Source organism: Coptis chinensis, chromosome 3 (genome assembly GCF_015680905.1).
Source record: "Coptis chinensis isolate HL-2020 chromosome 3, ASM1568090v1, whole genome shotgun sequence".
NCBI lineage: Eukaryota > Viridiplantae > Streptophyta > Magnoliopsida > Ranunculales > Ranunculaceae > Coptis > Coptis chinensis.
This window is the reverse complement of record NC_141458.1, coordinates 32966272-33110450: the sequence shown is the minus strand read 5'-3', so window position 1 is coordinate 33110450 and position 144179 is coordinate 32966272.

Here is a 144179-nt window from a genome sequence, read left to right as displayed (position 1 = left end):
ATACATCAATAGTAATGTGATTTTCCAAAAACAAAACAGGAAATGAATTCTACACAGACCAACCCCTAGAACAACACAATCTAAGGGCGGTTTGAGATCAGTTTTGCTCATTAAAGGTCACCTATATCATCACGTTATTCGCATAGGTCAGGACATTCCATGTCTTGCACAGTAAATCCCCCAACTCGCATAGGTGAAGTTCTATCTGTCTAGATTGGGTTCGCCCCAGAACCGACAAAAAAGTTGCCTGAGATTTCTTGTTATGGTTTGTTTTTCAAAAATTAGGGTTTATAATCATAACTTTTGAGTACGAGTATCTTAAAACACCTCTCCATAGTTTTCAAAACTAGAAGATATAGAAATGAAAATTATACGCTTTGTAGTAACCAAAATGATCACAGATTCACGTATAATTTTATCTTCTTGTAAAAATCTCTATATGGTTAGAGATATCTTTTGCTTAAGAAAACCAACTAAAAAATAAAAATAAAAAAATGGCCAGTTAGTGTTACCCCCCCCCCCCTCCCACTAGATGAGCCAATTAGGATCCCCCCCCCCACTAGATGGGCAACCCCCCAAATACACACAAAAAAAAAACATGGTCAACCCAAGTTGACTTTTTTTTTGTGTGTACTTAGGGGGGGAGACCCTAATTTCCCCATCTAGTTAGGGGTGTTACTAGTTAACCAAACAAAAAAAAAAACTAGAGTAACCCAAAGTGATATTATTCTCTGTTTAATTCTATCATTTGCCTCCACCACTCTTTTTGTCTCGAGAATCTGACGTTAAAAGACTCATGATATGGCATAAAAATAGTAAAGCACTAATATTAATGCTAAGAAACTAACACGTAATATTACCGTTCTTATGTTATCAATTCTATTTCCTTAGTCTCAAATAATAATGAAGCAATATAGATAAGAGTATGGATTCGTTCCACTCTTAAACTATCAAGACTCAATAGGATTTAACTAATTAAATCAAGAGGAAAGTGGTGAGACTAATAATTATGTTGATAATAAGCTAACTATGATTATGCTATTAATTAAAACGTAAACTAATAGAAATAGGGTTTTGATGGAAAAGAAGATTATAAAGGAAGTAATAAATCCACATATGCAAGTTTATTCATAATTTAATTAGTTCATGTATTAAAGTAATCATCTTTATCAAATTCCGCAATGCAATGAAATAAGGATTCCTACTTTGTAACATCCCTAATAAACTATTACTATCTCTAGTTAATAATTAATTAGCATGAGAGAATATCACTTCTAACAATATCTTGTATAAAATGACTAAACTCTAGTTCAGAACTAACAATTATTATCTCTAAAAATATGAAAGCTTCAAACTTTAAATGCATAAATACAAATAACCAACAAAATCATAAGCAATCCTCACACAGGCTTCATTAAAACTCCCCCTAATGGGAGTTTTAGCTTTGATTCATTGGACGTATTAAACTAAAACAATAATATAATGATACAATGTAAAGAAGATAATTGAATTGAAAACTACTATTTTATTGAGAGGTTTTAATGGGGGCTACACTACTAAAACCTAATTACTTAACTAAACCTAAAGTAAACTAATGAGGGAGAGAGGAGAGAGACCTAATTAAATCTAAACTAATCAAGGACTAGCCAAGTTAGGTTTAGCCTTAATCCTCTTTATATAGGAGAGGATTAGGATTATATTTTCGTGCATAGGCCTGGAGGCTAGACTTTGGGCCTCTAATCTGAGCCCAAAGTCCATTAGGTTAAGTCTAAAATGGCAAATTATGGTAGAACTTGCTTTAGTGCCCTTTTCATTCACTTTTACAACTCTGATTGGGGCAAGGCCAGGTCAATTAAAAAGCTTATTTCAAGCCGGTCCTTTTAACATAGAGTATGTCCAATTACGAGGTATGAGTCCAAAAATACGTCCTTCTAAAGTTTTAATGGTTTTTTGTCCTTTTTCTACCCAAATTGACTTTGACTGGGCTTGAAAATATTTTTTCTTCTTGATTCTTAGGCTTTAAACATAGAAATATTTTAGTAATCATCTTGACTCATTTTCCATGCAAAATGACCTTTTTAAACACATAAACAGCTTCAAAACCTAAGTAAACAATACTAACTCTTATTTATTATTAATATAATTGTCCTAAGTAGAATACTATTAAGGGGTTTAAACTACACTTTTGGGTGCTTATCACACCACCCTCAAACAATATTTTGCTTATCCTCAAGCAAAGATGAGAAAATAAAAACAGATAAGTGCCCAAAAATGTGGTCCTAACTAATCTCGTTTCGTAGAGTGTGAAGCTGTAGTTTATATAAAGTATACTTCAAATATTTTTAAGAAATTGGGGTTCATCCTAGATTGTTTAGAGTTGAGAGATTGGGAGTTTAGGATAGAAGGTAGACTCTTAGTTAGTTTAGTTGTGAATGAAAACATTGAAAAGCAAGTTGTTGAAGATTGAAATGAATCAAAACATTGAAAGCAAATGATTGAATGAAAGATTAAAATAAGAAGAACAAGGAAATATTGATTGATTGAAATAAACAAGATAAAATAACAAGATTGAAATACAAGAAAATAAAGAACAATAAAGTAAAACTTGAATTGAAAAACAAGACTAGAAAAGTAAAGAAAACCAAATGGTTTGGATCCTAATACAATGAATGAGTTCTCTCTCCTTTGCTTTTTGATTATATACCCCTTCTTTTGCCAATTACAGATTTGCCCTCTTCCATTCTAAGCTGGACACCTCACCCCTTTCACTTTTGCTTTATGGGTGCCTTCTTAACCAACACAGGTTTAGGGATAAGTCTTCATAATTTGAGATATGGGCCTCCATCTTTAGTTTTCATATTTGAGTCCTTTGATTGTTGACTTTGACCGGTTGACTTGACTTTTTTAGTACTTTTCCATAGCAGCTACTGGTCTTCATAATAAGCATGATTAATGCTCCTTTTGGTGCTAAGACGCAGCTTTTATGATAAGTGGTCTGAAATACTCCTTAACCTGAAAAAGATAGTAAAAGCTATGAGTTGTCTTTTTGTTAAGTGTAAGAGGGACTGTAATGCATTAATAAATGGGTAATAAAATGCATATTTGGGAGCTGATCACCACCCCAAAATAGCATCTTGCTTGTCCTCAAGCAAGGATGAGAGAAAAAACTAAGATCACAAAAGTGTGATTTATTATCAACTAAACATCTCATTTCGCAGTGTGCGATTGCATTGACCATATGCAACAAGGCCTTAAACTACTAGGAATTCCCTAGTGGATGAGCTTTAACCCTCGTGAGAGTTTACCAGTGAATGCACTCACAAACTTATTATCAACTAAAGAGTTTTGTTTCCTAATTTATTCTCAGATGTCCATATATCTCATTAACGGTGAATAACGAAAAACTCCTTTGAACTTAGGATAACATATGTACAGTAATTTAATCATCTAAAGATAAATGCGCAAAACATGAGCAATGAAATGCAAAAGTAGAGTTGTTTCCGAGACTTTTGGAGAGCGTCCTTAAGGTGGGTTCTCACAGGGATGTGTTGCAATCACAACTCTTTGGTAGATTCACTCAAGTTTCATTCTCTCAAGTGTAGTGGGCATTTATATTCCTCACATACTCAAATGACGTCCAACAGAACCGGGGGTGATTGATCATTGATCATGCTTGCCACTTACTATCACACCATCCTATTCCTAATTGAGCTATATGTCTTTTATTAGGAGTTACGGGGCAAGGGTGATGGTCTAGAAAGAAAAAGGAAGGAAAAAACAAAATCTGATAAGTTGAGAAATTGGGTCTTCATGATACTTGTAACCAGAGAAGAACCTCGTTTTGTTCTTTGCTTCCGAATTGTGATACATTCTTTTAGCCTTTTGGCTTTGTGACTCCATATGATTTTGAATTTTTACGAGTTCTAACTTGCTTTTGTTTCTCTTTTTGTTTTATTTTTGATATCGTCTCCTTTTGATTTTGAACTTTGGGAGATTCGATTTTTTGACTCCTTTGAATTTTTTTGGAGTTTTTTATTTAAATGGGTCTTTATTACTTTTCTTTTCGAAGCAACTAACTGATCTATTTTTGTACAAGGTCTTCTCTTCTCCTTTTCTGATATCCATCCAATTCTCAACTTGTCAGCTGGATAAACTTTTTATTGGGTTTTGTAACGGGTTAGGATTTTATGGTGAAGAATAAAAAGGCTTTTAGTAAAAGGTGAAGGCTCAAAAAGGGGTAACTAAAGGAAAAATCTATCTTTTTGGGTTTTTGACATTTATTTGGCTATATCGTTCCAAAAAGGGCCTAAATTCTCTCCTAGGATTTGTCGTGGTGATCAAGCAAGTGGATGTGTGGTCTTTCTATCCGGACATCCTTTGTGTCATTTCTCAAGAATCATTCAGATGAAGCTTTTAGCTAGATTCTCACAGGATATAGAACTTAACTGTTCCTTGGTCTCGGAAACTCATTGCTATATATATATAAATGCTGATGCATGCCATTCATGAAAAGATGCAGAAACTATTGTGCGTATATTAGTATAAGTTCGAAGAACAAATCCTTACTCTGTTGCTATAATGAGACTTCTAGACTATTTATTCATCATCGAAAAAGGAAACAAGACTTCTAATACTAAATAGAAAAATATTTTTGGTCTTTTTCAAAAAAAAATTTTAGGAAGGAAGAAATATACTATTATATACTATATAGAAAATGTTTAGTGTTTGCAAAATGTTACTATACCACCCCCAAAGAAAAATATGGTTTGTCCTCAAGGTATGAAGAGATAAGGAAAGAGATTACCATAGAAACATGAGCAAAAATGGCGATACACCTATATTATGTTTTTCATGATGAAAATACGCCACCCTTAAATAAGTTTGGTGCGTGGGTTGTTTGATATAGAACGAGAAATACATTGTTTATTATACTAGGGATATCTACTATAAAATCTTTTTGGGTTTTTGTATTTTTGAAAACTTATGAAAATGCAGAAAATCTAACATGCATGCATGAATATCATTACACTAACAAGTGAAGATATAAAAAGTACTATCTATACATGCACATATGAAATGTATGTATGTGTGTGTGTGTGTGTGTGTTTTTTTTTGGAATAAATTTTTTTCTCAATCTAAATGTATCTCTAACCATATAGAGGTTTTGATAAGAAGATAAAATTATATGTTGATCCGGTATCATTTTGGTTACTCCAGGGCGTATAATTTTCATTTTTATATCCCCAAGTTTTGAAAACTATGTAGAGATGTTATAAAGAGACTCGTACTCATAAGCCGTGATTCTTAATGCTAGTTTTTGAAAACAAACCATAACTGGTGATCTCAGGCAACTTTCGTGTCAGCTCTTTATTGAACCCAATCCAGTTAGACTGTGGCTTCAGTTATGTGTGTGTTGGTGGATTTACTGTACAAGATGTAATGGGAAGGTTTATCTGGTTGGACACTAGTGGATGGTGGAACTAGGTCTCTTTGGTGGATTTTGGTAGTTATGGTTAAAATGGGGTGGAACCAATGCTCTGTTTTGATTGTTGTACGTACCTTGTCCTTGTCTAAATGTATTTGGTGGTTTGACGAACCCTTGAGGTGGTTGGGTTTTTGGCTTTGTGTGTTGCCTCCATGGTGCATTTGGTATTTTGAAAACACATACTTCTTCTAGTGGAAGTGTTGGTATGATGGTGAGCAAGGGACAATTAGTATCTGGTTTAAGCTGAGATAGAAAGTGCATGATGATATGTGCGACCCTTAGTAACACATAATTGATCCTCAAACTGCCGTTAGACGAATGGAGATTGCGTACTTCTAAGGGTTGGTCTATGTGGAATCTATTGCCCGTTTGTTTTTATTTTTGAAAACTCACATGACTATTGATGTATCGAGAACCTTCTATTATAAGAACGGAGAAAAACAACTATTTTGAAAAAGAAATGTAAAATAAAGAAATGAAAATTGTATACTCGCTCCATAGGATCACACTTACTCAAACAACGAGTAAAAAGTGTTTTATAAAGAATACGTGAGATATACATAGACTAAGGTTTCGACACATACAACCACACAGTTCAAGTGGAGTGGTCCAGTTACCCTAAGGATGCACCCCCATGGAATGCATCAAGAAAACACGATGTGTCTTTTATAGTCAAGACTATATGTTGGGTCGTTTTAAGTCAGAATCCCCAAGACTATGCATATGAGATGGATGAAATGTTGTTAACTATATATTAATAGTCTAAACAATTGGGGATCTTTATAGAAAAACATATGAAAGCATATACCCCCAAATAGAATGAAATGATGCATTTGGAGTGTAAGATGCATAATGATAAGAAAATGTTTGTGTAACCCATCATGGAACTTATGTAATAACCTGTCATGTTTGAATTGTCCAAAGGAGTAAGAGGTTGGTAGTAGATGTCATTCATTAGGCTCAATTGATGTGGAATAGGACATACCAGGTTTCTCGACTACTGAATTGATTGACTATTGTGTTTGTATATTGGGTAAAGTCTCGTTACTGGGAAGGTTTAGAAAATTATGAATGATCTCAAAGGCAATTGGCTTAAGTGCGAATTTGAGGTTTCTTTGGAATGGTTTTGTGGTGCTGTCCTCAGTAAGTGGTGGATTTTTTATGCATGGAAGATGGCTTTCAAGAGGTGTTAAATTGGGATGGTGATGGTTGGGTGGTGGTTCTTCACATGATCTCGAGGACTCAGAGAATTCTTCATCTAGTTTTGGCGTTTCCACAAGATTGTGGTTCATATCAGCAATAGTAAGGATGTCACAAATTTGTTCCATCGATAAGTGTTTAATGGACAAACTAAATTGAAATCCACTTTCCACCATAGATTTAATTTCTTCTTTCCAAGCCCTTCATTTTCTTTGTGCTCTCTGCCTAGCTCTTCATAAATATTCTCATTGCCATTTTCTAAATGTGTCGAGTCCAATACATGCTCTTGAGTTTTTTCTGCTAGAGTTTTCTCATTTATGGGTGATGATGTGAGAGAAATTGTGGATTGTCATAATAGTTGGAATTCACATGATAGTCAGGTGGAGGATGATGGGCTTTTAATTAATCATGAGTATCAGGATGGGCTTTAGTAATTGGCTTTGTTATAATAACACCTTGTCTCTCTTTTCGGTTGGGTTTTGGAATGGTAGGAAGAATATTAGTCTCAGATGTGACATTATTTGAATCAGATTGGAGAAAACATAAGGTAGTTGTTATTTGTTGAGTTAGTATTGTTTGCTTGGCCATTTCCTGGTAAAGTTGGTTTGTGATGGTGTAGTGGAATATGAATTTGATATGGATGGTGATGTGAATGGTAATGGGCTTTCGGTGAAACCGCACTCTGACTGACCAAGTGGATACATGAATGATGGTTGACTATTTGTGGTGGAACTCCATGAATTGTCGGCATGACTGGAAAACTCTTGAGTATATGGGGTACTAGGGAAGTTTGAAAATTGAAGTTCGTAATCGTAAGGATTTCTCGTAGTAGACTTGAATTCGGTATATGATGGATAATGGGATAACCAGTGATAAGGACTACTGCAAAAAGAACAAGGTTCTGGGTTTGCATTGTAATTCCATGATGGTTGCTATGCATATTGATAAGACATGAATGCTCAATCAATGATGATACACAAACAATAGAAATTCATTTTTTTGGATTTTTGAAAATATTTGCTTTGGTCTATAATTTACTATGCCTTGTTCAGAGGAACAGTTAGGCACAAAACTAGGATTTGGCTCTACACGCGACAAGGGAGAAGATCGCTACTTCACCAGATGGTGTGCCACCAAGAAGTGGTTGGTCCATTTGGTTTGGACCCATGGTATTTTTGAGGGAGAGGAGTGAGAAAGGTGGTTGGTCCACTGGAATCTGGTAGTTTACTACTTTCTTTGCTCGTGCTAGATGTTTGCCTTGATGGACATGATTAAATTAGCTTTTCTTGGTTGATTATATATTTTTAATTTGGTCTATGTAACATACATTTTACGCAACGTCCATTCTAAAGTGGGTTTTAACCCAACTTTTTTATTTTTTAGGGATCGGGTTCAGCCTTAGCGCTAAATGTAAATCACACAATCATCCAAGCATGCTTAGTAACACACAAGTATCCTCTTAACTTTGTAGCGAGGAGGTTTAGAAATTACCGCCCAAGGTGTGTGTACACGACCTTTGGGGTGAAGGTGACGTCGGTTGGCACTTGATCTGAGAATCAAGCCCAACCTTTCGAGCTTTACACTGTTTTAAGTTACAACAAAGGTCTACTTAAAAAGCCCACAAGTTGGGGTTTTGACAATTTATACAACTTTGCCTTCAAGGGCCCAAACTTAAAACTAAACTAATATTATACTAATCTAATTAACTAGTTTTTGATTAATCCTTTAGATTAACTAGAGTCAAATGGACTTAGAGTGTTGATTACCAAGTTGATCCATATAGTGTGAGCTATGATTCTCTCCTTGCCTCACACACGTGGACTTCCCAAGGAAATTAAAACTCTAACCACTTGGTAAGTGTATAACTTAAACCAAGTTTAACTCATGTTCATCATAACAAATCAATCAAAAACCACTTTTCCAATTTTTTTTTTGTTTTTGTTTTTATCTCTAACTATTATAAACAAATTCCACTGATTTATCCAACTGATAAGTGCTCAAAAAGTGCATTTTAACCCTCGATTATGGCTTTTGTTTAGCCATCTTAGTGGACTAATAGTGTTTGTAAGTTATGTTTTATGATTCTACAGGTGAAAAAGAGAGTTTTGTGGAATATTAGAGAAAAAGGGGTAAAACGGAGAAAAAGGGGTAAAAGGATTACATGGGAAGCCCGTGGACAATCATGGAGAAGGCCAAGGAATTAAAGCTATTAAAGATGCAACTTAGACCTATTTTAAAGCCTTTTTGGAAGCCCAAGGCAAAAGGATTTGTTGCTTGGACTAAAGCCCAAAAAAGAGGATAGAAGGATAGAGCAAAAGATGGAAAATAGACTTCCGCGTCTGGGACGCAAGGATCATGCGTCCAGACGCAATGCTCGCGTCTGAGATGCAAGGATTGTGCATCCAGATTCATGAATCAACATTGTAGCCACTTCCTTCTCAGTTTTGGAGATGAAGTAGGACTCTGAAAGAAGTTGATTTGTATTAGGAAACAAATGGCGGTTTGGAATGCTTCTAGAACTCATTGTAACCCCTATAAATAGAGGACCTAAGTGCCTCATGTAACTCACCAATTCACTTATATTCTTGTCTCCAGAACTTGAGGCAGAGAGAGATTAATAATAAAAGATTTAGTTTTAACTAGTCGAGTCTTAATAAGTTAGTCTTTCTAGTCGATCTTATGTTCTTCGACTCTTTTTCTTCTCGTTCTTCGTGTTCTTCCTTCTTTATGGAAGGCTAATCTTCTCCTTCAAGGGAGGAGATGAAGCCGATGCTTAAGGTTTAACGATTCTTTTAGTTCATGTTGTTCTTCAATCAGGTTAGTTCTTTATGTTTTTAGTTATTAGTTCCAATGCCCACACCAGGGGATGGAAGTATAGAATAGGGTTTATGTTTTATAATATTAATATCATGCTAGTGTTCTTTACTTTTCTTCTAGTAGTATAGTTCTTTAGAGTTAGGGAAATATTCTTTGTGTTGCCTTAGAAGGGGCTCAGGGAGTGGCTGCCTAGGGGAAGTATTCTTTGTGTTTGCCTTAAGTGGTGATTCATTGAATGACCGCCCTATTAGGAAGTACTCCTTGATGTTGCTCTCAGGAATACATTGAATGACTGCCGGAGCTTACATAAAAGGAAAGAAGATATTAATAGCATAAACATAGGAACAACCTTAAGTAGAATTAATTGTTAACGATGTTTCGTCCAAGAGGGCATCGACACTCGCTTGATTGCCTAATTGTAGTCTACTTGTGAGAACAACCATGAAGCAGAAGGTCATAGATCAAAGGTATTGGTGGATTATAATATCTTGAATTCCCTCTCTTATAAATTCTCAATAGTTTAGTTAGTTTAGTTTAGTTTAGCATTAGAATCTAAAATCTCTACAATCATAGTTTTTAATCCTTCAAACCCCCTTTCTAGTCCTGTCCTTCACATAACATACACTTAAAAGTGGAACGATACCCTACTCATCCTTTACTTATTGAGGGATAATTAGGTTTTGATACACTTTTATTTTGTTTAACGACCATCATCCATCTACATCATCTATCTACATTATCATCCATACACCATCACAATAACACAAAAAGAAGCAAGGTCAAATGGCGCCGATGCCGTTTTAAGTTGTTTATGTTTAACTTTTTCTTTCAAGATTAGAACTTTGTATCTTGAGGTAATTTTAGCCGCATCATCCATCCTTTTAAGAAAGAAAGAAGCTTGAAGGACATTTCAAAGACAAGATCTACCATCCAGGTTAGTCGAATCTTTATTCTTTTTATTTCATTCTTAGTATAATTACATCGTAGTTTAGTATTATTGCTTTCTAGTATACTTGCATTTAGGACCTTTTCAACAATTGAAGTTGTAAGCCAACACAGGGAAACATCAAACTCTAGTGTTTCTTGTCTGAATCTTGACAAACAGACTATCATCTGTGGGCCGTGGTACTTAAGCAATCCAAGTGATTCACCATAACCATAGAAGAGACAGGTTTAGACAACGGGCGAGATACTAGCTGCAAAGCCTAACCCAGTTGAAGGAAAGTAGTTTTGCATTTTAGTATAATTTAGTATAGTTGCATATTAGTTTAATTGCATTCAAGCATAGTAAGATAGTTTTTTGTCATTTTCGCATTAGCATTTTCTAGGTTATGCCCCGTCGTCCATATCATCATCTGGTAAGAACACAACAGTGGACAAGGTTCAACAAGCGACTCACAAGAATACTAGACGAGATTAACACAATGGCTGCACGCAATGGTGGAGGTGTTATGGACACCAATAATTCTGAAGCTATCCCACCCATGCAAGCACAACAGAGGAAAAAACTGAGTGATTTCTATTCGTCAATCATTGGAGACCTACCCAACAGTATTGTTTTTCCAGAGACAGAAGCTAACCAATTTGAACTTAGAGCATCAATAATATCTATGCTTCCAAAGTTCAATGGTTCAGACAATGTTCAGCCTTATGTTCTGATAAGAGCCCAAAACTGTAGTTTTAACCCTGTAACAGTCATACTTTTAGACCAATTATGTGAGTAATAATTAAGAGTTAACACTGATTACGTGTTTTTATGCATTTCAGGCTTCAAAGTCCATTATGTGCAGAAATGTGCCACTTTAGCGAGATAAAGGAGCAAAGGTAGGTTACTAAGGAGTTCCGTGATTAAAGGCCAAGATCCAAGAAGACAAAGCCTTTCTAAAGCCCGGTCAAAGCTGAAAAGTCAAAGTCCACGCAGGCAGAAACAGTGCACAAAGTCAACAGAACTTCCGAAGACCATATCTTTGGACTCAGACCTCGGAATTGGGCCTACCTTATGTCAAAACGACCGGCTCGGAAAGAGCTTTCCAATGGTCCAAGCCTTGACCCAATCAGAGGAGCAGAAGTGGACGAAAAGTCTATGGAAGCCAACTGTAGCTGAAGAGGCCTTTTTGGACTAGAAGAATTGGGTTTTGGGCCTGATTCTCTGGCCCAAAACATGCCTCCAAGCCCATGCACGATTTTTGGATCTGAATGTATAAAAACAAAAGCTTAGCTCTTTGTTAATGGTAGCTAGTTAGACCTAAATTAATATATAGAATTCTAGATCTAGTTTTATTAATTAAATTAAGCTTAGTTCCATTTTCAATTCTTGTTTTAGATTAAGTCTTTGAATCATTGTTCTTGATTGATTAGATAAATAAAATAGTTGTTTTCTCAATTTCGAATTGTGTTATTTCAATTTATAGATCTGATTTTAAATCTTGTTGATTATCATTCCGTAGTTTAAATAGATTGAACCATTGTTAGTTCATTTAGTTAAGTTAGAATTTTAATATGATGTGTAGTTATAATTCAATGGGAAATGATGGTTTGATGACTCAAGGCTAAAACCTCCATTAGAGGGGTTGATGAAGCCTTGATGAAAACTTAGTGGTATAGTGTAGAAACATTGTAGAATCTATTCCAATCTAGAAGGTCGTGATTCGCCATGAGAATGGGTGGACGACCTCACATGCTAGTTAGTACTTGGTAGAAATGCCATGAACACTAGGGATTAGAACTCGAATTTCTTGCCGTAAGAACGTAAGAATCGAGATACAAGAATCTATGTTAGGCTATTAAGTTGGATTCGAGGTGGATTCAATTCCCCTCTAATCATTTATCTAGATTCAAAACAATCATATTTCCATAGCATTAGTAGTTTAAAAGTCAAGTAATCAAATTCAGTAAGTATCATAGTAATCACCTTCGTAAAGCTCTCATTGACTTAAGACCGACTAATTAGATTAGAAAACATCCATGCTAGAGCACTAGGAGAGGAACGAATTTGTTACTCCACTCTATTTAGATAGAATTGAGAGTAGAAACTTTGATAAAATAGACACTTAAATAGTTTTAGTTTACTTACGTTTTGAGTTTTATCATTCATTTCGTAGGTAAACTATTCATTTTTCAGTTTATCAAATGGCGCCGCTGCCATCTTAGTTGCACTTTAGCATTGTTTTCATAGTAGAATTAGTCATTTTTAAGTCCCATTAAACCCACCCACCCTTGTTTGATTCATACTGTGGTTATCCATTTCAGAGTTGAAAAATTCCGGGTAAAAATTACACTGAGCGCCCGCGTGCCCTCCTTGAGCGCGACCCGCCCCCATGTGGAGCGCGACCCGCGCTAAAAACAGTGTAATTTGAAAATTACTCGAGGCCTTGGCTGCGTTAAATTTTTCGATTTTCGGCCGGTTTTGACTCGAACTTTGCTCTTTCATATTTTTCAGTGTTCTAACCTGCTATATACACTGAACAAGCGTAAACAAGACGCTATTCATAAGTGAAGCAAGGACACAATCAGGTATTCCTTTCTTCCATACCTCGCATCTCCAGTTAGAGGTTCATACTAATATATCAAGATTGTTTGGGTTGTTTTCGTGTTTAGACTTAGACTTGCATGAGATTAAGGTCTGGTTGGAGAAAAACACCGAACGTAATTAACCGTCAACAAACAAACATATCGAGTATACCAATCAGAACACCTCTAACTACTATTCCACCAACCATACCTGACATAATGGGTGAAGAAAGAGAGACTCCTCTCTCCGACTTCTACAAAGCTTTGAGCGATAGCCCTAAATCTTGCATCGTTCTAGCAAACCCAGTGGGGGATTTTCGAATCCCCCACTACTACAGAATGACACATATACCACGGTCAATAAGAACGTTTATACCACGGTTCTTCCAAAAACCGTGGAAAATACTTATATACCACGGCGGAAATTTCTTTGGTCATTGGTTTACTTGTATATGACACAGTTACATGAAAACCGTGGGATAAGTTGGGCCATTTATTTTTTCAACTGAGAGTACTTCACATCTCCACTACCTTAAACATAAACAGTGGTATATAAATTTTCCACTTTCTACCGTGGTTTATGACTTTATGCCAAATAGTCAAATATGCGGAAAAAAAAATACACAATACGAAACTCATTCAAATTGGATTCCCCACTACACCAAAAGGGTAATTTTGTAACGCTCTCATTTTTCACTTGTAACGTTTTTTTAACCGTGACACAATTATTAACGTTTATAAAGCGTTAGCATGTACTTTATATGTTACTTAAATTTTAGATAATTATCGGAATTAATTTGTCACGGTTGACTAACACATGGATAAAATAAAATAAAAAAGAAAAAAAATTGAAAAATAAGAAACAATATAAAACTAATCCCACACTCCTCTCTCTCACTTTCAAAGGAGGGAAGTGGTTGGCTCAAACCAGTACTTCTTCATCTAAAACGAAGGTAAGTTTTTTTCTTTCTTCTTTTGTTAGTTCTTACTTTCCTTCTTCTTCTTCAATTCTTCTTCTCACTACACCAGAATTGCTGAAAAACGACACTAGCTTAGGATTGTCGTGACCGTCCTTAATTTAGGACTGCAAAAACCGTCGTATATGGCATAAGTTCGTCGTATACTGACCTAACCTAAAATAACCTAAAAATAGGGACGATTTTGGTGTAGTAAATAGACGAAGGTAAAGGTAGTTCGAACTCGTAATTTTCGGTGGTGGGCTAGCTTTTCATTTTCGTTCTCACTGCCTTTTCACTGTTGCGCTCATTTTTTTTCCATTCTCGCGCTCATTATTTTCACTAACACAGCCCAGAGACACGAGTGGAAAGTGAGAGCATGGTTTTCCATTCTCGCTTCTTTCCTTTTTCCAGTCTTTTTCATTTCTTATTGGATTGCAAACGGGGAAGAAAGAGGATTGCAAACGGTTTTCAGATCTCGCCATAAAGAGAAAGCTGGAGGATGAGAAAAGGGTAAGAACTATCTAGTCGATTTCCTTCACATCGACCAATTGAACCAGTCGTTATTCTTATCTTTATCTTCTTCAAATTCAAGCATGGCTTGTGATTTATGGTAGTTTGAAAGCTCGGACTGTGATTTTACAGATTGTGTAGAATCCTAGCCAAAGCCTTAGGCTTCAAGCTTCTAGCTTTGGAAGTTACTTGATGCTTCTCTTTTACTCAATCACTCATTTGAAATTTTTGGGGATTTCCGAACGAACGAGCTTGGTTTGCGAGGTAATTCTTTTACCCATTTTGCCTTTGATTGGTTTTGACGCTTTTGGATACTCGACTTTCCGCCTCTTTTATTATATTTGCTAAAATGGTATATAGCTGTGAAATCCATTGGGAATTCTATGTTTCACAAGTTCCTGAACTTTGTTGAAGGGTTTGATTTTTTTTTTTTTTTTTATCGGTTTTTCTTTATTTTTTGGGGTACTGGTGCTGCACTCCCAATGGGTTAACGGTGTAATGACGTGTCTGCGGTGTGCCTGTGTCTATGCTGCACTCCCAATGCTTTTGTTTATTTCAAAGCTGTGTGTATACTGGCAGTGATCAATTTTAGCATGATGGTTAACATTAGCAATAGTATTTCCCACCCCTTGTTTGATGTTGGTCTTCTTCTGATTTTGCAATTAGCATTATATTGGTGGTAGTAGTTAATCGTAGTAGTATCCTTTGAGTACAATTCTCACATCTTGAAAGTTGCTCGGAGCCACTATGTGCTTAACAAATCCTTAACAGGTTGCTTCACTTTAATTACATTCAATATAACTGGTCAACTACTGTGTGTGTGAGCATCTTGAACCAAGCAATAGTTGGTCTACTCCAAGTGACGAAGTACCATCATAAATTCTTTTATTACCTCTCACGAAGACTACCGGGGGAGGATAAGAAGATAATAAAAATAAAGGGGTATCCACTGTTTTCCTCTTTCATTTTCCTACTTTTTATTTTTCCTTGGACTGAATTTAATGGGTATGAATTGTTTTCACTTAGTTTTGTTCTAAAGTAGATTACCTTAAATAATGAAAGCATGTTACATTGATCTATTAATTCCGTTGGCCCCTGACTTATTACTGTTTTATTTTTTCTATGCACTCACTTGTGCCCATCATAGCAATAACTTGTGAGCATGGTTACCCATACTTGATGTAGCTTCACTATGCGTTGGAAATGGAAGAGGTTGTATTGGAATGTGGAGGGAATGGTCGGTAGACAAGACAAGAGACATTAACACTTTTGAAATTAGGCCTAGAGTTAAGTGCACTCATTTCCTTGATTTTATTTTGATATGATTCCTCGTTAATCTAGAAAATTAGATTTGATTATTCTTGTTTGTTAGCTACACTAAGTTCTAATTTGCATAAGTCGATGTTCTCTATCAATTTTTGGATACATGGTATTAATTTAACCAACTCTAGCTCATCGCAAAACCGAGTAGCTAGTTTACTCTGCCTATTTTTGCCAATCCTGTTCTTAATTCTTATCACGCAGTTTGGGAGGAAAGTTTTATGTTCTAGTGCTCAAAGAAGACATAGATTTACTTAAGTCATCAATAGGCCATAAGGGTCCATGGTTCTCGCTATTGGTTTTTGCGTTTGGGTTTTATGTTGTTGCTGATTTTTTGGTTGATTTGCAAGTTCTTGGAAAGCTTTAAATTTTCTGTTGGATCTCATTTTCATCTCTTAATCAAACAAAACATGTTCCAAAGTGGTTCATTGGAGGAGCGAAGCCGCTAAAGTAGAACTTTGTTCACGCTGAAGATCGACTTCAAATATAGGTGCTTCATCGTCCTCCATCCTTTTAGGATTATACTTTTTTTTTTTATCTCTTTTTAATTTGGGGTTAATGTTGAGTTTCATTCAGTTGGTGGTTCTTTGCCTATTTGGGTTCTGATTTAGGTGTCTAAGTGTCTTTTTAGGGTTCATTACCTATTGTTTTCCAATTCTTAATTCGTTAAAATGTTAAGGTTTATACAAATCGACTATAGTTATTTGGAGGTGCTCAAATTTGTTTGGTAATGAAAGTTTAAAAGCAACTGTTATTTTCTTAGTGGTCACTAATTACATAGGTCGGCATTTTCAAGACTTGGGCATTCCCGAATGTGCCAAAGATCAGATCTTTGGTCTTATTAACATATGGTTGCTGTGGAGTTTGTCGGATTTTATTGCTTGAAGTGCCAAGAAAAACTTTAAGTTTAGATTTACAATTTCTACCTTCAATAATCTAATAAGGCAAGTAGTTGTTAAAATCTTCCATTGAGTTTTTAGTGCTGCAGTTTTTGGTGTCGGGTTTTATATACAAGACTTGTGCTGCAGTCTGCTCAAAGCAGACTTGCTGGTCTGACTTTGCGCTATATTTTTTCTTAGTTAGATTGGGTTTTGGGATATAGTGACCTAGGATGAAAAGTTAGTTCATTCAGTCAGTTTGCGCTATATCTGTTTTTAGCTTGTTGTTGTGTGTGTCGACACTAGTGTCGGTTACATAGCGTGCCAAGTAACTATATATATGTTTTTTTTTCTTTTCAAAATCAATTATTCCTTGAAGTTCCTGTTTTCTTGCACATTTAATTGCTATCTATTCTATGGCTTCTTAACTTTGTTTTCTAGTGTTGGTTACATAGCGCACTAAGTAACTAACTTTCTTTTCTTTTCAAAACCAATTGTATCCTTACAATTATGTTTTCTTGCACATTTAATTGCTATCTAATTTATGGCTTCTTAACTTTATTTTTTAATTGTTAGGTGAAGATTCATGATATGATCTCTCAATAGAATGTTGTACACATGAAGATGGGTATATTAGTATATATGGAATATTGAGAAAAGACTTATGTGATGAAACTTGAATTGTAGAATATTTTGGTGTTTTGGAGAAAGAAGTGTAGGGGGATACAATATATGTATTTGAAATATTAGCTCCTTAGTATTGCTAGTGATAATTAACGTACTCTTATCCCTTAGCCATTCTTTGTACTTTATATTAAGAAGTAAGGCATACATGACCAAGGCAACAACATTTTTAATGGAGGGTATGGGCAGAATGATCCTATTTTTGGTATGGGTTTACATGACATGTATTCCTTTCACTTTCTCTTCAAAGTTAGGTAATAGGATCTAGAAAATGGGCCCTTTTAGCAAAAAAAAATATATACGCCAACTAAGAGTAGCTCCAAGCTAATCTCGAGGCCGGAAGCAATGGATGTTCTAACTGAAACTTGCCCCATTTGATTGATTACATCCTTTTGGTAACTTCATCAGTTTCCTTTTGCTTTTTGCTTATTATACATACAATGACACTGTTGATTCTTACTTTCTTGTACTTGTTTTTCTTCTACTTCAGGAACGGCAAGCGGAAGGAGTGATGCATGAAAGCAGGGTCGGGTTGGGCTGTTTCACTCTAAGGGTTTGTACTTTGTACTATTTATAGTCCTCTACTTTCTGTTGCAGGTTAGGTTTTCCACAAAAAAAAAAAAAAGAAATACTAAATTCCAATATACATAAATCGAATTCAAATCTAATTGCCAATTTAAAGTAATATTTTCTCAATTTAGTATTTTTTTTTTTTATCTAGTGAATGGTTGTTTTATAGTTTCAAAACATGTAGGCAAGAGCTGTAAAACAAACTGAGTTAATTGGACCAAATAAGTTGTAAAGAGGTCTCTCGTTCATTGTTTTCATTGGTAAATCAGATTGCCCATTTATACGCTTTAAAGCATAGCTTTCCCAATTATAATTAACTTCTCTAGTTGTATTATTAGAACTACAAAGTGGAATAGTAAGATTAAAGCAGGCTTTGTATGTAGAAAAAATCTTCTCTAAACTAAAACTTGGTGGTTTACCCTTGTAAAATATTTCATGGAGATCTGTACATGAATGTTACTGCATTGAAAGTTATTAGCCCAAAGACCTTCAGGTTAGAGGCAGGGATACTACTCAAACTGGTTCCTCCATGAGCAAGTGAGAGGAACAACTTCTCTATCACAGAAGAGGTTAGAAGAGTTGACTGTGCCGCTATGGGTCTTTAATGCGACAAAACTGACCAACTTCAGGGGCATCCTGTTTGAGGTACTGATTGTTAATCTTTGTTTGTGAACCTATGAGATGTTTGTTTCAGTTTGCTACATAAGCAGTAGTTTTCTTGGTTTAGTTTTCTGGGGTCGGTTCAGAAGAGTCCTGAAAAATCATGCTTGGGAATGAGGTCTCGGGGCTTGAATAACATTTTTAGATCTGCAAGTCTTCTTTCCAATACAGTTGGATTCACCTCGTTTCAATATCTACACAGTAAGTTAAGACTGTTTTAATACAGAGAGGTCCGTTAGGATTTTTATGACCAAGTTCTGTGTTTGGTCGCGTTCTGTGAATTTTCTATTAAGAATCTGCTTTCATGGTATAAACATTAGCTGTAGGTAATTTAATTATGTTTCAAACCCAATTTACCTTGTACTAATCCAAGTTATAAAAAGGAAGTTACGACAGTTTTAGTGAAGAAAGGTCAATCAGGATTTTTCCCTCTGTGAATTCAATGCTTTCAATGACTGCGAAGTGGGTAGAGTTGGTACTTACCTTGTAGGGTTTATGTTGGCTGCCTGACACTTAAATGTTGTAATCTATATATACTGAAAACATTGCTTCTAGTCATTTGATTAAAACAAAGAAGGCCCCGGTTATACTTTTGAACATATATTCCACTTTTAGTAGCCAGTTTGCACATGTTAGAAATTGGAAGGGAATAAGGTCATAGAATTCAACTGTTCCCACCTTGGTATATTTGGTCAAAGCTAAAATAAGTTGATTAAATTACGATGATCACAGAAAATCAGAAATATAGAAATTATTATTTGATGGGATGGTTACATAGCCTTTAAGATTACCATAAAAGTGATCCACTAATTGGACTCATTAGATATAGGAGTTTTCCTCCTACCTAAACGGTGCCTGCATGCATGTTCCTAATATCTTTGTGGTGGTAAGAGATCTATCTGAATGAAACCGGCCAATAGTATTGTAGGTTTGCTGAATTTCGGCATTAAGTCATGGCCAAAGTAAGTGTTTTCATATTTTTTTTCTTTCACTTCGTCAAATATTGACTCATGGCTGGTGTAGTTATTTTTTTTTTTTTAATTTTTTTTTTTTTTAATTTTTTCCAATAGGTGGTGTAGTTGTAGTTAAGTTTTGCTGTCATTCATTGACAATTACTCAAGTTTGATTGCTCTACCTCATTGTAAGCTTGTAGCACTTTACACTACCATTTGACATGTGTTATCTTTAAACATGTATACATCACATTAGGTCTCAAGCAATAATCTTAAATGTTGTTGGTAATCTACTGAAGATTTTAAAAGAAGGCGGCATTCAATCACTTATATTCCTAAACTAGCTTTTTGGTCTATGTTGTGCGAGTACATGTTCTTTATTTTATGTTCTATTAAGGTTGATAGTTGATATTCATCAGTCAAGAATGTGGAAGTTCTTATCGGTTTCTCTCTTGCAGGTGATTCAAGATAAGGGATATGTCAGCCATGTAACTTAACTAGAACTGAAGGAGAAATACACCCAAGATGAACTTGACGGTGTTCGACTCGATATTATTCAGTTCATCCAGAAAAATGGGGTGTTTCAGTCGGAGGCGAATGAGGATGAGTTTTAGCTATGTTCGGACCCTTCCAGTTTAATTTATGAGTCTTACCTTTTTAATTTATGAAAAGGAATTTGAAGTTTGTTTTCTTAGTGCACTCAAAAAATTAATGGAAGTTTTTTTTATTATTATTATCTTTTTTTGCAATGTTTGATAGTTTATTGTACATTTTGGAATTTGTTGGGAAGATGAAAATGTTGTATGTAGGCAGGCTGTGTAAATTTTGTTATGCAGGTTCGGTTTTTAAGTGGAAGACTGTTACTAGCATTATTATTAATATATATATATATACCATAGTTTGGCATAAACCGTAGTGTTTAGTATAATTATATACCACGGTATTATAACACATACACTAATATAAACCACGGTTTCAATAGCTTATATGCCACGGTTCTGTTGACAACCGTGGTATATAATGGGCATACAAACCACGGTTCTTTGAAAAACCGTGGTATCCGTTAAACATATATACCACAGTTTTGCTATTATTATATACCACACCACCTATTGTCACGGTTGTATGACAGTGGTAAATATATTTATACCACACTTAAAAATAGTGGTATAAGTGTCATTCTGTAGTAGTGCCCCCAAACATATTTAATTTGTTACCCGTTTTCCATGGTTTAGGCCATGAAAAACCTTACCAACACATGCGTGGGATTGAACAAGTCCTTACAACATTCCATCATCCTACGGTTGGTGCGGAACAAATTAAACCGAGGGTATTTCCCTTCACCTTAGCCGATAAGGCGTCTGCCTTGGTTAATCGCCTGGCGCCTAACTCAATGGACTCGTGGGCTAAACTTGTTCAGCTATTTATGGAACATTTTACCCACCCCTAAAGACGGATGAAATGCTTTCCAAGATTCATTTCTTCCGGCACGTAACCCTCATGAATCATTTTTCGAGGCTTGGAATCGCTTTCACCGACCGCTAATAGAGTGTCCACACCATAACCTAGCAAAAGACACGTTAGTTCGTGCCTTTTCAAAGGACTTCAACATCACCATAAAGAAGTCCTTGACATAATGAATGGGGGTAGTTTCCTAAGTAAAGGAGCCTCGAGGCTTATAAATTTTAGAAGAACAAACTAAACGCGAATAACAATTGGCGGGGAGTGATGATATCCCTTTCTGCGCTAGTTTCTTCTTCAATAGTTAAGGCCGGTATGTTTGAGATGAAACCCGACCCTTAACTTAAAAATTTAATCAATCTCTAACTAAAAAAGTAGAGGCTATTTCTATTCAACAAAAGCCTATTCCCGTCATGAATGTCAACTCCAACCCATGTAATTTCTGTTTGAGTCCCGAAAGCACCCGACTCCTATTGTCCTCTCGCCTATGAACAACAACAATTAGAGCAAGATAATGTTTGCTCCATTAATAACTATCCTATTCCTAATGCCCCATGAAGATAACATCCCAACTTTAGTTGGCGAAACAATCAACAAGTTACAACTCCAGGGTTTAATAACCAAAATGCTAGGCAAACAAACAACTATAATCAAGCTCCACCTAGGTAAGGACAGGGACAAGGTCAAGGAAATTATAATAATTATAACAACCAAGCGCAACCACGAGAAGGTGTAGCACAAGGTCAGAATAATTATAATAATTATAATACCAATAGAGGTATCGTTCCGGTTAACAATAGTAACTATCAAAACCCACCCATAAATAATCAACGTGAGATAGTTCGGTCGCGCACCACCGCGGACTACTACACCTACACAACCGGACCGTGATCGACGCCTTTATACAAGTTACCCAACAACTTTTCCAATCAATGACTCAATCAAACCAACAGATATTACAATCCATAAATCAGGGCATACAACAGTTAGCCCAAGAGAAAGCCCAACCAAAAGGCGTATTTCCAGGACAAGCGATACAAAACCCTAAAACAACAAACACAGCCTTTGAGGTAAACGGTAATACTAGTACGGAAAACGACTATAGTAGGTGACCTGAATGCCATCACCACTCTCCGCCTCGAAAGGTGGTTGATAACAAAGTAACTATGACTATAGTTACCGTGATCAAGATACTCTCCTACACCGGATATCGAACTAGATACCGACATAGAAACTCGAAGAACCTACCACCGTAGAGGTACCCGCTTAAACCACAACCTAAGAAACAGAAAGCCAAGGTTACACATCAAGTCGAGCCATACGCTAAATATAGAAGCGAAACCACCATTCCCTAAAAAATTAGCCATGCTAACCGGGGATACCAACTTCGAGAGGAGATTAGGAACGCGTTTTCAAAAATCTAACGATAAACCTTCCTTTTCTCGAAGCTATTAAAAGCTACCTAATCACGCTTAAGTTTCTTAAAGAGTTGTGCACTACTAGGCGTAAGACCAACATACCTAAAGACGCTTTTTAACTGAACAATTCCCAACTTTATCCTAAAAATAATGGAATTGTTAAGTACAAGGACCCCTCGGTCGCCCCATCAGTAAAATGCACCTTAGGAGATTCCCACACGACGACCACTTTATTAGACCTGGGGGCGAGTGTTAACTTACTCCCGTATTACTTGTATAAACAAATAGGTCTACAGGAAATACAACCTACAAAAATAACGTTGCAATTAGCGGACAGGTCTATTAAGTATCCTAAGGGTGTAGTGGAAAACGTGCTTGTTAAGGTTCAGGAGTTCTACTCTCCTACTGATTTTGTTATCCTCGATACAGAAGTCGCTAATGACTCTGTACCGATCATTTTAGGACACCCCTTTTTAGCAACTGCCAACGCACTTATTAATTGCCGCGATGGTAAGATGTCCTTATCTTTTGGCCATCTCACAGTTGAGGTAAATGTTTTTAAAATGATGAAACAGTTACCAGATTCGTCTATAGATGGGGAGGTTAGCATGATCGAGAGCTTAGCTCAAGATTATTTTAACAACACGTTTCCTGAAAACAATATGTACAAATTCCTTTCTTTTGGAAAGTTAGATTTTGTAAATGACTCCTACTTAGAGGAAGTCAACACCATCCTTGAGTCCACACCAATTGTAGACACTTCGGTTGCTCCACATATTGAGTATGAAGACTTGCTACCCAAGCAAGTATTCATTATGCAAAATGAGGACCCCGACGAAACATCTATTGATTTTCCTTCCACCCCAGTGCTTAAACCCCTTCCCCCAGAATTAAAATATATACAACTTGATCCGGATGGTAATCATCCGGTAATTATATCTTCTCTGTTATCTAAGAATGAAGAGACAAGTTTAATCCGGGTGATTAGGGAACATCGTTCAGCGATTGGTTGGTCCCTAGCTGACATTAAGGGAATTGACCCTAAGGTTTGCACTCATCGTATCCATTTGGAGGATAACGCGAAGACTTCGCGAACCTCAGCGTCGCTTGAACCCCACCATGAAAGAGGTGGTTAGGGAAGAAGTCTTACGATTACTCGATGCGGGTATCATATACCCAATCTCTGATAGCGAATGGGTCAGCCCCATTCATGTAGTTCCTAAGAAATCGGGAGTTACCATGGTACGTAACGAGAATGGTGACTATGTTGTCACACAAGGTCCCATGAAATGGAGGATCTGTATTGATTACAGATGGTTAAATGCTATGACACGAAAGGATCACTTCCCTTTACCCTTTATAGATCAAATGCTCGAACGCCTAGCTGGTCATGCTTTTTATTGTTTTTGGATGGCTACTCAGGCTATTTTCAGATTATCATTGATATTAATGACCAAGAAAAGACCACCTTCACATGTCCCTTTGGAACGTATGCCTATAAACGAATGCCTTTTGGCCTTTGTAATGCTCCTGGTACCTTCCAGCGGTGTATGCTTCATATATTTAGTGACATGGTAGAGCGCTTTATGGAAGTTTTCATGGATGATTTTTCTATCTATGGGGACTCCTTCACGCATCGCGTTTGTCTAACTTTGTCTAAGGTTTTGACACGGGTGCTAAGAAAAGAGCCTCGTTTTAAACTGGGAAAAGTGTCATTTCATGGTGAAAAAGGGCATAGTACTAGGTCACATTGTATCTAGTGATGGCATCAAGTAGATAAGGCCAAACTAGATAAGATAGCGACTCTACCTAAAACCACGGACTGTCCGTGATATTAGAGCCTTTCTAGGCCATGCAGGTTTTATAGGCGATTTATCAAAGACTTTCGAAAATAGCTAGGCCTTTAACTAATCTGCTTTTGAAAGATGCAATCTTTGATTTTAATTTTAATCAGACGCAGACTTTTGAAACTTTAAAAGCCGCCCTAACCACTGCACCCATTATACAACCTCCCGATTGGTCTAAACCTTTCGAACTCATGTGTGATGCTAGTGACTATGCAGTTGGTGTAGTCTTGGGACAAAAACTAGATAATAAGTCCACCATTATTTATTATGCTAGCAAAACCTTAAACGATGCTCAACGGAATTATTCAACTACCGAAAAAGAATTCTTAGCTGTCATTTATGCTTTAGATAAGTTTCGTCCTTATTTGGTTGGTTCTAAAACTTTAGTTTACGGACCATGCAGACTTTTAAGTACCTTCTTGCAAAGAAGGATGCTAAGGCAGAGATTAATCCGATGGATCCTTCTCCCGCAAGAGTTCACATTAGAAATAAAGGACAAAAGAGGGGTCGAAAACGTAGTTGCCGACCACTTATCTAGACTCACAAACAACGATCAGACTGATTCTGAGTCCATACCAGACTCTTTTCCTGATGAGCATCTGTATGCCATTTTTTCAACACCATGGTATGCTGACATTGTCAATTATTTAGCGGCCGATGTTATGCCTTATAATTGGTCAAGAAATGAACGTAAGAAGTTCTTGGCCAGAGTTAAGTTATACTACTGGGATGAGCCCTACCTTTTTAAGTATTGTGCGGATCAGATTATTCGTCGTTGTATTCCCACTGGGGAATACAATGAAGTTCTATCGTTCTGCCATGACAAAGAGTGTGGTGACCATTTTAGTGGGATGAAAACAGCCGCTAAAGTTCTTCAATGTGGATTTTATTGGCCTACCCTTTTTAAGGATGCCCAAGTGCATTGCAAGACGTGTATTCGTTGCCAACAACTTGGGAGAATCACAAAACGTAATATGATGCCATTAAATCCAATCTTAATAGTAGAAATTTTTGATGTTTGGGGCATTGATTTCATGGGTCCTTTCCCAGTTTCCCACGGTTTCATTTCTATTCTAGTTGTCGTAGACTACGTGTCAAAATGGATCGAGGCCCTAGCTTGTCAGTAGCAATGACCATAAGACCGTTGTATTTTTATTAAAGAATATATTTTCTGTCGGTTTGGCATTCTAAAAGCCATCATTAGTGATGGTGGAACACATTTTTGCAAATGAGTGGTTGCATCCCTAGTGAAAAAGTATGGAGTTACACACAAAGTAGCAACTCCTTATCATCCACAAACTAGCGGACAAGTAGAAGTTTCTAATAGGGAAATCAAAAAGATTTTAGAAACAATCAGAAACCCCGATAGGAAAGATCGGGTCAAAGCGTCTATCGGATGCCTTATGGGCGATCGAACTGCTTTCAAAACTCCTATCGGTATGTCTCCCCTTTAGACTTGTATTTGGGAAACCATGTCATTTGCCCGTTGAATTAGAGCACCGCGGCTCGTGGGCTATAAAAGCCTTAACTTCAATATTGATGAGGCAGGTGTCAAACGCAAGTTGCAATTGAATGAGCTTGAAGAAATCCGTGAGCGATTGCATGCGATCTCGCGAAGGATTATAAAGCTAACATGAAACGTGTTCATGATAAGCATATCTTGGCGCAAAGAGTTTGTGGTCGGACAAAAGGTTTTGCTTTACAACTCCCCGCCTACATGTTTTCCAGTGCAAACTAAAACCCGTTGGTCCGGCCCTTTTTCTCGTTATCAAGTCACCCTTACGGGCAATAACCTTGGTAAATCCAAATGACAACAGTACCTTTCAAGTTAATGGTCAACGGTTAAAACATTTTCACGAACTTCTGTCCCCTGATGTAGAGGAAGTCCTTTTACAGGACCGTGTCTATGAGGACTGACCCTTGTCAATTGGTGTACTTACTTTCATTTCTATATACTGATAAGTACACCATTCAGGTAACCGGGCCCTCCCTATGGAGTGTGTGGCTGTAAGTACCGGATCCTAAGTTCACAGTTCACATAATTCACGTTTTCCACTTTTGCATGTTTTCTCGGTTTTTGAGTCATGTTTCTCTATGGAGTGAATTATGTATTTATCGTTTTTCGTGTTTCTTATAATAAACAAATAAAAATAAAATTAAAATTCCTAAAATCATAGAAATAGCAATCCAACAAGTCTTGGGAATCGGCGACAAGAACGATTGACGTTGTAAACAAATTTTGTGTTTAAAAATTTGTTTGGGGGTGGGCAGTCGATCTTTCCATCAGGGATTGCTCGAACTTTCTATTGGTTTTGTTTAGGCCCATTAGTTCAATTGGGTTGACGTAATCTAAACTTGGATTTCCTTCGTTCGCATAACTTACGTCACACACGCACTTCGAGGCGTCCTTCCACCCTCTTATACGTCACCCATGGTTGGAATTGAGTGTTTTATGGATCATTGGTTTGGAAATTCTCTACTAATCATTTCCATAACTCCTTCGCAAAAATCGGACCGGTAACAAAGCGGGAAATTTAGTTTGAAGTCGCACTAAAAATCGACAAAAGTCGAAAAATCGAATTGGGCTTTATGACTTCAACTCGCCAAGACCTCCATGGCGCCCGCCATCCCTTTCAAAAAAAACACAATCGCGACTTCATCTTCTCAAACCGCTTTTCACAAATTTAAATTAAACCCTAGCAACCAAAATAAAAAATAAAAAAATAAATAGAATATATCAAAATAGAAACACCACCCACGCCCATTGTGTAACACCAACACCAATCTCCCACACAATCTCCAACCGTTTCCATCAAGCAAACACCCAACAATTCAAGTCTCCAACCTCCACCATACCCACCACCATCGTTTTTTAGGAAGTTTTCATCAAACTCGTCTCCTCCACCTTATACAAACCTAAAAACAGAAACTTCATGGCGCTACGACGTAGAATTTTGCTGGAAAACGCGTTTGCTCCCGACAGTTTCGCGCCATTTTATGACGCGGAGATGTTCAAGAGACATTGGAACGGCCTGTGGTACTCAACTGAGGAGTTCTATCACTATGATTTGGTAGAACAGTTTTATAAAAAGCGAGAATTGGAACGGGATAGGATTTTCATAAAGTTAGGAGGAACGCGGAGAGAAGTAATGCGCCAGTTGTTAGCTGAACTGTTAGGAATTACGCTTGAAAGCAACCTAGTAATGACAATTCAGGAACCCCAGTATACTGGAGTTCCTACTTTGATGAAGGATACTGTCGTGGAGAGTGAATACAATCCGACATCCCATCAAGCGCCCCGCCCACCACGAGAACCAATCAACCGGGTCAGAGCTCGGTGGATTGGTAGGAATGTCCTCGAAAAGACAAAGTCGATTGATATCGGCCTGCAATGTCGCGACATTCATTCTCGGATATTGCAAACAAAGAAGTATAATTTCTGTATCCTCGATTTAATGTTTAATGTGATTCGAGGAGTGGGGAAGAGTTTAGCCTCTTCCCGTATTGATCACTAAGATCATGCTCTCCTTTAGATTTGTCGCAAGATCTGCTCTTATTAAGATCAAATTGCATTCTAATGCAAGTATCTATATGGATTGCATCCAAGAGACTTGGCCGTTGTCTCGAAGAAAAAATGGATGAGTCGGAGGATGAAAGGGAAGATATGACATGGATGGATGAAGATGCATTAGAGAAGTGTAATTCTAATGTAGAACGATGCAAGTGTTGCAAACCGCCTTGCGGTGCGTTTATGGTATTTGTGGAGATATCGAAATAGGCGGATAGTAGTTCAAAAGAAGCAAGGGAACCTTCGGAGGATATTTGAAATACTCGAAGGGGTTACGGACAATATCTTGTATAACATGGAGACTATCCACCCAACAACAACAAACCCGGTATGCGATTTTCGATGATGAGATGGAAGCCCAATGCTTGTTCGAATAGAGATGCTACTACGACGATGTCACCCGTGGAGGACTCTGTTTTCAGCCGAGTCCCAGCGCATGAGCGTCGTCGCCGAAGGACAGATGGTTCAAGCCATTCTCCATCCCGAGCCAATCTCTATCTCGTGGTCCATCATCATCACAAAACTAGGTGCTCACCGGTTGGGTTGGAGTTATTTGTTATTTCATAATTTCATTTTATTAGAAGGATTTTAATTCAAGAGTTAAAATTTAAATACTAATGTGTTTATTTAATGTTGTTTGGATTTATATTTTATTTTATTTTTAATATAATTGGTTATTTTCGAGTCTTGCTTGTTTTATCATTTATCCCACCTTCCGAACTTGTTTGGGGGTGGAAATATTTAGACCAAGCATAAGTCGTTATATGATCATATATATGTTAAGTTGTCTTGGAGGAAAGGTTGATAATTTGGCCGATATCGCATATCTATGTCTTGTGTGGTGGTAGCATGAAATCTAGGAGAGTTTAGAAGTTCCTATTCTAAATCCAAAGATGAAAGATACCGGGATTTTTAGGAAATCATGAAAACGGCTTGTTTCCGTTTACGGTTTTGGGAATTTTCCTATTTCGAAATTGCCTTTCAAAACAAATAGGGAACTTCCCCGATTCGTTTTGGAAGCTCCTAACCTATTTAAACTCCATCCTTTCTACACTAACAAACCACAATACATCCCACCATCATCCCAAGACCTTCCACTCCAAGTTTTCTTTCTTTTTGCTCTAAACTCCGTTTCAACCTTCAGAAGCGCTGCCAAGGCTTCGTCGAGGCTGCGCGCCTTCACATTTTCGAAAATTTTGTCGAGCGACCGCCCTCATCATCGGCGTGACCCGCCCTCACCATTGGACCTAGAGCGACCCACCCTCATACCAAAGCGCGACCCGTGCCCATAACATCTATGTCGCATTTACACAAGAGCGACCGGGCTTCTACACCACGATAGGCGCCGGTTTTCGTGGAACGCGGAAATTTCCAATTTTCAGACGGTCATTCCAGGATTTTTGTGAAACTGTTCAAAGAGTTATTGTGATGACATCTCCTATAGTCATACCGAACAGTCTTTCAAAGATGTGTGTTGGGCAATCGAAACCTATGGACATTGGTTCCGACAAAGAATCCTGCTTAGTTAGGATGGCGTCATCATCGGTAAGTGATGACGATTCATATTCACCATAGCTTATCGCTTATTTCTATGACCACGCCAAATTCTATTGTAATCGGGATGGAGATCAAGAATTCTCCGTCGTGAATCGATGACACGACACATGAATTCAATAAAAATTTGGTCGCCTTTAGTTTTAGGAATACCAATACCGATCCTGTTCACACATGGGCATATATGGTGATAATGCATATCTTTATGATTATACATATTTCCATGATTTTTATGGGGGAGGGGTCTTTTGAGTAATGGACCAAGGGCGATATAGCATTACCCTTGGTAGCCTTTCCTTAAACGTAGGCACCACCATGTTATTCATCCTGATGAATATTTTGGGGGAATGGCAGTTCACTTCTGCAAACAGTACTGCTGGTGACATTTTCCTCGCTTTAGCTGAGGGACGTCGCCGCTATGACATTCCCCGACTTTTGGTCACTAGTCTTAAGAGAGCCCAAACCATGAGGCATAAGTATCTTCTTATGCCTGTGTTGGTAAGCCGCATCATGCGTAGTTGTTTACCTGTATTCTGTGCACAATTCACAGATTGGAAAAGGTTGAAGTCATGAGACCCACCAATAGGGTGGTTCGCTCATTGCGAACAATGACTTGGATGGGATGGCAGGTGCAGCCTCATTTGGTCGCCCCGTACATCCAATCAGACAGAATAACACTTAACAGGTTAGCATTAGTGGATGATAAATGGCGCCAAGCTTGGCAAGTTATAATGAACTAGCAGGATGCGAAGGAACCTCATATCTTTAATGAGGAGGAGAATGCTTAAAAGGGAGATAAGGTAAGTTTTTAGTTTTGTTAGTGTCTGCTTATGTACCAAGCAATTTAATTCGGTTAGAGTTGCGTCAGTTTTATTCCTATATTAGTACGTTCTAACTTTGTTTTGCAGATGTTCCTGAATTTCACACGTTTCAATGGTATTTTTCCTACCCTCTTTATTTACAATACTTTGAGGACAAACCATGCTTCTTGTTTGGGGGCATAGAAACACGTGTAATTAAGGCATCAGTTAGGATAGATATGTATAATATGCATTTGTTTTCTCAAAAAAAAAATAAAATAAAAATAAAATAAAAATAAAAAAGTTTATGTTATACACTTAGGAATATTGGTATTGTTTTCTTTCTCTATGCTCTTAACAATCTAGAAGTCTCACGTAGCTTTTGCATCAGAATAATTGTTAGAAACTTAGGTTAATATGTAGGTAATAATCTTTGCATCTATCTATAAATATATTACATGAGTATTCTATGGTTGTTAGCAAGAAGTTTTGAAATCTAGGCTAGAGTACTTATTCTACAAATCCTGTGGAGAATATAGCCTAAAGCCTTATATGAAATAAACATTTGAGAAATGACACAAAGGGAGAAGTACAATCCGGATAGAGAAATCACACGTCCACTTTCTTGATCACTATGCCATATCCTAAGCGAGAATTTAGGCCCTCTTTGGATCGATATAGCCAGAAATTCAAACCTATGAATTATTTTCCGCTAGTCGCCCCTCTGAGCCTTTCCTTAGCCTTCCATGAACCACAATTCCTTTACCCTGTTACAAAAACAAAACAAAATAAAAAAATATATATAAATCAACCTACCTAATTTAGAATAAGTCTGAGAATAGAATGAGGAAGAAAGAAGAAGAGCAAAACCAGTGTAAACAAAAATTAGTTAGTTGCTTCAGAAAATAAAGAAAAGAAGTTTCTATCCAAAGAAAAAAAAAAAAAAAAAAAAAAAAAAAAAAAAAAAAAAAAAATATGGCTAAGGATGGAAACAAAGTGTAGAAGCAAAAAGTAAATAACAAGGTTTTCTCTAGTTACATAATATGAAGACTCTATCATCTCAGACTTGTCCTTGTTGAGTATCCATTTCCTTCCTTCTTAAACCATCTCCTAATCCCCGAAACACCTAATAAAGACCTCTAGCTCAATTAGGAATATGTTAGTGTGATAGTAAGTGGCAGATGTGTTTGATCGACTCCGACTTCCATGTGTATCATTGAGATTGTAAGGTAAAGTGTGCCCACTGCGCACTAGAGTAGCGAAACTTGAGTGGAAAAATCAGAGTGTTGTATCTTGACTATTATTGTGAGAACCTACTTAAGGACGCTATTCCGAGTTTCAGAAACGGATCTGCTAGACATTTCATAGTATTACTCATTGTATATATGTTTATTATAGATGATTGAGTATTATGCATCTATTAGCTTAGGTTTGTGAGTTGGTTATTCTTGTTCATAGCTAGTGAGATGTATAGATAGTTTGGAGCATGAATAAGGAAACAATAGTTTTATTTCTTAGTCGTTGTAGTATAGATGAAGTTTGTGAGTACCTTCACTGGAAAACTCTCACGAGGCTATAACTCGTCCACTAGGGAATTCCTAGTGGTTTAAGGCCTTGTTGCATATGGTCAATGCAATCGCACTCAGCGAAACGAGAGTAGATAGAACTCCATTTTTGGTCATTTATTCTAATTTCTCATCTTTGATTGAGGACAAGCAAATTGCTGTTTGGGGGTGGTTTGATAAGAGCCCAAAATTGTAGTTTTAACCCCCGTGAATCATACTTTTAGAGATTATGTGAGTAATAATTAAGAGTTAACACCGATTTACGTGTTTTATGCATTTCGGGCTTCAAAGTCCATTATGTGCAGAAATGTGCCACTTTAGCGAGATAAAGGAGCAAAGGTCGGTTACTAAGGAGTTCCGTGATTAAAGGCCAAGATCCAAGAAGACAAAGCCTTTCTAAAGCCCGGTCAAAGCTGAAAAGTCAAAGTCCACGCGCAGTAAGCTTGATGCACAAAGTCAATAGAACTTCCGAAGACCATATCTTTGGACTCAGACCTCGGAATTGGGCCTACCTTATGTCAAAACGACCGAGTCGGAAAGAGCTTTCCAATGGTCTAAGCCTTGACCCAATCAGAGGAGCAGAAGTGGACGAAAAGTCTGTAGAAGGCAACTGCAGCTGAAGAGGCCTTTTTGAACTGGAAGTATTGGGTTTTGGGCCTGATTCTCTGGCCCAAAACATGGCTCCAAGCCCATGCATGATTTTTGGATCTGAATGTATAAAAACAAAAGCTTAGCTCTTTGTTAATGGTAGCTAGTTAGACCTAAATTAATATATAGAATTCTAGATCTAGTTTTATTAATTAAATTAAACTTAGTTCCATTTTCAATTCTTGTTTTAGATTAAGTCTTTGAATCATTGTTCTTGATTGATTAGATAAATAAAATAGTTGTTTTCTTAATTTCGAATTGTGTTATTTCAATTTATAGATCTGATTTTAATTCTTGTTGATTATCATTCCGTAGTTTAAATAGATTGAACCATTGTTAGTTCATTTAGTTAAGTTAGAATTTTAATATGATGTGTAGTTATAATTCAATGGGAAATGATGGTTTGATGACTCAAGGCTAAAACCTCCATTAGAGGGGTTGATGAAGCCTTGATGAAAACTTAGTGGTATAGTGTAGAAACATTATAGAATCTATTCCAATCTAGAAGGTCATGATTCGCTATGAGAATGGGTGGACGACCTCACATGCTAGTTAGTACTCGGTAGAAATGCCATGAACACTAGGGATTAGAACTCGAATTTCTTGCCGTAAGAACATAAGAATCGAGATACAAAAATCTATGTTAGGCTATTAAGTTGGATTCGAGGTGGATTCAATTCCCCTCTAATCATTTATCTAGATTCAAAACAATCATATTTCCATAGCATTAGTAGTTTAAAAGTTAAGTAATCAAATTCAGTAAGTATCGTAGTAATCACCTTCGTAAAGCTCTCATTGACTTAAGACCGACTAATTAGATTAGCAAACATCCATGCTAGAGCACTAGGAGAGGAACGAATTTGTTACTCCACTCTATTTCGATAGAATTGAGAGTAGAAACTTTGATAAAATAGACACTTAAATAGTTTTAGTTTACTTACGTTTTGAGTTTTATCGTTCATTTCGTAGGTAAACTATTCATTTTTCAGTTTATCATGTTCACATGAACAAATTTATATTAGTCCTTAGAACTTTCAAGAACTAGAATATTAGGGATGAGAGTATCAAGTTAATTCTTTTTCCACTCTCACTCGAAGGTAAAGCATCCGAATGGTTAACTGCACAGCCGATCAATTCAATCAACAACTGGGAGAAGTTAAGAACAAAGTTTATGAACAAGTTTTACCCACCCCAGAAGACAGATGCCATGCAGCAAGCCATCAGCAATTTCAAAGGGAAGGTGGTTGAAGAATATCATCAAAGCTGGGAGAAATTCAATAATCTACTAGTCTCATGTCCACATCATGGTTATGATAAGAGCACACTGGCTCATTTTTTTTTTCTTTCGAGGACTTTCTACTATGAACAAGCAGATGATACAGTCAATGCATCAAGGTAAGTTTACATCATTGGATGGAGAGGAAGCCTACAACTTTCTCGAGAATTTAGCTAAAGACATTCAACAATGGAGTACTAGCAACGAGGATGTAGCTAGAGTGGAGGGGGTGCCGAAGTAATTTGGCAACCAAATTGGAGAAGACCCAAATCAAGCGATGCTATCAATTATGGTAAGCCCATCAACAGGACTTGAAACTCTGAATAAGAAGTTTGATCAGTTCTCTATGAATCCTCCAAAAGCAAACAATTTCCAAGCTAAACCTCAGCCATCCGAGCCTTGTTATGCCATTTGTGAGCTATGTTATGATCAAGGCCACACCACTGAAGAGTGTTCGTACTATCTGGATACTAATGTAGAGGCATGTAGTATCAACTCTTTAGGAAGAAATAACTAATTCAGTCAGAGACATAATTATTGGAAGCCACAAACTACAAATCAGAGGAATTTTCCTCCAGGATTCCAAAATTAGTCAAATCAGTTCCAGAATAACCAGTATCAGTTCCAAGACCGCCAGCAACCATATAGAAATCAACAGTCATACCAGAACTAACAATACCAAGCCAACAAAAATAGAGAGTTAGTACCAGAACTTATGAGTGGATACATTGCCCCTACTCTTTAGTCGAGCAAAGCAGTTATCCCACATCTGGAAGAAGCTATCACCACCATTGTCAGTAAGCTAAAACAGACAAATCGAAGAACCCAGAAGTTGGAGAATAACTTTAGTGTCATTCAAGGCCAGATAGGGCAAATCGCTACCGCCTTGACAGAGAGATCAAAATGAGAATTACCAAGCCAGTCGGAGCCAAATCCGAAAGGAATAGGTGTCTTGCAGGTGGATAACCTGGAGATTACTCAGTTGAATGACCAAGTTAATGCTGTCACCACTCTGAGGTCTGGCAAGAAAGTTGATAACAAGATTGTCTATGAACCAGGAAAAGATTCTGTGGAACCTAAGGTAACTTATGTCCCCACCATCCCACCCAGTTCTAATAATCCAGATATGTCTAGTGTTGTGCCACCTACTGAAGAAACTATTGCAAAAGAAGTTGAAGGAACTACTGTGGAAATATGTAAGAAGAAGCCATCATGAATGACTCCACCCATCACTCCACTATTTGTTACCAAGCTAACCGAAGCTGAAAGAAGAGAACCGATATTGAAGAATCTACCAGCACCGTTTCCTTCGAAACTAGTGAATACCAGAAAAGATGACCAGTACAAGGAGATTTGTGATGTATTTTAGAATTTGCAGATTAATATCCCATTTCTGACCGCCATCAAGCAAGTTCCCTCGTATGCCAAGTTCGTGAAAGATCTAGTGAAGAAGAAGACCAACATTCCGAAAGAAACTTTTATCGCCCAAAGATGTTCATGGTACCTATAGAATCTAGCAGTTGTGAAATTGAAAGATCCTGGAAGTCCAACTGTTACATGCAGAATTGGAGATTCTTTGGAGGAGCAAGCTTTATTAGATTTGGGTGCCAGTGTGAATCTTCTACCATATTTTGTCTATGAGAAGTTGGACTTGAAGGATCTAAAACCGACTGATGTTACTTAATAGTTGGCAGATAGATCAGTGAAGATACCTAGAGGAATCATTGAAAACGTCATAGTCAAGATCGAAGATTTCTATTATCCGGTTAATTTCATAGTACTCGACACAGAACTTACATCTGGTAGGCAGATACCAATCATTATAGGCAGATCATTCTTGGCCACTGCAAATGCACTCATCAACTGTCGAAACGGTAATATGACGTTATCTTTTAGTAATATGAGAGTCGAGACCAATGTTTTCCATATGTTACAACAACCATAGGAGGTGTGTGCTGTGAACGAGGTATGCATGATTGAAGCGTTAGCACAGGATTATCTAACTCATTCATATCCTGCTGACGAGTTATTGAAAGCTCTGATAGACTCTGACTGTGAGGAACTTAGTGTCTAGGAAATCAATGCGATTTTGGATTCATCATCTGTCATGGATGCCAGCAAGTTCAAAGAAAAGTTTGAATCGCCTACACCTGATGGACCATCTAAAAAGCTTAAGAAGGAGCCGCCTAAACTAGAATGGAAGCCTTTGCCATCCATACTCAAGTATGTTTTCTTGGGAGATTTGGGAACCTACCCAGTAGTCATTACATCAGATTTGACTGAGGAGTAGGAATCCAGGTTAGTAGCACTTTTAAAGGAATACAAGTCAGTTATAGGTTGGATAATTGATGATATCAAGGGGATCAACCTTATGATAGTTCAACATAGGATTCATTTGGAAGAGGATTCAAAGACTTCTAAGAAACCATAGAGGATGCTTAATCCGAAGATGAAGAAAGTAGTTAGAGAAGAGGTCGTCAAACTCCTTGATGTCGGCATTATCTACCTTATTTTTGATAGTCAATGGGTTAGTCCAGTTCAAGTTGTGCCGAAGAAGTCCAGAACCACAGTGATCGAGAACAAGAACAATGAGTTGATTCCAACCAGAATTCAGACTAAATAGAGAGTTTGCATCGATTACAGGAAGCTGAATAGCGCTTCGAGGAAAGATCATTTTCCATTGCCATTCATCGATTAGATGTTAAAAAGATTAGCTGGACAAACTTACTACTACTTTCTTGATGGTTACTTAGGATATTTTCAAATCCATATTCACCCTGAGGACCAAGAGAAGACCACATTCACATGTCCGTTCGGAACATTCGCTTACCGTCGTATGCCTTTTGATCTATGCAATGCATCGACCACTTTTCAGCGATGCATGATGAGTAATTTTGACGACATGGTGGAGAAATACATGGAAGTTTTTATGGGCAATTTTTCAGTTTTTGGATCATCTTTTGAGGATTGCCTACACCATCTCTCCTTAGTCCTTAAACGTTGTTGCGATACCAACTTAGTTCTGAATTGGGAAAAGTGTCACTTCATGGTAAAGGAAGGGATAGTGCTGGGTCACCAAGTTTCAAAGGAAGGAATTCTAGTAGATTGAGAGAAGATTGATATTATAAAGGATCTATCCAAACCGAGAACTGTAAAAGATATCCATGCCTTCCTAGGTCACGCGGGATTCTACCGTCGATTTATCAAGGATTTCAGCAGAATTGCAAGACCGCTGTCACATTTGTTAGGGAAAGATATTGTCTTTGATTTTGATACCTCATGTGTCAAAGCTTTTATGAAGTTAAAGGAAGCACTCACTTCAACACCAATCATTCGTGCGCCCGATTGGAACCAGCCATTTGAGATCATGTGTGATGCATCTGATTATGCTATAGGAGCCATTCTAGGACAAAGAGACAAGAAAGTGGCGTACACGATCTATTATGCTAGCAAGACTCTAAATGGAGCTCAGATTAATTATTCTACCACTGAGAAGGAACTCTTAGCTGTCGTCTATTCTCTTGACAAATTTCGTCAATATCTGATAGGTTCAAAGGTGATTATCTATACTGACCATGCTGCCTTGCGTCATTTACTCGCTAAGCAGGATGCCAAGCTTAGGTTGATCCGATGGATACTACTCTTACAAAAATTTGATTTGGATATATGTGATAAGAAAGGAATAGAGAATGTTGTTGTTGATCACTTTTCTAGATTGCTAGTGGAGAATACGAAAGACAATTTACAAATCTGTGAGACTTTTCCTGATGAACAGTTGTTTAGTATATCAGAAGTACCATGGTACGGCCACATCGCAAATTATCCTGTGACGGACAAGGTACCGTCACATTGGAGCAAGCAAGAAAAAGATTTATTCTACTCAAAGGCCAAATATTATTTTTGGGATGATCCATACTTATTCAAGAAGTGTTCGGATCAGATTATTCGAAGATGCATCCCAGAATTGGAACAGGAATCCATTCTATCATTCTGTCACGATCAGTGATAACCGTAAAAATAGTAGAATCCTAAATATTAATGTTAACAACACTAATACGTAATCCTACCGTTCTTACGTTTAAATCAATTCTTCTTACTCTCAAAACATAATCATGCAATATAATGAGTAAGGATTCGTTCCACTCTTAACTGTCTAGACTTAAATTGAATTCAACTAATCAAACCCAAAAGGAACAATGGTAAGAGTAATGATTTGATGTGAAATTTCTATACTACCATTCCCAACACAAGAACAATAATAAGAACATGTCATTATGGAATAAGTAATTAACTTTATAAATCTAATAGAACAATAAGAACAAGATATGATTGAATGAATAACAACTACTTATTAATCTAATGAACAATAAAAACAATGATTTAATACTCAAGAAATAAACTAATTAATTAATGTAAAACTAAATAATGTAAAACTAGATCTGGATCTAAAAACTAATCTCTAATGGCTACTTTCTACCTAACCTAATTTAACTACCTAACCTCCCTTTTTTAACAAAGAGTCAAACTTTTGTTTTTATACTTTTAGATCCAAAAATCGTGCATGGGCTTGGAGCCATATTTTGGGCCGAAAAATCGGGCCCAAAACCCAATTTCTTTAGTCCAAAATGGGCTCTTCAGCTACAGTTGCCTTCGACAGATATTTCGTCCACTTTTGCTCCTCTGATTTGGTCAAAGCCTAGACCATTGGAAAGCTCTTTCCGAGCCGGTCATTTTGACATAAGATACTCCCAATTCCGAGGTCTGAGTTCAAAGATACGGCCGCCCGGAAGTTCTCACGACTTGTGCACCTGTTTTACGCCCGTGTTGACTTTTCAGCTTTTGACCGGGCTTTACAAAGGCTTTGTCTCCTTAAATCTTGGCCTTTATTCATAGAACTCCTTAGCAACCGACCTTTGCTCCTTTATCTCGCTAAAGTAGCACAATTCTGCACATAATGGGCTTTGAAGCCTGAAATGCATAAAAACACGTAATCAGTATTAACTCTTAATTATTACTCACATAATTGGTCTAAAAGTATGATGGTTAAGGGGTTAAAACTACAGTTTTGGGCTCTTATCAAAACACCCCCAAACAGCATTTTGCTTGTCCTCAAGCAAAGATGAGAAATTAGAATAAGTGACCAAAAATGGAGTTCTATCTACTCTCGTTTCGCTGAGTGCGATTACATTGACCATATGCAACAAGGCCTTAAACCACTAGGAATTCCCTAGTGGACAAGTTATAGCCTCGTGAGAGTTTTCCAGTGAAGGTACTCACAAACTTCATCTATACTACAACGACTAAGAAATAAAACTATTGTTTCCTTATTTATGTCTCAATTATCTATACATCTCACTAGCAATGAATACAGAATAATCATGTCGAAACCTAAGCTAATATATGTATAATAATCAATCATCTACGAATAAACATATATACAATGAGTAATGCTATGAAATGCAAGAATGAGTCCGTTTCTGAAACTTTGGAATAGCGTCCTTAAGTAGGTTCTCACATAAAAGTCAAGACAAAAATCACTCTGATTTTTCCACTCAAGTTTTGCTACTCAAGTGTGCAGTGGGCATACTTTACCTTACAATCTCAATGACACACAAGGAAGCCGAAGTTGATCAAATACATCTGCCACTTACTATCCCACTAACCTATTCCTAATTGAGCTAGTGGTATTTATTAGGTGTTGCGGGGATTAGGAGATGGTTTAAGAATGAAGGAAACGGATATTCAAAAAGACAAGTCTGAGATAATAGGGTCTTCATATTACGTAACTAGAGAAAACCTTGTTCTTTTGCTTCTACACTTTGTTTCCATCTTTAGCCTTTTTCTTTTGGCTTTTCGACTCCTTTTATTCTATTTTTGGAGTTTTTATTTTATTTTTATTTCTTTTTTCTTTGGATGGAAACTTCTTTTCTTTTTCTTTTCTGAAGCAACTAACTAATTTCTGTTTACACATGTTTTTCTCTTCTCTTTTCTTCACTCATCCTATTCTCAGACTTATTCTAAAATGGGTAGGTTGATTTTTTTTTTTTTTTTTTTTTTTTTTTTTTTTTTTATTTTTTATTTTTTTTTTTTATTTTTTTTTTTTTATTTGTTTTTTGTTTTTGTAAGGGTGGTAAAGGAATTGTGGTTTATGGAAGGGCTAATGAAAGGCTCAGTGGGGCGACTAGCGGAAAATATACTTAGGTCAGAATTTCTAGCTATATCGATCCAAAAAGGGCCTAAATTCTCTCTTAGGACATGGTATAGTGGTCAAGCAAGTGGACGTGTGATTTCTCTATTCGGAATATACTTCTCCCTTGTGTCATTTCTCAAATGTTTCACACATATAAGGCTTTAGGCTATATTCTCACAGGATTTGTAGAATAAGTATTCTAGCCTAGATTTTAAACTTCTTCGCCAAACAATCATAGATACTCATGTGATATATTTATAGATATATGCAAAGATTATTACCTACATATTAACCTAAGTTTCTAAAAACTATTCTAATGCAAAAGCTACATTGAGACTTCTAGATTATTAAGAGCATAGAGAAAGAAACAATACCAATATTCCTAAGTGTATAGCATAAACTTTTTATTTTTATTTTTATTTTTATTTTTATTTTTTTATTTTTATTATTTTTAAGGCAAATAATCGTAATATACAACCTAATATGTGCTTAACATTTACATCGTGTTTCTATACCACCCCAAACAATTTGGGAGAAGGGGTTCATGAAACAATTCAATAGCACAATTAAATTATGTAACTAACTAATTTTTATAATTTTTAACATTTTATAAATAAAAGTCGTAATTTACATCCTAAAAGTGTCTAATTTTTGCAAATGTTTCTATCCCCCAAACAATCTAACGCTTTGTCCTCAAAGTGTAAGGAGATAAGGAAAGAATTTACCATAGAAAGCGTGGCAAAAAATTGCAAAGCATACCTATAACAGAAATATTGTAAAGATGATATGATAATATGAAGCACAATTAAACCGGTAGTGCGTTACTAACTAACACAAACTCTCTTTGGAGTAAACATGACAGGGCTTAGGGTGGCAACATGATTTGAAATGAATACCAAAATCATGAACACCCCAAACAAAATTGGAAAACTCTTTTTAAGTTTGAAAATTTTGTTTGGCCTATACTCCAGAAAGTTGGTATTGTACGAAAACTTGGGGCTTTTAAAGTCAGATTCCCTAGACTTAGTAATATATGTTTATGTTTTTATTTTATTTAGTTTTTATATGTTTGATTTTTAGAAAAACAAAACAAAATTATGATAAAGAAATAAAAATGAAACTCACTCCATAGAGAAACACTACTCAATCCACGAGAAAAAGTGCAAGAGATAAATGCGTGAGTCACATGAAACGTAGACTAAGAATCCGACACTTACGACCACTTACTCCAAAAGGAGGGTCTGGTTGCCTTAATGGTGCACTCCCATAACATAAGATTGGAATGGAGTACACCAAAGAATAAAATGAGTCTTTTATAGTCAGATACTCGAGACTTTATCTAATATATATGTATTAAAATGCAGTTTACCATATATCAACAATCAAAAAAGTTGTGGGTCTTTCCACAAATAATTGACATGGAATGCACCATCAAACAGAATTAAGCACCAACATTTCCTATGACGTAGCTTAGTGGAATGAGAGCAAAGCCTTATAGATCTAAAACCTAATCGAGCATAGAGTTTCTTCTTTATCCTCCTACGAAGGGGATGCCAAGTAAATGAACGTGAGAAAATTGATGGTTGTGAAAGATACGTAGGATGTGGATAATTTTGAGAAGGAAAAAATAGAAAAAATGAAAAAGTGTCAGGTGGCTTGTCCTTGGGTGTTACTTCTTCACCAGTTGGTTTTAGATAGTTATGAAGCATAGGAGAAATGCCAAGGTCAAGTACAAACTCAATGGTTCTTTGAAAAGGTAGAGGGCGAGGAACATTCGTGATGGAAGGTGAATGAGTGACATGAGGATGTGAGGTGGGTGAATGGTGTTCAACTAGTGTTCTTAGGTCTATATCATCAGAGGCCTTGAGATATGCAAAACATTCCTCAATAGGTGGGTAAGAAGAATCACTGGGATAGAGGGCGAAAAATTCTTCTTTCGTCATGGCGTCAAGAGATGAATGGATGTCAATAAGAGAGAACTCGCGAGGCGGCAAAGAAGGGTTGCAAAAGAGTCGAAGGAAATCCTCCTTGATGTTATCTACGTCTAGGGAGTAGAAATTTTGATCCTTGTCTTCTTCCATAAGAGGGGTATCTACTAGTTTGGGGACTAAAGTGTCAGCCGCACTAATGTGAGGTACAAAACTCTCAATGGACTTCACTTCCCCTTCTATAGGCAAACCTAGTTGTCCCTGTTTTTGTCTAAACATGTTAACTTCTACAGAAAGATTTCCAAAAGAAAGAGTCATTGAGCCATCCTGACAATTGATTTGGGCATTGGAGGTTGCCAAGAAAGGACGCCCTAAGATGATGGGAATGGAATCATGAGCAACTTCTGTGTCAAGAATAACAAAGTAAATTTTGGATAGTAAAAATCCGAACTTTAACAAGAATATTTTCAACTACACCCTTGGGATACTTAATAGAACGGTTAAATTTAACTGCAAAGTCATTTTGGTTGGTTGAAGTTTTGTTAAACCTAGTTGTTTATATAAATAAAAGGGAGTAAGTTAACTTTTCGCCCCGTGTCTAATAAAGCAGTTGTTATGAAGGTATCACCTAAGGTGCATTGTACAGTAGGACGGCCAGGGTCCTTGTACTTAACAATTCCGTTATGTTAAGATAAAGAGGGATATTATTCAGTTAAGAATGCTTCGTGGGGTATGTTGGTTTTCCTCTTCTTGGTGCACAACTCTTTTAGAAACTTAGCGTGTCCAGGTAGACTTTTTATAGCTTCTAGAAAAGGTAGGTTTATAGTCAAATTTTTAAACACTTCCCTATCATCAAAATTCTCGTCCTTTTTAAACACAACTAGTCTTTGGGGATATGGTGCTTTATCGCTATTTTTAGTAGAAGGGATAAAATTATTATTAGTCTTTGTTTTATCTCTAGCCGTTTTCCATCTAGGTGTCCATATTGGAACCTCTACAGGTGTAGGGTCTTCACTTTCTATTATTGGGTCTTGTAATGTTTTCCCTTTTGGTTGTGGTTTAACTGGTACTTCTACAGTTGTAGGGTCTTCAGTTTCTATTATAGTATTTGGTATGGTATCATTTTTTGTTTGCGGGTAATCTTTAAGCATAGTCACTTGGCTATCAACTACTACCCCGAGCGGGCGGTAGTGGATCACTGTAGGTCCCCTTGGTTTATGTTACCATTACAAGAAAATATTTTATTGCAAAGGCGGTGTTTGTTGACTTAGGATTACATACTGCTAGACTTGGAAACACGCCGGTTTGGTTATTATTTTGGTTAGAAGACATGTCAATAACCTTTTGGCACAAAGACTGCATCATTTGCATCGTTTGTTTCATCATATTAGAGTTTTGATCATGCTGATCTTTCATCAAGTTCGAGTTTTGTTGCATAATTTGATTTTGTTTCTCCAACAAGGTCACTACTACTTTGTCCGTAGATGGTTGTATTGGAATTAAAGCTTGTTGAGCGTTCATGTCTTGATGTTGATAGTTCCGGGTTATGGGTATTAAACCTCATTACGGTCACCTAAGTTCCCTTGTCCTTGATGTTGAAGTTAACTGGTTGAAGTGTGATAGTTGTGGTGGTGTTTGTGCATAGACAAGAGGACAATAGAAGTCGGAATGCTCAAGACTACAACAGACATTACAACGAAGTAGAGTTAATGTTCATGACTGGAGTGGGTTGTTGTTGAAGCGAGATGGCATCTACCTTTTTTAGTGAGGGCATCGATAAGAGTTTTAAGCTCGGGATCATATTTAACCTCAAGAGAAGAAGGAGAGGAGCGGGAGGAATCGTTACCTCCCCAATTGTTGTTCTTCTTAGATTGATCTTCTAAGAATTTATAAACGTCCAAGGCTCCTTTACTAAGAAAACTACCCCCAGTCATGATATCTAGAACCTCCTTATGATAATGTGAAAGCCCCTTGAAGAAAGCACGAACAAGCGTGTCTTTCGCAAGATTATGATGCGGGCATTCAATGAGAAGATCAGTGAAACGATTCCAGGCCTCTGAAAAGGATTCATGAGGATTCTAGCTGAAGAAATTAATCTTGTGAATCATTTCATCTGTCTTCAGTGGTGGGTAAAACTGTTCCATGAACAATTGAACAAGTTGAGCCCATGAGTCCACAGAGTTTGGCGTTTGGGCAGTTAACCAAGACGTCACTTTATCGGCTAAGGTGAAAGGGAATACCTTCAGTTTAATTTGTTCCGCACCAACCGTGGGATGGTGTAATGTTGTTAGGACTTGTTCAATCCTACGCATGTGCTAAACCATGAAAAACGGGTAACAAATTAAAAATATTTGGGGGGATTCAGAAATCCCCCACTGGGTCTACTAGAACGATGCAAGATTTGGGGCTATCGCTCAAGGCTTTGTAGAAGTCAGAGAGAGGAGTCTCTCTTTCTTCAGCCATTATATCAGGTGGTGTGTGTGGAATAGTAGCTAGAGGTGTAATGGGTGGTATACTAGATAGATGTGTTTGTCGACGTTGCCGTGTAATTACGTTAGTTGTTTTTCTTCGACCAGACCTTAATCTCATGTAAGACTAAGTCGAACTTAACTAAACATGCAACACTCCAAACAATTTTGATATACTAGTAGAAACCTCTCCTTGGGTGCAGGTGCGCCTCAGGGTTTTGTGAATGTCTAGTGTTTTGAGGGCAGGTGCGCTCCTTTTGGGCGCAGGTGCACCTCAGGGTTTTCGAATGTCCAGTGTTTTGAGGGCAGGTGCGCTCCTTTTGGGCGCAGGTGCACCTCAGGGTTTTCGAGTTTTAGGCCTTTTATCGTACTCCAAAAAATTTGAAATTTTTACAGTAATTTTCTAAGACGTCTATCAAGTAGCCTGTAAAATTGCAGATCAATCGGAGCTATAAAAGTCCCTCTACAGCCCTGCAAAGTTTGTGAAACAGTTTTCGGACACAATACAAACAACCGAATGGTTAACCCATCAAAACAAAGCCAAAAATTTCCAAATTTTTACTGGAGACTTCTGACAGATCCTACTTGTTCCTATAAAACTTTAGAGCAATTGGAGTTCACAACCTCTCCTTATCGGCTGGTGTTCCAGATATTAAGTGTTTGCAATACTGCAGAAACACACTAGAAACACTCTACTATTTAGGAGGTCAAAACAAATAAAAAACTCGTCAAATTTTTACTACAAACTCCTGACTTAGGATAGATACTCCTGTAAAAATTATAGAATTTTTAGAACTCCCTAAGTAACCTTACTCGTCTGTTTTTCAAGAACATACGGTGTGAAAACTGAAATGCAGCACTGTAAAGATCGTATTTTTTTCACAAGGTAAACCAACTTTGAAAAATCTGAAAATATTCCAGTAAATCAACAACACATTAAATATTCTGTCTGAAAATTTTCAGAATTTTCGAAAATTTAGAAATACCTTCACCGCAGTGTTTTTCTCTGTGAATCCGCAGCCCCTATGCCTAAAACAGTGAACAGTTCCGAAAATTCAAGAAATAAGAATGAAAAATTAAAAGGGTGGGTGGGTAGAGAATGGGGATTGCCCTTGGATTCAAGCAATTGAATTCTTGTCTTGAACGAGATTAAGATGGCAGCGGCGCCATTTGATAACCGTAAAAATAGTAGAATCCTAAATATTAATGTTAACAACACTAATGCGTAATCCTACCGTTCTTACGTTTAAATCAATTATTCTTACTCTCAGAACATAATCATGCAATATAATGAGTAAGGATTCGTTCCACTCTTAACTGTCTAGACTTAAATTGAATTCAACTAATCAAACCCAAAAGGAACAATGGTGAGAGTAATGATTTGATGTGAAATTTCTATACTACCATTCCCAACACAAGAACAATAATAAGAACATGTCATTATGGAATAAGTAATTAACTTTATAAATCTAATAGAACAATAAGAACAAGATATGATTGAATGAATAACAACTACTTATTAATCTAATGAACAATAAAAACAATGATTCAATACTCAAGAAATAAACTAATTAATTAATGTAAAACTAAATAATGTAAAACTAGATCTGGATCTAAAAACTAATCTCTAATGTCTACTTTCTACCTAACCTAATTTAACTACCTAACCTCCTTTTTTTAACAAAGAGTCAAACTTTTGTTTTTATACTTTCAGATCCAAAAATCATGCATGGGCTTGGAGCCATGTTTTGGGCCGGAAAATCGGGCCCAAAACCCAATTTTTTTAGTCCAAAATGGGCTCTTCAGCTGCAGTTGGCTTTGATAGATATTTCGTCCACTTTTGCTCCTCTGATTGGGTCAAGACTTAGACCATTGGAAAGCTCTTTCCGAGTCGGTCGTTTTGACATAAGATACTCCCAATTCCGAGGTCTGAGTTCAAAGATACGCCTTCGAAGAAGTTCTCACGACTGCAGATCGCCGCCGTGTTGACTTTTCAGCTTTTGACCGGGCTTTACAAAGGCTTTGTCTCCTTGAATCTTGGCCTTTATTCAAAGAACTCCTTAGCAACCGACCTTTGCTCCTTTATCTCGCTAAAGTGGCACATTTCTGCACATAATGGACTTTGAAGCCTGAAATGCATAAAAACACGTAATCAGTATTAACTTTTAATTATTACTCACATAATTGGTCTAAAAGTATGATGGTTAAGGGTTTAAAACTACAGGTTTGGGCTCTTATCAATCAGCCTTGCGGAGGACACTTTGGCCTACAACGTACTACAGACAAGGTATTACAAGCCGGATTCTATTGGCCTATTCTTTTTAAAGATGCACATGTTTATTGCAAAGCATGTCCGAGATGCCAATTTTTGGGTAAGACCTCGAAAAAGTTCGAGTGGCCTCAACAACTGATCCTTATCTCAGAAATCTTTGATGTATGGGGTAAGACTTCATGGGACCATTTCCACCTTCTTTTGGTTACACCTACATTCTACTAGTTGTGGACTATGTTTCAAAGTGGATTGAAGCAGTTCCTAGAAAGACCGCCGATCATAAAGTCATCGTGGACTTTCTGAAGAAGAACATTCTACGAAGATTTGGAGCACCGAGAGCCATCATCAGTGATAACGGTTCTCACTTTTGTAACCGTATATTTGGGAATCTTATGGCAAAGTATGGAGTAATTCACAAGCTAGTTTTACCATATCATCCTCAGACTAATGGTCAAGCAGAAGTTTTGAATAGGGAAATCAAGAGTATTCTGGAGAAGACAGTTAATCCATCTAGGAAAGACTAGTTTTTTAGACTGCATGATGCACTATGGGCATATAGGACAACATTTAAAACACCCATAGGGATGTCACCCTATCGCTTGGTATATGGAAAGGCGTGCCATCTACCTGTTGAGTTAGAACATAAAGCCTATTGGGCAGTGAAAGAGATAAATTTCAGCCTAGATCAAGCAGGAGAAAGGAGGAAGCTTCAGATCAGTGAATTAGAATAATTGAGAAGTGATGCTTATGATAAGTCAAGGATTTACAAGGATAAGACTAAAGCATTACATGACAGAAGAATTCTGAAGAGAGAATTTGAACCTGGACAGAAGGTTCTGGTCTACAACTCTCGTCTAGAAATATTCCCTGGAAAGTTGAGATCTAGATGGACAAGACCGTTTGTAGTAAGACATGTCACACCTTTTGGAGTTATTGAAGTAAAAGACATAAAGAGAAGGACTCGTTTCAAAGTCAACGCTCATCGACTGAAGCCTTTTTTGGAGTTACCTACTGGAGACGTGGAGGCATTTTTCTTAAGGATCTGGTTTATGAGGCCACTGTTGAAGCAGAAAATTGGGATAAGTTACCTACATACCTTAAAGATTACTTTCTATGTCTTGCTGAACCTGTTACTCTGTCTAGTTTAAATTTTTTGCATGAGGAAGCCAAACGTCATAAGCTTGACTCCTTAGGATCTCATTAGTATAAGTGCCACCGATAGCCGGGCCCATAGATTTTCATAACTTTATCCTTTACTGAGAGGAGTTGCAAGCGCCGGAGTCAAAGTCTCATAACTCTAGTAGACTGAGTATAAAATGTCTACATGAAGTAAGCATGTTGTTGAGAGATAAGTTTTGAGATGGAAACCTAAGTGTTCACCACCTGTTAGTTTGTGGGATTTACTCCCCGTTGACCTTCAAAGGAAGATTATTTCTATTGCTCGTGTTGGGTTTGGTAAAAGTTTATTTGCGCGTAAGAGGAGAGTGCGTAAGCTAGGTTGGTGTAAGAATTGCCATTCTGAAACTTGTCCTGCGTTACAACCATAAAGAAAAAATTGTTGGTACAAGGTATACTTTTGTCAATCACCTGTTGAGAGAGATCAAAAGAATTCCTACAAAGTGAAACCTAGTAGGTGGGAATACTAGTCTTGAGGATCTGACTATAAAGGACTCAAAAGTCTTGAGAATCTGACTTTAAAAGACTCACATTATGTCTTGGGGATCTGACGTAAAAAGACCTAAAAATTTGATTTGAACTAATTGTATTTGATTTTCTCCATTTTGTGAGCTTAACCTTAATATGATAGAGAAAGATCAAAATACTGATATTCAGCATTAATGGTAATATCCTACCTTTTTCTCATCCGTTTCATTTACTTCTTTATACATTGAGGTCAATTCATACATAAGTAGGGGGAGGGTGTACTTGAGAAATGAATTTTGAAAATTAGTTTTCAAAAACAAAAATATTTTTGTTTCTATATCAGCAGCATGAGAAAAATGAATTTTAATGATGAGTCTGGGATATATATTCTATACTGCTTAGTGTTGAGTTTGATAGATAGTTGATATTATTGATTTCATTACTGCTTAAACTATTTATTATGCTCAGACATAGTTCTTATTGATAGAATTCTTTATCAAGGCACCACCATAGTACTTGGTCAGTTTTGTGTACTTTTGCTAGAAGAGAGATTTAAACCCCTAGTAAACTGGAAGTAGAATTTTTAGACTTAGCCCGTGAGACTTGAGCTTTATACCCATTCTTTGGAGAGTTCTTACGAAAAATCTGAGTTTTAGTGACTCAACATCTTTCAGTTCTTTATGTCGTTGTAATATAGTCTCATTATTCGTTGATTTTGTTAATCACGAAGTGACATCAACTGGGGAGATAGCCATTAGGTCTTGTAGTCTATTTGAAACAGAGTATCATACTGATAAGTCAAGTAGTGAACCCATTTAGCCTTTATCCCACCTAGTAGGACCATCATGTTAAACCCTTTTGAGCCTTACATCAAGCCATTTCTTCCAAAACCCTTTATCCTTCACCCAACTCCAGACAAAGAGTACAACCCAAAATCTTTATCAGCCATACCTATATGTTTCTGAGTATACAAGGGGCACAATGAGGAAGAAAGAGCAGAAAAGGATGATTACAAGGAAATATTAGAGAGATTCAATGAAGACCATCATTCTATTCTAAGTGAAAAAAGCTAGTGGAAAACAAGCATATCCAGTACTAATCAAGGATATAGCACTAAGCTAAAAAAAAAAAAAAAAAAAAAAAAAGAAGTTGAATAGAATGGATGGAAAAGCTAAGACAAAGGAAGAATTTTCTCTGCAATACAGAAATCTTCCAAAGAAAGAAGCAAAACCTTTAGTGTTTTCAGAAACAACCTTTGAATCTTTTTTACTTTTCCTTCATAAACCAATACCCAAGCCAAGTTACAACCCATGACTTATCATTACAGTATGATACGAAGTCTAGAATAGGTGAGAGGATGCTAAAGTGAAGGACCCGACACTTTATATGTGATTGACATTCTTTCTATGAGACTACTGTCATCTAGAAGTTCGTTTTTCAAGGTAGTATGTGGGATGTTCGTATTCATTATTGTTTTCCCCACATACATGAGGTAAAATAGTAGACCATCTTCTGAGATGTTCTTTTCTAAGAGTATGACCAATGAGGATTGAAAGTCGAGATTATCTATCTAAAGGTAAACTAGGGATTCCGTTTCTTGGATAGAAGAGTATAGGAGATTGACTAAGTACACACATAGGCCTTGATTGAGAATTTTGTCAATTTTTACTATCTCCCATCATAATCTATGAGTCTTTGCAGCAATGTAGTTAGTAATGGAGACCGTCTATTGAAGTAAGCACTAAGTAGGTAAGGAATTTCTCTCTCTGAAAAAAATACTATCATTCTTGAACATGTTATTGATTGATTTTGTGGGTATATCACCTGAAAACCCACACGAGACTATAACTCATCCTTTTTGGGGAACTTAAAGGTTTAAAGCCTTATTGCATATGGTAAATGCAATCGCGATGCCTGCGAAAGTGAGTTAGGATTTATTTTTGTTATTAGGATGTGATTTTTGTAACGCCCGTATTTAAAATACGTATCACTGCCCCTTTTAGTTGATCTAGGAGGTCATCTATCCTGGGCAAGGGGTACTATCAGATGAGTGTTGAAGAGCAGAGTATTTCTCTCACAGCTTTTTGTACTCACTATGGGTTGTACGAGTTTCCTGTTATGCCATTTGGACTGACTAATGCACCTGCATTCTTTATGGACTTGATGAATCGTGTGTTCCATCCGTATTTGGACAAGTTCGTTATTATTTTCATTGACGACATTCTTGTGTACTCCAAGAGAGTTGAGGAGCACAAGGAACATCTGCGGATAGTGTTACAGATTCTTAGGGAGCAGCAGTTATATGCAAAGTTCAGCAAGTGCCATTTTTGGGTGGCTGAAGTCAGATTTCTGGGGCATGTGATATCAAGTAAGGGGATAGCAGTAGACCCCGAGAAGGTTGTAGCGGTTAAAGAGCAGAAGCAACCTACTAATGCCACTGAAGTGAGGAGTTTCTTAGGATTGGCCGGGTATTATAGGAGGCTCATAGAGAAGTTTTCTCTTATTGCTGCACCGATGACACAGTTGACTAGGAAGAATATTAAGTTCTTGTGGAATGATGATTGTGAACGAGCATTCCAAAAGTTGAAACAAAGATTGACTACAGCGCCGATCTTAGTTATTCCCATTAGAGGCAGGAAGTTGGTGGTTTTTGCTGATGCTAGTGGTACGGGTTTGGGATGTGTTTTGATGCAGGACCAGAAGGTGGTTTCTTACACATCTAGACAATTGAAACTCCATGAGAGGCGATATCTTACGCATGATTTGGAGCTGGCGGCAGTGGTATTTGCTTTGAAGGTATGGCGACACTACCTATATGGGGAGAGGTTTGAGTTGTACACGGATCACAAAAGCTTGAAGTATTTGTACTCACAGAAGGAGTTGAACATGAGACAACAGAGGTGGATGGAGTACATTAGCAGTTATGACTTTGAGATTCTTTATCATCCTGGTAAAGGAAATGTGGTAGCTGATGCTTTGAGTAGGCAACACAGTGTGATGACTTCACTTATGGTGCAAGAGTGGAAGTCATTTGAGATTTTAGCTTCAGTAGATTTGCATGTTGAGTCAAGGATGGCGAGAGCTTTTGTTGGCAGTTTGACAGTCCAGCCTTCCTTGGTGAGTAAGGTTTTGAACCTACAAATGGGTGATCTTTCTTTGGTACAGCGTTTGGGTGACTTAGTGGTGGATCTTCTTGGTGATTGCCCTACAGATTGGTCAGTAGATTCTGATGGTGCTTTGAGGATCCGGAATAGACTTTGTGTTCCAAATAATGTTGAGTTGAAGAGAGAGATATTGGATGAGGCTCATAGGTCTCGGTTCACTATCCATCTTGGGGGTAGGAAGATGTATCATGACTTGAAGAGGACTTTCTAGTGGGAAGGTATGAAGAGAGATGTGGGAAAGTATGTGTCTCGTTGTTTCACATGTCAGCAAGTGAAGGCAGAGCATCAAAGGCCTTCAGGTTTGTTGCAACCTTTGGAGATTCCCACGTGGAAATGGGAACAAATCTCAATGAACTTCGTGGATGGATTACCTAAGTCTCGGTAGGGAAATGAGTCTATTTGGGTTATTGTAGATCGATTGACTAAATCTACTCACTTTATTCCGATTGGGGTACGGCGAAACACTGATAGTTTGGCAGTGAAGTACATTCGAGAGGTTGTGAGACTCCATGGCGTACCTATTTCCATTATCTCTGATAGAGATCCACTTTTTGCATCAGAGTTTTGGGAGAGCTTTCAGCGTGCTATGGGCACGAAGCTAAACTTGAGCACAACATATCACCCTCAGACGGACGGACAAACAGAGCGGGTGAATCAGATATTGGAGGACATGTTGCGGGCATGTGTCCTTGATTTCGGAGGCAGTTGGGAGGAACATATTCCTTTGGTTGAGTTTGCATATAATAATAGTTTTCACTCTAGTATTGGCATGGCACCATTCGAGGCCCTTTATGGGAGGCCCTGTAGATCACCGACGTGTTGGGCCAAGGTGGGTGATGGTGTCTTACTTGGTCCGGACATTATTAGGGAGACTGCAGAGAATGTTAGGGTGATACGAGAATGGATTAAGACAGCTCAGAGTCAATAGAAGAGTTATGCTGATCGGAAGAGGAAGGGAGTTGAGTTTGAAGTTGGGGATTTTGCATTTTTGAAGGTGTCCCCTATGCGTGGTGTGATGAGGTTTGGGAAAAAGGGCAAGTTGAGCCCTAGATTTATTGGACTGTTTGAGATTGTTGCTCGTGTTGGCAGTGTAGCATATCAACTCGCGTTTCCTGCTGCTTATCCTCGGTGCATGATGTTTTCCATATTTCCATGCTTCGAAAGTGTGTGAAAGACCCGACACAGATTGTTGAGCCAGGCGAGATCGAGATTAATGACGATTTGACGCACTCGGTGAAACTTATCACCATCGTGGACCGTGATGTGAAACAACTTCGGCGGCGACAAGTGAACTTGGTGAAGGTGCAATGGAGTGAAGATGAGAAGGATGTTACGTGGGAGTTAGAGGACAAGGTTAGAATTGCGCATCCGGAGTTATTCGCTTAGTGTCCTCTACTGCTGAATCTCGGGACGAGATCTCTTTAAGGTGTGTATAGCTGTAAGGCCCCTATTTTATATTTACATTATTTGCGTAACAATATTTAATATTTTCTGTATTTGACTGTATTTTTCTGGTCAACGTACTAGCATGTGGAATACCAAATAATAATTTCGAATAATGTTAATATAGGAAACTAGTATTTGAATTTTGAATGTGGGTAGATTATCTTTAATTTTTGGAAAGCTTTAAATAAAAAGGAAACAAGATATTAACCTAAGGAACATAATATATATAATACTTTTAATAGAAATAATATTTCCATAGTTATGATATAAGAATATTTAGTAATTTGGAAGTTAATCAGAATATAGGGTGTCTCCGGAGAAACTAGTTTTTCCTGAAAACCATAAACAACACACACAAGCAAAAAACGGAGAAGAACGCGGATTTCGCGAGCTAGCTGGGATTGGTTCTCACATTATTTTCTTCGATAGTTTTCTTTTCACGGTAACAGGAGGTGAGTAGTTTATTTTTTTTGTATTTTTTCCGTATATAGACACAGTTGACTGTACGTCCAAAACCATGTTCTGTTCATCTTTCATTTTCTGCTATTTTCTCTTCAAAGAGTATTTTTATTGTGTATGTTTAAAACTTAGTAGATTTGTTAGTACTGTCAACACCATTAGGTGGTGGTAAAGGGAGGCGCGAGCCCCCAAACCTCCTCCCCTGTAAAAACGCCATTACTGTGATACTGAGGGATTTGATTTTTTGTTTTTATTTTCGTGTTTGAACTGCTATGTTGTATTGTGGGTTGGTGGTACGATGTATGGTGGTAGGGGGAAAGTTTGAGAGTGGTTGAAAGCTTCAAGAACGTTAATGGCAGTCGGATCTGTGATTGGAGAGCGATTTCGAAAACTGAGAATTTGGGGTTTCTTGAGGAATTAAAGTTTTGGGGTTTTTCATCCTAACCAACTTCGGTTGGTTAGTTTTAGGTGGTGTGTGAAGGTTAGGTGGCCGGAATTTGGGGTTGGAGCGCTGGCGAAGATGAAGGGATCGGCCACTGTTCCTGATGTTTTGTTTGAGTACTATTTTAGTTGGGCCGGACCACACTAGTTGGGTTACCTTGGGCCAGACCACATCAATTTTGTTTTGGGCCAATTCTTTTAGTCTTTTATTTTGGACCAGTTTAAAAGGTTTATGTGGGCTGGTCCTAAAATTTGAATTGGATCGCATGGGATTTAGTTTAGTTTCGAAATTTTCAAGTTGGGCCAAATCAGTTTGTGGGCCGGGTTAAACCGGGTCAGTTTAGCTAGTTGCTTAGGACCAGGGTTTGAACTCTTTTTAAATATGGGTTTGGGTGAGGACCGGGAGGAATGACCACCGGTTAGGACCGTCGACTGTTAGGTTGACTGTTGACCCGCTGACTGTTGATTTTTTCCAAAAATGTTATAGATTGAATTTATAGACCAATCCGATGATAGGATGTGGGTGACACTTGTATAAACTTGTTTGTCAGTATCTAATATAGATTTGACATCGATCTTGTGTAAATTTTGACACGTGAAGATAGGGAAATTTTAAGATGCATAGATATATACATGTGAATAAATTACGAAACGAAAATCCTATAACCTAGCTACCACAACTCATGTGATTTGCCCTGTGTGGGTGTGTGGAATTTGATTGGCCCTTCAGGAGTTTCAGTAAATCAGAATGGCCCTTCTGGCGTAGCCGAATAGTGGCTTGATTGTCTCGTTCGCAAAACTTTAGAACGAGACGTGCATTACTTTTATGCCGAATAGTGGCATTACTTACATAATGGCTTTCGTGTGAGGGTTACCGGTGTCGCGCATCCCGCGGTGGTAGTTATGCAACGGCGGTACAATATGTAAGGGGAGGCATGTGGATGTACATGTTCGGCGTTGGGTAACGATTGTGGTAACCAGGAAAACTAGGTAAAACATAGAGACTACGGGTTACTAGGGACACTTGATAAATGTTACTGCCATGATATTTTCCTCAGGTGTGGTTATTGATTTAAGACTTTCAAGTTAAGTTTCATTTTTGTTATGATTATTACAAATTGCTTCAAGGAGAGTGGGTTAAATTAATTATTCTTGCAGAGAGGACCCACTCTGCGATAGAGCATGCATAAAGGCAAGTACTAGGCTGACATATGTTATTTACTCTTAGTTAGAAGTTAAGGTGCTTTTATGAAGGAACTAACTACCTTAAGCTTAGGCACCTCGATGGAGGAACTACCTGCCATGTAAAGAATGAAATATTATGTATGTCTAAATGGTTTTACTAAGGCTACTCATACAAGCATTATTTATAATGCTGACCCGATTTGCATGTTTGCAAATCGGGTGTGTTCTTATATGAACATAGTCGATCAGCCTGGACAGGGTTAGCTAATGTTCAAGAAGGTGGCGTGCTGCTCGTGATTGATGTTAGCATTTATTTTTAATAAGATGTCATTTCATTTTTCCTCAGAGATGTAGTGGAATTTGTTGGGGACATATGTTTAATTTATTTTTTTCCGAATTCTTAAGTGAAGAAGTTTGTAACTTAATTTTTGATCACAAGTTTTCTTAATGATGAGTGGATTGTTTTGAGTATTTTATTGTTTAGTTTTTTCCGCATGTGTTATTATTCAGTAGGGTTATGATATAGATTGGGTTGTGAGGTTGTTGTCACATCTCGGATATCGAGGAGTCGGATATCATTATTACTATCTGATTTATCAAAATTCGGGGTGTGACAAAGGGAAAACAAAACGTATCTTGAAATGCAATGCTAACGCAAACCACAAGCAGCAACCAACCTTCTTCAACACTAAACCTGTCAAGACTTATCAACTATGTTCATTTAATGAACACACCCGATAAGCAAACATGCAAATCGGGTCAGTATTATAAAAATGCCGGTGTGAGTAGCCCTAAAATACAACATATAATTATACATATATATACAAAATCCATAAGGCCGTTAGTTCCTCCACCGAGGTGCCTTAACTTCTAACAACTAATACAACATCCTTAAGTACAATAATTAAGGCAGGTAGTTCCTCCACTGAGGCGCCTTAACTTCCCACTAACCACACAACAAACTACACTCATAATAAATAAGGCATGTAGTTCCTCTATCGAGGCGCCTTAGGTTCGAACTAAACAAATAACCAACCAAGCATATTATATGCGTACCCCGCATTTCATGCTCAATTACAGAGTGGGTAGTCTCTGCACGAGTAATTAGTTTGACCCACCCTTATGCAAAACCATATCCAAACATCTATCTAAAGATACCTCATTAACCAACATATTACCATAATTAGATTATTTCAGGCTTTCTTTGCGTGTCCCTAAAATCATATCGTATCTATGTCTTACCTAGTTTCCCTGGCTACCAAAATCGCTTCCCAACGCCGAACATGTACATCCACATGCCTCCCCTCACATAATGAACCACTCCGTGCGTAACTACCCTAAGCGGGATGCCGCACACCAGGTAACCCTCACACAAAAGCCATTATGCAAGTACTGCCACTATTCGGCATAAAATATCGCGCGTCTCGTTCTAGTTTTGTGAACGGAATAATCAAGCCACTATTCGGCTACGCCAGAAGGGCCATTCAGATTCACTGAAACGCCAAAAGGGCCAATCAAATTACTTACGCCCGAAAGGCCATTCAGATTCACTGAAACACCAGAAGGGCCAATCAAATTACACACCCACACAGGGCAAATCACATGAGTTGTGGTAGCTAGGTTCTAGGATTTTCGTTACGTAATTTATTCAAGTGTCATACATTAATGACTCATAATAATTCCACTATATCATGTGCAGGTCAAATACCTTATTGCACTAAGCCACAAAATTTAGAAATATCTCAATTATATCTCATAACCACTTTCATTCTTTCACTTGCCAATATATTATTGCACTAAGCCATAATCCCGTGGGAAAATATCCACACATACTATACTACCTCATAGTAGCATCTCACATATAAAATAATGGAGCGTTTATACATTTATGTCTCCAAAACTATTGCATTCAATATATATATCCCAACATATTATATAATGTTACAATTGCTTCAAACGTATCGCATACATTTTTATAGCATTTTAGGAATATTATATCTCCTAAAGTTTCTATCTCGTCACGTGTCAAAAATACCAACTATCAATGTCACATCTGTCTTAGATAATGATAACCAAGTTTATACAAGCTTCCACAGCATTTTAGCATTTGATTTGTCCATACAATTTACAACGTAAAACGTAACACAATTAAATAGTCAAAAGTCCACCATCAAAGCCCGGAACCAAAACCCAAAAGTCTAAATATCACGCATAATTATTCGAGTCTAAATCACAAATCTTATAAGAATTCCCGTCTTGTTACATGTCAATATTTATATGCTTTACACACTACTCACGTCAAATCTTAATTAGATAATGACAAACAAAGTTATACAATATCGACAATATTTTATTACTACATTTGTCCATATTTTTAAATATGTGAAAATCTAGAAAAAGTCAACATTCAACAGTCAACGGTCAAAGGTCAAAGTCAAAGTCAAAGTTAACACATCATTGCCAAAGTCAACACATCCTTGTCAAAGTCAAACTGTCGTTTCCATGTTCAACAGGTTCAGGGTCGTAGCCATGGTTCATGGCTAAAGTCAATGTGCATGGCTCATGGGTTCCTGACTAAGGAAGCGGTTCGGACCCAACTAGCCGAGCCCAAACCCCAAACCTTAGAACCCAAAAGTCTAAATGTTGAAAGACCCATTTGGATATCTATTTTAAGTCCTATGGATTGGCCCCAAACAATCAAGCTAAACTGGCCCAACAACTTAAAACAAAACCGGGCCCAATCAAAACAAATGAAACTGGCCCATGGAACTTAATCTAGAACTGGCCCAACAACTTAAAACAAAACCGAGCCCAACACAAAACAAATTAGACAGGCCCAAAGAAGCCAACCAAGGCCCAAGCCCAACTGACCCAACAGGTCGTCCTCTCCCTCCAACAACTCTCTCCTCCACCACTACCAGCCACCAGCCACCACCGTATTTCTCCTCTTCCTCAAATTTCATCATATCGGTTTAACTCCTCCCGGAAAACCCAACCTCATTGATTCCCACCAACACCGGTTTTGGTAACTGTCGAGATCACTCTCCAACAGATCTCGACTGCCATTGTCGGCTGTTCAAGCTCCCCCACAGCCCTCATTCGATAGCCCTCATCCCCTTAATCAAAACTCATGACCCCATCACCAACAATTCATTCAAAAACACAACCAAACCCAACATCATGGTATGAATACAAGTGGGCGATTTTTCTGTCGGCCGCCATTACCGATTTCTCCAATCTCCCAACCGCCCCCAACAGCACTCAATCAAACATCCAACCAACATAACAACCTAATAAACACAATACAAGTCAAACAGTAGGCAGAGAAGATTTTCTCTGTTCTCTAGGCTTGCGCCCCCATTAACGCTCCTCGAAGCTTCGACAGTTCAAATAAAATAGCCCCCACCACAGTATTATAGTTCGATAGTTCCATTTCAATATCCGAGTTTCACTAGAGTTTTAACAACCTGACGAACGCGACGCCGATTAAAACAAGATAATGAGCAGTATAAAAAAAAGATAAACCTATACACCGATACACGAAAACTATAAATTCGGTGAAATAGCAAAAATAGCTACTCACCTTTATTAACAGCTCGACGAACTCCTCCTAGTCCGAGTCGTCGCGCTCCACCCTCCAGCAAACGAGTTTCTATCTCTGCCTCCATTTTTATTATTTTTTATTCTCTAAAAACCCTATTCTCTAGAACAATGTGATTATATACTTGGGTTTGAAATCCAAGCTCAATACAGACTCAAGCCCAGAAACCAGGCCCACATATCCCAAATCAAATCCAATCAAATATTAAATAAATATTTAAATTAATTAATAAATAAATAAATAAATACGTATTTTAAATACGGGCGTTACAGCTATACACATCTCAAAAGAATCTCGTCCCGAGATTCGGAAGCAAGGTAAGCTATACGAACAAATAATGCTGGTTATTAACGTAGAGGTTTCACAAGAATGTACAGAGATTAAACTTAAGCAAGATAACGTTATTATTAATTATTTTAAATAATTCCAGAATATATGTCCTCATGCCATTACAAAATTTATTATAGGTTAACTGTCTATATTAAAACAAATTATTACTATCACTTAAACACAAGACAAATATATCATTTCTCATTAGCATGCAGTTTCTTGACACGTATCAAACTCTACGAAAATAATATTCTACGTAACTAATCAATAATACAGGGTAAGTTCATCCCTGCATAAAACATTATGGAGTATTTCATTATCATGCATAAAATAAAATTAGTGTCCTGATACACTTAAAATAAAAATCACTCATGTCATTGATACTACAATAAAACTTTATATTTACTTTAGTCATGCTATCAGAAATATTAAATTTAAAACAACCCTTGAATCCTAATTCATGCTTGCAACTGGATCAAATATAGCACCTATCCAAAAAATAATTTTTCATATTCATCTATCAAAATCATATAGACTGAAACAAAATAATTAAGAATGAATACTCGACGCTCATTGCTATTATTATTAGTACTATTTATTTTAAACGGTGAAAAGATTCGAAACAATAATCTCCATATACGATGGCAATTAACATAAGACTTGCTACCGTATAACACGAATTTTAAAAAAATTTAGGATAATATAAACTCACTTCTAACATATCACCCATAACAAGTTATATTCTCACGGTAATATTTATGAACCATAAATCAAGGTATATATTTAAGAATACTCGAATATGCAAAAATCAATGTGAAACTAATTTAACAATATTAATCTATCCTGTCATAATTTATCGGCACGAAACACACTTATAAGACAAACTAAAAATCCGTTTGTTGTTGAAATACGATCATCATTATATTAAGACACCCTCTACATAAATTCCAATATAGTTTAAAAATAACAATTATCACTATTATTTTAATTAATCATTAATAACGTGACATTAAGAAAACAACCTACACATACATGTTTTCTTGGTAAAACAATATTAATCATCACATACGCACGGTAATAGTTCCTCTATATACAATAATATAAGAAAGCGTGTATACGCAAGTATACACATCTCAAAAGAATACACGTGTATACACAAGTATACACATCTCAAAAAGAATACACGTGTATACGCAAGTATACACATCTCAAAAAGAATACACGTGTATTTTATTTTATTTATTTATTTTTTCTTTCTATTTATAATTAATCACCTCTAACAAATTAATCTCTTATACTTCAAAATACTATTCATCCATTAAAGTGTACGAGTGATGCGATATAGTTCTTCCAACACAGAGGCAATTAGTTCCTTACTTAGTACATCACAAAGTCATCAGTTAATACAGCTCATTCAATATAAATCAAAATATCTCATTGTTTCTTAAATAATAACATAATACTCAAATACAAAGTTCATAGACAGGTTATCACACTTAATCCATAATCCATGTGAAAATGAACACAAACAATAAAACATCCTTATAGCAGCACACATCATTTTGATCAAATCCATTAATAATTAACATATTACACATATAACCACTCCTCATATGATAAGGAAAAATAAAAGCATTTCATATGCACTCTACCAGAGTAACTAATATAAATATACCCATTATACATACCATTAAATCAAGAAAAAAAAAATCTTGACTATCTTTATTTCTATATCCCTTTCATTTTCTTTGTAAAAATAAAACAACTAGCGGAAATAGTTTTGAAAAATAAAACTTCTTAAACACTACCCACCACGATCCGAGAATCACTTAGACTCACCTAAGTCTAAACTAACCAAATGCTCTGATACCAAACTGTCACATCCCGAATTTCGACAGAATTCGGAAAAACAATATTTGTTCCCGACTCTTCGATCTCCGAGGTGTGACGCACTATCAACTTCCAAAAACCCATAAACAGTTTAAATATGTGGATAATTAAAAACCAATAAAATTTTTAACTTAAACAAAAGTTCTCTTCATTACAAAAATTCACAAATAAAATTAGGTTACAAATCTCTTTTCAATAACTTTTTAATTAAATTACAAATGAAAATACAAAAACATTTTCTGGATTGAAAATCTATATCACCTCAAGGGAAAACAAAACGTATCCTGAAATCCAATGCTAACGCAAACCACAAGCAGCAACCAACCTTCTTCAACACTAAACCTGTCAAGACTTATCAACTATGTTCATTTAATGAACACACCCGATAAGCAAACATGCAAATCGGGTCAGCATTATAAAAATGCTAGTGTGAGTACCTTTAAAATACAACATATAGTTATACCAAATATATACATAATCCATACGGCAGTTAGTTCCTCCACCGAGGCGCCTTAACTTTCCACGACTAATACAACATCCTTAAGTTCAATAACTAAGGCAGGTAGTTCCTCCACTGAGGTGCCTTAACTTCCCACTAACCACACAATAAACTATACTCATAATAAATAAGGCATGTAATTCCTCCATCGAGGCGCCTTAGGTTCTAACTAAACAAATAACCAACCATGCATATTATATCCGTACCGCATTTCATGCTCAATTACAGAGTGGGTCATCTCTGCCCAAGTAATTAGTTTGACCCACACTTCTGCAAAACCATATACAGTCATCGATCTAAAGATACATCATTAACCAACACATTACCATAATTAGATTATTTCAGGCTTTCTTTGCAAGTCCCTAAAATCACGTCGTATCTATGTCTTACCTAGTTTCCCTGGCTACCACAATCGCTTCCCAACGCTAAACATGTACATTCACATGCCTCCCCTTATATAATGAGCCACTCTGTGCGTAACTACCCTGAGCGGGATGCCGCACACCAGGTAACCCTCACACGAAAGCCATTATGTAAGTACTGCCACTATTCGGCATAAATTATCGCTCATCTCTTTCTAATTTTGCGAACGGAATAATCAAGCCACTATTTGGCTATGCCAGAAGGGCCATTCAGATTCACTGAAATGCGAAAAGGGCCAATCAAATTACTTACGCCCGAAGGGCCATTCAGATTCACTGAAATGCTAGATGGGCCAAATCACATAAGTTGTGGTAGCTAGGTTCTAGGATTTTCGTTACGTAATTTATTCAAGTGTCATACATTTATGACTCATAATAATTCCACTATATCATGTGCAGGTCAATTACCTTATTGCACTAAGCCACAATATTTAGAAATATCTCAATTATATCTCATAACCACTTTCATTATTTCACGTGCCAATATATTATTGCACTACGCCACACTCCCGTGGAAAATATCCACAAATACTCTACTACCTCCTAGTAGCATCTCACAGATAAAATAATGGAGTGTTTATACATTTATTTCTCCAAAACTATTGCATTTAATATATATATCCCAACATATTATATAATGTCACAATATCAACGTCAAATCTTAATTAGATAATGACAACCAAATTTATACAAGCTTCCACAGCATTTTAACATTTGATTTGTCCATACAATTTACAACATAAAATGTTGCACAATTAAACAGTCCACAGTCCACAATCAAATCCCAAAAATCTAAGTCCGTATGTAGTTTAATACTCATAAAAACATATATATCAAATTCTTATTTTCAGAATTCCCCTCTAGTTACGTGCCAATATTTATATGCTTTACACAATACTTACGTCAAATCTTAATTAGATAATGACAAACAAGGTTATACAATGTTCGACAATATTTTATTACTACATTTGTCCATATTCTTAAACATGTGAAAAAATTGGAAAAAGTCAACATTCCACAGTCAACGGTCAAAGTCAAAGGTCAACGGTCAATAATCAAAGTCAAAGTCAACATGTCATGGTCAAAGTCAACACATCATGGTCGAAGTCAAACTATCATTGTCAAACTCAAACTGTCATTTCCATGTCCAACAGGTTCATAGTCATAGCCATGGTTCATGGCTAAGGTCACGGTGCATGGCTCATGGGCTCATGACCAAGGTAATGGTTCGGACCCAACTTGCCAAGCCCAAACCTTAGAACCCAAAAGTCTAAAACCAACTTATTTATTCCACTTGACCCAATTGGGGACATAAAGACCAGCCCACATAAATTAGAAACCGGCCCAAAGAAAACTAATAGAACTGGCCCAAAACAAAACAAACTAAAATCGGGCCCAAAAACCAACTAAGGCCCAAGACAAAACCAAATAGTTTTAGCCCAAACAACTTAACCTAACCTGGGCCCAAACTAAACCAATTAAAACTGGCCCATAGAACTTAATCTAGAACTGGCCCAACAACTTAAAATAGAATCGGGCCTAAACAAAACCATACTCAAGGCTTTGGTCCAAAGCCCAAGCCTAGAGAACCCGAGCCAGGCCCAAGCCCAACTGGTCAACAGTCATCTTCTCCCTCCAACAGCCTCCACCACCGGATTGACCACCGTCGACCTCCACTCGACCACCCATTTCAAGCCCATGGTTTTGATCCCCGCGACAACCCCTACCACTTTAATAAAAGCTAAAACTCCATTCTTGAATTTAAAATCTTCAACCCAAAACTGGATCTGGAAGCTTTTCGCCGCCATTAACGGCTTTCTCCAAGCTCCCAACACCCCCATTTGCATCCCTTACACACTACATTAGCCACCCAACATTGTCCAACCCAACACCACCACAATTCATTTAATCAAATCCCCTGGGCGATTCTCTGGCCGCCATTAACCACGGTTCAAGCTTCCAATAGCCCAGTAAACCAACAAGCCCAAGTCAATATCCCAACCTCAATCAATCCTCATAATCCAACTAGAACAATAGCCGCATAACCCACCAAACAAACAACAAAAATGTAGGTAGCACAAATTCGAGCTCGCACCTATTCAAATCTTGAACAGAGCTTCAACAGCCCACTAACAATCGATTCTAAACTCACTTAATAACCCAACCCCACAACACAGTAAATATAATCATAAATGTTCAAATAAAAAATACTGGACGATTCCTGGCTGTTGGACTCGCGACGCCGCCATTGACGACTTTCGAGTTCCAACAGTTCCGACAGTTTCACTAATAACTCAAAACAATATACCCATATATAACTAGTTTAATAGTAACGAGACATGACGAAGAAGAATGAACGATAAAATTGTTTCTGTATACCGGTGAAGTAGAAAAACTAACTACTCACCTTAATGAACAGCTTGACGAATCCCTCCTAATCCGAATCGTCGCGCTCCAATGCTCGAGCAAACAAGCCGCCTCCATTTTTATTATTTTTTTTGGGGTTGGAGCGCTGGAGAAGATGAAGGGATCGGCCACTGTTCCTGATGTTTTGTTTGGGTACTATTTTAGTTGGGCCGGACCACATTAGTTTTGTTTTGGGCCAATTCTTTTAGTCTTTTATTTTGGGCCAGTTTAAAAGGTTTATGTGGGCTGGTCCTAAAATTTGAATTGGATCGCATGGGATCTAGTTTAGTTTCAAAATTTTCAAGTTGGGCCAAATCAGTTTATGGGCCGGGTTAAACCGGGTCAGTTTAGCTAGTCGCTTAGGACCAGGGTTTGAACTCTTTTTAAATATGGGTTTGGGTGAGGACCGGGTGGAATGACCACCGGTTAGGACCGTCGACTGTTGGGTTCACTGTTGACCAGTTGACTGTTGAGTTTTTCCAAAAATGTTATAGATTGAATTTATGGACCAATCCGATGATAGGATATGGGTGACACTTGTATAAACTTGTTTGTCAGTATCTAATATAGATTTGACGTCGATCTTGTGCAAATTTTGACACGTGAAGATAGGGAAATTTTAAGATGCATAGATATATACATGTGAATAAATTACGTAATGAAAATCCTAGAACCTAGCTACCACAACTCATGTGATTTGCCCTGTGTGGGTGTGTGGAATTTGATTGGCCCTTCGGGCGTTTCAGTAAATCTGAATGGCCCTTCTGGCGTAGCCGAATAGTGGCTTGATTATCTCGTTCACAAAACTTTAGAACGAGATGCGCATTACTTTTATGCCGAATAGTGGCATTACTTACATAATGGCTTTCGTGTGAGGTTACCCGGTCGTATGCATCCATTTCGGTGGTAGTTACGCACGGAGTGGTACATTATGTAAGGGGAGGCATGTGGATGTACATGTTGGGTGGTAGCGATTGTGGTAGCCGGAAAACTAGGTAAAACATAGAGACGACAGGTTACTAGGGACACTTGATAAATGTTACTGCCATGATATTTTCCTCAGGTGTGGTTATTGATTTAAGACTTTCAAGTTAAGTTTCATTTTTGTTATGATTATTACAAATTGCTTCAAGGAGAGTGGGTTAAACTAATTATTCTTCCAGGTAAGTACTAGGCTGACATATGTTATTTACTCTTAGTTAGAAGTTAAGGTGCTTTTATGAAGGAACTAACTACCTTAAGCTTAGGCGCCTCGATGGAGGAACTACCTGCTATGTAAAGAATGAAATATTATGTATGTCTAAATGGTTTTACTAAGGCTACTCATACCAGCATTATTTATAATGCTGACCCGATTTGCATGTTTACTAATCGGGTGTGTTCTTATATGAACATAGTCGATCAGCCTGGACAAGGTTAGCTGATGTTTGAGAAAGTGGCGTGCTGCTCGTGATTGATGTTAGCATTTATTTTCAATAAGTTGTCGTTTCATTTGTCCTCAGAGATGTAGTGGAATTTGTTGGGGACATATGTTTAATTTATTTTTTTCCGAATTCTTAAGTGAAGAAGTTTGTAACTTAATTTTTGATCACAAGTTTTCTTAATGATGAGTGGATTGTTTTGAGTATTTTATTGTTTAGTTTTTTCCGCATATGTTATTATTCATTAAGGTTATGATATAGATTGGGTTGTGAGGTTGTTGTCACATCTCGGATATCGAGGAGTCGGATATCATTATTATTATCTGATTTATCGAAAACCATATTTGTTCCCGACTCTTTGATCTTCGAGGTGTGACACACTCTCAACTCCCAAAAACCCATAAACAGTTTAAATATGCGGATAATTAAAAACCAATAAAATTTTTAACTTAAACTAAAGTCCTCTTTCTTACAAAAATTTACAAATGAAAATGCAAATAACCTTAACTCAACTGAAAATCTATATCACCTCAAAGGTAAACAAAGCCAATCTTGAAATGCGACGTTAACACAAACCACAAGCAGCAACCAAAACTTCTTCAACACTAAACCTGTAAAGACTTATCAACTACATTCATTTAATGAACACACCCGATAAGCAAACATGTAAATCAGGTCAGCATTATAAAAATGCTGGTGTGAGTAGCTCTAAAATACAACATATACTTATACCGAAAATATACACATTCCATACGGCAGTTAGTTCCTCCACCGAGGCGCCTTAACTTTCCACGACTAATACAACATACTTAAGTTCAATAACTAAGGCAGGTAGTTCCTCTACTGAGGCGTCTTAACTTCCCATTAACCACACAACAAACTATACTCATAATAAATAAGGCATGTAGTTCCTCCATCGAGGCGCCTTAGGTTCTAACTAAACAAATAACCAACCATGCATATTATATCCGTACCGCATTTCATGCTCAATTACAGAGTGGGTCGTCTCTGCCCAAGTAATTAGTTTGACCCACACTTCTGCAAAACTATATACAATCATCTATCTAAAGATACATAATTAACCAACATATTACCATAATTATATTAATTAAGGCTTTCTTTGCGTGTCCCTAAAATCACGTCGTATCTATGTCTTACCTAGTTTCCCTGGCTACCACAATCACTTCCCAACGCCGAACATGTACATCCACATGCCTCCCCTCACATAATGAACCACTCCGTGCGTAATTACCCTGAGTGGGATGCCGCACACCAGGTAACCCTCACACGGAAGCCATTATGCAAGTACTGCCACTATTCGGCATAAAATATCGCGCGTCTCGTTCTAATTTATGAACGGAATAATCAAACCACTATTCGGCTACGCCCGAAGGGCCATTCAGATTCACTGAAACGCCAGAAGGGCAATCAAATTACTTACGCCCAAAGGGCCATTCAGATTCACTGAAACGCCAGAAGGGCCAATCATATCACATGAGTTGTGGTAGCTAGGTTCTAGGGTTTTCGTTACGTAATTTATTCAAGTGTCATACATTTATGACTCATAATAATTCCACTATATCACGTGCAGGTCGAATACCTTATTGCATTAAGACACAATATTTAGAAATATCTCAATTATATCTCATAACCACTTTCATTCTTTCACGTGCCAATATATTATTACAGTACGCCACACTCCCGTGGGAAATATCCACCAATACTCTACTAGCATCTCACAGATAAAATAATGGAGCGTTTATACATTTATTTCTCCAAAACTATTGCATTTAATATATATATATCCCAACAAGTTATATAATGCCACAATTGCTTCAACGTATCGCATAACATTTTTATAGCGTTTTAGGAATATCATATCTCCTAAAGTTTTTGTCTCGTCACGTGTCAAAATGAACATAGTCTAAATATTTGTTCCCGACTCTTCGATCTTCGAGGTGTGACGCACTCTCAACTCCCAAAAACCCATAAACAGTTTAAATATGCGGATAATTTAAAAACCAGAAAAAATTTCAAATTAACAAAAGTCCTCTTCATTACAAAAATTAACAAATGAAAATGCAAATAACCTTATCTTAACTAAAAATCTATATCACCTCAAAGGAAAACAAAGCCTATCTTGAAATGCGACGCTAACGCTAACCATAAGCAGCAACCAATCTTCTTCAACACTAAACATGTCAAGACTTATCAACTATGCTCATTTAATGAACACACCCGATAAGCAAACATGCAAATCGGGTCAGCATTATAAAAATGCTGGTGTGAGTAGCCCTAAAATACAACATATAATTATACCTATATATACATAATCCATAAGGCCGTTAGTTCCTTCCCCGAGGCACCTTAACTTTCAACGACTAATACAACATCCTTAAGTACAATAATTAAGGCAGGTAGTTTCTCCACGGAGGCACCTTAACTTCCCACTAATCACACAACAAACTATACTCATAATAAACAAGGCATGTAGTTCCTCCATCGAGGCGCCTTAGGTTCGAACTAAACAAATAATCAACCAAGCATATTATATATGTACCGCATTCCATGCTCAATTACAGAGTGGGTCGTCTCTGCACAAGTAAGTAGTTTGACCCACCCTTCTGCAAAACCATATACAATCATCCATCTAAAGATATATCATTAACCAACATATTACCATAATTATATTAATTAAGGCTTTCTTTGCGTGTCCCTAAAATCACATCATATCTATGTCTTACCTAGTTTCCCTGGCTACCACAATCGCTTTCCAACGCCGAACATGTACATCCATATGCCTCCCCTCATATAATGAACCACTCTGTGCGTAACTACCCTGAGCGGGATGCCGCACACCAGGTAACCTGATAAATCATAAAAAGATAAAGTTTACTTACGAAATGAACAATGAAACTCAAAACGTAAGTAAACTTAAACTTAAATTACGTTGCTAAATTTATCAAAGATTGTTCTACTCTCGATCTATTGAACAGATATAGTGGAGTAGGAAGTTCGTTCCACTCCTAGTCCTTCCGCATGCTGTGTTTTCTAATCTAATTACTCTACTCTAAGTCTAATGAGAGATTTACGAAATGATAACTAGACTACGATGCAACTACCCACAAGATGCAACTAGTCGACTATTTAAAAAACTATGGGAATACTACGTCGATTCTATGATAAGGAGTTAGAGGGAGATTGATTCCACCTTAGCTCAACTTAATCCACTAACAACGAATCGTCGTAATCCGAATTGAACTACTTCGCAGAACAACCTGGTTATTCCTAATCCCTAATTACACATGACATTTCTACCAATTCATAACTAGCATGTGAACGATTACACCCATTCTCATGGTGAACTAATCATTTCTGGAGTGGAAAGGAAATTACGACTATTCAACATTAACACGAATCAAACTTTCATCAAGGTTTCGCAACCCCCTTTAATGGAGGTTTAGCCGAGAATCATCACGCTATCATTCCTAATCAAATTCGAACAAGACATGATATAAAGATATGAACTTTACTTGTTTAAACTCAATTCAAAACTACTCATGCAATAATTGAATTAAACTAATAATGACAAATAAGTACATCTAAGGATTTAAGCTAATAAATAAATGAAAATGACACTAGATTATGGAGAACAAATTAACTTTATTTATCTAATGAATAGCAATAACAATAATTTAATACTTAATTTAAGGCAAGAATAAAAACTAATTAATTAATCTAAAGCTAGATCTAGAACTAAGGTTTAATGGCTACTTTTCTTATCCTAACCTAATTTATTTTCTAACCTAACTATCTACCATTAACAAAGAGCTAAGCTTTTGTTTTTATATGTTTAAGATCCAAAAATCGTGCATGGGCTTGGAGCCATGTTTTGGGACGGAAAATCGGGCCCAAAACCCAATTCTTTCAGTCCAAAAAGGCCTCTTTAGCTGCAGTTGGATTCAACAGACTTTTCATCTACTTATGCTCCTCTGATTGGGTTAAGGCTTAGACCATTGGAAATCTCTTTCCGAGCCGGTCATTTTGACATAAGGTAGGCCCAATTCCGAGGTCTGAGTCCAAAGATATGGCCTTCGGAAGTTCTGCTGACTTTGTGTGCTATTTCTGCCCGCGTCGACTTTTCAGCTTTTGAACGGGCTTTACAAAGGCTTTGTCTTCTTGAATCTTGACCTTTAATCATGGAACTCCTTAGCAACCGACCTTTGCTCCTTTATCTCGCTAAAGTGGCACATTTCTGCACATCATGGACTTTGGAGCCTGAAATGCATAAAAACACGTAATCAGTATTAACTCTTAATTTTTACTCACATAATTGGTCTAAAAGTATGATGGTTAAGGGGTGAAAACTACAGTTTTGGGCTCTTATCAAAACCACCCCCAAACAGCATTTTGCTTGTCCTCAAGCAATGATGAGAAATTAGAATAAGTGACCAAAAATGGAGTTCAATCTACTCTCGTTTTCGCTGAGTGCGATTGTATTGACCATATGCAACAAGGCCTTAAACCATTAGGAATTCCCTAGTGGACGAGTTATAGCCTCGTGAGAGTTTCCAGTGAAGGTACTCACAAACTTCATCTATACTACAACGACTAAGAAATAAAACTATTGTTTCCTTATTCATGCTCTAAATTAACTATACCTCTCACTAGCAATGCATATAGAGTAATCAAGTCGAAACCTAAGCTAATATATACATAATAATCAATCATCTATAATAAACATATATACAATGAGTAATACTATGAAATGCCTAGCAGGTTCATTTCTGAAACTCGGAATAGCGTCCTTAAGTAGGTTCTCACAATAATAGTCAAGATACAACACTCTGATTTTTCCACTCAAGTTTCGCTACTCCAGTGTGTAGTGGGCACACTTTACCTTACAATCTCAATGACAACAAGGAAGCTGGAGTCGATCAAACACATCTGCCACTTACTATCACACTAACCTATTCCTAATTGAGCTAGAGGTCTTTATTAGGTGTTGCGGGGATTAGGAGATGGTTTAAGAAGGAAGAAAATGGGTATTCAAAAGGACAAGTTTGAGATAATAGAGTCTTCATATTATGTAACTAGAGAAAACCTTGTTATTTACTTTTGCTTCTACACTTTGTTTCCATCCTTAGCCATATTTTTTTTTCTTTTTCTTTGGCTTTTGACTCCTTTTATTCTATTTTTTGCAGTTTTATTTTATTTCTATTTTTATTTTTCTTTTCTTTGGATGGAAACTTCTTTTCTTTATTTTCTGAAGCAATTAACTAACTTTTGTTTACACAGGTTTTTCTCTTCTTTTTTCTTCCTCATTCTATTCTCAGACTTATCTAAATTGGGTAGGTTAAATTTTTTATTTTGTTTTGTTTTGTAACAGGGTAAAGGATTTGTGGTTTATGAAAGGCTAAAGAAAGGCTCAGAGGGGAGACTAGCGGAAAATAATTCACAGGTTCGAATTTCTGGCTATATCGATCCAAAGATGGCCTAAATTCTCGCTTAGGATATGGCGTAGTGATCAAGCAAGTGGACGTGTGATTTCTCTATCTGGATTTTACTTCTCCCTTGTGTCATTTCTCAAATGTTCCACTCATATAAGGCTTTAGGCTATATTCTTACAGGATTTGTAGAATAAGTACTCTAGCCTAGATTTTAGAAACTTACTGCTAACAATCATAGATACTCATGTAATATATTTATAGATAGATGCAAAGATTATTACCTACATATTAACCTAAGTTTCTAAAAATTATTCTAATGCAAAAGCTACGTGAGACTTCTGGATTATTAAAAGCATAGAGAAAGAAAACAATACCAATATTCCTAAGTGTATAACATAACTTATTTATTTATATTTTTGAATTTTTGAAATATTAACTAGAAAACAAATGCATATTATACATATTTATATCCTAACAGATGCCTTAATTACACGTGTTTCTATGCCCCTCAAGAACAAGAAGCATGCTTTGTCCTCAAAGCATTTAAATAAAGAGGGTAGAAAAATATTATGGAAACGAGTGAAATTCTGGAACATCTGCAAAACAAGGTTAAAACATACTAATATAAAAACTGACACAACTCTATAAGAGTTCCACCCATTATGGGGTTAACAAGAATCAAATTGCTTGGGACATAAGCAGACACTAACTAGAATTAAAACTTACCTTATCTCCCGCTCTATTCATCATCCTCCTCATCCTCTTCTTCTATAAAGAAGTGAGGTTCCTTCGCGTCCTGCCATGCCATGATAATTTGTCAGGCTTCCCGCCATTTATCATCTATTATTGCTAACCTATTAAGCGCCACTTGGTCTGACGGGGTGTAGGGTGCAACCTGATGAGGTTGTATCCTCCATCTTTGCCAAGTCATTCCACGGAAAGATCGAATAATACTATTGGTGGGTCGCACAGTGTCGACCGTAATCTAATCCGTGAAACGTGTACAAAAAATAGGAAAGAAACATAGCATAATACGGGAAATTAGAACATGCATAAGAAGGTATTTATGCCTCATGCTATGGGCTCGAGCTAAACTAGACATCAAGGTTCTGGGAAGGTCATGGCACATATGTCCCGTGGCTAAAGCAAGGAAGACGCTGCAAGTGGCATCATTCACAGAAGAAAAACGCCATTCCCCTAAAATGTTTAGCATGATCCAAAATATAACAGTTCCTATGTTCATGGACAGGCTACCAAAAGCGACGTTATAGTCCCCTTGGTCCTCGATACGGAAAATGCCTGCCCCATACGATTCATGCAAAAACCCATAAGTGTAGATAGCATATTATCTACCCAATAACACCATGGGTCTTGTATTTAAGCGGGCATAGCAAGTCCAAGAACAAATGCTAGGAAGAACCTGGTAATTTCCATTGGTTCATCATTAATGTTGATGGAGAACACATCCGGTCTCTCAAAGAAAATACAATTATCATAAAAATAAGATGCAAGTGCTGGAGAATAAAGTTCATCAGGTCTTACCATAAGCAGTTCCCAGCCTACGTATGTGATCGCCTCGCGAAACCAAGCACCATAAGTAGTTCTTTGAAACAAATCTTCGAAAGACTGTTCCAGTATTATTGTAGGAGATGTCATCTCAAAACGATGCTCTGGAATAGCTGCAAATGATCCGGGAACAACCCGCAGAAAATTGGAAATTTTTGTGTTTACGGAGGTCAGGGCGCAGGTGCGCTCTGATGATTTTCGAGTCCAATGTTTGGGCACGAGTCGCGCTCACCTTGGGCGCAGGTGCGCTCAGTGCAAAATTTCAGAAAAATGAGTAGGGCGCGAGTGCGCTCCTCTGGGGCGCAGGTGCGCTCCGAGGTCCTGATGGTTGAAAAATGAGACGAAACGTGGGAAACGTGGGAGTGAAAGGTGAGTGATGGAACTTAGGTGTAGTGTGGGTTGTGAGTGTAGAATAAAAGAAGTTTATATAGGTTTTAAGTTGCTAAAACGGATCGGGAAGTTGCCAAAAAGTTTTTACGGCAGTTTTCAGAAATACTAAAATATCCAAACTCTAAAACGGAAACAACTCATATTCTTGATTCTTAAACAACCCTAGTATCTTTTAGGTTGAATTTAGGATAGAACCTACCTATTTTATCGAGATTTCATCCTACCATGATATTTATTCATAGATATGCCTAATCAGCCATATTCTCACCCTGACTCCGAAATAACTTCTAAAAATGAGGGTCATATAAAAAATCATGCTCGAATAGATAATACCAACCCCAAACAATTTGGGAAGGTGGGATCAATATTAAACAACCACGCACAATGAAAATAACCGCATTATATTAAAATTGGCATTAAATGCCCTTTCACTACAAAATTCAAATTACGGAATTAAAACTTACATTAAAATAACTAACAATAATAAAACTACAAATAAAAATCATCAAGCTATACTATCCCTAAACAATTCGGTACTGGTAGTGGAGGGCACACGCTCAGGAGATGGCTCCGAGCTCGATCAGGCGGCACCATTCCATTCTTTTCGGTGACGACGCTCTTGCCTCGGTGATGTATCCTCAGAAGGAGAATCCCCGTGAGGTGGGAAGCGTGCAAGCATATCGGCCAGGAACTGGCACTGAGCTTCTAGCTCAGTCCTCATCTGTTCCCACCGCTCATCCTCTCGCTAGGTACGAATCTCAAAGTTATGGTGGATAGTAGCCTGTCGAGTCCGGAGGTCTTCGCAGATAGTATTGAGTGAACGCATGCCACGATGAATCACAGCCATGCGTTCTACATCTGACCAACACCTCTCCAAAGCATCAGCATCAAAACAAGTCAAGTCCTCCTCGTTCTCCGAGTCATTCTCATTTCCGACGTCCTCCTCATCCTCTTCCCTATCCTCAGGCAACCTCTAAACTCGTTGGACACAATCCTTATAAATACTAGGATTTCGGTGTAGGGTGAGGTAAATCCTATCAGACGTCGGAGCCGCTCTCAACTTCAGCATGATCTTGGTTATGAAAATAGGGAGAGGTGCAATAGACTTCCCTACTCCCCTAATCATGTTAAGCAAAAACTCCAAGATACAGAACTCGTACTTCTGCTCCTGGAGTATCCATAGAATGTGGAGGCAGTTTAGATCGATGTCGCTGACCTTCTCCTTCCCTAGGACATTCCAACCAATCCACTGAGCTGCAGCTAGCTGGTTGGTTCTGAGGGATGCCTGGTGAACACAATGCGAGCTTGTATTGTAGTTCCCTTTGGTAACTGTCGCGTTCATCAATGGCTTGACCCTATTATATTAGGACTCCTGTAACGTGGCATCTAGATGGATTCTAGCCGGAATGCCTAGAATCTCAGCCAACAACCCAGCAGTTACTTCCTTCCTCCTCTTTGCCACCGTAACAAAAATTTTACTCCCCTCCAACTCCCTCGTGTTGTAAAACCGTCGGACTAACTCTTCGTGGTAAAAGGCATCAGTCGAGTACCACAAGCTATTCCAATCTCTACTAATCATTTCGTCACCGTAAAACGGCGCAAAGTGGTCGCCAGTAAATGCTTGCTCCGGCAAAATTCGACGTTGTTGAGCCATTGGAGTGTTTGGAATGTAGTGGGGAAGCAATGAGGGACAACCTCACAAAAAACGATGGTGGTGGTGGTGTGGTGGTGCGGCAGCTTGAATTTTTTTTTTATTTTTCAGTGGTTTTTGGTGATTTAAATTGGTGGAGGTGGTGGTGGTACGGTTTTGAGAAGATTTGGAGTGGGTTTGGATGTTTGGCGTGGGTGTATTGGTTTTCTCTTTTTTTTTTTTAATTTTTTAGTTAGGGTTTGAAGCTTTGTTGGTCATTAATGGCGGTTTGGAGAAGTGAAGAACGCGACTGTTGGTGTGAAGGTAAGGGGCGCAGGTGCGCTGCAGGTGCGCGCGGGTTGGGCCCAAGCCCAATTCAAATTTTTCAAATTTTTTCGATTTTTAGCGCGACTTCAAACTAACATTGCTGCTTCGTTACCGGTCCGATTTTTGCGAATGAGATATGGAAATGATCAGGAGAGAATTTCCAATCCAATGATCCATAAAACACTCTATTCTGACCATGGATGACATATAAGATAGTGGAAAATGCCTCGAAGTGCGTGCATGACGTACGTTATGCGAACGAATGAACTCTAAATTCATAGATTATGTCAACCCGAATCGAAATACAATTAAATGGCCTAAGCAACTATAATGGGACATAAAACATTCTAGGGCCGGAAACATTTAACACCCACCCCAAACAAATTTTTACAATGAGTTTAGAAAATTTGTTTTTTAAAAGTGGGTCTTTTAAAGTCAGATTCCCGAGACTTCCTAGATTAGTATGTTTATTATTTAATATTTTTTATTTTTATAAGGAATAACAATAAGGAATAAGGACGTAATTCACCCCATAGAGAAACATGACTGAAAAATCCGAGAAAACATGCAAGAGTGAAAACGTGAATTATGTTAAACGTGGACTTAGGATCCGGTACTTACAGCCACTCACTCCCTAGGGAGGGCTGATAAAAGTAAAATGTTTAGTCTACCTACGAAATGAACGATGAATTCACAACGTAAGTAAAGTAAAACTAGACTTTACGAATCTATTATCAAATCTTCTACTCTCGATGCGAATTGCACTAAGTGGAGTAGGAAGTTCGTTCCACTCCTAGTTCTCTAGCATGGATTGTCTTCTAAGTCTAAGAAATCAGCTTTAAGTCAATGAGAGCTTTACGAAATGTTATGCTAACAAGACGCGTTATTTTAAATAACTAGATATAATAAATAACAAGATAAAATATAAACTAAAGATAATCTACGAAGCTACGGAAATACGATTGTTTGACTCTAGATAAAGAAATAGAGGGGAATTAAATCCACCTCGAATCCAACTTAATAACCTAGTATAGATTGTCGTATCTCGATTCTTACGTTTTCACGGCAAGAATTTCGAGTCTAATCCCTAGTGTTCATGGCATTCCTACCGGATACTAACTAGCATGTGAGGTCGTCCACCCATTCTCATGGCGAAACACGACCTTCTAGAGTGGAATAGATTCTACTACCAAATTCTATACTAACCACTAAGTTTTTTCATCAAGGCTTCATCAACCCCTCTAATGGAGGTTTAGCCTTGAGTCATCAAACTAACATTTCCCATTGAATCTAAACTAAACATAATGTAAGAAATTGAGATTTACTTAATTAACAATAATGAATCTAATTTAATGGCTGGAATGGAATAAGAACAAGAATTTAATTTAGATCTAGAATGGAAATGACAAAATTCGAAATTGACAACTAACTATTTTATTAATCTAATCAATCAAGAACAATCATTCAAAGATTTAATCTAAAACAGGAATTGAAATGGAACTAAAACTTAATCTATTAATAAAACTAGATCTAGAATTCTATATATTAATTTAGGTCTAACTAGCTACCCTTAACAAAGAGTGAAGCTTTTGTTTTATACATCCAGATCCAAAAATCGTGCATGGGCTTGGAGCCATGTTTTGGGCCGAGAATCGTGCCCAAAACCCAATTCTTTCGATCCCAAAAAGGCCTTTCAGCTGCAGTTCGCTTCAACAGACTTTTCGTCCACTTCTGCTCCTCTGATTGGGTCAAGGCTTGGACCATTGGAAAGCTCTTTCCGAGCCGGTCGTTTTGACATAAGGTAGGCCCAATTCCAAGGTCTGAGTCTAAAGATATGGTCTTCGGAAGTTCTGTTGACTTTGTGCACTGTTTCTGCCTGCGTGGACTTTGACTTTTCATCTTTTGACCAGGCTTTACAAAGGCTTGGTCTTCTTGAATCTTGGCCTTTAATCACCGAACTCCTTAGTAACCAACCATTGCTCCTTTATCTCATCAAAGTGGCACATTCCTGCACATAATTGACTTTGAAGCCTGAAATACATAAAAACACGTAATCAGTCTTAACTCTTACTTATTACTCACATAATTGGTCTAAAAGTATGACTGCTAAGGGGTTAAAACTACAGTTTTGGGCTCTTATCAAGGGCCCGGTTACCTTAATGGTGCACTCACAAATATCTAGAAATGAAAGGAAATGCACCAAACACAAAAACTGAGTCGTTTATAGTCAGATACTCAAGACTTTATCTAAACATATGTATGAACATGCAGTTTATCATATATCAACAACCGAAATAGTTGTGGATCATTCCATAAATAAATATCACAGAAAACATATCCAAACACAATCAAGCACCAAGATTTCCTTTGATGAAACCTAGTGAACTGAAAGCGAAGGCGGATAACCCTATAACGTAACCTAGCATGCACCTTCTTTTTCATTTTTGAACGAGAGGGTGTCCTAGTGAATAAGTGTGGAAAAGTGAATGGTTGTGGACAATATGGTACGTGGATATGGATAAGTTGTAGAAGGAAAGCATGGAAAAAATGAGGATGTGGGTTTAGCACAAAACTCATTTATAGTGTAGGTAGGGACTGTCTCAATTCTGAAAATGAAGGTGTCAAATGGTTTGTCCTTCTAAAGTATTTGTTTACTAGGTGGATTTAAAAAATTATGAAGCACAGGAGAAACAAAAGGATCGAGTGCAAACTCGAGATTCCTTTGAAAGGGTGGAAGGAGGGGAGTCGAGGTGGATGTTGTGCAATGTAGTTCTTGATAGGGTGAATCATCACCTGCTCTAAAAAACTCATCGAATTCCTCATCTAGATTGGTCATATCCATATTACTATGGTAGTCCTCTATATCTTTTAGAAAGTCATCTATCTTGTCCTCATCCATAATATATGTATCGACTAGTGCAGGGATGAAAATGTTGGAGTCTGAACTTCCAAAGGAAATAAATTTGGGCATATGATTATCAGGGAACGTGTTGTTGAAATAATCTCGAGCGAAGCTCTCAATCATGCTAACCTCTCCATCCATAGACGAATCGGGTAAATGTGTCTTTGTTTTAAAAACATTTACTTCAACATCAAGATGGGCAAAAGACATGGACATCGAACCATCGCGGCAATTAATGAGCGCATTGGCAGTTGCCAGGAAAGGACGCCCTAAGATGATCGGGACAGAGTTGTTAGCGACTTCTATATCGAGAATGACAAAATCAGCCGGATAGTAGAAATCCTGAATTTTTACCAGCATATTTTTGACCACACCCTTAGGATACTTAATAGACCGATCAGCTAATTGCAACGTCATTTTAGTGGGTTGCATCTCGTCTAGACCTATTTGTCTATACAAATAAAACGAGAGTAAGTTAACACTAGCCCCGTGTCTAATAACGCGGTCATCGATAGGAGTCTCCTAAGGTGCATTATCTGATGGGGCGACGGGGTCCTTGTACTTAACAATTCCATTATGTTGGATAGAGTTGGGAATTGTTACGTTAAAAGGAGCCTTTTGGTATATTGGTCTTCGCGCCTAGTAGTATATGATAAGAGCCCAAAACTGTAGTTTTAACCCTATACTTGATCATACTTTTAGACCAATTATGTGAGTAATAATTAAGAGTTAACACCGACACGTTTTTTATGCATTTCGGGTTTCAAAGTCCATTATGTGCGAGAAATGTGCCACTTTAGCGAGATAAAGGAGCAAAGGTCGGTTACTAAGTAGTTCCGTGATTAAAGGCCAAGATTCAAGAAGACAAAGCCTTCCTAAAGCCCGGTCAAAAAGCTGAAAAGTCGACGACACGCGGAAATAGCACACAAGTCGGCAGAACTTCCGAAGGCCGTATCTTTGGACTCAGACCTCGGAATGGGGTCTACCTTATGTCAAAACGACCGGCTCGGAAAGAGATTTCCAATGGTCTAAGCCTTAATCCAATCAGAGGAGCAGAAGTGGACGAAAAGTCTGTTGAAGCCAACTTCAGCTGAAGAGGCCTTTTTGGACTGAAAGAATTGGGTTTTGGGCCTGATTCTCTGGCCCAAAACATGGCTCCAAGCCCATGCACGAATTTTGGATCTGAAAGTATAAAAACCAAAGCTTAGCTCTTTATTAATGGTAGCTAGTTAGACCTAAAACAATATAGATAATTCTAGATCTAGTTTTCAGTAGAATAATTAAGTTTTAGTTCCATTTTCAATTCTTGTTTTAGATTAAGTCTTTGAATCATTGTTCTTGATTGATTAGATAAATAAAATAGTTATTTTGTTAATTTCAATTTTTGTCATCTCAATTTATAGATCTAGTTTTAATTCTTGTTGATTATCATTTCGTAGTTTAAGTAGATTGAAACATTGTTAGTTAATTTAGTTAAGTTAGAATTTTAATACGATGAGTAGTTATAATTCCATGGGAAATAATGGTTTGATGACTCAAGGCTAAAACCTCCATTAGAGGGGTTGATGAAGCTTTGATGAAAACTTAGTGGTATAGTGTAGAAACATTGTAGAATCTATTCCACTCTAGAAGGTCGTGATTCGCCATGAGAATGGGTGGACGACCTCACATGCTAGTTAGTATTTGGTAGAAATGCCATGAACACTAGGGATTAGAACTCGAAATTCTTACCGTAAGAACGTAAGAATCGAGATACAAGAATCTATGCAAGGTTATTAAGTTGGATTCGAGGTGGATTCAATTCCCCTCTAATCCTTTATCTAGATTTAAAAACAATCATATTTCCATAGCATTCATAGTTAAATTCAACATAATCAATTTCATTTTGTATCGTAGTATAACACCGCCAGTAAAAGCTCTCATTAGACTTAAGACCGACTAATTAGATTAGAAAACATTCCATGCTAGAGCACTAGGAGTGGAACGAATTTGTGACTCCACTCTATTTCAATATATTCGAGAGTAGAAAACAAATATCTTTGATAAATATAGACACGTAAGTAGTTTGTAGTTTTACTTTCGTATAGAGTTTCATCGCTTTATTTCGTAGGTAAAACTATTCAATTTTATATTTTATCAAATGGCGCCGTTGCCATCTTAGTGCACTTTAGCATTGTTTTCATAGTAGAATTAGTCATTTTTAAGTCCCATTAAACCCACCCACCCTTGTTTGATTCATACTGTGGTTATCCGTTTCAGCGTCGAAAAATTCCGCGACAAAATTACACCGAAGCGCTGATTAGCTTATAAGGAGGCACACCTGCGCCTTATAGTCTGGAACACGAGCGCGACCCGCCCTCAGACCGAGCGCGACCCACCCTAAGTTATTGGACCACGAGCGCGACCCGTCCTCATACCGAAAGACCGACCAGCTAAGTCATGGAACAAGGAGCGACGACGCCTATGAGAACACACAGCATACTAAGCCAAAAATCCCACGATTTCAACGGGGTTTGTTTCAAACTTCGATTTTTAAGTTTTTCAGTGTTCTAACTTGTTATTTATTAATCGAACACGCGTAAAAACAATACGCTATTCATAAGCGAAGCAAGGACGCTTATCAGGTATTCCTTTCCTCCATACCTCGCATCTCCAGTTAGAGGTTCATACTAATATATCAAGATTGTTTGGATTGTTTTCGTATTTAGACTTAGACTTGCATGAGATTAAGGTGCGGTGGGAGAAAAACACCGAACGTAATTAATCGTCAACGTCAACAAACAAATCTATTGAGTATACCAATCACTACACCTCTAACTACTATCCCACCAACCACACCTGACATAATAGCTGAAGAAAGAGAGACTCCTCTCTCCGACTTTTACAAAGCCTTGAGCGATAGCCCTAAATCTTGCATCGTTCTAGCAGACCCAGTGGGGGATTTTTGAATTCCCCCAAACATATTTAATTTGTTACCCGTTTTCCATGGTTTAGACCATGAAAAACCTTATCAACACATGCATAGGATTGAACAAGTCCTTACAACATTCCATCATCCTACGGTTGGTACGGAACAAATTAAACTGAGGGTATTCCCTTTCACCTTAGCCGATAAGGCGGCGTCTTGGTTAACTGCCCAAGCGCCTAACTCTGTGGACTCGTGGGCTAAACTTGTTCAGCTGTTTATGGAACATTTTTACCCACCCCTAAAGACAGATGAGATGCTTTCCAAGATTCATTTTTTCCGACAAAATCCTCATGAATCATTTTCTGAGGCTTGGAATCGTTTCACCGATCTGCTTATTGAGTGTCCACACCACAACCTAGCAAAAGACACGTTAGTTCGTGCCTTTTTCAAAGGATTTCAACATCACCATAAAGAAGTCCTTGACATAATGAATGGGGGTAGTTTCCTAAGTAAAGGAGCCTCGGAGGCTTACAAATTTTTAGAAGATCAAACTAAACGTAATAACAATTGGGTGGGGAGTGACGATATCCCCCGCGCAGTTAGTTCTTCTTTAATAGTTAAGGCTGCCGGTATGTTTGAGATGAAACTCGATCTAGAACTAAAAAGTTTAATAGAATCTCTAACTAAAAAGGTTGAGGCTATTTCTGTGCAACAAAAGCCTACCCCCGTCATGAATGTTAACTCCAACCCATGTAATGTCCGTTTGAGTCCCCGAAAGCACCACGACTCCTATTGTCCCTCTGCCTATGAACAACAACAATTAGAGCAAGATAATGTTTACTCCATTAATAACTATCCTATTCCTAATGCCCCATGGAGACAACATCCCAACTTTAGTTGGCGAAACAATCAACAAGTTTCACCTCCGAGTCTAATAACCAAAATGTTAGGCAAACAAACAACTATAATCAAGCTCCACCTAGGCAAGGCCGGGGACTAAGTCAGGGAAATTATAATAATTATAACAACCCAAGCTTAAACCACGACAAGGTTTAGCACAAGGTCAAGGTAATTATAATAGTTATAATACCAATAGAGGTATCGTTCGGTTAACAATAGTAACTATCACAACCCACCCATAAATAATCCCGTGAGATAGTTCGGTCGCACCCTTTGTGACTACTACACAATCACATCCGGATCGTTATAGACGCTTTTATACAGGTTACCGAACAACTTTTCCAATCAATGACTCAATCAAACCAACAGATCTTACAATCCATAAATCAGGGCATACAACAGTTAGCCCAAGAGAAAGCCCAACCAAAAGGCGTGTTTCTAGGACAAGCCATACGCAACCCTAAAACAACAAACACAGCCTTTGAGGTAAATGGTAATACTAGTACGGAAACGACAATAGTAGGTGACCTGAATGCCATCACCACTCTCCGTTCTGGAAGAGTGGTTGATAACAAAGTAACTATGCCTATAGTTACCCCATAAGTACTCCCTACACCGGATATCGAACTAGATACCGAAATAGAAACTGAAGAGCCTACCACTGTAGAGGTACCAGTTAAACCACAACCTAAGAAACAGAAAGCCAAGGTAACACATCAAGTCGAGCCATACGCTAAATATAGAGCAAAACCACCATTCCCTCATAAGTTAGCCATGCTAACCAGGGATACAAACTTTGAGGAGATTAGGAACATTTTCAAGAATCTAAGGATAAACCTTCCTTTTCTCGAAGCTATTAAAAAGCTCCCTAACCACGCTAAGTTTCTTAAAGAGTTGTGCACTACTAGGCGTAAGACCAACATACCTAAAGGCGCCTTTTTAACCTGAGCGGTTCCCAACTTTATCCGAAAATAATGGAATTGTTAAGTACAAGGACCCCGGTAGATCCTACTATAAAATGCACCTTAGGAGATTCCTACCACGGCGACGCTTTATTAGACACGGGGCGAGTGTTAACTTACTCCCGTATTACTTATATAAACAAATAGGTCTACGAGGAAATGCAACCTATAAAAATATAGCGTTGCAATTAGCGGACAAGACAATTAAGTATCCTAAAGGGTGTAGTGGAAAGCGTGCTTGTTAAGGTTCAGGATTTTTACTATCCTGCTGATTTTGTTATCCTCGATAGAAGTCGCCAAGCGACTTTGTACCGATCATCTTAGGCCCTTCTTAGCAGCAGCCAAGCGACTTATAAATTTTTGCGATGGTAAGATGTCCTTATCTTTTGGCCATCTTACGGTTGAGGGTAAATGTTTTTAAAATAATGAAACAATTACAGATTCGATCTATAGATGGGGAGGTTAGCATGATCGAGAGCTTAGCTCAAGATTATTTTAACAACACGTTTCCCGAAAACAATATGTACAAATTCCTTTCTTTTGGAACTTCAGATTTTGTAAATGACTCCTACTTAGAGGAAGTCAACACCATCCTTGAGTCCACACCAATTGTAGACACGGTTCGGGTTGCTCCACATATTGAGTATGAAGACTTGCTACCTAAGCAAGTATTCATTATGCAAAATGAGGACCCCGACGAAACATCTATTGATTTTCCTTCCACCCCAGTGCTTAAACCCCTTCCCCAGAGTTAAAATATATTCAACTTGATCCGGATGGTAGTCATCCGGTAATTATATCTTCTGTTATCTAAGAATGAAGAGACACATTTAATCCGGGTGATTAGGGAACATCGGTCTGCGATCGGTTGGTCCCTAGCCGACATTAAGGAATTGACCCTAATATTTGCACTCATCATTATCCATTTGGAGGATAACGCGAAGACTTCTCGAACCTCAGCGTCGCTTGAACCCAGCCATGAAAGAGGTGGTTAGGGAAGAAGTCTTACGATTACTCGATACGGGTATCATATACCCCATCTCTGATAGCGAATGGGTAAGCCCCATTCATGTAGTTCCTAAGAAATCGGGAGTTACCATGGTACGTAACGGGAAGCGTGACTATGTTGTCACACAAGGCCCTATGAAATGGAGGATCTGTATTGATTACAGACGTTTAAATGCTATGACATGAAAGGATCACTTTCCCTTACCTTTTATAGATAAAATGCTCGAACGCCTAGCTGGTCATGCTTTTTATTGTTTTCTGGATGGCTACTCAGGCTATTTTCAGATTATTATTGATATTGATGACCAAGAAAAGACTATCTTCACATGTCCCTTTGGAACGTATGCCTTTTGGCCTTTGTAATGCTCCTGGTACCTTCCAGCGGTGTATGCTTCATATATTTAGCGACATGGTAGAGCACTTTATAGAAGTTTTCATAGATGATTTTTCTATCTATGGAGACTCCTTCACAGACTGTTTGTCTAACCTGTCTGAGGTTTTGACACGGTGTGAAGAAAAGACCCTCGTTTTAAACTGGGAAAAGTGTCATTTCATGGTGAAAAAGGGCATAGTACTAGGTCACATCGTATCTAGTGATGGCATCGAAGTGGATAAAGCCAAACTAGATAAGATAGCGAACCTACCTAAACCCGCAATTTGTCCGGTGATATTAGAGCCTTTCTAGGCCATGCGGGGTTTTATAGGCGGTTTATTAAAGACTTCTCGAAAATAGCTAGGCCTTTAACTAATCTGCTTTTGAAAGATGCAATCTTTGATTTTAATTTTAAGCATGACAAGAAAGCGAAACTTTAAAAGCCGTCCTAACCATTGCACCCATTATACTGACCTCCCGATTGGTCTAAACCTTTCGAACTCATGTGTGATGCTAGTGACTATGCGGTTAGTGCGTCTCTTGGGACAAAAACTAGATAATAAGTCCACTATTATTTATTATGCTAGTAAGACCTTAAACGATGCTCAACGGAAATATTCAACTACAGAAAAAGAATTCTTAGCTGTCATTTATGCATTAGATAAGTTTCGTCCTTATTTGGTTGGTTCTAAAGCGTTAGTTTACATGGACCATGCGAAGACTTAAGTACCTTCTTACAAAGAAGGATGCTAAGCGAGATTAATCGGATGGATCCTTCTCCGCAAGAGTTCACATTAGAAATAAAAAGGACAAAAAGAGGGTCGAAAATGTAGTTGCCGACCACTTATCTAGACTCACAAAGCGACGATCGAGTGATTCGAGTCCATACCGGACTCTTTTTTCCGACGAGCATCGTATGCTATTTTACACCATGGTATGCTGACATTGTAAATTATTTAGCGGCTGATGTTATGCCTTATAATTGGTCAAGAAATGAACGTAAGAAGTTCTTGGCCAGAGTTAAGTTATATTACTAGGATGAGCCCTATCTTTTTAAGTATTGTGCGGATCAGATTATTCGTCTTTGTATTCCCCAGTGGGAATACAATGAAGTTCTATCATTCTGCCATAACAAAGAGTGTGGTGGCCATTTTAGTGGGATGAAAACAGCCGCTAAAGTGCTTCAATGTGGTTTTTATTGGCCTACCCTTTTTAAGGATGCCCAAGTGCATTGCAAGACGTGTATTCGTTGCCAACAACTTGGGCTTAATCCTGGCGTAATATGATGCCATTAAATCCAATCTTGATAGTAGAAATTTTTGACATTTGGGGCATTGATTTCATGGGTCATTTCCCTGTTTCACACGGTTTCATTTATATTCTAGTTGCCGTGGACTACGTGTCTAAATGGATAGAGGCCCTAGCTTGCCGTAGCAATGACCATAAGACCGTTGTATTTTTTATTAAAGAATATATTTTTTGTCGGTTTGGCATTCCTAAAGCCATCATTAGTGATGGTGGAACACATTTTTGCAACAGAGTTGTTGCATCCCTAGTGAAAAAGTATGGAGTTACACACAAAGTACCGACTCTGTATCATCCACAAACTAGCGGACAAGTAGAAGTTTCTAATAGGGAAATCAAAAAGATTTTAGAAACAATCTGTAAACCACGATAGAAAGACCGGTCGAAGCGTCTATCGGATGCCTTATGGGCGTATAGAACTGCTTTCAAAACTCCTATAGGTATGTCTCCCTTTAGACTTGTATTTGGGAAACCATGTCATTTGCATCGTTGAATTAGAGCCGCGATTGATTGCTCTATGGGCTATAAAAGCCTTAACTTCAATATTGATGAGGCAGGTGTCAAGCATAAGTTGCAATTGAATGAGCTTGAAGAAATCCGTGGCGATTCTTACGATCTCGAAAAGGATTATAAAGCTAACATGAAAGCGTGTTCATGATAAGCAAATCTTTGCATAAAGAGTTTGTAGTCGGTCAAAAGGTCTTGCTTTACAACTCCGTCTACATATTTTCCCAGGAAAACTAAAAACCCGTTGGTCGGCCCTTTTCTGGTTACTGAAGTCACCCCTTACGGGGCAATCACCTTGGTAAATCCAAATGACAACAGTACCTTTCAAGTTAATGGTCAACGGTTAAAACATTTTCACGAACCGTCCCACGATGTAGAGGAAGTCCTTTTACAGGACCCTGTCTATGAGGATTGACCTTTGTCATTGGTGTACTTCCTTTCACTTCCATATAGTGGTAAGTACACCATTCAGGTAACCGGGCCCTCCCTATGGAGTGTGTGGCTGTAAGTACCGGATCCTAAGTCCACGGTTAACATAATTCATGTTTTCCACTTTTGCATGTTTTCTCGGTTTTTTAGTCATGTTCCTCTAAGGGGTGAATTATGTATTTATTGTTTTTCGTTTATCTTATAATAAACTAATAAAAATAAAAAATAAATAAAATACATAATAATAAAAATTCTTAATCATAAAAATAGCAATCCAACAAGTCTTGGGAATCGACTTTTAAAAACAGCGTTAGAACAAATTTTGTGTTTAAAAATTTGTTTGGGGGTGGGCAATCGGTCTCTCCATCTGGATTGCTCGAACTTTCCATTTGTGTTGCTTAGGCCCATTACTTGTAGTTTAATTGGGTTGACGTAATCTAAACTTAGATTTCCTTCGTTCGCATAACTTACGTCACACACGCACTTCGAGGCATTTTTCCACCCTTTTATATGTCACCCATGGTTGGAATTGAGTGTTTTATGGATCATTAGATTGGAAATTCTCTACTGATCATTTCCATAACTCATTCGCCAAAATCGGGCCAGTAACGAAGCGGCAAATTGAGTTTGAAATTGCGCGAAAAATCGAATTTTTTTGGAATTCATACTGGGCTTAGGCCCAAACCGCACGCACGTTTGTGCGTCTCCTTCCTTCCCAAAAACAAACGCACGGTTTCTCTCTTTTTCGTCAATCCCGCCGGTTACCTATTTTAAATCAAACCTTGAAAACCAAAATAAAAAAAATAGAGAGAGAGAAGAAAACCTAACTACACCCACACCAAGATAATCAAATCCAACTAAATTCTTCTCTAAACCATTACCAACACCACCCCAACTCAAAAAAAAAAAAAAAAAACAGCCACCAATTCAACACCACCGCCACCACCGTTGTTTTTAGTAGTTTTTTCTTCAAACTCGCCTCCCCCACAATCTACAAAACCATTAGTTGTCTCAAAAACTTCAATGGCGCTACGACGAAGAATTTTGCCGGAGCACGCGTTTGTTTCCGACAGCTTCGCGCCATTTTATGACGCGGAGATGATTAGGAGGCATTGAACGGAATTTGTGGTACTTTCGATCGAGGAGTTCTATCACCATGATTTCGTTGAACAATTTTATAAGAAGCGAGAATTGGATGGGGATAGGATTTTCATAAAGGTAGCAGGAGCGAGGAGGGAAGTAACGAGACAGTTGTTGGCTGAACTGTTAGGAATTACGCTTTGAAAGCAACACGGTAGCGACAATTCAGGAATCGATTATCTTTGGAGTTCCTGTTTTGATGAAGGATACCGTCGTGGAGGGTGAATACAATCCGACATCTCATTCGTCCGCCCGATCGACCACGAGAACCAATCAACCGGCTGTAGCTCGGTGGATTGGTAGGAACGTCCCCTGAAAGACAAAGTCGATTGATATCGGCTGCAATGCGTCCGCGACGTTCTCTGGATTTTGCAAACAAATAAGTATAATTTCTGCATCATTGATTTAATGTTTAATGTGATTCGAGGAGTGGGGAAGAGCTTGGCGCCTCTTCCCGTATTGATCACTAAGATCATGCTCTCCTTTAGAGCTGTCGCAAGATCTACTCCTATTAAGATCAAATTGCATTCTAATGCAAGTATCTATACAGATTGCATCCAAGAGACTTGGCCGTTGTCTGAAGAAAAAATGGATGAGTCGGAGGATGAAAGAGAGGATATGACATGTCTGGATGACCATGCATTAGATAAATGTAGTTCTAATTTAGAACGCATGCAAGTATTGCAAACTGCCTTGCATTGCGTTTATGGTATTTGTGAAGATATCCGAGATAGACAGATTGTAATTGAAGAAGCAAAGCGAACCTTCAGACAATACTTGAAATGCTCGAAGGGGTTCAGGACGATATCCTGTCTAACATGGAGACTATCCACCAGCATCAACAAGCCCAGTATGCAGTACTCCGGACTGAGATGGAAGCACAGCACTTGTTCCGAATAGAGATGTTACGACGCATGCCACCCGTGGAGGACTCTGTTTCAGTCGAGTCCGACAGGCATGAGCGTCGTCACCAAAAGACAGATGGTTCAAGCCATTCTCCATCCCAGGGCCAATCTCCATCTCACGGTCCATTTTCATCACACAACTAGGTGTTCACCATCAGTTATGTTCGCTGTTATTTCATAGTTTTGATTGTTTTATTAGTTGAAATTTAATTAAGTAGTTAAATTTAAATATTAAAATGTTTGTTTTATGTTGTTTGGATTTAAATTTTATTTTTAATATAATTGGTTAATTTCGAGTACTGCTTGTTTTTATTATTAATCCCACCTTCCCGACTTGTTTGGGGGTGGTAATATTTATACCGAGCATAATTCGTTATATGATCATCCGCGGTAAAGTAGTCTTGAAGGAAGGGTTGATAATTTGGCCGATATCGGCATATCTATGATTTGTGTGGTGATAGCATGAAATCTAGGAGAGTTTAGAAGTTACTATTCTAAATCCAGTATGAAAGATACCAGGATTTATAGAAAATCATGGAAATGGTTTGTTTCCGTTTTCAGATTTGGAATTTTTCTATTTCCGGAAATTGCCTTCAAACAATTTGGGAACTTGCCGATTCCTTTTGGTAGCTTAGAACCTATTTAAACTCCCTTCTTTCTACACTAACAAACCACACTACACCCCACCATTATCCCGCACCTTCCACTCCAAGTTTTTCTTTCTTTTTGCTCTAAAACTCCGGTTTCAGCACTTACGAGCGCGCCTGCGCCCTCTACATTTTCACAAAATTTTGTCAGACCGCGACCCGCGACCTCCTTCAGCGCGACCCGTGCCCAAAACACTGTAATTCTAAACCCACGAGCGCGACCGCGCCCTGCCTTCTGTTAATGCGGGAAATTCCAATTTTCAGAGGGTCAGTCCAGGATTTTTTGGAACTGTTCAAAGAGTAGTTAAGATGACATCTCCTATAGTCAAACCTGAACAGTCTTTCGCAGATGTGTTGGGCACCGAGACCTATGGACATTGGTTCCGACACAGGATCCTGCAGTTAGGATGGCGTCATCTACTGGTAAGTGATAACGATTCATATTCACCACAGCTTACTGCTTATTTCTACGACCATGTTAAATTCTATTGTAATCAGGATGGAGAACAAGAATTCTCCGTCGTAGTCGAAGACACGACACATCAATTCGATAAAAATGTGGTCGCTTTAGTTTCAGGATTACCAATACCTGATCCTGTTCACACATGGGCATATATGACCGATAATGCATATCTTTATGATTATACATATTTCCATGAGTATTATGGGGGAGGGGTATTTCGAGTAATGGACCAGGGGCGATATAGCATTGCCCTTGGTAGCCTTTCCCTAAACGTAGGCACCACCATGTTATTCATCCTGATGAATATTTTGGGGAATGGCGTCTATATTTCGCAAAACGAGATTGTTGGTGACATTTTCCTCGCTTTAGGCGAGGGACGTCGCCCGATATGACATTTCGAGTTTTTAGTCGCTAGTCTTAAGAGAGCCCAAACCATGAGGCGTAAGTATCTTCTTATGCTGTGTTGGTAAGCCGCATCATCGTAGTTGTTTACCTGTATTCTGTGCACAATTCACAGATTGGAAAAGGGTTGAAGTCATGAGACCCACTAATTGGGTAGTTCGCTCATTGCGAATAATGACTTGGCCGGGATGGCAGGTGCAACCTCAATTGGTCGCCCCGTACATCCCATCAGACATAATAACACTTAACAGGTTAGCATTAGTAGATGATAAATGGCGGCAAGCATGGCAAATTATAATGGACTGGCAAGATGCGAAGGAACCTCGTCTCATTAACGAGGAGGAAGATGTTTAAGCGGGAGATAAGGTAAGTTTTTAGTTTTGTTAGTGTCTGTTAATGTCCTAAGCAATTTAATTCGGTTAACCCCATAATGGGTGGAACTCTTATAGAGTTGCGTCAGTTTTTATTTCCTATATTAGTACGTTCTAACTTTGTTTTGCAGATGTTCCTGAATTTCACACGTTTCAATGGTATTTTTCCTACCCTCTTTATTTACAATACTTTGAGGACAAAGCATGCTTCTTGTTTGGGGGCATAGAAACATGTGTAATTAAGGCATCTGTTAGGATATAGATATGTATAATATGCATTTGTTTTCTAGTTAAAGTTTCAAAAAATTTCAAAAATATAAATAAATAAGTTTATGTTATACACTTAGGAATATTGGTATTGTTTTCTTTCTCTATGCTCTTAACAATCTAGAAGTGTCACGTAGCTTTTGCATCAGAATAATTGTTAGAAACTTAGGTTAATATGTAGGTAATAATCTTTGCATCTATCTATAAATATATTACATGAGTATCTATGATTGTTAGTAGTAAGTTTCTGAAATCTAGGCTAGAGTACTTATTCTACAAATCCTGTGAGAATATAGTCTAAAGCCTTATATGAGCGAAACATGTGAGAAATGACACAAGGGAGAAGTAAAATCCGGATAGAGAAATCACACGTCCACTTGCTTGATCACTATGCCATATCCTAAGCGAGAATTTAGGCCCTCTTTGGATCGATATAGCCATAAATTCAAACCTATGAATTATTTTTCCTAATTAAGCCCCTCTGAGCCTTTCTTTAACCTTCCATAAACCACAAATCCTTTACCCTGTTACAAAAATAGAACAAAATAAAAAAATGAACCTACCCAATCTAGAATAAGTCTGAGAATAGAATGAGGAAGAGAGAAGAAGAGAAAAACCGGTGTAAACAAAAGTTAGTTAATTGCTTCAGAAAATAAAGAAAAGAAGTTCCCATCCAAAGAAAAGAAAAATAAAAATAGAAATAAAATAAAAACTCCGAAAAAAAAAATAGAATAAAAGGAGTTAAAAGCCAAAAAAAAAAAAAATATATATATATATATATATATATATATATGGCTAAGGATGGAAACAAAGTGTAGAAGCAAAAGTAAATAACAAGGTTTCTCTAAGTTACATAATATGAAGACTCTACTATCTCAGACTTGTCCTTTTTGAATATCCATTTCCTTCCTTCTTAAACCATCTCCTAATCCCCGCAACACCTAATAAAGACCTCTAGCTCAATTAGGAATAAGTTAGTGTGATAGTAAGTGGCATATGTGTTTGATCGACTCCGGCTTCCTTGTTGTCATTGAGATTATAAGGTAAAGTGTGCCCACTGCATACTGGAGTAGCGAAACTTGAGCGGAAAAATCAGAGTGGTTTTCGTCTTGACATTTGTGTGAGGACCTACTTAAGGACGTTATTCCGAGTTTTCAGAAACGAACCTGCTAGGCATTTCATGGTATTACTCATAGTACTTATATTCGTATTATAGATGATTGATTATTATGCATATATTAGCTTCGGTTTTTGACTTGGTTATTTTTATTCATTTGCTAGTGAGATGTATAGATAGTTGGGACATGAATGAGGAAAACAATAGTTTTATTTCTTAGTCGTTGTAGTATAGTTGAAGTTTGTGAGTACCTTCACTGGAAAACTCTCACGAGGCTATAACTCATCCACTAGGGAATTCCTAGTGGTTTAAGGCCTTGTTGCATATGGTCAATGCAATCGCACTCAGCGAAACGAGAGTAGATAAAACTCCATTTTTGGTCACTTATTCTAATTTCTCATATTTGCTTGAGGACAAGCAAAATGCTGTTTGGGGGTGGTTTGATAAGAGCCCAAAACTGTAGTTTTAACCCTGTAACAGTCATACTTTTAGACCAATTATGTGAGTAATAATTAAGAGTTAACACTGATTACGTGTTTTTATGCATTTCAGGTTTCAAAGTCCATTATGTGCAGAAATGTGCCACTTTAGCGAGATAAAGGAGCAAAGGTCGGTTACTAAGTAGTTTCGTGATTAAAGGCCAAGATTCAAGAAGACAAAGCCTTCCTAAAGCCCGATCAAAAGCTGAAAACTCGACACGGGCAGAAACAGCACACAAGTCAGCAGAACTTCCGAAGGACGTATCTTTGGACTCAGACCCCGGAATGAGACCTACCATATGTCAAAACGACCGTCCTGGAAAGAGCTTTCCAATGGTACAAGCCTTTACCCAATCAGATGAGCAGAAGTTGACGAAAAGTCTGTTGAAGCCAATTGCAGCTGAAGAGGCCTTTTGGACTGAAATAATTGGGTTTTGGGCCTGATTCTCTGGCCCAAAACATGGCTCCAAGCCCATGCACGATTTTTGGATCTGAAAGTATAAAAACCAAAGCTTAGCTCTTTGTTAATGGTAGCTAGTTAGACCTAAAACAATATAGATAATTCTAGATCTAGTTTTCAGTAGAATAATTAAGTTTTAGTTCCATTTTCAATTCTTGTTTTAGATTAAGTATTTGAATCATTGTTCTTGATTGATTAGATAAATAAAATAGTTATTTTGTTAATTTCGATTTTTGTCATCTCAATTTATAGATCTAGTTTTAATTCTTGTTGATTATCATTTCATAGTTTAAGTAGATTGAAACATTGTTAGTTAATTTAGTTAAGTTAGAATTTTAATATGATGAGTAGATATAATTCCATGGGAAATGATGGTTTGATGACTCAAGGCTAAAACCTCCATTAGAGGGGTTGATGAAGCTTTGATGAAAACTTAGTGGTATAGTGTAGAAACATTGTAGAATCTATTCCACTCTAGAAGGTCGTGATTCGCCATGAGAATGGGTGGACGACCTCACATGCTAGTTAGTATTTGGTAGAAATGCCATGAACACTAGGGATTAGAACTCGAAATTCTTGCCGTAAGAGTGTAAGAATCGAGATACAAGAATCTATGCTAGGTTATTAAGCTGGATTCGAGGTGGATTCAATTCCCCTCTAATCCTTTATCTAGATTTAAAAACAATCATATTTCCATAGCATTCATAGTTAAATTCAACATAATCAATTTCATATTGTATCGTAGTATAACACCCTTCGTAAATCTCTCATTAGACTTAAGACCGACTAATTAAATTAGAAAACATTCCATGCTAGAGCACTAGGAGTGGAACGAATTTGTGACTCCACTCTATTTCAATAGATTCGATAGTAGAAAACAAATATCTTTGATAAATATAGACACGTAAATAGTTTGTAGTTTTACTTTCGTATAGAGTTTCATCGCTTTATTTCGTAGGTAAAACTATTCAATTTTATATTTTATCAGTACACAACTCCTTAAGAAACTTAGCATGGTGTGGTAGCTTTTTAATAGCTTCGAGGAAGGGAAGGTTTATAGTTAGATTCTTGAAAACGTCCCTAATCTCCTCATAATTTGTATCCCTTGTTAACATGGCTAATTTTTGTGGAAACGGTGGTTTCTCTCTATATTTAGCATATGTATCACCTGGATGTTTAACCTTGGTTTTCTGTTTCTTAGGTTGTGTTGTAACTGGTACCTCTATAGTGGTAGGCTCTTCAGTTTCTATTTCGGTATCTAGTAAAATAGCAGGTGTAGGGGCTACTGGTGGGGTAACTATAGGCATAGTTACTTTGTTATCAACCACTCTGCCAGAACGGAGAGTGGTGATTGTATTTAGCTCACCTACATTTTCATATTCATTACTAGTATTATCGGTTACCTCAAAGGCTGTGTTTGTTATTTTAGGATTAGGTATTGCGTGACCTGGAAACACACCTTTGGGTTGGGCTTTATCTTGGGCCAACTGTTGGCTTAAATTATTAACGGATTGTAGAAGCTTTTTGTTAGATTAAGCCATGGTCTAGAAAAGTTTTTGGCTCACTTGTATGAAGGTGTCAAGACGATCCGGTTGTGTGGGTGTAGTAGTCACGGGTGGTGTGACTGGAATTATCTCGCGTGAATTATTTATAGGCGGATTTTGATAGTTATTATTTACCGGAACGATACCTCTATTAGCATTATAATTATTATAACTACCTTGACCTTGTGCTTGACCTTGTCGAGGTTGCACTTGGTTGTTATAATTATTATAATTACCCTGACCTTGTCCTTGTCGTGGTGGAGCTTGGTTATAACTGTGCGTTGGCCTAACATATTGATTATTGTACCCTGGAGGTGTGACGTGTTGGTTATTTTTCCAACCGAAGTTGGGATTTTGTCTCCAAGGGGCATTAGGTTCACTATTAATGGAACAAGCCTGTTCATAGGATATAGGACAGTGGGAGTCGGGATGCTCAGGACTCCAACAGAAACTACATGGATTTGAATTTACATTCATGACGGGGATATAGGCTTCTATTGAACTGAAATGGCCTCTACCTTTTTAGTGAGTGATTCGATTAGAGTTTTAAGCTCGGGATCGTGTTTAATTTCAAACATACCAGCGGCCTTAACTGTATTAGAAGAACTAGCGGAGCGGTGGATATCGTCACTACCCCCCCCAGTTGTTATTTCGCTTAGTTTGATCCTCTAAAAATTTATAAGCTTCCGAGGCTCCTTTACTTAAGAAACTACCCCCATTCATTATGTCAAGGACTTCTTTATGGTGGTGTAGAACTCCTTTGAAAAAGGCACGAACTAACGTGTCTTTCACTAGGTTATGATGTGGACACTCTATAAGGAGATCGGTGAAAAGATTCCAACCCTCTGAAAATGATTCGTGAAGATTTTGTTGAAAGAAATGAATCTTGGAAAGCATCTCATCCGTCTTTAGGGGTGGGTAAAAATGTTCCATAAACAGTTGAACAAGTTTAGCCCACGAGTCCACAGAATTAGGTGCTTAGGCAGTTAACCAAGACGCCGCCTTATCGGCTAAGGTGAAAGGGAATACCCTCAGTTTAATTTGTTCTACACCAACCGTAGGATGGTGGAATGTTGTTAGGACTTGTTCACTCCTACGCATGTGCTGATAAGGTTTTTCATGGTCTAAACCATGAAAAACGGGTAACAAATTAAAAATATTTGGGGGGATTCGGAAATCCCCCCATCGGTCCGCTAGAACGATGCAAGATTTGGGGCTATCGCTCAAGGCTTTGTAGAAGTCAGAGAGAGGAGTCTCTAATTCTTCAGGCATTATATCAGGTGGTGTGTGTGAAATAGTAGCTAGAGGTGTAGTGTGAGGTATACTAGATAGACTTGTCTGTTGACGTTGTCGTGTAATTATGTTCGGTGTTTTTGTTCGACCAGACCTTAATCTCATACAAGGCTAAGACCAAACTTAGCTAAACACGTCAACACTCCAAACAATCCTGATATACTAGTATAAACCTCTAACAGGAGATGCGAGGTGTGGAAGAAAGGAATACCTGATTGCGTCCTTGCTTCGCTTATGAATAGCGTCTTGTTTATGCATGTTCAGTGTATAAAATAAGTTAGAACACTGAAAAACTTGAAAAATCGAAGTTCGAATCAAACCTGTGGAAATCCGGCAAAATTCAGCTCAGGGCACGGGTGCGCTCACTTTGGGCGCAGGTGCGCTCAGTGTAAACTTCGAGTTACAGTGTTTGGCTGGTCGTTCGGTTTCGATTTGGTAGCTGGTCAGTCGGCTCGGCTTTCCAATAACTTTAAGCAAAGTTGCTCCGTTTTTATTTTTATTTATTTATTTTTTTTTCGAGGAAGTTTAATGCTGAAAAAGACAACCACAGTTAGAATCGAACAAGGGTGGGTGGGTGAAATGGGACTTTAAGAAGAGTACTTATACTACGAAAACAATGCGAAAGTGAAACTAAGATGACAGCGGCGCCATTTGATAAATCATAAAAAGATAAAGTTTACCTACGAAATGAACGATGAAACTCAAAACGTAAGTAAACTTAAACTTAAATTACGTTGCTAAATTTATCAAAGATTGTTCTACTCTCGATCTATTGAACAGATATAGTGGAGTAGGAAGTTCGTTCCACTCCTAGTCCTTCCGCATGCTGTGTTTTCTAGTATAATTACTCTACTCTAAGTCTAATGAGAGATTTACGAAATGATAACTAGACTACGATGCAACTTCCCACAAGATACAACTAGTCGACTATTTAAACAACTATGGGAATACTACGTCGATTCTATGATAAGGAGTTAGAGGGGGATTGATTCCACCTTAGCTCAATTTAATCCACTAACGATGAATCGTCGTAATCCGAATTGAACTGCTTCGCAGAACAACCTGGTTATTCATAATCCCTAATTACACATGACATTTCTACCAATTCATAACTAGCATGTGAACGATTACACCCATTCTCATGGTGAACTAATCATTTCTAGAGTGGAAAGGAAATTACAACTATTCAACATTAACACGAATCAAGCTTTCATCAAGGCTTCGCAACCCCCTCTAATGGAGGTTTAGCCGAGAATCATCACGCTATCATTCCCAATCAAATTCGAACAAGACATGATATAAAGATTTGAACTTTACTTGTTTAAACTCAATTCAAAACTACTCATGCAATAATTGAATTAAACTAATAATGACAAATAAGTACATCTAAGGATTTAAGCTAATAAATAAATGAAAATGACACTAGATTATGGAGAACTAATTAACTTTATTTATCTAATGAATAGCAATAACAATAATTTAATACTGAATTTAAGGCAAGAATAAAAACTAATTAATTAATCTAAAACTAGATCTAGAACTAAGGTTTAATGGCTACTTTTCTTATCCTAACCTAATTTATTTTCTAACCTAACTATCTACCATTAACAAAGAGCTAAGCTTTTGTTTTTATATTTTTCAGATCCAAAAATTGTGCATGGGCTTCGAGCCATGTTTTGGGCAGGAAAATCAGGCCCAAAACCCAATTCTTTCAGTCCAAAAAGGCCTCTTCAGCTACAGTTGGCTTCAACAGACTTTTCGTCCAATTCAGCTCCTCTGATTGGGTCAAGGCTTAGACCATTGGAAAGCTCTTTTCGAGCCGGTCGTTTTGACATAAGGTAAATTCGGAAGTTCTGCTGACTTTGTGTGATGTTTTTGCCCGCGTCGACTTTTCATCTTTTGAACGGGCTTTACAAAGGCTTTGTCTTCTTGAATCTTCGCCTTTAATCACGGAACTCCTTAGCAACCGACCTTTGCTCCTTTATCTCGCTAAAGTGGCATATTTCTGCACATCATGGACTTTGAAGCCTGAAATGCATAAAAACACGTAATCAGTATTAACTCTTAATTATTACTCACATAATTGGTCTAAAAGTATGATGGTTAAGGGGTGAAAACTACAGTTTTGGGCTCTTATCATAACCCTCAGACGAAAGCCATTATGCAAGTATTGCCACTATTCGGCATAAAATATCGCGCGTCTCGTTCTAGTTTTGCGAACGGAATAATCAAGCCACTATTCGGCTATGCCAGAACGGCCATTCAGATTCTTTGAAGCGCCCGGAAGGGCCAATCAAATTACACGCCCACCACAGGGCAAATCATATGAGTTGTGGTAGCTAGGTTCTAGGATTTTTCGTTCGTAATTTATTCAAGTGTCATACATTAATGACTCATAATAATTCCACTATATCACGTGCAGGTCAAATACCTTATTGCACTAAGCCACAAAATTTAGAAATATCTTAATTATATCTCATAACCACTTTCATTCTTTCACGTGCCAATATATTATTGCACTAAGCCATAATCCCGTGGGAAAATATCCACACATACTATACTACCTCATAGTAGCATCTCACATATAAAATAATGGAGCGTTTATACATTTATGTCTCCAAAACTATTGCATTCAATATATATATATATCCCAACATATTATATAATGTCACAATTGCTTCAAACGTATCGCATATATTTTTATAGCATTTTAGGAATATTATATCTCCTAAAGTTTCAATCTCATCACGTGTCAAAAATACCAACTATCAACATCACATTTGTCTTAGATAATGATAACCAAGTTTATACAAGCTTCCACAGCATTTTAGCATTTGATTTGTCCATACAATTTACAACGTAAAACGTAGCACAATTAAACAGTCAAAAGTCCACCATCAAAGCCCGAAACCAAAACCCAAAAGTCTAAATATCACGCATAATTATTCAAGTCCAAATCATAAATCTTATAAGAATTCCCGTCTTGTTACGTGTCAATATTTATATGCTTTACACACTACTCACATCAAATCTTAATTAGATAATGACAAACAAAGTTATACAATATCGACAATATTTTATTACTACATTTGTCCATATTTTTAAATATGTAAAAATCTAGAACAAGTCAACATTCAACAGTCAATGGTCAAAGTCAACGGTCAATGGTCAAAGTCAAAGTCAACACATCATTGTCAAAGTCAACACATCCTTGTCAAAGTCAAACTGTCGTTTCCATGTTCAACAGGTTCAGGGTCGTAGCCATGGTTCATGGCTAAGGTCAATGTGCATGGCTCATGGGCTCCTGACTAAGGAAGCGGTTCGGACCTAACTAGCCGAGCCCAAACCCCAAACCTTATAACCCAAAAGTCTAAATGTTGAAAGACCCATTTGGATCTCTATTTTAAGTCCTATGGACTAGCCCCAAACAATCAAGCTAAACTGACCCAACAACTTAAAACAAAATCGGGCCCAATCAAAACAAATGAAACTAGCCCATGGAACTTAATCTAGAACTGGCCTAACAACTTAAAACAAAACTGGGCCCAACACATAACAAATTAGACCGGCTCAAAGAAGCCAACCAAGGCCCAAGCCCAACTGACCCAACAGGTCGTCCTCTCCCTCCAGCAGCTCTCTCCTCCACCACTACCAGCCATCACCGTATTTCTCCTCTTCCTCAAATTTCATCATATCGGTTTAACTCCTCCCGGAAAACCCAACCTCATTGATTCCCACCAACACCGGTTTTGGTAACTGTCGAGATCACTCTCCAACAGATCTCGACCGCCATTGCCGGCTGTTCAAGCTCCCCCATAGCCCTCATTCGACAGCCCTCATCCCCTTAATCAAAACTAATGACCCCATCACCAGCAATTCATTCAAAAACATAACCAAACCCAACAACAAGGTATGAATACAAGTGGGTGATTTTTCTGTCGGCCGCCATTACCGATTTCTCCAAGCTCCCAAGTGCTCCCAACAGCACTCAATCAAACATCCAACCAACATAACAACCTAATAAACACAATACAAGTCAAACAGTAGGCAGAGACGATTTTCTATGTTCTCTAGGCTTGCGCCCCCATTAACGCTCCTCGAAGCTTCGAGAGTTCAAAGAAAATAGCCCCCACCACAGTATTACAGTTCGACAGTTCCATTTCAATATCCGAGTTTTACTAGAGTTTTAACAACCCGACGAACACGACACCGAATAAAACAAGATAATGAGCAGTATAAAAAAAACAGAAACCTATACACCGATACACGAAAACTATAAATTCGGTGAAATAGCAAAAATAGCTACTCACCTTTATTAAAAGCTCGATGAATTCCTCTTAGTCCGAGTCGTCGCGCTCCACCCTCCAACAAATGAGTTTCTATCTCTGCCTCCATATTTATTTATTAATTAATTAATTAATTAAAGTATTTATTTAATATCTGATTGGATTGGATTTGGGATATCTGGGCCTGGTTTCTTGGCCCGAGTCTGTATTGGGCTTGGGTTTCAAACCCAAGTATATAATCACATTGTTCTAGAGAATAAGGTTTTTAGAGAATAAAAAATAATAAAAATGGAGGCAGAGATAGAAACTCGTTTGCTAGAGGGTGGAGCGCGACAACTCGGACTAGGAGGAATTCGTCGAGCTGTTAATAAAGGTGAGTAGCTATTTTTGCTATTTCACCGAATTTATAGTTTTCGTGTATCGGTGTATAGGTTTCTGTTTTTTTTATACTGCTCATTATCTTGTTTTATTCGGTGTCGTGTTCGTCGGGTTGTTAAAACTCTAGTGAAACTCGGATATTGAAACGGAACTGTCGAATTGTAATACTATGGTGGGGGCTATTTTGTTTGAACTGTCAAAGCTTCGAGGAGCGTTAATGGGGGCGCAAGCCTAGAGAACAGAGAAAATTGTCTCTGCCTACTGTTTGACTTGTATTGTGTTTATTAGGTTGTTATGTTGGTTGGATGTTTGATTGAGTGCTGTTGGGGGCGGTTGGGAGCTTGGAGAAATCGGTAATGGCGGCCGACAGAAAAATCACACACTTGTATTCATACTTTGTTGTTGGGTTTGGTTGTGTTTTTGAATGAATTGTTGGTGATGAGGTCATGAGTTTTGATTAAGGGGATGAGGGCTGTCGAATGAGGGTTGTGGGGGAGCTTGAACAGCCAGCAATGGCGGTCGAGATCTGTTGGAGAGTGATCTCGACAGTTACCAAAACCGGTGTTGGTGGGAATCAATGAGGTTGGATTTTCCGGGAGGAGTTAAACCGATATGATGAAATTTGAGGAAGACGAGAAATACGGTGATGGCTGGTAGTGGTGGAGGAGAGAGCTGCTGGAGGGAGAGGACGACCTGTTGGGTCAGTTGGGCTTGGGCCTTGGTTGGCTTCTTTGGGCCGGTCTAATTTGTTTTGTGTTGGGCCCGGTTTTGTTTTAAGTTATTGGGCCAGTTCTAGATTAAGTTCCATGGGCCAGTTTCATTTGTTTTGATTGGGCCCAATTTTGTTTTAAGTTGTTGGGCCAGTTTAGCTTGATTGTTTGGGGCTAGTCCATAGGACTTAAAATAGAGATCCAAATGGGTCTTTCAACATTTAGACTTTTGGGTTCTAAGGTTTGGGGTTTGGGCTCGGCTAGTTTGGTTCGAACCGCTTCCTTAGTCAAGAGCCCATGAGCCATGCACATTGACCTTAGCCATGAACCATGGCTACAACCCTGAACCTCTTGAACATGGAAATGACAGTTTGACTTTGACAAGGATGTGTTGACTTTGACAATGATGTGTTGACTTTGACCATTGACCGTTGACTTTGACCTTTGACCGTTGACTGTTGAATGTTGACTTTTTCTAGATTTTTAGATATTTAAAAATATGGACAAATGTAGTAATAAAATATTGTCAATATTGTATAACTTTGTTTGTCATTATCTAATTAAGATTTGATGTGAGTAGTGTGTAAAGCATATAAATATTGACACGTAACAAGACGGGAATTCTTATAAGATTTGTGATTTGGACTCGAATAATTATGCGTGATATTTAGACTTTTGGGTTTTGGTTTCGGGCTTTGATGGTGGACTTTTGACTGTTTAATTGTGTTACGTTTTACGTTGTAAATTGTATGGACAAATCAAATGCGAAAATGTTGTGGAAGATTGTATAAACTTGGTTATCATTATCTAAGACAGATGTGACGTTGATAGTTGGTATTTTTGACACGTGACGAGATAGAAACTTTAGGAGATATAATATTCCTAAAACGCTATAAAAATGTATGCAATACGTTTGAAGCAATTGTGACATTATATAATATATTGGGATATATATATATTGAATGTAATAGTTTTGGAGACATAAATGTATAAACGGTCCATTATTTTATATCTGAGATGCTACTATGAGGTAGTATAGTATGTGTGGATATTTTCCCACGGGATTATGACTTAGTGCAATAATATATTGGCACATGAAAGAATGAAAGTGGTTATGAGATATAATTGAGATATTTCTAAATTTTGTGGCTTAGTGCAATAAGGTATTTGACCTGCACGTGATATAGTGGAATTATTATGAGTCATTAATGTATGACACTTGAATAAATTACGTAACGAAAATCCTAGAACCTAGCTACCACAACTCATGTGATTTGCCCTGTGTGGGCGTGTGTAATTTGATTGGCCCTTCTGGCATTTCAGTGAATCTGAATGGCCCTTCGAGCGTAAGTAATTTGATTGGCCCTTCTTGCGTTTCAGTGAATCTGAATGGCCCTTCGGGCGTAAGTAATTTGATTGGCCCTTCTGGCGTAGCCGAATAGTGGTTTGATTATTCCGTTAGCAAAACTAGAACGAGACGCGCGATATTTTATGCAGAATAGTGGCAGTACTTGCATAATGGCTTTTGTGTGAGGGTTACCTGGTGTGCGGCATCCCGCTCAGGGTAGTTACGCACGGAGTGGTTCATTATGTGAGGGGAGGCATGTGGATATACATGTTCGGCGTTGGGAAGCGATTGTGATAGCTAGGTGATAACTATAAAATGAATAGTCTACCTACGAAATGAACGATGAATCCACAACGTAAGTAAACTAAACTAATCTTTTACACTCAATTATCAAAGCTTCTACTCTCAATCCTATGAGATATAGTGGAGTAGATAAGTTCGTTCCACTCCTAGTGCTCTAGCATGGATGTTTTCTAATCTAACTAGTCGTTTTTAAGTCTATGAGAGTTTTACGAAGGGAATTATACTACGATGCAACTACCCACAAGATGCAACTAGTCGATTATCTAAATAATTATGGGAATGCTACGTTGATTCTATGATAAGGAGTTAGAGGGGGATTGATTCCACCTTAACTCAACTTAATCCACTAACGACGAATCATCGTAATCCGAATTGAACTGCTTCGCAGAACAATTGGTTATTCCTAATCCCTAATTAGACATGGCATTTATACCAATTCATAACTAGCATGTGAACAATTAAACCCATTCTCATGGTGAACTAATCATTTCTAGAGTGGAATAGAAAATACGACGACTCTACGATAATCGGAATCAAGCTTTCATCAAGGCTTCACAACCCCCTCTAATGGAGGTTTTAGCCTTGAATCATTCATAATCATTTCCATTTAGATTAAAACTAAACATAATATAAAGCATTGAAATTTACTTAATTAAACAATAATGAAATCTAATTTAATGACTAAATTGAAATAAGGACATGAATTGAAATTAGATCTAGAATTGGAAATGACAAAAACGAAATTGATAAAGGACACTACTTTATTGATCTAATCAAATGAAGAACAAGATTCAAGGTTTAATCTAATGAAATGAATTAGATATTGAAACTACACTTAATCAAAACCAATTAAATAAAACTAGATCTAGAAGCTATTTTAATGGCTACTTTCTATTCTAAGCTATCTACTATTATCTAACTACTGGCTACCATTAACACTGAGTTAAGCTTTTGTTCTTATACATTCAGATCCAAAAATCGTGCATGGGCTTGGAGCCATGTTTTGGGCCAGAGAATCAGTCCCAAAACCCAATTCTTTCAGTCCAAAAAGGCCTCTTCAGCTGCAGTTGGCTTCCACAGACTTTTCGTCCACTTCTGCTCCTCTGATTGGGTCAAGGCTTGGACCATTGGAAAGCTCTTTCCGAGCCGGTCGTTTTAACATAAGGTAGGCCTAAATCCGAGGTCTGCGTCCAAAGATATGGCATTCAGAAGTTCTGCTGACTTTTGCTCCTTTATCTCGCTAAAGTGGCACATTTCTGCACATAATGGACTTTGAAGCCTGAAATGCATAAAAACACTTAATCAGTATTAACTCTTACTTATTATTCACATAATTGGTCTAACAGTATGATTATTAAGGGGTTAAAACTACAGTTTTGGGCTCTTATCACTAGGGAAACTAGGTAAGACATAGATACGACATGATTTTAGGGACATGCAAAGAAAGCCTGAAATAATCTAATTATGGTAATATGTTGGTTAATGAGATATCTTTAGATAGATGTTTGGATATGGTTTTGCATAAAGGTGGGTCAAACTAATTACTCGTGCAGAGACGACCCACTCTGTAATTGAGCATGAAATGCGGTACGTATATAATATGCTTGGTTGGTTATTTGTTTAGTTCGAACCTAAGGCGCATCGATAGAGGAACTACATGCCTTATTTATTATGAGTATAGTTTGTTGTGTGGTTAGTGGGAAGTTAAGGCGCCTCAGTGGAGGAACTACCTGCCTTAATTATTGTACTTAAGGATGTTGTATTAGTTATTAGAAGTTAAGGCGCCTCGGTGGAGGAACTAACGGCCTTATGGATTTTGTATATATATGTATAATTATATGTTGTATTTTAGGGCTACTCACACCAACATTTTTATAATGCTGACCCGATTTGCATGTTTGCTTATCGGGTGTATTCATTAAATGAACATAGTTGATAAGTCTTGACAGGTTTAGTGTTGAAGAAGGTTGGTTGCTGCTTGTGGTTTACGTTAGCATTGCATTTCAGGATACATTTTGTTTTCCCTTGAGGTGATATAGATTTTCAGTCCAGACAATGTTTTTGTATTTTCAATTGTAATTTAATTAATGAGTTATTGAAAAGAGATTTGTAACCTAATCTTATTTGTGAATTTTTGCAATGAAGAGGACTTTTGTTTAAGTTAAAAATTTTATTGGTTTTTAATTATCCGCACATTTAAACTGTTTATGGGTTTTTGGAAGTGGAGAGTGCGTCACACCTCGGAGATCGAAGAGTTGGGAACAAATAATGTTTTTCCGAATTCTGTCGAAATTCGCGGTGTGACAATTTTGATCACTTATCTATTTTTGTTATCTTATTTGCTAAGAGACTAGCAAAAGGCTAGTTGGGGGTGGTGATAAGTGCTAAAAAAATGTATTTTAACCCTCGATTATGCCTCTTGTTTAGCCATCTTAGTGGAATAATAGTGTTTGTAAGTTATGTTTTATGATTCTACAGGTGAAAAAGAGAGTTTTGTAGAATATTAGAGAAAAAGGGGTAAAATGGAGCAATTCGGAGCATTAAGGATCACAATGGAAGCCCGTTGACAATCATGGAGAAGGCCAAGGAATTGAAGCTATTAAAGATGCGACTTGGACCTATTTTAAAGCCTATTTGGAAGCCCAAGGAAAAATGATTCGTTGCTTGGGCCAAAGCCCACAAAAGAGGGTTGAAGGATAAAGCGAAAGAGGGAAAATAGACTTTCGCGTCTGGGACGCAAGGATCGTGCGTCCAGACGCAATGTTCACGTCTAAGATGCAAGGATCGTGTGTCCAGATGCATTAACCGACACTATAGCCACTTCCTTCTTAGTTTTGGAGGCAAAGTTGGACTCTGAAAGAAGTTGATTTGTATTAGGAAACAAATGGCGGTTTGGAATGCTTCTAGAACTCATTGTAACCCCTATAAATAGAGGACCTAAGTGCCTCATGTAACTCACCAATTCACTTACATTCTTGTCTCCAGAACTTAAGGCAGACAGAGATTAATAATAAAAGATTCAGTTTTAACTAGTCGAGTCTTAATAAGTTAGTCTTTCTAGTCTTATGTTCTTCGACTCTTTTTCTTCTCGTTCTTCGTGTTCTTCTTTCTTTATGGAAGGCTAATCTTTTCCTTTAATGGAGGAGATGAAGCCAATGCTTAAGGTTTAATGATTTTTCTGGTTCATGGTGTTCTTCAATCAGGTTAGTTCTTTATGTTTTTAGTTATTAGTTCCATTGCCCACACCTGTGGATGGAAGTATAGAATAGGGTTTATGTTTTGCAATATTAATATCATGCTAGTGTTCTTTACTTTTCTTCTAGTAGTATAGTTCTTTAGAGTTAGGGAAGTATTCTTTGTGTTGCCTTAGAAGGGGTAGCTCAAGGAGTGTCTGCCTAGGGGAAGTATTCTTTGTGTTTGCCTTAAGTGGTGATTCATTGAATGACCGCCCTATTAGGAAGTACTCCTTGATGTTGCTCTCGGTAATACATTGAATGGCTGCCTGAGCTTACATAAAAGGAAAAAAGATATTAATAGCATAAACATAGGAACAACCTTAAGTAGAATTAATTGTTAACGATGTTTCGTCCAAGAGGGCATCGACACTCGCTCGATTGCTTAATTGTAGTCTACTTATGAGAACAACCATGAAGCAGAAGGTCATAGATCAAAGGTATTGGTGGATTCTAATCTCTTGAATTCCCTCTCTTATAAATTCTCAATAGTTTAGTTAGTTTAGTTTAGTTTAGCATTATAATCTAAAATCTCTACAATCATAGTTTTTAATCCTTCAAACCCCCTTTCCAGTCCTGTCCTTCACATAACATACACTTAAAAGTGGAATGATACCCTACTCATCCTTTACTTATTGAGGGATAATTAGGTTTTGATATGTTTCTATTTTGTTCAACGATTATCATCCATCTACATTATCTATCTACATCATCCATACGTCATCACAATAACACAAAAGGAAGCAAGGTCACCTACTCTATTACATAATCTGGGCTCGGTGTACCACTGTTCATCACAAACCAACCACGCAGCCAAAAAAATGGACCCACATCACTGGATGTGAAATCACGATCGCCCCTTGGCCCCGCTTGACTCCGGCCAAAGTCGATCGTCTTCCTGCTACTTTTTTAGCTCCTCTTTAGGTTCTTGGTTCTGCACCTTGATTTGTAAGAAAATAGATTAGTAACAAAATAACAGTAAAATAAAATGACAAAAAATAAAAGAAATAGAAATGAAAGGGTGAAAAGGGTGTTTCCTCCTTAGATGCTCAACCAAGGTCTTCTTCTCCTTCAATCCATGACAGCGGTGCCATTGGAAGCTGTAGTTGTGGAAAGTATACTTCAAAGATTTGTAAGAAGTTGAGATTCATCCTAGATTGTTTAGAGCTGAGAGATTGGGTGTTTAGGGAAGAAGGTAGACTCCTAGTTTAGGATGTAGCTAGTTTAGTTGTGAATTAAAACATTGAAAAACAAATTGTTGAAGATTGAAATGACTCAAAACATTGAAAGCAAATGATTGAATGAAAGATTAAAATAAGAAGAACAAGGAAATATTGATTGATTGAAATAAACAAGATAAAATAACAAGATTGAAATACAAGAAAATAAAGAACAATAAAGTAAAACTTGAATTGAAAAACAAGACTAGAAAAGTAAAGAAAACCAAATGGTTTGGATCCTAATACAATGAATGAGTTCTCTCTCCTTTGCTTTTTGATTATATACCCCTTCTTTTGCCAATTACAGATTTGCCCTCATCCATTCTAAGCTAGACACCTCACCCCTTTCACTTTTGCTTTATGGGTGCCTTCTTGACCAAGACAGGTTTAGGAATAAGTCTTCATAATTTGAGATATGGGCCTCCATCTTTAGTTTTCATATTTGAGTCCTTTGATTATTGACTTTGACCGGTTGACTTGACTTTTTTAGTACTTTTCCATAGCAGCTACTGGTCTTCATAATAAGCATGATTAATGCTCCTTTTGGTGCTAAGACGCAGCTTTTATGATAAGTGGTCTGAAATACTCCTTAACCTGAAAAAGATAGTAAAAGCTATGAGTTTTCTTTTTGTTAAGTGTAAGAGGGACTGTAATGCATTAATAAATGGGTAATATTGATTGATTGAAATAAACAAGATAAAATAACAAGATTGAAATACAAGAAAATAAAGTAAAACTTGAATCGAAAAACAAGACTAGAAAAGTAAAGCAAACCAAATGGTTTGGATCCTAATACAATGGATGAGTTCTCTCTCCTTTACTTTTTGATTATATACCCCGCCTTTTGCCAATTACATATTTTCCCTCATCCATTCTAAACTAGACACCTCATCCCTTTCACTTTTGCTTTTGCTTTTGCTTTATGGGTGCCTTCTTGACCAAGATAGGTTTAGGGATAAGTCTTCATAATTTGAGATAACGGCCTCCATTTTTAGTTTTCTGATTTGAGTCCTTTAACTATTGACTTTGACCGTTGACTTTGACCAGTTGACCTGACTTTTTCAGCACTTTTCCATAGCAGCTACTGGTCTTCATAATAAGCATGATTAATGCTCCTTTTGGTGCTAAGTCGCAGCTTTTATAATAAGTGGTCTGAAATACTCCTTAACCTGAAAAAGACAGTAAAAGTTATGAGTTGTCTTTTCGTTAAGCGTAAGAGGGACTGTAATGCATTAATAAAGGGTTAATAAAATGCATATTTAGGAGCTGATTAGAGTGCGATTGCATTGACCATATCCAATTAGGCCTTAAACCACTAAGAATTTGATCAGTCCCTAAATGTGCACTTTATTACCTTTACAATTCTTCAATTATGCCCTTCTTATGCTTAATGAACAGACAACTTATAGCTGTTGCTACCTTTTGCAGGATACAAGCCATTTCGGACGTATATTCCTAAAACGTGCATTTTAGCGAAAAAAGGATTGCTACTGACGATGCTTGGGAAGATTCCAGTTTAGGAGCAGAAGTGCTGAAAAGTCAAAGTCAACTCTCAAGGACTCAGGACTAAAAGTTGAAGACTCAAAGACTCAAAGCTAAAAGTTATGGACTCAAGGACTTAAAGCCAAATCAAGAATTCAATTATATGGGCTTAAGTCAAAAGCCCACAAAGCTTAATTTTATCCTCAAGGTGTTTCTAGAAGGAGGGGCAAATATATAATTGGTGTTCTATATAAACCAAAGAGATATAGAGAATTAACCATCCAATGTTTTAGGGTCCAAACCATTTGGTTTATTAGGAGTAGGGTTAAGTAATTTTAATTTTCATGTCATTTATTTTCTTGCATTTACTTTATTGCATTATTTTATTTCAATTTCCATTGTTGTTCTTCAAGTTACTAAATCAAGTTTCATTTGAGTATTTCTTGTTTGCAACATCTAATCAAGTTCTCTTTCACTACAAGTATTTCAATCTAAGTCCTTATTTGCTTTCTTTACTTTATGTTCTTCATGTTCTTCAATTTATTTTCTTCATTGTGTTCATCCAATCAACCCAAGCAAGTTATATTTAATTAATGAATACAACTTGTTCTCTACAAAGTCTCATTAGTTCATTGCCTTTCATTCATAATTTAAATCTTGTTTTCATTTTCATGTTTTAAACCCCATCCATTTAACTAGCGTTTTCCACCATTTAAATATCAATAACAAGTTAAAGAAATATTAGAAGAGTTTAGAAAGAGATTTTCCAACCATCAAAACCATTCCTCCAAACAAAAGATCTAAGATGAACAACAAAACCCAAAAATCACCACTATTCTCAATCTTCAAATGGCGCCGCTGTCATAGATCCAAATGGAAAGAGGAAGATGGAGAAAAAAATCACTCTTTGAACTCTTCTTCTCAATCTTATTTTCAATTTTTTCAAGTTTTTTTTTCTTTTATTTTGTTACTGATGGCTCTTTTTCACGTATTTCAAGTACACTTCTGAGCAAACGGAGCCCGAGACGGATCACCAGAGACTACTGGAGAAAAACGAGCACAAACGGAGCAAATTAACATATACTGCACCTCTAACCCACGCGCTCGCGTGTGACCGCAGCGATCCTCACCTGTCAAACAGCGCCCGCGCCGTTAACATCGCCAAGATGTGACCGCAGCGCCAAGACTTTGTTAACCCGTGCCGCACCTTGTTTTCTTCCAACAAAGATTATGTTGGCTTAGAATCTTCGTGTGTAAGTCACCTTTAATTCCCCCTAGTCTTTTTAATTCAACTATGACTAGATAAAAAGTAAATAGATTTGCAAAGTTTTTAGTTTTTAAAACCAAAAATTCGATTAAAAAAGGAATTTAAAAATTAATTTTTTTTGTTAATTAAAATGAATTAGTAATCCATTAGTAAAGTTGAACATTAAAATTAGTTTAGTAGCATGTTTATGTTTTATTTTCTATTTATTATTGTTTATACATGATTAGATTAAGATAATATCATATAGTTAAGTCAAAATAAAAAATATATATTAATTAGGATAAATACAAAATAGTTTAAGTTGAAAGTTTAGTTTTTTTGTTTTAGTTTACTTACCAAGAGTTGGGGATTCAACCAACTTGGACCGGTTGGATGTGTGAGGCGAGTAGTGTAATATCACGCTCGTGCATCTCAACCCAACTTGGGGGTTGAAGTAGTTCAATTCTTTGACAAACACTTTCTAAACTTTTAAATATTTTGTTTAATTAATCATTAGTGAATAGTTAATTAGCTAAACATAGTTAGTTTTCGTGTTTACCGCTTTCATAGTTTTAAGCCCACGAAGGCAACTTTGTTTTAGGCCCACGAATGCAACCAATTGTATCTAATTGGCTTTGCCACATTTCGACCCAACCTGTGGGTCTTAGATAGATTAAAATTGTAACCATAAGGAAACGCTCAAATGGTACGTGGTTTGACACGCAAGACACCAAACACTTCGTCAACCCCACCACGTCGCCTTCACCCCGTGGGTCATGTACGCATACCTTGGGTGGCAATTTCTAAACCTCCTCACTACAAAGTGTAAGAGGATACTTGTATGTTACTAAGCATGCGTTCATGATTGTGCGATTGACGTTTCAGTCTCATCTTTACATTAACGCTAAGGCTAATCCCGAGCCCAAAAAGTACAAAAAATAGGATTAAGCCCCACTTTAGAATGGATGTTGTGTGAACTGTTTATTACATAGACCAAACTAAAAAGATAAAATCAATCTAGCAGAGCCAATCTACTCACATCCATCAGGACAAACATTTAGCATGAACAAAGAGAGTAGAGAGCAACCAGATTCCATTGGACCAACCACCTTAGTCACTCCACTCCCCCAAAAATATCGTCAGTGAGATTCTTAGTGGCACACCATTGGGTGAAGTGGCAATCTTCCCTCTTGACGGGTGTAGGGCCAAAATCCTAGATTGCGCCCACTATTTGATTCAAACAGAGCATATTATCAAATATATAGACATTGTATGCAAACTTTTCAAAAACTTCAAGGCCCACCATACCAGAAATTACCCACCACCCTTCCCAGACCGAATTTCCCAAACTATGCTTCAGAATATAGCCCAGATGATTTCCGTGATCCCTTCACCTAACAAAGAACTTTCAACCTTTTCAGAGATCGACACAAAAGTAGAACAACCTATTCCCATAACCACACCATTCGACCTAGTTAAGACCTACCCTGAATTTCATGAACCATTACCTTCCCATGACCCTCCCATTAACCATTATATTAACTCCAGACCTTACCTAGATGAGGAAATTCTTGAAGACGACTCTTTAGGACTTGTGTCGGATGACCATGATGCCATTGAGGAAACTTATATTGTTTTAGAGGATGCGAGAGAGGAAATAGAAATTTACAATTCTAATATAAGGAATGAACAAGGTAATGTGTAGGAATTAAACGAAGTAACTTCTTTAATGCAATGTGAATCTTAATTTAGTTTGGCAGCTTAGGATCCACTAATTGATGAACTACCAACCGACCACCATCTTTGATAAGAGCCCAAAACTGTAGTTTTAACCCTGTAACAGTCATACTTTTAGACCAATTATGTGAGTAATAATTAAGAGTTAACACTGATTACGTGTTTTTATGCATTTCAGGCTTCAAAGTCCATTATGTGCAGAAATGTGCCACTTTAGTGAGATAAAGGAGCAAAGGTCGGTTACTAAGGAGTTCCGTGATTAAAGGCCAAGATCTAAGAAGACAAAGCCTTTCTAAAGCCCGGTCAAAAGCTGAAAAAGTCGGGCGGGGCAAAGACACAAAGTCGTGAGAACTTCCAAAGGACATATCTTTGGACTCAGACCTCGGAATGGGGCCTACCTTATGTCAAAACGACCGGCTCGGAAAGAGCTTTCCAATGGTACAAGCCTTAACCCAATCAGAGGAGCAGAAGTAGACGGAAATTCTGTTGAAACCAACTGCAGCTGAAGAGGCCTTTTTGGACTGAAAGAATTGGGTTTTAGGCCTGATTCTCTAGCCCAAAACATGGCTCCAAGCCCATGCACGATTTTTGGATCTGAATGTATAAAAACAAAAGCTTAGCTCTTTGTTAATGGTAGAAAAATTAGGTAAAGAATAGTAGATAGTTAGACCTAGAAATAGATTAGATTAGTTAGCCTCCATTAATGAATTCTAGATCTAGTTTTTCATGTAGATTAATTAAGTTTAGTTCCATTTCAATTATTGTATTAGATTAAACCTTTGAATCTTGTTCTTCATTTTGATTAGATCAATAAAGTAGTATTTTTTATCAATTTCGATTTTGTCATTTCCATTCCTAGATCTAATTTCAATTCCTGTCTTTATTTCATTTGAGTCATTAAATTAGATTTCATTATTGTTTAATTAAGTAAATTTCAATTCTTTATATCATGTTTAGTTTAAATGTAATCAGAAATGATTGCGTAATGATTCTCGGCTAAACCTCCATTAGAGGGGGTTGAGAAGCCTTGATGAAAGCTTGATTCCGAATATCGTAGAATAAATTAAGTAATTTCCTTTCCACTCTAGAAACGATTAGTTCACCATGAGAATGGGTTTAATCGTTCACATGCTAGTTATGAATTGGTAGGAATGCCATGTGTAATTAGGGATTAGGAAGAACCAATCGTTCTGCGAAGCAGTTCAATTCGGATTACGACGATTCGTCGTTAATAGGATTAAGTCGAGTTAAGGTGGAATCAATCCCCCTCTAACTCCTTATCATAGAATCAACGTAGCATTCCCTTAGTTATTCCCATCGTAGTCTAGTTGCCTCATTCGTAAATCTCTCATTGACTTTAAGTAGAGTACTTACACGTGAGAACATAGCATACGGAAGGACTAGGAGTGGAACGAATCACTCTACTCCACTATATCTCATAGGATTGAGAGTAGAATCTTTGATAAATATAGGCACATAAGATAGTTTTAGTTTACTTACGTTTTGAGTTTTATCGTTCATTTCGTAGGTAAACTATTCAATTTTAACTTTTATCAACCATCCACATGAATTACCACCTCCTAAAATCTAACCATCTACCACAACTAAGCCATCCATTCACCCACCATTTCAGAGGAACCTCGAATTTGCACTTGAGCCAATTCCTCAGAGACCCTCTATAATTTTTTCAACCCATCACGGTGAAGAGTGTTTGCCTAGCACACAATCCTATGAATACACCATTCCTGTAGTTGAGAGGCAAGCTTTGACCGAGTGTAGTGAGAAACCTAGTTTGTCTTATTTTTCCTCATCAGAGTCTCATGAAAGACATCAGGATCCATACATCATTCATTTCTCACCTAAATTATCACTAATTCATCTTTTGGGTCATTCTAACTCTTTAAAACAGCTACAACATGATGGTTTGCATATGTTCTTTGATGGGTTGCATAAGTTTTCATTCATTCTTCTACAAGATTGCTTCCAATTATACAACTTCATTCAATTTGGGGGTGCATTTAGTATCATGTTTTTATGGTTAGACCCCCAACTTTTTTGACTATTAGTTTATAGTTGACCAGGCATCATCCATTTTGTGCCACCACAGTTTCTTGCTTGTTTGGGGGTGTGCACAGTCTAGGGGAATCTGACTTAAAACGACCCCACATTAAGTATAGGGGAATCTGACTTTAAAAGACCTATATAATTTTTTGTAAAATACCACCTTAATGGAGTATAGGCCACAAAAATTTTCAAACTTAAAAAAAGTTTTAAAATTTTGTTTGGGGGTGGCGTATTTTGGTATTTCATTTCAAATCTTTTTGCCACCCTTTATCTGTCATGTTTACTCCCGTAGAATTTGTATTAGTTAGTATGCAACAATTTAAATGTGCTTCATGTTATCATATTATCTTTATAATATTTCTGTTACAGGTACTGCCAATTTTTACCACATTTCCATAGTAAATTCTTTCCTTATCTATTTACACTTTGAGGACAAAGTGTTCGATTGTTTGGGGGTGGGATAGAAACATTTGCAAAAATTAGGCACCGAGTAGGATATATATGTATAATATGCACTTTACTTTTTAGTAAAAAAATAAAAATAAAAAGGATTTATAATATGTACTTAGGAATATTGGTATTGTTTCTTTTTTTGTGATGATAGTAGTTTAGAAGTTTAACTTTAGCTCTTAAATTAGAATAGTTTTTAGAAAATTAGGTTAATATGTATGTAATAATCATTGCATCTTTCCATAAATATATTGCATGAACATCTATGTTTGTATTGCCAGTAAGTTTCTAAAATCTAGGCTAGAGTACTTGTTTTACAAGTCCTGTGAGAATATAGTCTAAAAGTCTTATGAGTGAAATATCTGAGTAATGACACAAGGAGAAGTAAATTCCGAATAGAGAAATCACATGTCCACTTGCTTGATCACTATATATACCATATCCTAAACGAGAATTTAGGCCCTTTCTGGATCGATATAGCTAGAAATTCAAACCTATATGAAATTATTTTCCACTAGTCACCCCTCTGAGCCTTTCTTTACCCTTTTCATAGACCACAAATCCTTTACCCTTTTATAAAACAAAATAAAAATAAAATCAGCCTACCCATTCTTGAATGAGTTTGAGAAAAGAGATGAAATGAAAAAAAAAAATCCCTATGGAAAACCAAGAATTTGTTAGTTGCTTCAAATAAGAAAAGAAAAGAAAGTTTTCATCCAAAGAAAAATAAATAAATAAATAAATAAAGTAAAAAGTTAGAACTCCAAAAACAGAATCAAATGAGTTAAAAGCCAAAGGAGAAAGAAAAAAATGGCTAAGGATGGAAACAAAGTGTAGAAGAAAAGCAAAACAAGGTTTTCTCTAGTTACATATTTTGAATACTCTATTATTTCAGACTTGTCCTTTTTAATATCCATTTCCTTCCTTCTTAAACCATCACCTAATCCCTGCAACACCTAGTAAATACCTCTAGCTCAATTAGGAATAGGTTAGTGTGATAGTAAGTGGCAGATGTGTTTGATCGACTTTGGCTTCCTTGTACGTCATTGAGATTGTAAGGTAAAGTGTGCCCACTACACATTGGAGTGAGCGAAACTTGAGTGAAAAACTAGAGTGTTTCTGTCTTGACATATATGTGAGGACCTACTTAGGGACGTTATTCCAAAGTTTCAGAAACAGACCTGTTATTGCATTTTATAGCATAGTTCATTATATATATATATATATATCTGTAGATGATTGATTATTATGCACGTATTAGTTTAGATTTCCAATTGATTATTATGTATTCATTGCTAGTGAGATGTATAGATATCTGAGAATAAATAAGGAAACAGTAATTTTTATTTCTTAGTCGTTGTAGCATAGATAAAGTTTGTAAGTACCTTCTTTTGATAACTCTCACTAGGCTATAACTCGTTCACTAGGGAATTCCTAGTGGTTTAAGGCCTTATTGCATATAGTCAATGCAATCGCACTCGGCGAAACGCGATTAGTTAGAACTCCATTTTTGGTCACTTATTTTAATTTATCATATTTGCTTGAGGACAAGCAAAATGTTGTTTGGGGGTGGTTTGATAAGAGCCCAAAACTATAGTTTTAACCCCTTAATAATTTTGCATTTAGACCAATTATGTTTATAATAAATAAGTTAGTATTGTGTACGTGCTTTTGTGTATTTCAGGTCTTTGAGTTAAATATGTGAAGAAATATGTCACTTTTGCAAGATAAATGAGCAAAGGTTGGTTGCTAAGAAGTTCTACGGTTAAAGCCAAAGTTTCAAGGAGAAAAAACATTTTTAAAGCCCAGTCAAAGCTGAAAAATCAAAGTCATCGCGGGCAAAAATAGAGCAGAAAAGTCAACAAAACTTCCGGAAGCCTTATCTTTGGACTTAGACCTCGGAATTGGACCTACTATATGTCAAAACGACCGGTTTGGAAAGGACTTTCTAATGGTCTAGGCCTTGATTCAATCAGAAGAGCAAAATAGGATGAAAAGACTATTGCAGTAATTTCTAGTAGAGAAACCCTTTCTGGATTAAGTAATTAGGTTTTGGGCTTGATTTAATGGCCCAAAGTATAGCTCCAAAGCCCATGCACTAAATTATAAACCTAACCCTCTCCTATATAAAGATGGTTAAGGCTAAACAAAACTTGGCTACTCCCTTCTTTAGTTTAGTTGTAAATTAGAGTTCTCTCTCTCTCTCTCTCTCTCTCTCATTAGATTATAAATTAGTTTTCTTCTTTAGTTTTAAAACCTAGTTATTATTTTATTAGCCTAGACACCATTAATTCAATCAAATCAAATTTCAATACAAGTGTTCTTTAATTATGTCTTCTTCTCTTTATTATTATGTCCATGATAATCTAATGAATCATAGCTAAACCTCTATTAGAGGGGTTTGATTAAAGCTTTGATGAAGACTTGATGTGTTAGTATATAATAGTTGTAGTAAGATATTCTACTCTAGAGGGGTAGTTAATTCACCATGAGAATGAGTTTCAATTGCCTCACATGCTAATTATTATTTGGTAGAGATGTCATGAATATTTTATTCAAGTTATATTCAATTGTTTAGTTAAATTATTATAAGTTAAATTCATATATTCAGTTTCATAGTATAAATTTACATCCATAAATATTGCTCTCACCTGGTAGGCTCAGCCAAGCCTTCTGATATAGGTAAGGCTTCATATTATATGGATTCTTTAGGAGTAGAAGAATAGCTTCTGCATCGTCACATTCGTTTGGGAGCAACTCTGCAAATCCAAGAGGTCCACCACCCCTCCACCAGTGTTGATCACCAGGATCATGCAGCACTGGGGGTTCGATGCTACAGACGCCCTAGTAGAGGTCAAGGATGTTACCACAGGTCCTATCTATGCCCACTACGTCTAGAAATTCTGGCATCCACCTGTAGCCAGAGCCGTCGAGCAAGCACACCCTACCGAGCAAGTGGACTACTTCGCTGAAGGTGCCACTCGATAGTTTACTCAGCCCATGCACGGAATTCACTTCCTCCATGGAGGCCATAAGATTCTGCAACAACACATCCACCAGCTCAGGCAAACACATGGAGTCATTATAGTGGCACAACAGACCGTTAGAGAGGAGCATCAGTCTTTCCAACAGGAGTAGAGACATTTCCAGCATAGTGACACTAGAACACTGTAGAGCATCAGAGATACGCTCCCACGTTGTGATAGACACGCTAGGACCCGACATCATCAAGGAGAAGGATCTTCTCGATGTCGTGATGAGTCACGCACGGATTCTGACTAGGCAATTCCCTAGTGTCCGTATAGTTGGACATTTTTTATTTTATTGTACTTTCTGTTGTTGTTTTATTTTTATTTATTATAATGTTAGTATAATATGAATTCTATATATGCTTATGTTTTTTGTTTTTTTTTGTGAAATTTGGTATATGAATAGAAGGTAATACAAATACATCACGCCAAAATTTTCCATTTTTCTTTTCAACATTTTATATGTTTTCAAAAAATACAAAAACCCAAAAAAATAAAAAAAATAAAAAAAATTGGTAGAATGATTATCCTTAGTACAATAAACCATGTATTTATCATTCTATATCAAACAACCCATGCTCCAAAATTATTTGGGGGTGGCGTATTTTCATCGTGAAGAACATAATACAGGTGTATCACCATTTTTGCTCATGTTTCTATGGTAATCTCTTTCCTTATCTCTTCATACTTTGAGGACAAAACATATTTCTATTTGGGGGTGGTATAGTAACATTTTGCAAAAACTAGACATTTTCTATAGTAGATATAATAGTATATTTCTTCCTTTCTAAATTTTTTTTCGAAAAAGACCAAAAATATTTTTCTGTTTAGTATTAAAAAGTCTTGTTTCCTTTTTCTAGGATGAATAAAAAGTTTAGAAGTCTTATTATAGCAATAGAATAAGGATTCGTTCTTTGAACTTAGACTAATACGTATAATAGTTTCTGCATATTTTCATGAATGACTTGCATAAGCATTTGATTGTGTATAGCAGTGAGTTTTTGAGACCAAGGTTAGAACAATTAAGTTCCATATCTTGTGAGAATCTAGCCAAAAGCCTCATCTGAATGATTATTGAGTGATGACACAAAGGATGTCCGGATAGAAAGACTACACGTCCACTTGCTTGATCACCACGCCATATCCTAGGAGAGAATTTAGGCCCTTTTTTGGATCGATATAGCCAAATAAACGTTAAAAACCCAAAAATATAGTTTTTCCTCTAGTTACCCCTCTTGAGCCTAGTTACAACACACAATAAAAAGCTTACCCAGCTGATGACTTGCAAATTGGATGGATATCAGAAAAAGAGAAGAGAAGACCTTGTATAAAAATAGATATGTTAGTTACTTCGAAAAGAAAAGAAAGACCCACCAAAAACCAAAACTCCAAAAAAAAAATCAAAGGAGTCAAAAATCGAATTTCCCAAAACTTCAATATCAAAAGAGGATGATATCAGAAACAAAAACAAAAAGAAACAAAGGCAAAGTTAGAACTCCCAAAAATTCAAAATCATATGGAGTCACAAAGGCAAAAGGATAAAGAATCACAATTCGGAAGCAAATAACAAAACGAGGATCTTCTCTGGTTACAATTATCTTGAAGACCCAATTTCTTAACTTATCAGATTTTTGTTTTTCCCTTCCTTTTTCTTTCTAAACCATCACCTTTGCCCCGTAAGTCCTAATAAAAGGCCTCTAACTCAATTAGGAATAGGATGGTGTGATAGTAAGTGGCAAGCGTGATCAATCGACCCAGGTTTCTTTGGACATTATTTGAGTATGTGAGGAATATAGGTGCACACTACACTTGAGAGAACGAAACTTGAGTTAATCTATCAGAGAGTTGTGCTTGCAACACACCCTTGTGAGAACCCACCTTAAGGACGCTCTCCAAAAGTCTCAAAAACGACTATGCTTTTCGATTTCATTACTCATGTTTTTCACATTTATCTTTAGGTGATTAAATTACTGTACATATGTTATTCTAAGTTCAAAGGAGCTTGTCCGTATTCCCTGCTAATGAGATGTATAGACTTATGAGAATAAATAAGGAAACAAAACCGTTTGTACAAGATAGAAGAAGTTTGTGAGTACCTTTACTGAAAAATTCTCACAAGGCTTAAAGCTCATCCACTAGGGAATTCTTAGTGGTTGAAGGCCTTGTTGCATATGGTCAATGCAATCGTACTCAGTGAAACCAGATTAGTATAACTTATAATAAATCACTCATTTGTGATCTTAGTTTTTCTCTCATCCTTGCTTAAAGACAAACAAGATCCTATTTGGGGGTGGTGAGCAACTCCTAAATGTGCATTTTATTACCCTTACATTACTACATTATAGCCCTTCTTACACATAATGAAAAGAAAACTTATAGCTTTTATTAGCTTTTTCAGGTTACAGAGAAATTTAGACCACTTATCATAAAAGTTGTGTCTTAGCACCAAAAAGAGCCTTAATTACGCTTATTATGAGGACTCGAAGCTGCTATGAAAAAGTGCTGAAAAAGTGAATGTCAAAGTCAAGGTCAAAGGTCAAAGTCAAAGTTCAAAGGTCAAGGACACAGAACCAAATAGCTGAAAGTCAAGTCCTCAATTCAGAAGACCAACGATAGATGTCCTTAACACAAAAGAAAGCTTTCTCTAAAACCTATCTTGATAAAGAAGAAATCAAAAAGCAAAAGCAAAAAACAAAAGCATAAAGTAAAGGGCGAGGTGTCTCAAATGTAATGGAGAAGGGCAAATAAGTCATTTACATAAAGTAGGGGTATAAGAACTAAAAGTTAGGGAGAGAGAATGCACCTAGACTTATTCTAGTGTCATGCAGGATTTATTTTCTAGTCATTTTCATTTAAGTCATTTACTTTTTGTTCTTCAATCAATCAATCATTTATTTTCTTTATTGTTCATCTTTCAATCAATCATTCATTTCTTTCAAGTTATGTTTCAATCATTCAAACAACTTAGTCTTTCAAGTCATTCAATCCATTAGAGTTAAACAACACAAATGCTAAACTAAAAGAATCTACATTCTTTCCTTCTAAAACTCCCAAATATTCAAGCTCTAAACAATTTATGGTAAACCTCACAATCAACAACTTTGAAATACTCAATGCAAAAGCAACAACCTCACATTACCATCTCAATAGATTGCCAGCTAACCATATCAAATGCTTTGGTGATATCTATTTTGATGTAGCATCTTTTCGTACCATGAGCTCTAGTATAGCCCCTCACCAATTCATGAGCAAGAAGGATATTATCTTATATGGATATGCCCGGAATGAATGTTGATTGCTGCATAGAAATAAGATCAGGCATGAAGGGTTTCATTATATTGGTGAGTAGTTTGGAAACACACTTATAGATAACATTGCAGCATGCAATGGGCCTGAACTCTTCAACTCTTGATGGGGATGAACATTTGGGAATGAGACACATATGAGTAGAATTAACTCCTCGATGCACTGAATTCAGAGAAAAGACAAAAAGAATAGCTTAGACAAACTCATCTTTAACCCATTGCCAATTTTTTTTGGAGAAGAAGGCATTGTAACCATCAGGGCTTGAAGCACTACTATCCTCCATATCAAACAATGCTTGTTGAATCTCTGCCTCATTAAAGTTTTGAACTACATAATCAGCTTCAGATGCAGTAAGAACCCTCGAGAAGTGAAGTCTCTCAAGAAAATCAGGGTCGTAGTAAGCTAAAGAAGGTTGCCCCGATAGGCCTTTGTAGTAATCAACAAAAGCTTCTTAGACTTCTTCTTGACTTTTGCTTCTAACGCTAGCAGAGTCATTCAAAGCCCAAATAAGATTTCTGCACTTTCTCTCTTTGATCATCTTGTGGAAGAATTCATTGCATTTGTCCCCATACTTCATCCAATAACATCTGGTTCTATGTCTAAGATCATCACCTTCCATAATAATAAGATGACAAAGTGTATTCCTGGCTTCCTTTTCTCTATGTCATAGGAGTACATCCATTGGGTTACTCTGTTGGTCTTTCTGAATATATTTAAGCTCTTTCCTTGCAGCCTCTGTCTGCTTAGTTATGTCTGAACAAAAGAATTTTGCCCAACTTCTCAGTTTGTTCTTCAAAAGTTTTAGCTTTTGAGGCAAGATGAACATAGAACTGCCATACACTTGCACATTCCAGCAGGACATGAAAATTGCCAAGAAATCAGGGTGGAGAATCCAGAAGTTACTGAACCTAGAAGGGGGACTAGCAACGACTTTATTCAAAATTGTAATGACAAGGGGAAAGTGATCACAAGTACCAGAAGGCATGAATTCAACAAATGAGTATGAGAATGTAGAGCTCCAATGCCAATTGACTAAGTAGTGATCAATTTTAGACCATTTTCTCGCAAAGTTGGTCCATGTAAAGAAAGCTCCAATAGCTTTAAGATCATAAAGCTCAGATGTAACAAGACAGTCAGAGAAAGGAGTAGTCTCCCTAGGATGCACTGCTTCTTCTCTAATGCCTTCAAAGGAATATAAGACATTGTTAAAGTCCCCTGCTACACACCACTCCCCTTGTATGCCATTATGAATATTGCATATATCATTCCATAAACCAAGCCTAGAAGCATGTGAATTACATGCATAAACCACCGTTAAGCAAAAGGATTTTGATATAGGAAGGAGCTCAATCTGGCAGTGAATAAACTGATCCGTTTCCTTGAGTTTGACAAGAGAGATAACTCCAAGGTCCCATGCTAACCATACTCGACCACTATGATTACTGTTGTAGTTGTTAACAATAGACCATGAAGGACATCAGATATTACTGATGAGATGAAATTTATCAATCCTCACTTTAGTCTCCAACATACACAAAATACATAAATTATACTCTTTTCTAAACTTATTCAAATATTTCACTTTATTGAGGTCGTTAAGGCCTCAGACATTCCATATAGCTAACTTCGACATCACTAGTGTTTTTGTTTCACTTTCCTACTAGAACCTTTGTCCATACCCTTCCCTTTCTTTTTCTTATTGGAGTTGTGTTAATGTTGCTGCTTAGTCTGAAACCTAGTAATCACTTGCAAAGGTAGAGGGAATGGAGAGCTATCTTGTCGGTTATGCTCATCATCGAAGAGTTCATTTTCAGGTTCAGAGAGATCATCTTCAATGTTTCCCTCTTCCAAAGCAATTTCTTCGTATATAACTTGCTCACCATGAAATAAGGTCTCTCCTGCAACTGATAGTGCTTTAGGTTGTGCTACTAAATCAGTGGTGAGTGACATATGTTCTTCTTCTTGTTGAAAAATGGCAAATCGATTTCTGGTCTCACTTAGAGTATCAGGCCTAACACTTTTTGTCCTCTCAACGATACAAGATACAGAGTAATGTTCATCCACCCCAATATTATCAACTGGCCACTATTGGGCATCACCCCCACTGATTGAAATGGGAGCATTCCCAACTAATTGGTAAGGAACAATAGCTCCTTCTGTTGCCTCATCAGTAACAGGGACATTGGTACTATGAAATTGTTCACTTCTGGCATTAGGATCTATGGAATTATCCATGACCTCATTAGGCAATGATGGGGTCACCACAGTTTGTGTATGCGATCCCAAGATGTTACAAGGCGTAAAAGGAACAGGTTCTCCACCTTGTGTTACCGTTTTTTAGGGCCAGTAGTTACGCTCCTCCCCTGTTGTTGTCGAGTATTCTACCTTCTAACAGTTCTAATGCCACATCTAGCTGTCGAATGACCAAACTTATTGCACTTCTCACATGATAATGTCTTCCATGTATATTCCACTCCAACTACAACCTCTCTTCCTTTAACATTAAGACGTAGTGTAGGTTCATATTTATAATTAACAGGAACCTCAACACATGTCCTCATAAAAGACAGACGTTTTCTCTTGGAAGTAGCATCATCCATGAACATTAGACCTGCCACTAAGCTGGCAACATAAGAAATACCATCTAGAATCCACAACTCTTTTGGGACATCATTGAGCTTCACCCACACTGGAACTGTAGAGAGATTATTTTCTTTGACTTTCAATTTCAATACTCCATGGCTTGAGTACAAAAACCTTCCAACAATAAAGACCGGTCCTGCTTCCAATACCTTTTGCCTATCTTCATTACTTGTAAAGCTTAGTCAGAATCTGTGCGTGAATCGTCTCAACATATAGAAGATCCTTCTCCTTGATGACATCGGGTCTTAGCATATCTATCACTATGCAGGAGCGCATCTCTAATGCTCTGTAGTATTTTAGTGACACCGTGCTGAAAACGTCACTGCTCCTGCTGGAAGGACCGCTGCTCCTCTCTGATGGTCCGCTATTCCGCTATAATGTTTCCCTGAGCTGGTGGAGATACGCATGTAAAATCATTTGGCCTCCATGGAGGAAGTGAATTCTGTCCATGGGCTGAGTGAACTGTCGAGTGGCATCTTCAGCAAAGTAATCCATTTTCTTAGTCGGGCGTGCTTGCTCGGCGGCTCTGGTGGCAAGTGGATACCAAAACTTTTGGATGCAATGGGCATAGATAGGACCTGTGGTAGCATCCCTGATCTCCACTAGGGCGTTAATTGTGCCATCAAACCCCCAGTACTACATGATCCTAGTGACCAACACTGGTAGAGGGGTTGTTGACTTCTTTGGTTTGCAAAGTTGCTCAAGATAAAAGAGATGATGCAGAAGCTATTCTTCTATTCTTGAAGAATACATAAAATATGAAGTATCGCCTTACCTATATCAGAAGGCTTGGCTGAGCCTAGCAGGTTGTAGGCTGTCCATTGAGGTACTGGCTGCTAGTTCCTTCGTAGCGAACTCTGAAACCTGCATTGAGACTTGGGGTTTTTCACCCCCTCGAGAAGTGCCTTTACCATCATCACATCGATGGTTTTACCGTCTGGGGACTATTTCGTCTGATCATAAGCTTTCAGAATCCCCAGAACTCCACTCACCACCTCCTTGGTGAGCTTAAGCGAACGACCATCCTTGACAATCGTGATGCGATTATCCTCCCTTCTAAGCATACCATTGTAGAACGAAAGAGTGAGAGAGGGAGAATAAGCTGTACTGCCCAACAAAACCAAAGCTTCCCACCTTCTTGTCCTAATCTCAGCCTTGAAGTGCACTTCAAACAGATTGGAATTGAAGATGGGTTCAAAATTTTCCTCCGGCATGATTTTAAGAACTCGAGCCATTTGGACTAAGAATTGATAAAATTGGGGTTTTGTGTTAGAATGGGGGTTGAAAATGGGGTAGGCTATGAAAAATTGGAGTGGTGGTGTTTATAGGTGAATGGGCGGTCGCGAGTTGAAAAGGGGCGGGCGCGAGCTTAATTGGGTGGCTATGGTTTCAGAATATTTAGGGACGATGATGAGGTTAGGCAAACGCGAGTTATATACATGAGATGATGACACATGCGAGGCACGTGCCTCTTTAAGTTATTTCAAAAATTTGTCCCAAGCCCAAATGAAATTAGATAATTCCAATCAAGCCCTTAGTGCCTTGCCACTTTAAGAGTCGATCCGCGCTTCGTTACTCGTCTGATCTTGACCTGTGAGGTACCAAAATGATCAGCATAGAAAATGCAATGTAACAATGTAGGGTACACTCACATCCAATAGTGGATGAAAATCAGATGATGGAAAAAAATGAAAAGGAACTGATGTACAGATAACAGAAGGAAAATTTTAATTAATTTTTTTAGGTTTTGAATAAGTTTGACTGAAATTTTGAAAAGTGGGTCGTTTTAAGTCAGATCCCCAAGACTTGGAAGTTTTTGAAAACTTGAGTCAATCCCAACCAGATGGTTGGATTACTCTCTTAAACTGAGTATAATGCACTGGAGAATAACACGTGTAGACTTTATATACATAATTATTATGAGGTTGAAGACCGGGACAAGTTAGTGTTTGACAGTTCAAGCACCAGCCTTCTCTCATAGCTCGTCTCTTACGTGCGTATGAACTCTTACCCAAACCAGGGATGATTTTTGGTATAAGTATCCATATCTTCAACTGCAGTTCTATGAGAAGTGCTTGCACACGATCATTGAAACTTATCCATCTAGTCTTGCTAGGTGGATGATTGTTGTTCTTCACAGATGACATTTTGAAAGCTTTTGAAAAGAGAGAGGGATTGAGAAAGGGAAAAGATTTAAACGAAAGAGGAAAGATTTTTAAGAAAGTAAAATTTTGAAAATTTGTACAAGTTTGAGTATTTTAACGTCAGATTCTTGAGACAAAATAGAGAAGTGGAGCCAAAAGATAGAATTAAATAGAGAATAGTATCACTTTGGGTTACTCAATTTGTTTAATTCTCATTTGGAGACGCTTCGTCTTATTTTTTTTTATATTCTCAATCAAAATATATCTCTAACCATATAGAGTTTTTGGCAAGAAGATAAAATTATACTTGAATCCGGTATCATTTTGGTTACTCCGTGGCGTAGAATTTTCATTTTTATATCCTCTAGTTTTGAAGATTCATCAGGTGAGATGTTTTAAGAAACTCGTACTCAAAAGCTGTGATTCATGCTACTACTTCAAAACAAACCATAACAAATAATCTTAGGCAACTTTCGTTTCAATTCTGTGTTGAACCTAATCTAGACAGATTGGGCTTCAACTACGCGAGTTGGAGGATTTACTGCACAAGACATGGAATGTCCTGACTCGGGCGAATAGCTCGGTGATATAGGCGACCCTTAGTAAGCAATGCTAATCTCAAACCGCCCCTAGATTGTGTTGTTCTAGGGGTTGGTCTATGTAAAATCTATTGCCCGTTTTGTTTTTGAAAAAATCACTTAACTATTGATGTATCGAGAATCATCTATTATAAGTGCGGTAAAACAACAATTTTATTAAAGAAAGAAAGAAACAATTGTTTTTGGCTTTTTAGTTTTTATGTTCTTAAATTACTATGACAGAAAAATATAAACTATAAACTACTAAGAAAAATCACTATGACGAAAGTGATCCTCCCAATAGAATATGCTTGAAATTAAATGATTTTAATTGCAAGAAAGTGAATCTAGTGAAAAGGACTAGCTCTATTGCTAGATAATCTATTCTCTCCTCTCCTAATCTCTAGTTAGCCCTATTTTGTAGCTATTCCAACCAGGGAGAAAGACGAAGCTCGAAACAAATAGAAATCACCCATAGAAGGAAAAAGTTTTTGAAATCAAGGGCTCCAGCTGCCAACCATCCCATGGTATGATATGCCTATGGAAGACGAGACATACTAAACAACCATGAGAGACAACCGTAAGACACCTTTACTCAATCGCTATCGCCCTCTCCTTTGTTTCACATCTCTTCATCATAAAGGAAAGACTACTCAGCGTCAAAGGTGAAGATCGAAAGAAAAATGCTTATGTAAGATAGAAAACGTAAAAAACAGAAAGCAGGGAAATTAAAATAAACATAGGAATTGTAAATAACAGGAATAGAAAAGCTATTCTAAAAAGAAGTGTAAAATAAAGAAAAGAAAATTTATATACTTGCTCCATAGGGGTACAATACTCAAACGACGAGTAAAAGTGCTAACATAGAATGTGCAAGATATATTATTGACTCAGGGCTCCAACACTTACAACCACACCCACCAAGTGGAGAGGTCCGGTTACCTTATTGATGTATTCCCTTAAAGCAAAAGATGAAATGGAATGGGAAAGGAATACATCGGAAAAAAGGAATTAATCCCTGTAGATGGGATGATTAAGAAAGAGTTTTTAGCGCTCCAGCTTCATTCACGTCACTTGTTGCTTAGAAGGTTGTGTTTATTGGCTTAGGATTTGGAATAGCTTGTCTTGGGAACACACCTTTCTAGATTTTCTCTTGGGCTAAGAAGTTAAGAGATTGTTACATGGATGCTAGGATTTAGGTTTGTTGTTGCATGACATATATCATTATTTCGGTGGTCTTATCTGATTGGACAGTAGTTGATGGTGTAATGGGAACTAGGTCTCTTTGGTTATTAATAAGTGGGTTTTTGTAGTTTTGGTTAAACTGGGATGGAACCAATGCTTTGTTCTGATTGTTATAGGTACCTTGCCCTTGTCCTTGTTTGAATGTATTTGGTGGTTTGTGAAACCTAGAGGTGGTTGGTTTTGTGGAATGTTGGTCCATGCAAAGTTTGGGTGTTGTCTCCATGGTGTATTTGGTACATGGATATCATATACTTCTTCTTTTTGAAGCGATGATAGGTTTGTGATTAAGGGACAGGTAGCATCTATATGATTTAAGCTTAGACAGAAATTGCATGGTGAGGTATTTATGTTCATGACAGGATGAGTGGTTTGGTCTTTTTGTTTGGCTAGAGGGCATCTATCTTTCTTGTGAGGGTTTCGATTAAAGTTTTTATTTCTGGATCTGATTTCACCTAAAAAATACCACTAACCTTAGATGTACTGGGTTGGGATGTTATGGAATTGTTTATGTCACCTTAATGGGTACTCTTTTCAGCTTGGTTTTCAAGAAAGGTCAAGGCTTCAGTTGTACCTTTATCTAAAAAATTACCATTACTCATGATGTCGAGGGTTACTTTGTGTTATGGGAGAAGACCTTTGAAGAAGCATTGGACAAGAGTGGATTTTTCTAGTTTATGGTGAGGACATGAATGAAGTAGGTCAGAAAATCTATCCCATGCTTTGGAAAATGTCTCACTTGGACTATGTTTGAAGAACTTTATCTTGCTTCTTATCTCTTATGTTTTCTTCGGCAGAAAGTACTTCTTCATGAAGGAGAACACAACCTTTTCCCACGTATCGAAAGAGTCGGCCTTCTATGAAAGAAGCGAAGCGTGATTCTTACTAGCTAAAGTGAAGGAAACACTCGTAGCTTAACCTGATCATCGATGACGCCCGAATGGTGAAAAATATTACATACTTCATGTATCCAGCGTAGATGCTCATACGGCAACTCATGTTCTAACCCGTGGAAGATGGGTAGAAGATTGAACACATTCAGTGGAATGCGAAAATCGCTCGTGAGTGATAAGATCCCAAAACTGTAGTTAATCTCTCTCTCATTAGTTTTCTTTAGTCAAAACCTAGTTTATGTTATTTAGCCTAGACACCATTAATTCAATTCAAGTTATTATTAATCAAGTAATTCTCTCATTTTGTCTTCTTCTACTTATTATTATGTTTATGATAGTCTCATGATTCATAGCTAAACCTCTATTAGAGGGGTTTGATTGAAGCTTTGATGAAGACTTGATGTGTTAGTATAGATTAGTTGTAGTAAGATATTCCACTCTATAAGGTAGTTAATTCACCATGAGAATGGGTTTCAATTGCCTCATATGCTAATTATTAGTTGGTAAAGATGTCATAAATAATTAGGGATTAAAAAGACCTAACCTTTATGTGAAAACATAAAGATTAGGAGTGCAATAACTCCATACTAGCATATTAGGGATTAATCAAGGTGGATATCAAATCTCCTTAATTCCTTCTCCATATTCATATCTTAGTATTTAATTTCCATAGTATAATTTAGAATATCTTCATTAGTTATTCTCACATATTAGTCTTATTAGAATTATTACACTCATTGGTATTATAGAATTGTTTAAATTAGTGAAATTGTTACGTCTAAGCAACTAGGAGTGGAACGAATTCTTTACTCCAGTTATATTATAAGATAATCGAGAGTAGAAACTTTGATTAAACGTAGAATAACAAGTTTTCCTATTCCTAGCATAAATAATTATTCATAGGGTAGGAAGCTTTTATTTTCATTCTATCAAATGGTGTCGCTGCCATCTTAGTTGTGTTTAGATTAGTTTCCGTTCGTGTTTTCAATTCTACCAATATCCCACTTCACCCACCCACTCGATTGTTTGGTTCTATCTCTGTTTGTTTTGTTCAGATTTTTTTTTCAAAACAGTACCTTCAGCGCGCCCACCCTCTTGTTACTGGAACAAAATTTTCAAAACATGCAAGATTACTCTGGTGGCGCCAGCTTGTGTACCCTATTTACGAGTCTTTTCCTTCCAAGAAAGCCTGATTCATAGGTTAGTTACAAGCTCTCTTTTTATTTAAGTTATTTTCTTTATTTAGTGTTCTGAACTTTTTCAATACACTGAGATTGCGTATCAAAGACGCTATTCATACGCGTAGCAAGGAGGCATTCAAGTACTTCTTCCACTCCCCGCCTCTTCTGTCAGAGGAGTTTCAATTCTAGTATATCAGGTTGTTGTTTGACTACTGTTAATGTTTCTTTCATATTGGACTTAGCCTTGCATGAGATAAAGGTCTGGTAAGAAAAAACTATCTAGCGTTATATATTGTAAACATCAACGCACACGCCTATCTAGAATACCACACACTACACCTGCATCAATGGCTGACGAAGTAGAGACTCCTCTCTCTGATTTTTACAAAGCCCTAAATGATAGCCATAAGTCATGCATCGTTCTTGTAGACCCAATGGAGGATTTTTGAATCCCCCCGAATATTTTTAATTTGTTACCGATTTTTCATGGTTTAGACCATGAAAAGCCTTATCAACATATGTGTAGGATAGAACAAGTTCTTACCACATTCCATCATCTTACCGTAGGTTCGGAACAAATTAAACTAAGGGTGTTTCCTTTTGCCTTAGCCGATAAGGCGACATCTTGGTTAACTGCCCAAACGCCTAATTCTGTGGACTCATGGGCTAAACTTGTTAAATTGTTTATGGAACAATTTTACCCACTGCTGAAGACAGATGAAATGATTCAATGGATTCATTTTTTCCACCAGAACCCTCATGAATCCTTTTCAGAGGCCTGGAACAGGTACACTAATCTTCTTGTAGAGTGTCCACATCATAACCGGGGGTAGTTTCCTTAGTAAAGGAGCCTCAGAAGTTTATAGGTTTTTAGAAGATCAATCTAAGCTTAATAATAACTGGGGGTAACGATATCCCCCGCTCTGCTAATTCTTCTTCAATAGTTAAGGCTGCCAGTATGTTTGAGGTTAAATCTGATCCCGAGCTTAGAACTCTAATCGAATCTCTCATAAAAAAGGTCGACGCCATTTCTATTCAAAATAAGCCTACTCCTGTCATGAACATCAATTCTCTTTCTTGTAATTTACGTTGCAGCCTTGAGCATACCGACTCCTGTTGTCCTTTTGTCTATAAACAACTATCACAACCACCATCACAGCCGGATAATGTTTGCTCCGTTGATAGCCTTCCTATTCCTAACACACCTTGGAGACAGAACCCCAACTTCAGTTGGTGTAATAATCAACAAGTTACACCTCCGGGATTTAATAATCAAAATGTTAGGCCAGCAAACAACTATAACCAGGCTCTACCACAAAAAGTACAAGGACAAGGTAATTATAATAATTATAATAATAATAATAATAATAGAGGTATCATTCCGATTAATAATAACTAACACAACCCACTCGTTAATAATCAACGTGAGATAGTTCCTGTCACACCACCTGTGACCATTGCACATCCACAACCTGATCGTTTCGATGCATACATGTAAGCTCAACAACAGATTTTACAATCCATACAACAGTTAACCCAAGAGAAAGCCCAACCAAAAGGTGTGTTTCCATGTCAAGATATACCTAATCCTAAAACACCAAACACAACCTTTGAAGTAATCAGTAATACTAGTAATGAAAATTTAAATGTAGGTAAGTTAAATGCCATCACCACTCTCTGTTCTGGTAGAGTGGTTGATAACGCCGTAACAATGCTCGTTGTTACACCACCAATGGTTATTATAAATGAAAATTTACTAGATACCGAAATCGAAAATGAAGATTTTACCCCTGTAGAGGTACCAGTTAAACCACAACCCAAGAAAAAAATGGCCAAGGTTAAACATCCTATTGATCCATATGCTAAATATAAAGAGAAACCACCGTTTCCCCAGAGACTAGCCATATTAAACAAGGATACAAATTTGACGAGATTAAGAAAGTTTTTAAAAGTCTAACGATAAACCTACTTTTTCTTGAAGCTATTAAAAAGTTACCACAACATGCTAAGTTTTTAAAAGAGTTGTGCACCACTAGGCGGAAAACAAATATTCCAAAAGACGCCTTTTTAACTGAACAGTTTCCAACTCTATCTGAACATAATGGAATAGTTAACTACATAGACCCTAGTCGTCCTACTGTACAATGCACCTTAGGGGATACCCACAAGACAACTGCTCTATTAGAGCTAGGGACGAGTGTTAACTTACTCCCTTGTTATCTATATAAACAAATAGGTTTAAAAGAGATGCAACCAACTAAAATGACATTGCAATTAGCTGACCGTTCTATTAAGTATCCTAAAGGTGTGGTTGAAAATGTGCTGGTTAAAGTTCAAGATTTTTACTACCCAATCGACTTCGTTATCCTCGACATAGAAGTCACTAACGACTCTGTTTCTATTATTTTAGGGCGTCCCTTCTTGGCAACTGCCAATGCACTCATAAACTGTCACAATGGTTTGATGTCCATGTCCTTCGGCCACCTTTTCGTTGAGGTGAATGTTTTCAAAATGATACAACAGTTACCCGATACGACTATCGATGGAGAAGTTAGCATGATCGAGAGCTTAGCTTAAGATTATTTCAACAACACATTTCCAGAGAATCAGATGCATCAATTTCTTTCATTTGGAAGTTTCGATTTTGACGATGACTCCTACATAGAGGAAGTCAATGCCCTTTTTGAGTCTACTCCTCTCTTAGATACTTCTGTAGCTCCATCTTCCGAGTTTGAAGACCTCTTACCTAAACAAGTTCTTACTACTCAAGACGAAGACCCTCTATAAGCCTTTCTACCATTCCTCCCACCCCTATGCTTAAACCTCTTCCTGCTGAGTTGAAATATATTTAGCTTGATCCGGATGGTAGTCATCTGGTGATCATATTTTCTCAGTTGTGTACTGATGAAGAGGCACTTTTGATTAGGGTGATTAGGGAACATCGTTCTGAGATCGGTTGGTCCCTAGACAACATTAAGGGGATTGACCCTAGTGTATGCACACATCGTATACATTTGGAGGATAATGCAAATACTTTATGTGAACCTTAGCATCGCTTGAGCACTGCCATGAAAGAGGTGGTTAGGGAAGAAGTCTTACGGTTACTCGATGCGGGTATCATATATCCCATCTCCGGTAGCAAATAGGTAAGCCCCATTCATGTAGTTCCTAAAAAATCGGGGGTTACCATTGTGCATAATGTTGTGGGTGAATATGTTTCCACACAAGTTCCTATGAAATGGAGGATCTGTATTAACTACAAACATTTAAACGCTATGACACAAAAGGACCACTTTCCTTTACATTTTATAGATCAGATGCTCGAACGTCTAGCTAGTCATGCTTATTATTGTTTTGTAGATGGCTACTCTGGCTATTTTTAGATCATTATCGATCCTGACGGCCAAGACAAGACTACCTTCACATGTCCTTCTGGAACATATGTCTATAAACGAATGCCTTACAGCCTTTGTAATACTCCTGGAACCTTCCAGCGGTGTATGCTTCATATCTTTAGTGACATGGTGGAGCGCTTCATGGAAGTTTTCATGGATGATTTTTCTATTTATGGAGACTCTTTCAGTGAATGCCTGTATAACCTTTCCAAAGTGTTGACACGGTGTGAAGAGAAGAATCTGGTTTTAAATAGGGAAAAATGTCATTTTATGGTAAAAAGAGGAATAGTGCTAGGTCATATTGTATCTAGCGACGACATAGAAGTAGATAAGGCCAAATTAGATAAAATAGCGTATTTACCTATACCTCGGACTATCCATGACATTAGAGCCTTTTTGGGCCATGTAGGTTTCTATAGGCATTTTAGCAAGGATTTTTCAAAATTAGCTAGGCCTTTAACTAATATGCTTTTAAAAAATGCCATCTTTGATTTCAATCATAACTGCAAATAGGCTTTTGAAACATTAAAAGCCGCTTTAACATCTGCACCGATTATATAGCCTCTCGATTGGTCTAAACCTTTCGAACTTATATGTGACGCTAGCGATTATGCTGTTGGTGCTGTGTTAGGCCAAAAACTAGATGATAAGTCCACTGTCATTTATTATGCTAGTAAAACTTTAAATGATGCTGAAAGAAATTACACTACTATGGAAAAGGAATTTTTAGCTGTGGTTTATGCTTTAGATAAGTTTTGTCTTTATTTGGTTGGTTCAAAGACCTTAGTTTACACTGACAATGCAGCTCTTAGGTACCTTCTCGCCAAGAAGGATGCTAAACAGAGATTGATCCGATAGATTCTTCTGCTGCAATGGTTTACCCTAGAAAGTAAGGATAAATGAGGGGTCGAAAATGTAGCTGACGATAACTTATCTAGACTAACAAATGACAGTGATAGTGATTTTGAGTTCATACCTGATTCTTTTCCTGATGAGCATCTTTATTCTATTTTTTTTGCACCTTGGTATGCCGACATTGTGAATTATTTAGCTTCTAGTATTATTCCTGATGTTTGGTCAAAAAACGAACATAAGAAATTTTTGGCCAGAGTTAAGCTATACTACTGGGATGAGCCCTACATTTTTAAGTATTGTACGGATCAGATTATTCATTGTTGTATTCCCTAGTAGGAATATAATGAGGTTTTATCCTTCTGCCATGAGAAAGACTGTGGTGGCCATTTTAGTGGTATGAAAATGGCAACTAAAGTTCTCAATGTGGTTTTTATTGGCCTACCCTTTTTAAAGAAGCGCAAGTTCACTGCAAAATGTATGTTCATTGCCAACAACGTGGGCGTATCACTAAACGTAATATGATGCCATTAAATCCCATTATGGTAGTAGAAATTTTTGATGTATGGGGCAATGATTTCATGGGTCCTTTTCCTGTTTCCCACGATTTTATTTATATTTTGGTTGTTGTGGACTACGTTTCCAAATGGATAGAGGTCATGGCTTGCCATAGCAATGACCATAAGACAGTTGTGCTTTTTGTTAAGGAATACATTTTTTGTTGGTTTGGCATCCTAAAGCCATCATCAGTGATGGCAGAACACATTTTTGCAATAGAGTTGTTGCTTCTTTAGTTAAGAAGCACAGAGTTACCCATAAGGTGGCAACTCCCTATCATCCACAAACTAGAGGCCAAGTAGAAGTCTCTAATAGGGAAATTAAAAAAAATATTAGAAACGACAGTAAATCTTGATCGAAAAGATTGGTCTAAGCGTCCAACAGATGCCTTATGACCGTATCAGATAGCTTTAAAAACTCCTATAGGAATGTCTCCCGTTAGACTTGTGTTTGGAAAACCTTGTCACTTGCTCGTTGAATTGGAGTACCGTGCTATGTGGGCTTTAAGAAGCCTGAAATTTAATTTTGATGAGGCGGGTGTCAAGCGCAAATTGCAATTAAATGAGCTTGAAGAAATCCATAGCGATTCTTATGATCTCACGAAGGATTATAAAGCTAACATGAAACGTGTTCATGAGAAACAAATTTTGCATAAAGAGTTTGTAGTTGGTTAAAAGGTTTTGCTTTACAACCCCCGTTTGCATATTTTCCTAGAAAAATTAAAAATCCGTTGGTCTGATCCTTTTCTGGTTACTGAAGTCACCCCTTACTGGGCAATCACCTTGGTAAATCCCAAGGAAAACACCTTTCAAGTTAATGGCCAACGTTTAAAATATTTTCACGAGTTAATGTCCCCAGATGTGGAGGATGTCCTTTTACAAGACCCTGTTTATGAGGACTGACCTTTGATGTTTGGTGTACTTCCTCTCATTTCCATATATTGATAAGTGCACCATTAAGGTAATCGAGCCCTCTTTGGAGTGTGTGGCTGTAAGTACCGGATCCTAAGTTCACGTTTAACTTATTTCACGCTTTCCACTCTTGCATGTTTTCTTGGTTTTTGAGTCATGTTTCTCTATGGAGTGATTTATGTTTTTATTGCTTTATCGTTTTCCTTTATATTAAACCTTATTCATAAAAAAAATAAAAAATATTAAAACACTATAAATAGTAATCTAGCAAGTCTCGAGAGTCTGACTTTAAAAGACCCACGTGTTTAAACAAATTTTCTAAACCCTGCTTTAAAAAATTTGTTTGGGGGTGGGTTGTTTGGTCTTTCCATTCTTGATCTCTCAACTTCTTATTCTTGTTGATTATGCCGTTTAGTTGTATTTTGATTCAGGTTGACACTATCTATGAATTTAGATTTCTTTTGATCATATAAATTTATGTCATTCACGCATTTTAAGGCATTTTCCATCTTCTTATATGTCAACCATGGTTACATTTGAGTTTTTTTTTATAGATCATTGGATTGTACTTTCTTTGTTGATCGTTTTCATAGCTCATTCGCAAAAATCGGACCGTTAACGAATTGTGAATTTTAGTTTTAAATTTTACGATGCATAGGACAAGATGGGTATTACTAATTTGTTTTGGGCTTGGGCCCAATGATTTAAACCCTACGCGGTCACGTGCCCCGCACGTGATCCCCTTTTAAAACCTAATGCGATTTTTCTTTTTCTCTTCCTCGCCTCCATACTCAAGAACAAGCCTGAACCCAGAAAACCTTGAGCGCGCACGCCCTCATTTCCTAACCAACTTGAGCATGCCCGCACCTCTTCCTCCACACAAACCCACTTCGAATCTTGATCGAGTGATTCATTCACTATCCCCCACCTTCCATTCACTACAAATTCCAAATTCCAAAACTCAATGGCTCCTAAAACCCCAAAGATTCTTCCGGAACATGTTTTTAACCAAACACAATTTTCACCCTTTTTTGATACTGAGATGTGTATTAAGAAATGGAATGGGTTGTGGTATTCTATGGATGATTTTTATCACACTGATTTGGTGTTTGATTTTTACAAGAAGAGGGAGATTGAGGGTCGTAGGATTTTTGTAAAGGTGAATAGTAGTCGGAAGGAATTGATTATAGCAGTGTTGTCTGAGATTACTGGCATTGAGCAAAGAGACATCGTACTCACAATGCAGGAATCTCAATTTCGTGGAATCGGTCCCTTGATGACGGAGACTGTATTGGAAGGACTTTACAATGCTGGCTCGCCACTACTAAAAAAATGACTTGTGATGACGGCTTTTAGCCGTCATGAAACAGGTTTAATGACATTTTTTCATTAAAAAAACTACCGTCATTATAGAGCCCGTCATAAAAGTTAACCAAAAGCGTCATAATTTTGATGACGGTTCTAGAGAAGCTGACATCAAAGCTCAAATTTAATATGACAAAAACTCATTTATAAACGTCATAACTGGATCCTTTTGCATGACATGTTTTACTTAACCGTCATAATTTATTAGAAAAAGTGTCAAAAATAAACCTTCATTTATGATTTGTTTTTATTTAAGTGTCATCCGAGAAACAAAAGCGTCAAGAAATTAACACTAAAACTGTCAAGAATTGGTATGCCACACGGCCAGTTCTTTGGAAGCCCGTCATAACTCCTTTTTTTTTTTTTTTTCTTGTAAATCTGAAAATTCCTATAAACCAATACATTCCGACACCACCAATACATTCAGACACTTGACAACTAGAGTCCATTACGAAAACAAGAATCATACTTTTATTACTAACATAAATCATTCCAAGAACTTGTTCATATTACATGATTTATTCACGGAGAAAAAAATTAAATAACTTAAGCACTTGATTCAAAATCAAGTCTCATAATCCAACAACAATGTAATTTACATAACCCATCCAACAAATTTCTAATCAACCGATCCATCTCAAACAAACTTAATTGAGCTACCGTGTTATCTCACTTATAACGTAAAAAACAATATGAAGAAGAATGTGTTAGTTTGTTTAATAAGTAAACTAAAAATATAATCATATAACAACTTTTACACAGTATTAAAAAAATACACAAACAATGTGTTAGCACACTAAGTCAATAACTACTAAACGAAAGAGATACAATCAACTATGACAGAGAATCATATTGGTTAAGCCCCAAATAACGTACTCCACTGTAGGATATATCTGATATATACTACCACTCGAAAAAGGGAACTCAATCGCTAAAGCAAAGAATATAGCCAAAACCCGGAGGATACTTAAACATGAACCTCATTCTCCTATCTTAGGCCTTTAGGTGGCATAAAAGCCTTGGAACGGCTGCCGCGCCTGATTCGACTCACCATTATTAGATTAGGCCTCTTTGTCTGTGCATTACCCTACTTCCTTAATCCAAATAGCCATAGGAGAAGCTGAGCTAGCTAACCTAAGTCCGTAGCTAAAGTTCTCAAACAAGAGTTCCATTCCCCTTACTCGTATTGCAGGAAAATCCCGTTACTAGTAGTTCGGGTTAGACCACTTGCTCTTGGAGTCTAAGACTTCTAACTCTTTAGCCTCATTGGACTCAAGGACATATCAAAGATGAACTAACCGTAAGAAGGAAAAAAACCTAAGCGGAGGAAGTAACTCTTTTTAGTGAAATACGACTTCGATACTAGAAGAGATAGAGTAAGGAATTTCCAATCGGAAGCATTAGAAGAAAGGATGACTCGCTCATAGGGATAGAGGCAATGAGAATGGTTCAATCTAAGACTAGCAAGTGAAAACAAGAAGCTTACGGGCCTTATTACACTCTTTCGGGAAAGAAGGGCGGAAAGGATGCAAAGCAAGGAAAATGGACAAGAACTAGATCATTCCCCATGAGGGCCATCTCCCTCCTGCTAAGAGTCCAATGGATCGAATCGGGATCCAAGAAGAAGGAGGACTGTGTCGGACTTCAGGCTAGCTACCTATTACAATCCCCTACTACACGAAGGAGGAAGATAAGAGCAAGAAGGCTTTTTTTTGACTCTTCTATAAATGGTTTGCTCTGGTTTGTTAGGCATAGAGGAATCAAAAGAAAGAGCTAAATACATTTCGGGATCCCCACCGGAAGCCTTTCACTCCTTTCGGATAAGAAAAAAAAAGAAGATGAAGACAGCAGTGAAATTGGCTAACCTCTGAGGCAACTGTGCATGGCTGAAGGGAAGATCAAGAAAAGCAACCGTTAGCCCTTCACTCCTTTTTCGCTTCTAATTTTGCAAGGGCATCCTTTAGGTCACGAACCCGGTCGCGGCATTCTTTGCTCTTACCGACTCTGCAGCTACCTTTGCCTTGAGATTACGTGGTCACACCCGAATTTCGGTGATCTGAAAAACATTATTTGTTCCCGACTCTTCGATCTCTGAGGTGTGTCGCACTCTCAACTCCCAAAAACCCATAAACAGTTTAAATATGCGGATAATAAATACCCATAAAAATTTTAACTTAAACAAAAGTCTTCTTCATGACAAAGATTCACAAATAAGATTAGGTTACAACTCTCCTTTCAATAACTCTTTAATAAAATTTACAAATGAAATACAAAAACATTGTCTAGACTGAAATTCTATATCACCTCAAGGGAAAACAAAACAAATCCTGAGATACAACGCTAACGCCAAACCACAAGCGGCAACCACTCTTCTTCAAAGACTAAAACTGTCAAAACTTATCAACTATGTTCATTGAATGAACACACCCGATAAGCAAACATGCAAATCGGGTTGGCATTATAAAATGCTGGTGTGAGTAGCTCTAAAAAACAACATATACTTATACAAATATATACATAATCCATAATGGCAGTTAGTTCCTCCACCGAGAGTTTTAACTTTCAACGACTAATATGACATACTCAAGTACAATAATTAAGGCAGGTAGTTCCTCCACTGAGGCGCCTTAACTTCCCACTAACCACACAACAAACTTTACGCATCATAAATAAGGCATGTAGTTCCTCCATCGAGGCGCCTGATAACCCGTAAAAACTCAATTAGATTACTCTAACCTTATTCTTACGGTATCAATAATTTATTTCCTACTCTCACATATATATTCATGCAATATATAGAGTACGGAATCGTTCCACTCTTAACTCTCAAGACTTAAACAAATTCAATTGAACAAACACAAAGAACAATGGTGAGAGTAATGTGTTATATGAAATATCTATTCTATGATTATACTACGGATTCAATTTATACTAACAAGATACGATAATTCAACTACAGAAATACTAACCTGGACTCTATGATAAGGAATTGGGGATTGATTCCGCTTTAACTCTACTTAATCTACTAACCAAGAACTGTCGTGACTCAAATTGAAATGCTATCGCATAACAATTGGTAAATCTAATCCCTAACTATTTATGGCAATCTCTATCAAGTAATAACTAGCATGTGAAGCATTAAACCCATTCTCATGATGAACTAATTACTTCTAGAATTGAATTGATTATCAGGACAAATTCTAAGCTAACAAAATCAAGTTTTCTTCAAGGCTTCCTCAACCCCTCTAATGGAGGGTTAGCCTAGAGTCATTAAACTATCATTTCTCATGGAATCTAAACAAGACATAATATAAAGATTTGAACTTTACTTGTTTAAACTCAATTCGAAACTACTCATGCAATAATTGAATTAAACTAATAATGACAAATAAGTAAATCTAAGGATTTAAGCTAATAAATAAATGAAAATGAAACTAGATTATGGAGAACTAATTAACTTTATTTATCTAATGAATAGCAATAACAATAATTTAATACTAAATTTAAGGCAAGAATAAAAACTAATTAATTAATGTAAAACTAGATCTAGAACTAAGGTTTAATGGCTACTTTTCTTATCCCAACCTAATTTATTTTCTAACCTAACTATCTACCATTAACAAAGAGCTAAGCTTTGGTTTTTATATGTTCAGATCCAAAAATCATGCATGGGCTTGGATCCATGTTTTCGGCCAGAGAATCAGGCCCAAAACCCAATTCTTTCAAATCAAAAGGCCTCTTCAGCTGAAGTTGACTTCGACAGACTTTTTGTCCATTTTTGCTCCTTTGATTGGGCCAAGGCTTGGACCATTGGAAAGCTCTTTCCGAGCCGGTCGTTTTGACATAAGGTAGGCCCAATTCCGAGGTCTGAGTCCAAAGATATGGTATTCGGAAGTTCTGTTGACTTTGTGCACTGTTTCTGCCCGCGTGGACTTTGACTTTTCATCTTTTGACCGGGCTTTACAGAGGCTTTGTCTTCTTGGAAATTGGCCTTTAATCATAGAACTCCTTAGCAACCGACCTTTGCTCCTTTATCTCCTTAAAGTGGCACATTTCTGCACATAATGGACTTTGAAGCCTGAAATGCATAAAAACACGTAATCAGTATTAACTCTTACTTATTATTCACATAATTGGTCTAAAAGTACGATTGTTAAGGGGTTAAAACTACAATTTTGGGCTCTTATCAAACCACCCCCAAACAGCATTTTGCTTGTCCTCAAGCAAATATGAGAAATTAGAATAAGTGACCAAAAATGGAGTTCCAACTACTTTCATTTCGCTGAGTGCGATTGCATTGACCATATGCAACAAGGCCATAAACCACTAGGAATTCCCTAGTGGACGAGTTATAGCCTCGTGAGAGTTTTCCAGTGAAGGTACTCATAAACTTCATCTATACTACAACGGCTAAGAAATAAAACTATTGTTTCCTCATTCATGTCTCAACTATCTATACATCTCACTAGCAATTGAATAAGAATAACCAAGTCAAAAACCTAAACTAATATATGCATAATAATCAATCATCTATGATACAAATATATATATTATGAGTAATACTATGAAATGCCTAGCAGGTTCGTTTCTGAAAACTCGGAATAGCGTCCTTAAGTAGGTCCTCACAAAAATGTCAAGACAAAAACCACTCTGATTTTTCCGCTCAAGTTTTGCTACTCCAGTGTGCAGTGGGCACACTTTACCTTACAAACTCAATGACAACAAGGAAGCCGGAGTCGATCAAACACATCTGCCACTTACTATCAAACTAACAGATTCCTAATTGAGCTAGAGGTCTTTATTAGGTGTTATGGGGATTAGGAGATGGTTTAAGAAGGAAGGAAATGGATATTCAAAAAGGACAGGTCTGAGATAATAGAGTCTTCATATTATGTAACTAGAGAAAACCTTGTTATTTACTTTTGCTTCTACACTTTGTTTCCATCCTTAGCCATATTTTTTTCTTTTTCTTTGGCTTTTGATTCCTTTTATTTATTTATTTTTGGAGTTTTTATTTACTTCTATTTTTCTTTTTCTTTTCCTTGGATGGAAACTTCTTTTCTTTTTCTGAAGCAACTAACTAATTTTTGTTTACACAGGTTTTTCTCTTCTTCTTTCTTCCTCATTCTATTCTCAGACTTATTCTAAATTGGGTAGGTTAATTTTTTTTTATTATTATTATTTATTATTTTGTTTTGTTTTTGTAACAGGGTAAAGGATTTGTGGTTTATGAAAGGCTAAAGAAGGGCTCAGAGGGGCGACTAGCGAAAAATAATTCATAGGTTTGAATTTCTGGCTATATCGATCCAAAGAAGACCTAAATTCTCGCTTGGGATATGGTATAGTGATCAAGCAAGTGGACGTGTGATTTCTCTATCCGGATTTTACTTCTCCCTTGTGTCATTTCTCAAATGTTTCGCTCATATAAGGCTTTAGGCTATATTCTCACAGGATTTGTAGAATAAGTACTCTAGCCTAGATTTCAGAAACTTCTTGCTAACAATCATAGATACTCATGTAATATATTTATAGATAGATGCAAAGATTATTACCTACATATTAACCTAAGTTTCTAATAATTATTACGATGCAAAAGCTACATTGAGACTTCTAGATTGTTAAGAGCATAGAGAAAGAAAACAATACCAATATTCCTAAGTGTATAGCATAAACTTATTTATTTATATTTTTGAAATTTTTAACTTGAAAACAAATGAATATTATACATATCTATATCCTAACAGATGCCTTAATTACACGTGTTTCTATGCGCACCCCCAAACAAGAAGCATGCTTTGTCCTCAAAGCATTTAAATAAATAGGGTAGAAAAATACCATGGAAACGCGTGAAATTCTGGAACATCTGCAAAACAAGGTTAAAACATACTAATATAGGAAATAAAAACTGACGCAACTCTATAAGAGTTCCACCCATCATGGGGTTAATAAAAGTCAAATTGCTTGGGACTTAAGCAGACACTACTTGAAACTAAAAACTTACCTCCACTCCAGTGTTTACTTGTCATCCTCCTCTTCTATAAAGAAGTGAGGTTCCTTTGCATCCTGCGATGCCATTATAATTTGCCAAGCTTGCCGCCATTTATCATCTACGGATGCTAACCTGTTAAGCGCCACTTGGTCGGATGGGGTGTAAGGTGCAACTTGATGAGGTTGTATCCTCCACCCTTGCCAAGTCATTGCACAGAAAGATCGAATAATAGAATTGGGGGGTCTCACAATGTCGACCCCAACCCAGTCCGTGAAACGGGCACAACAACAGGGAAGAAACATAGCATAATACGGCAAACTAATATAGGCATAAGAAGATACTTATGCCTCATGCTATGGGCTCATGCTAAACTAGACATTAAGGTCTTGGGAAGGTCATATAGCAGGCGTTCCTCAGCTAAAGCAAGGAAAATGCTGCAAGTGGCATCATTCACAGAAGAAAAACGCCATTCCCCTAAAATGTTTAGCATGATCCAAAACATAACAGTTCCTATGTTTATGGACAGGCTACCAAGGGCGACGTTATATTCCCCTTGGTCCTCGATACGGAAAATGCCTGCCCCATACGACTCATGCAAAAACTCATAAGTGTAGACATACATATTATCGACCCAATAGCACCATAGGTCTTGTATTTCAATGGGCATGGCAAGTCCAAGAACAATTTCTAGCAAGAACCATAAGCGATTCCCAGCCTACGTATGTGATCACCTCGCGAAACCAAACACTATAAGTAGTGCTTTGGAACAAATCTTCGAAAGACTGTTCCGGTATTATTGTAGGAGATGTCATCTCAAAACTACGCTCTGGAACAGCTGCAAATGAACCGAAAACAACCCGCAGAAAACTGGAATTTTGCTGGTTTACAAAAGTCAGGGCGCTCCACTTGGGCGCGGGTCGCGCTCTGTTGATTTTAGAATTCCAGTGTTTTGAGCGTGAGTCGCGCTTACCTTGGGCGCGGGCGTGCTCTGAACAAAATTTCTGACAAAAGTGTAGGGCGCGAGCGCGCTCCTATGGGGCGCAGGCGCGCTCCGAGGTGCTGATGGTTTGAAATCGAGACGAAACGTGGGAAACGTGGGAGTGAAAGGTGGGTGATGGAAGTTAGGTGTAGTGTGGGTTGTGAGTGTAGAATGAATGAAGTTTATATAGGTTTTAAGTTGCTAAAACGGATTGCGAAGTTGCCAAAAAGCTTTTACGGCAATTTTCGGAAATAATAAAATTTCCAAACCCGAAAACGGAAACAACTCATTTTCTTGATTCTAAAACAATCCTAATATCTTTTAGGTTGAATTTAGGATAGAACTGCCTAACTCATCGATATTTCATCCTACCACAATATCTATTAATAGATATGCCTATATTGGCAATATTCTCAACCCTCACTCCAAAACAACTTCTAGACTGGAGGATCCTACAACAAATCATGCTAGAGTAAATAATACCACCCCCAAACAATTCGGGAAGGTGGGATTAACAATAAAAACAGTGCACAATTTGAAAAGAATCACATTATATTAAAATAGAAATTCAAACAACATTTAACTACCAAATTCAAAGTTAACTACGGAATTTAACAACGTAACATCCTATCTACTAAAAATAATAAAAAAAACATCAAAATAACAACAAGAAGAAATCTAGCTACTCTTCAAGGGAGCGAGGTAGGGGTAAGAATAGGAATTTGAGTGATCAAGAATGGAAAAACCAAACACCCCACCCCCAAACAAATTTTTTTGAAAATAGGTTTGTAAAAATTTGTTTTAAAATGTGGGTCTTTTAAAGTCAGATTCCCGAGACTTAATGTGGGGTCATTTTACGTCAGATTCCCCTAGACTGTGCACACCCCCAAACAAGCATGAAACTAGGGTGGCATAAAGTTGATGATGCGTGGTCAACTATAAACAAATAGTCGGAAGAGTTGGGGGTCTAGCCATAAAAACATGATACTAAATGCACCCCCAAACAGAATAATGTTGTATAATTGGAAGCAAACATGTAAGCGAATGAATGAAAACTTATGCATCCTATCAAAGAATATATGCAAACCATCATGTGATTGTTGTTTTAAATAGTTGAAATGACCAAAAAGATGAATTAGCGATAATTTTGGTGAGAAGGGAATGAAGTGTGGATCCTGATGTCTTTCATGAAGCTCAGATGAAGAAAAATAAGACAAACTAGGTTTTTCCCTATACTTGGTGAAAGCTTGGCTCTCAATTACCGGCATGGTGTGCTCATGGGAATGTGTGCTAGGCAAACACTCTTCACTGTGAGGGTTGAAAAAATTATAGAGGGTCTCTGAGGCAATTGGCTCAAGGGCAAAATCGAGGTTCCTTTTAAATGGTGGGTGAATGGATGGCTTAGTTATGGTAGATGGTTGGATTATAGGAGGTGGTAACTCAGGTGGATGGTGGTTGGGTGG